Consider the following 144179-nt stretch of genomic DNA (forward strand, 5'->3'; position numbering starts at 1 on the left):
AAGAGATGAGATTATAAGAGCAACCACAGTCACGGCCAAATTTGGGGACTAAACTCAAATTTGGTCTCAAAATATGCCGCAACGGAAGGGACCAAACCCAAATTTGATCGCCAAAATTAGGGTTTGAGACCAAATGTGGTCGTTAACCCAGACTAAACGAAATATAGTGGGACGGAAGTATTAATAGCGTATGAAAGCAGACGAGATTTTAGTGACCGTATGAAATCAGACGGAAGTATAATTAACGTATGAATCAGGCGCATCTATAAACTCCGCCTAACCAAACGCATGTAATACATACGCCCCAACACAGACGTAGTTATATTGTACGCCCCAATGGGACGTTGGTATATTTTACGTCCCAATGGGACGTTGCTTTAATGTACGCCCCAATGGGACGTTGGTATATTCACTCGTTTAGTGGGCTAATACGTTATTAGAAGAAGATTAGTGGGCTAATACGTTATTAGAAGAAGATTAGTGGCTAATATTTATGTAAATTCACTAATCAGGCGGTCATTAAAAGTGCGCCTGAATCAGGCGGTCATTGAAAGTGCGCCTGAAATCAGGCGATCATTAAAAGTGCGCCTGAATTAGACGGACATTAAAAGTGCGCCTGAATCAGGCGCACATTAAAAATGCGCCTGATATCAGACGGTCATTAAAAGTGCGCCTGAATGAGGCGGACATTAAAAATGCGCCTGAATGAGACGGTCATTAAAAGCGCGCCTGAACTGGGACGGTCATTAAAAGTGCGCCTGAACTGGGGCGTTTGTTATACTTCCGCCTGACTAAAAATAGTCTTCCACGACTGTGGTTGCTCAGTGTAAAATGCCAATTTTTTTTAGCTTTTGGTCTGCTATTTGGCATTTGGTCGACTCCATGACTGTGGATGCTCTAAAGGTCACGAATAAAGTGCGGGAAATCCATCTTATCCACAACTTTGATAAACTATCCGCTGCCCAATTTTCTGTAGATTTTGCAGCTATGGCTCTTTTAAGTTCTAAATTAATAGGTGTGGATTTTTTCTCTCAGAAATTCGAATTATAAAATTGTCCTCTTAAAAGTATGAAATAAGGTTTAATTTAAGATGACACTGTAGGCAAGGAAGGGGACAGTGACACCTTGAAGTAGATGTCATCTCATCTTTCTGACTGACTCCATCGGACAGAGAATCGATAGCGACTACACAACCAAATCGAAGCAACAATGGTGCTAGACCACTACTTCTGAACTGAGTTAGCTCCATCTATTAACGAGCCCTTGAAACTAGATAGTGTTTGTGGGGAGTCCAAGGCATCTATTTTGGAAGACATGCAAAGTATTGGTTTTGTCATGTCAATTTAACTAAGCAAAATACATTTGCATTGGTGGTTGCGGTACGAATTAAATTTTCCACCTTTTTCTTCTTCTTTAGTAATAAACTAATTGTGCGAGTTTGATAAGCCATGAGTATCATCACCCCTTCAATCTATATGGCTTATCAAAGGTGGGCCTTATGAAAGATGAATGGTTTTTTTTTTGATGATGGTAGTACTAGTGGCACCACACAAATGCAAGTTGGTAGTGCAATGCCAAAGGAGAATATCTTTTAGAGAGGAGATCTATGTGGGGTTCAAGAACATTTATTTGAATGTGCACATCTCTTTTCACAAATTCCACTATTCCACCGGGGGAGTCCTACCCTAGTTAGTAATTCGGGATTCGACAAACGTACGGAACGACAAACGTACGAGTATTATACGGTTTTGTAAAATTCAGATTCGGTCCAAAATTCGGTCAACGGGACGTGATTCGTCAGCAATTCGGAACGGCATACGTACGTGTATGATTCGATTTATAAATGTGAGTTCGGCTCTGAAAATTCGGTATCTATATATAACAAATAATTTGTATTTATAAGGTCATAGACCAATTTTTATGCATATGTGTGAGTTATTTAAAGAAAAAATAAACTTAATATGATGATATTAATAATATATACAACATTAGTTATCCAAGAGGACGTTGTATGGTGGTTTAGATGCTTCGTTAGTGATTTTGAGATCTCTCTCACCTTCACCTTCAAATCTCTTCAGTCGTTTTTGTTTCATAAAAATCACAACACGTCTAATATTCGGTCGTGTATGCTCGGGAGGCAGTAAATCCCAAAAAATGGAGTCTTTGAAAAGTAAAAGCTAAAGAATTTATGACGAATTAAGCGGACGTATCATTCAAGATACGTAAAATTCGTGAACGGTTCGCGAATAATTCGGAAATGCCACATAATACGCGATTTGGGTTCGGAGTTGCAAACGTACGCGAATAAGACGGTAAAATTCGTGATACGGAAAAATTCGCGAATGATTCGCGAATCATTCGCGAACTTACTAACTAGGAGTCCTACATCATAATGTTACAGTTTTATGGATAAGGATATAACATGGAGTCCATCCTGTCTAAGCATTTGGAGCCGAACAAAGTTGATGCTCACTTGACTGAAGTTTTGTCATTAGTAATCGTTCATGCTGTTTTATTAGAGGGGCGACATTCTAATAGGACAAAAAGGATCATTACATGATCATTCAAGGTGTCCCTTATAAAAAAAACTAGAAATGACAAATTAATCTTTATTATTGATAACCTAATTTAATGATGATAATCAAGTTTAGTGTTAATGATTAATTTCACTTATATTAACTCAAAATCAAAACAAAATCATATTTTTAAAGTAAAAAAAAAAGTTCAGAAGAGTAGAAAAATAAAAACTTTTGTGATACTTGTGAAACCCTAGATTTTGATTCACTGAACCAAAATGAGTGATTTCAGTGACGCGGTATACTTCTAAATTAGATCCCATTATCTTTTTCTCGCTCAAAATTATCTAAAGTACGTAACAAAATCAAAACTTTTAAATTTTCAGAAGAACTTACGGTTGCAATTTTGCTCGTGACCAACCGTAACTAAGAGTTATCGAATACCAACTGTAAGTGGTTAAATTTGGGGAAGATCCAATCGTAAAACCAGTTAGGTTGGTAATTAAATTTGGACAACAACCGTAAATAAATTACGGTTGGTAACTAATGAATCGAGACCAACCGTAACTACCCTACGGTTGGTGTGTCAACTTAACTTTTGAACCGTAAATCATTATTTGATAAATTCTTAAGACACAAGATTATTTACGGTTGATATGGTTGTTTGAGTAACAAACCGTAACTCAATTAAGGTTGATAAATATGATGCAAATACAAACCGTAACTGAACATATTTCTCAAAACTAAGAACTTACGGTTGGTATTTGAGTTAAAACCAACCGTAACATCAACCCAATCTACAATTACGGTTCGTATTTGAGTTATTACCAACCGTAACTCACATGCAACCAGAAATTTCAATTTCAATTTTCATACAAAACCCTAATTTTTGATACAAAGTTAACTTAAATCCAACACGATAAAACTAAATCCTAACTGGGTTTTTCCAAATCGCCGATTAATCGAAGACGATGAAATTTTCAGTTTTAATGGAGGTTACGGTTGATGGAGGAGAAGAGAAGATGAAGAACAAGATGAAAAAACTGATTTGATTTTTTCTGATTCATTAGGTTTAAAAAAAATTGATTTGATTTTGGTTGATTTAAGGTGAAAAGGGTAATCTAGTCAATTTACATCCCCTTTAGGACATCCCCTAACCAACTAAAGGGGAATTACTATCACAATGCCGCTCCTCTAATAAACCATGCCGCCCCTATAATAAGCTTGTTACATAACAATGCTGCTGAAGAGGTACCGATTTTCTACAGAGGATAAGAAGAACTGGGTACTGCTTCGTCTTATTTTAATTTTGGTACCCAATTAGCAACGTAGGCGACTGATTTAGAATTTCATACTAGTAGAGAAGAAAGCAAAAGGTACCTAACCCGACAAAGATATGTCTATATGTTTAGTAGAGAAGGCTATTATTGGGGAGTCACACTCCAATAGAGGGGATTCACTTGGATTCTTAATGTCCAAAAAAGTGGTTATGCGATATCCTAACACATATACAAAATGTCTAGATTACCTTTTAACTAGAAGTGATTTTACGTCCAGGTTTGGATTAATTCCAACCGTAGAATTTTATTTGCATGTAATTTTACGTAGAATACGTAATTTTCTTTTAATTCCAACCGTAGAATCCGATTTTACGTCCATTTTTCTTTTAATTCCAACCGTAGAATCCGATTTTACGTCCAGGTTTGGATTATTTCCAACCCGTAGAAGTGATTTTACGTCTAGGTTTGGATTAATTCTAGCGGTAGAATTTTATTTGCCCAGGTTTGAATTAGTTCCAACCGTAGAAGCTCATTTTACGTCCAGGTTCCTTTTAATTCCAACCGTAGAAGTGATTTTACGTCCAGGTTTGGAATATTTCCAACCGTAGAAGTTTATTTTACGACCAGTTTTTCTTCCCACAAAAACTTTGTCTCAGAATTCACCAAGTATACAACAAAATTCATTAATTTAATTTTTATCTAATTAAATTAAATTAAAATTAACTAAATAAGAATTGTTTAGTTATTATAAAATTATTTGAGATAAGTATTTTTGATATTACTTATGAGTGACCCGTTTTTATCCTATTAGTTGACGTCCCTCTAATAGGATGTGACGCCCCAATAATAACCTTCTTAGTAGAACCAAAGAAAGATATTACAAATCAATTCCTGACCGACTAATTTATTTGTTAATTTCGAATTGAGAAATGCACTCATTAAGGTCCCAGTTGATGGGGAATCCCCCTAACATAAAACAAGAGAAAAGTTGATAGGGAATTTTATTTTTTTATATTTACAGCGTGTTCGGTTGGGAGAGTCTAATCCCTGGTCATCGGATTACAAGGTAATGCAACCAATTTTCCCAACCGAACAGAGTTGTCGGGCCCGGAATCAGATTATACGGGAATCGGATTCCCTTCAAATCCTTGAATTCCATTGCAGCGTATAATGAGTAGAATGGAAACAGATTCTCGGGAATCAGTTATCATATCTTTAAAAATTACTCAAAAACCCTTGATGGTATATAAGATTCAATAATTTCAATCTAGATTCGAGAATTTTCGTTCTGCTATTTTGATGCATACAAAAGTTTAATAATGTCGTTGATTCTTCTCGTTTGATTATGAATCTTCATTATCAGAAGTTATAGCTTCTGGTTTGATGGATTTAGTTTAGATTATTTCATAACCAGGAAATCCTTTTGATTTGGGATATTAAAGACTTCTTGTGTGGTATACATCCATCTCCTGATGAGTTTAGTGGATTCTTCCAACCGAACACCTTTATCTATAATCAGTGAAGTGATTCCCTATAATTCGATTCTAGGAATCCAATTACAGGTAATTGGATTATTATACGACCGATTATCTCAATCGAACACGCTGTTAGGGTGAAGTAAGTTGGCAGGGAATGCCAATTACCAAGCGCTGCAGACTATTGTTTAAGTGACTCCAAGAGCCAAAGTATTCGAAACAGTCAAAAGGAAAATTTGGATTAGTGGGTTATCCAAAGCTAAACAGAAGAAAACAAAGATTAAAGTTTAAAAACTAACACCAAAATATGCACCTTGATTTTTTTCCATTTCGAGCAACTTACAATAAACAATATGAAGATGACAAACATCATTGGTCATTCTTGTTTTGTTTCTAATCTATATTTACTCAAAATTACCGATTTATTCTAAGGTACAATATGGGATGTTGTTAGCCCGCAAAGCAAGGGAAACGTAAAAAGTGAGATATGCAAATTACAGCAAATAAATTAAGATACCTGCAGAAATCAGTTCATAGATATACTGTTCTCCATCTCTTGTTCCAAATCTTATGATTCTGCCACCATTTTCCTTTTCAATAATAACCTGGCTAGTGTCAAGAACACTATTGAGTTTGACTTCTGTATGGGCATTTCCGAATATAGTAGTTCTATCTAGATTCTAGTCCAACTAAGAAGTTTATTCTTTGAAATGTTTTTCACTTGTATTTACTAACATTGTTTATATACAATGTGAAGCTGACATCTAAGTATACATGGATATAAGCTTGACATTTTCAAAAGTTGACTTCGGGAATTCTGAATCTTCTAATCTTCATCCTAACCATATTTCAAAGTTAAATGGCCAAATGGATGCAACAAAAGGAACTGAAAACACTATATGTGGCCCAAGCAGTCACCCAAGCTTACGTGTCATCCACGTAAGAACAGATCGTGCCATACTTGGGGAGGATAGTGATGTAGGAAACCAAAACCTGAAATTCAATCCAAGAGATGCAGTGCTGTCTGGGAATGTCAGACTGATAACTACCACGTTGTAGACACTGAGTACGCTATATCACTACTGGGAAGAAATGTATCAATTTATTGGTCAAAGATACAATTATTCATAGCAAACTACCACTGTGACGCCGCAACAGTCACTGAAACGAGCCCCTATTAATTCAGCTGGTAACAGACAATTCAATTTTTGAAAATGACAGATTTCACAGGCCATTCAAGTATAACTAGTATGTTTGTATGTTTCTTACAGACATCAACATTACAATTAAAAAAGAAAATAAACTTTATATAAAGGGGTAGGGATACAAAAAAGATCAAAATTGTGTATGGTCTTTTAATTACAATCATCAAGGTAATAAGCACACGAGTAAGTTGGACAAAATGAGTGTGACCAAAAGGAAGTATAGAAGTATGAAAGTGCACTTGCGAGATACATGCGCTACATCAGAACCTTTCCAAATGAGCTTTGGCGAACAATACACTAGCCTGAAAAGGGTAGTATGAAGTTTATCAACCTTTGTACATACTATACACAGCCTTACATATTGCACCATTGAGATTCAAGAAGAAATTCAGTAATCTGGGACCAGATGATTTGAGACTGTCTAAATGGCATACTTTACCTATGTGCTTGCTAACATGGAATTATTAGATGGTGGCCACAGCGTCTTTCTCGTACAGTAAATATACTAGACATTATTATATATACCAACTTCTAAGGAGACATATACCGATAGAATATTATCATGTATAACAACTTTTAAGGAGAGGGCTCACATAACCGTTTTCCACCCATCTAATGGGTGGTGAGCGGTCACTGGTGCAATTGGCAGGACTTTATCACTGGGATGGATGAGGATGTGTTTGGTATCCTCAAAAGTGGTTGCCTAAACTAAAAATAACTTTATACTACTGTAATAGCTAAACTATAAGTGTTCTCAATGAAACTTACCTCATAAGTTCGTTAATTGGATTGCTTCATACTAGAACCTTTAGATAGTTATTCAAAAAGAACCCGCTTGTACATGATTGAGTCAGTCGGTGTGAAGCTTATGCATACATAAAGCCAGGGCAGCTCCTGGTTAATAATTCTGTGTTAGAAACCATCTCCTGGAAAAGTAAAAACAAAAACAAAAAACGAACCAGACCAGGAAATACATAGCACTAACTAAAAAAGTAAGACGAGCATAACACAAACCTTAAGTATCAAAATGGAGCTTCTTGAACAGATACAAAATCGCCATGCCTTAAGAAGCACCCCATACTCTTGAAGAACTTCTGTTGATAGACTTGTTGGTAAGACCATTAGGATCCCTAAGTAACTAATTCCGTTAACCCTTTCTTTGGTATTTATTTGCAAACTCTTTCAGTAGTAAATTCTGCTTAAATGCCATATATGAATCAATACTAGTTCCCCATTGTTGACAGAAGCTTTCATCTGTTGGAACGAACGAACTCAGAGGAAATGGCCCCTTTGGAGCTTTCTTTAGGGAAACCAAAAACCTATGTCGAGGACGAATTCTCTGGTCTAACGACAAACTCAAATATGTAGGGTATTTGGTCAAGGACTTCACCTCATTCCGAAGCTCATTCACCAGGTACAAATACTTAGGCTTTAGATTGTCCTCAAGTGATAGAGATAACACCTGTAAACATAGTCAAGTAATTTATTAAACCAATTCAGAAAGGGAAAATTTAACTTCCAAACTCCCATGATGTGGATTTTTCGAAAGGCAATAGAGAAATGAAGAAAATAATTATTGGTGGCACAATAGTCCGGTATGATAAAAGACAGACATTATACCTGCGTAAGGCTTGTTAGTACTTTTACTATTTCTGAATTACGCATTCCTATGCTCCTGAGAAAGTTTATCCTTGGTAGTATTCCATCCTCGATGCTATAATGAAGAAGTTGGGGATGCTTCTTGACCATCTTTACTATGTTTTCCCTGGGTGCTCCCAGTTCCTTCGAGAGAAAGCAAAAGCGAGTATTCCATGTGTTGTCAATTCTCTGAACCAAAATCTGAGGACTTAACTGCACAACTTTACCCAAATCGTTTCTTTTTATTCCAACCTCTTCAACTAAATACCTAGCAGTTGGTTTAAGAGACTGCTCTACGCTGTAGGAGAACAAGGATGGAGTCGCAGTAATTATCCGTCCAATTCTGGCATCTGGAACACCAAGGTCCGTCAAAAATGCAACATGGGATTTCATATTCTTTTCTACGGTATACCCCAGAATCTGTGGCTGCCTCAAAAGTATTTTCTTGATATCTCTATGTTTAACACCTACACTTAACAAGAACTCCAACCTTTCCTTAGCCGAAGCCACATTAATCTGAAGGAAAGGCATATGCCTCTCATAAATTTGAATAAAATGGGAATCCTTTAGGCCAAATGTGGTAAGGTAATCAAGAAGTGGAATCCATTTCTCATCCAAATCTAATTCTTTTGACAGTTGAGAAAACCTACTGGCAGTAGATTTTCCCGCCTTCTTCTTCTACAGCAAAATAAGAAAAGCAAGTTAAGTTCTACTGTACCATCCTCTTGTCCACCAAAACATTTCGGCAAGTCAGCATAATGAGAATTTGTATAGTGCACAATACCTTTCTTTCTACGCTAACATCGAAGGATCCCATCTCTTCCGATCTACTTGAATCATAATTTTCAAAACTTGCCTCCTCAGTGCTACGCTTACCAATTCTCACATCCATTCGACTGTTTGTACCTTTAATGCTAACTCCATTAAATGAGGTTCTCTGTTCCCATAGAGTTTTTGGTTTTCTTATGTTGCCTGTGTCAATATTGGCAGATTTTTTGTACTTTGTATTATTTACTTATCCGTTAGAAGAAAAAAAATGATACATATATTTGAAAATCAATGGAAGAAAAAAAAATCAAGCCTATATTAGAAGATAAATCATTAAATTAGAAGCCTTTTCAGAGTTCTTTCAGCATACCTTGTTTAGATTTACTTTGTTTTTTCGAATAGAAGCTCTTTGAGTCCTCCTCAGAATCCTCATCCTCACCAAATTCATCCTGAGAAAATTAAGATCCAATCAAGTATATGCTGATTCAACCAAAAGATACAATCAAATTACACCTACTCCATTAAAGCCTATATTAGTCGTAGACGGAAGACAATGGTGAAATTTCCCATTTCAAAACCGTCATTAGCTCAATTTCAGTACTATAGAACAACACTACAACAGGCTAACATTGAGCTAAACAAACATTCATTCACAATTGGGTAACGAACCTCCATAGAACTAAGCTGAAAACCCTTAACACTGAAAATGCAAACTTTAAGCTAATTGAACAAGACGGTGAGCTCCGAATGCGTAATGTTATCTAGACACATATAATGTAGTAGTACTACCCCCACATAATTCATACCAGAGACCACTCCACTAAAATTTAAGCAAAATTTAGAAGAAAGGAATACTTACATCAGACTCATCCTCAGAAATGTCATCATCTTCTTCTTCACCATCATCATCACTATCATAAGGTGACAAACTTTGTCCATATGGAGACCTTAAATTAGGCTTTAAAATTCTAGGGTTTGAATGAGTAGATAGAACAACAAAACTACTAGTACTAGTTCGTTTTCCTCCTTTACCTCTAATAGTCTTTAGCAATGTAGCAGTTTCATCATTGAAATTCGACCTAGAAGGATTACAAGAAAATGATTGAGGATGAGTTGAAGTATGGATAAGTTTAGAGTTAAAACAGATAACAGCCATGGGAAGAAGAAGAAGTATTAGAGGAACAGGAAATAGAATATTCAAAACCCTAGTTTAGAATATCTTTATCCTCTTCTTCATTTTTTGGTGGGTTTTGTTGATTAAGGTTTAATTGACAAAAATCCAAAACCTGAGCTGTTTAATTTGTTTTTAGGGTTTAGTAAGCTGAACCAGAAGCCGTTATTACTGTCATCCTTAGAGCGTCCACGATGGTGCGAGCATAACTAAAGACCAAAGACTAAAAAAAAAGATCAAATTTGGGTTTAGTTCGTCCTGTGGCGTAGCGGGTGACGAGTAAATTTGGTCGCGCGTTGATATAAAGTCCGCTTCATCGTCCAGCGTAGATAAAGATTACGCCTGGCATGGGGCGTTGATAAAGATAACGCCTGGTATGGGGCGTGGATAAAGATAACGCTTGTATGGGGCGTGAACTATAGCAACGCCTGGTGTGTGGGACGGAGATTATACGTTCGCCCGGGTTCAAAAATAAAAAAAAATAAAAAATGGGGCGTTGATAAAGACAACACCCCAAGCAAAGTTTTCAAAACTTTGTGAAGGTGGGATCATGACAATATCAACGCCTGGGTGTCCGGCGTTAACTTTACGTACGCCCCATCCAGGCGGACATTATACCAACGCCCCATCCAAGCGGACATTATACCAACGTCCCATTCAGGCGGACATTATACCAACGCCCCATCCAGGCGGACATTATACCAACGCCCTGCATCAGGCGTTAACTTTACGAACGTGCGGCTACAGGCGGACATTATACCAACGCCCGTCGGGTAGACTGACATTATATAAACGCCCGACTATATTTGGATTTGGTCTTACTCGCCGACCAAATTTGGTCCGAGTTTTACTCTTTGATCAAATTTTGATCGATGGTTCGTCCCACTACGCCAGCCCACTCGACACCAAATTTGAGTTTAGTCGTCCACTGCAGTTGCTCTTAGCCACACATAAAAATGGCGCAAAAAGATAGTATCTACTTGTGGTTTGGTGTTAAAGGACAGTAATTTTAGGTGTAGGAACGAGGGGAGTACAGTACTTTGAAGTGTTGTTGCTCGGTGCTCGTCTTCTCACTAAAACATACCCATGTGAAAAACGCTAGCTCTGTTTTACTTTTATTTTTCCAAATGCGAAGGTTAAGGCAATTCTTATTGGGGCGTCATTAGGGGCCACCCCGAAAGAATTAGGGACGATTAATAAGACAAAATAAGGTCACTCAAAACTAAAATAAAAACACCCCTTATCTAATTTTTTTTGAAATGTCTAAAATGCCCCCAATAATCGGTAGACAGTACTACAATCAGTAGTTTAGTTTGATGTATGTTGGTTTGTGTTACGAAAATTATAATCGGTAGTTAAAATGGTAGTCTCGTGATGTTTTTTATCTACCGATTGTGGTTGTTGCCCCAAATTCAAAATCTTCAAAAACCAATGGAATTTTGAGTTTCTCTATTTTCACGATTGGTAGACTCATGATGTTTATTATCTACCGATTATACAATCGGTAGTCTCGTGATGTTCATTATCTACCGATTGTGCTAGTAGTCCCAAATTCGAAATCTTCAAAAAACAATGGAATTTTGAGTTTCTCTATTTTCACAATTGGTAGACTCGTGATGTTTATTATATAATCGGTAGTCTCGTGATGCTCTTTATCTACCGATTGTGGTTGTTGCCCCAAATTCAAAATCTTCAAAAACCAATGGAATTTTGAGTTTCTCTATTTTCACAGTCGGTAGACTCGTGATGTTTATTATCTACCGATTATACAATCGGTAGTCTCGTGATGTTTATTATCTACCGATTATATAATCGGTAGTCTTGTGATGTTCTTTATCTACCGACTGTGGTTGTTACCCCAAATTCGAATTTTTCAAAAACCAATGCAATTTTGAGTTTCTCTATTTTCACAATCGATAGACTCGTGATGTTTATTATCTATCGATTATACAATCGGTATTCTCGTGATGTTCTTTACCTACCGATTGTGGTTGTTGCCCCAAATTCGAAATTTTCAAAAACCAATGGAATTTTGAGTTTCTCTATTTTCACAATCAGTAGACTCGTGATGTTTATTATACAATCGGTAGTCTCGTGATGTTCATTATCTTCCGATTGTGCTAGTAGTCCCGAATTCGAAATCTTCAAAAACCAATAGAATTTTGAATTTCTTTGTTTTCACAATCGGTAGACTCGTGATGTTTATTATCTACCGATAATACAATCGGTGGTCTCGTGATGTTCATTATCTACCGATTGTGCTAGTAGTCCCAAATTCGAAATCTTCAAAAACCATTGGAATTTTGAATTTCTCTATTTGCACAATCGGTTGTTTCCTGATGTTTATTATCTATCGTGATGTTATTTATCTACCGATTGTGGTAGTAGCCCAAAATTCAAAATTTTCAAAACCAATGGAATTTTGAATTTCTCAAAGAAGAGAATAACATAGTCACAATCGACAGATAAAAAAACAAACTAAACTACCGATTATGAAGGGACATATAAGTATTTTCAACTTCTTTTATCTTATTCGGTCGTCCCTAATTCTTTCAGGGTCATCCCTAAAGGCGCGAACATTCTCATGGGTAAATGAAAACATTTCCGGGTCAGGTACAAATAGTGTAGTTCAGGAGTACATTTATATTACAAAAGACTATCCAACCAGGTCAGGTACGAATAGTGTAGTTCATGAGTACATTTCTATTATCAACCAGGCTAGAGATAATCAATTTCTTATGAAACCAATTTCACAACATACATATGAAAAATTTGTAAACTTGGATGGATGATTCAAGTTCCATCATACTTTAAACGGTTTAGAGAGAATCAATTTCATATGCAGATGAATCCAATTTCATAATTATAAAATAAATTACAAAGAAAACCTAAAATTGATTGTTAGAGATAGTAATTACCTTGTCGTTTATGATTAAGAGAAGAATTGAACCAGGGTTTTGGTTGTGGTGGTAATAGACACTTCTGATTGAAGTCGTGGTGATGGTGATTAATATAGATGAACCCAATGAGAGTTTTTGGTTTCTATGGTGATGGTGGTGGTTAATATAGATGGAAGATAGAATTTGATGGGTTATGGTGGTGGCGAAGAAGAATTTGAGGTAGAAGAAGAGAAAGTTCTGCTAGATTTTCTATTAGTGAAGAATGGATAACGATGGAGCATATTTTCTACTAGTGAAGAAAGACAAGAGATGATCGATACTTTCGAGAGGGTATAATAGGAAAACGGGATATCGTTCAGGGGTACAACAGTCAAACTCTTATTTAATTTTTTCCTGTCCATATCACCAAACGCAAAATCTTACTCGTCCAGCACGACCAGATTTATCAATTTTTCGTCCATTTCACCCATTTTCTCATAAAAATATCTATAAGCTTGACCGTAACATCGTACAAACGAATTGGATTCTGAGATACATAAGAGCAAGTTTTATAAATGGAATCCAAACTATCTCAATTTTGGTATGTCAAGTTAATGATTTCTAAGTAACGCTATTTTATACTTGACCATTAAATTTCCGTCGAGGGTCGATTAGGCTATTACAATAGGTGAGGATACCATTCCTCGAATTCTTTGGGGGACTAGCTTCTACGGTAGAACTCATTCGAGAGGGCTTGGTAGTCTTAAGAAAGGTTCGAATCATATCACACTAAGAACTATAAAAAAAAAAAAAAAAAATAATACTTTGGGGGGAGAAGATATAAATCCATTTGGGTGAGATGCAGGGGTAGCTCGGAGAAATAAGTAGTATAGCAAACAACATTTGTCGTAGATGTATGGCCGGCAATGTAGGTCTAGTCCGTGTTTTTCTTCACCAACATCAAAATTACAATCCGTCTAAACCACAAGCCTTAGGAGCGAGATCTTTCGAAACATCGACGTGGTCACTTTTAGGCGCCAAGAAAGATTACTGCGCACATTAGAACTAGTCAGTTTTCATCATGGAGTCAGTTTTGGATTTCACTGTATAGCGCAACTGCGGAAGGAATAATGGAAGTTTCAATTCCTTCAACGACTCTTTTTTTCAAAAGCAGTTTGAAAAGTGTTCATAGAACAGGACTAAACCCTAATTTAAACCAAAGCCCCAATTTTATTTATCGTAATAGAGCAAAAGTAGCTACAAGATTACCCGTTACAATCAAGGCGATTAATGAAGTCCCTGTTACAACATTTGAGCCAGTTCAAGCTGAGATTACATGGGAAATCATTGTTGGAACTCTAGGTTTTGGACTTGATTCCTCTCTCTAACTTTGGGTTTAATTTGATTTTGCATTGAATGTCTTTGAAGCTAAATTGTTTGAATCTCTTTTGAATATGTTTAGCTGGAGTTATACCTTTCGTGGTAGCAGGAATTGAATTCAGCAAAAGAATTGTAAGTTTATGATGTTTAATCTCTTATAGCTGCTTGTTTGGTGTAATGTTAACATGTAATTAGATTATAAATTCTGATTATATTAGTCTATTGCTAAGCCGCAACAAAATGCTACTGAATCTGAGAATCTAAAGAATGTAACATCTAGGGTTGGTGATGAAACTTAAATTCGTGGTATGCTTGGATACTGATTGTAAAGAATGTGAAATATTAGGGAAGGGGAATGGATGGTTCAGAAAGTGTTTGCTCTCTAGAATAAACCAAGCTAGGAGTTGGGATGAATTGTGTATGGTTGTAGCTACAAATAGTTGAGTTTCATATTATTAGTCTCCCTTCGGAGGGCTTGTCTTCATTACACCTGATGAATTACTTCAGGTTCACCAAATACCTTGGAAGTGTCGAAAACTGTATGTAACTGAAGAAATGCACGTTGAGGGTAACCTGGTTGTTGCTATAGGGTTGTATGTGACATCTTAGGATGGAGGACTACTTACAGATATTTGCACATCCATAGAAAGAATAAGAAAAACAAACGGTTTACAGTGATTGAACAATATGTACGTCCTACTTATGATCGCCACAGATTAAATTATAATCAAATTGCTCAGGATGAAGGACTACTTACAGATATTTGCACATCCATAGAAAGAATAAGAAAAACAAACGGTTTACAGTGATTGAACAATATGTACGTCCTACTTATGATCGCCACAGATTAAATTATAATCAAATTGCTCAGGATGAAGGACTACTTACAGATATTTGCACATCCATAGAAAGAATAAGAAAAACAAACGGTTTACAGTGATTGAACAATATGTACTTCCTACTTATGATCGCCACAGATTAAATTATAATCAAATTGCTCAGAGTTGGTTACTGATGACAGTAATTGAGATTATACAATACGAACCGTTGTAAATTCTAGGGTGGATTCTAACTTATCAGCAAATGGTAGAGTGTGCAGAAAATTGAGTTCATAGTAAGTTTAAGCAATTCACTCTTTTGACTTGTTGATGTTATCAAGTCGTCGGGTTATTATTGTGTTGCTTAACAACCAGTTTCAATGCTGCAGCATGTGCATATGATAACTAAAAATTGATATTCCTTGCTAAATGTATTATTCAGCGGAGTTTAATCTTTAAAAATGATACATTTCTCTGCAGGTTGAGCAGAAAAGATGCACAGTATGTCGTGGATCAGGACTAGTTCGAAGAGAAAAATACTACTTCCGATGTCCTCGCTGTGGTATGTTTCAAATAAGTGCTCCTAGTAGGTCATAATGTCATGAAATTGGTGAATGCCGAACTTGTGGATTTATATGAGCATATGGATTTTGTTTTGCTTCTTATTGTTTCTAGAAGTTAAAGTGATTCTCACTTAGATCAGCTTGATAACCTGAACTGCTAGGTAGAATTCATGCTTCCAACACTCTAACAAAGTGGTTTTCCTTTAAACTGATGAGGTTTCTAGGTTCAAATTGACCATAAGATAGACATCTTGATTGCTTGGTTAGCATTCGTGTCCTGAATTGGTTTTGTATATCGACAGGCGGATTTCTCCCATGGCAGTCATGGAAAAGATTCTTCTCTGGCTAAAATTGTGATAGTATGTTCTTGTCGCTCTAAGTGTTTGTAATAGCAACCTTATAGTAATCCTCTGAATTTTCAATGAAGATAAATACAAATTGTATGCATTTGGTATATAAATCCATTTGTTTCACAAGGCTCCCTTGTTGGTGTATCTTCTTTGTATGAAACCTATCTATTACTATCTCACATAGTAAGCAAAAACTTTCCTTTCAGTCATGGATTTAAGAGATTTTACTATGTCACGCGGGTTGATAAATCATGTCGCTGGCTTAGCCACTCTGAACTGGGATCTTCTTCATAAAGATACCACGTCCATAGTGGCAGTGATCTAGTCACGAGATCTGTCTACCATTACTCTTTACAAGAAATCTTTGACTTTTGGGAAGATCACGACAGAGATTGGGATAGTCATTCATGTACTTTGATGCTTCTGTCATTCTGTCAAGTCCTCTTCAACACTGCCACCATTTTCTTATACATGCAAATGATCAACCAGTGATTCCAGGAGGTGAAAAGTCAATTATCATTACTTTGTTTTGTCATCGAATCTGGTACCTGGTTATGTGTTTGTGATACAGGTTTGCTCTTTGTAAATGTTGGACTCAAACCTTGTTATTATTCTGAAACCCTGACACCATCTGTTTTACAGTTTTCCACCAAGACTTCTGTTGAATAAGTGGATTTGGTTGAAAACTAGACCTTTGTGCTTTCATATGTCAGACAATATTTCAAACTTGTTGACATAATCCATATTTAGGCCTATTTTATTTTGGTTGCTATATTCTTTTTGAAGTTCCAAGGTCTTCAATTTCCCTTGTTCGTCAGATTGTCGTGGTCTTTATGAAATGAATGAGAGCATGCGTTGTGGGAATTTGTACTTTATCAAATAATACTACCATGAAGTGAAATGATGCTGCATTAGATAAAGCATTTGATTGCTCTTTTTAAAATGTCCCAGATCTTGTTATGTTTATGAAAACAGTGAAATTTTATTGCCTAATAAACCCAAAATGTGTTGTTGTGCATTCTTCTTTCATGCTAGACAAAGAAACAAGAAGAATCTTCATTATGGCATGGTATTACTTTCTGAATGATTCCAAAAACATATTATTTGTGTAGGGAACTTCTCTTTTGGTAATCCCTCCTCCTAAGCTTAATCTTATCTTTCTTCTCTTTCACCAAGATGCCTATTGGCCCATTGAGCCATTGGTCAGTCCAAAAATGAATGATAAGAACATTTTTCTTACAAAATATCAGCAGTTACTGTTTAGAATCCTTCATCAACATAATGAGCTCGTGGAAATTAAGTGGTAATCATTCTCATTTGAAGCAGATTACATGGTAATCATGTTCCTCTTTTTGAAAAACCTGAAAGTCTTTTGTAGTAGTAGTAGATCATGCCATCATGAGAGAAAGACACAGCCACACAGGAAGAAGTGGATTTCCAGGCCATAGGGTTGGAGTCTGAAGCTTAACCGCGTGGGTCCAACATCTTTTTGATTCTTCTTTCTCGGACATCAGCAGTTAATATAGAAAATGATAGCAGGCCTGGTAGCAGTAGCACATGGTGGTATATAAATTTAAAATTAACTGTGAGATTAGTTTAATGAAATTCTATCTTAATTCTCTTATTTTACTATAATCAACGTTTCCTACTTCCCTTATCAGATTAGATCATATTCTCTGATAGATAGAATTATCAAAGATGCCTTTTATTCGTGTCGTACGGTTCTCATGTCGTAAGCTTATCTACGTACGCCCATGTCCAAAATTATTCGCATGTAGCAGGTAGATTCAAACTGTAATTCTTAAATTAGATTACCACGTAAGATTAAAGTATTTTTTCTAGAAGTTTTACGTACAATTCGTGCATATTTTCCATGAAAAATAGTCCAAAGCAAAAATGAAAAAAAAAACTACCAAAAGTTACTTGACCATAACATGAGTAAACACCCCTTTGATCATGACATCATTACATATTTCATCTTTGTCTAAAAACAAAAGGCAGTCTTTTTCGATGTTTCAACGTTCAGTCCTTGATATTTAAACCATTTTGTTGTTTTTCTGAGAAAAAATGTATCATAAAAGTCGTATTTTCTAGTCATTGACATTTTGACCTGACTCACCAAGTGATAAAGAGTGGTATGATTGTAGTTTGGTTGATAAACATGGGGTAATAGATAATAAGGTTGTTTATAAATTACCAGAACATGGTTGAACTGTTTTTCCTCAGGAAAAGAAACACTTCTTTTTCACTGTCTTTGTCTGAAACTTGAAGCTCAATACCTAACAGGAAATCAAACGAAAGACTAATCAAAGGAGAAATTATCTCGTAAGAGAGGTATTTCAATTCTACTTTCAGTTGTATTGACTTATTTTGATTTATATTTTTCAGTGATTTGGTTCCTAGTATAAGTCATTCATTTGCAAGTCTATGTTATGTATTTTATGTTGACGTTGTGAGATGCTGTTTTGTTTGTGATTTCAGTTTGGTTATATGGGGTTTTGAGGGGTTTCATATGTTTTTCATAGAGATTGAATAGTTTCTGAAAATGGGTTGGTCAAAGAATTTTAAAAAATGGAGTGTTTGAGCTGAAAGACTGGATTATAATGAATGTTTGAGCTGAATAGACAGAGTTTTGGATTTGAGTTCTCTGTAATTAGTTATTGTAAGCTGTACACGAAAGGGAATAGGTTCTGATTTTTGGAATAGGTTCTTGGTGTAAGATTTTTGGGGATGGTTTAGTTTGAGATATTTGAAGGTGCAGTCTTTTTCTCTATCTGAACTTTGTTGCTTTTATTCTTGAAGTATGTTACTGTGCAACTCACCTGCCCAAATTCTAATTTAGGGTTTGAAATGCTTCTCTTTTTTCTTTTTTCATGTGCTTGGTTGGTGAAAATTGTAATCTTGCCATTTGGATTGCAGTAAAATCTGTGTTTTAGTGTTGATCATTATTAATCTTGTTTGCAGATGGCTTTAAAGAAATGAGTTAGCAAGTTAAGGTCTACAGTATCAATTCCTTTGATTTTTTCAACCCCTACCATATTCTTAGATGAGTTCGTCAATGAATCACAAGAACTTAGATGCATCCAATGGGTTTTACTGTAAGCCGATGCAGTGCTATCCTCAAGATTCTGAGGGTTTCGACCAGCACCCATCCTTTAATGACAGCACCCAAATAAACAGCTTGCCAGTTCAAAGTTCACCCTCTACCATCAGTTTTTCACCTAATGGTAGCCCTGTTTCTCAGCTAGATTCTCAATCTAACCCATCTGAGTCACGTCATTCCCCAGATAACGCCTATGGTTCTCATATTAGTGTATCTTCGGTTACTGATGATGTTGATGATTTAAGGAACACATTGAGAGAATGGGAATCCATGATGCTTGAACCTGATTCAGATATGGCGGATAGCTATGGGAGCACAATCCACGGTGACAAAAATCAAGCTTCAGTGGAACACCAGAAATTGAAAGAAATGACAGAGGCGATCCGAAGAGGAGATTTGAAACAAGTTCTTGTAGGCTGTGCCAACGCCATATCAGAAAACAATATGCCAACAACAGAATGGTTGATAGCTGAGTTAAGACAGATGGTTTCAGTCTGTGGGGATCCCGTCCAGAGGTTGGGTGCTTATATGTTGGAAGGGCTTGTGGCCAAGCTGGCTTCTTCAGGGAGTTCCATATACAAAGCATTAAGATGTAAAGAACCTGCCAGTGCCGAACTCCTCTCTCATATGCATTCCCTATATGAAGCATGCCCATATTTCAAGTTTGGGTACATGTCTGCTAATGGTGCCATTGCAGATGCCCTGAAGGATGAAAACCGAATTCACATCATTGATTTCCAGATTTCCCAAGGAACTCAATGGCTCTCTCTAATCAAAGCTCTAGCGAGTCGCACTGGTGGCCCCCCACATATACGTATCACTGGTATCGATGATTCTGTATCAGCTTACGCCAGGAATGGAGGGCTTCAACTTGTTGGGCATAGGTTATCTCACTTCGCTAAGTCGTGCAATGTGCCTTTTGACTTCCATGCTGGAGCTATGTTTGGTAGCAATGCAGAGCTGGAAAATCTTACTCTGAGACCAGGGGAAGCTCTGGCAGTGAATTTCCCACTCATGTTGCACCACACGCCAGATGAGAGTGTAAGCACTCACAATCATCGAGATCGACTATTAAGACTTGTCAAGAGCTTGTCACCCAAGGTGGTAACCCTAGTCGAGCAAGAAGCTAATACTAATACAGCCCCATTTGTTCAACGGTTCATTGAGACGTTGAACTATTACACAGCTATTTTTGAGTCGATTGATGTAAAGCTTCCTAGGGAGGATAAGGAACGGATCAATGTCGAGCAACATTGCCTAGCCAGGGATGTGGTCAATATCATAGCATGTGAAGGGGTCGAGAGGGTCGAACGTCATGAACTTCTGGGCAAGTGGAAGTCCCGATTTATGATGGCTGGGTTTACTCCGTACCCGTTGAGTCCAGTTTTCAATGCCACCATTAAGGCTGTGTTAGAGAACTACAACGAGAAATATACACTTGAAGAGAAAGATGGGGCTCTTTATCTTGGCTGGAAGAACAAAGCCTTGGTAGCCTCTTGTGCATGGCAATGAAAATACATGTTCCAATTAATGTTCCCTCTCCAGGTTCTCGAGCTCAGTAGGGAGAGTGAACAGCTTGTAGTACTGAAATAGCTTTAGCTTTCGTTCTTTTCAGCAAGTATGCATTGTAAGACGGCACAAAGAAAATATTACCAGAGTGTAATAATCAAAAGTAGTTAAATGAGAATGAGTTTAATTTGAATCTTTTCTGTGCCTTACATTGAAATGTTGAAACCCATAACTCATTAGCCATTAGTCAAAAATTATGACAAAGCAAGGAAGAGCAGCATCGGAATTTCTTACAGATAAATGTTCTATCTTGGAACATAGTCCTTCCTTGATATTACTACCATCTGAATCACATCCTTCATAATCACTTTCTACTTGATCACCAACCGTATTAGCTGCCATTCCAGCTATGACTCTGCAGATTACCACAGCTCTTTTTAAATTTTCTCTCCTGTCAACAAAAACCAAGTTCTCAATGAAATTCGAACTTGAGTTCCAATGTGCAAGCCCTGTCTTCATGGCATCATCCGTATCAAAACCTGTCCGAATCATTCTACATACATCACAATCAGTGTTATGACAAAGCTCAGAGACTTTGCTCGGCTGCCTTGAGCAGCAACTCATGGTTGTGCTGTAAAACTTCAGTACTTCATTTCCATCAACGACATTTCTTGGGTGGTATGTAAAAGAGTTGTCGCAGTACTTGGCTTGCTTCTTCACCATCTCTCTGTACTGTTCGAACCTTTCGAGGGTCTCTGGCGAATTTCTCACTCTTACAACTCGTTCGATGGTGCTAGCATTCTTCGTTGTAGCAGTAGAGGTTTGGAAAATCTTCTCAATTACGTTCCTTGATGGATCTCCAACATTCAGCTCTGCATACACAAACTCAGGGTTAAAAGCTGTAAATTGATTTACCCGTAAGTATTCACTGACATTTTTTTTTTGTTTACTTAGCGGTTTACCCTAAGACCATTGTCAGTTTCTGTAGGTCACTACTGCGAATTCATTAGGCGCCACTGTGTAAATGAAGCAGCAGTCATTGGAGTTATCTCCACAAGGCCCACGAATTACACGGGCCTGCCGTTAAAACTGAATGTTAGGGTTATGGAGCTTCACAAAGCGTTCACAAGGTTTTCCCCGGCTTTAACAACTCCATTCCCCATAATAGCCTATAGGGAACAAAGGTGTGAATCACAGAAAAAGCGCCCAATGATTTCGTGCCGGAAAACTAGAGTTAATACAAAACCATAAAACTGTTGGATATCCAACAACTCAAACTGTTGATTAAATGGTTACACATTCAAGCGTAATGGTTTAGTGCTTTGTGTTTTACCCTTTGTAACCATAAACTTTACCCCTTCACAACCATAAGAGTTGGTGCCTTCATCGGTAAGACTCAGTCTTAAGTATCGTAATCCGTATTATCAAGAACCTATGTTAATGGCAAAATTACAGTTATCTATTATATTTTTTTTAATAATTTAGTTTTAATTTTAATTTAGTTTTTAAATATTTTTTATAATATCCACACGTTTACGCTGATATCCTTACAACCCAAACTAGATTTTTCGAAAATATAAAATGAAGTTCGGCCATCATTTTCGTGTTTAATTATTAGTCGAACCATTCAGTATAGCACCTTTAGAATGAAGAACAATGAGCAGTTCGGCTGACAATTTGTTTCAATTGTCAGCCGAACTTCACTCTTTAACTGTCGTGAAACCATAGTTTTTCGATTTAAACCAAATTCAACCAGAAACAAGAAAATAAGACATGGATTTCTGGAAAATATTTTTTGTTGTACATTTTCTTACAACGAGGATTTGATTCTCGCTCTCCAACTTCACTCAAATTCGATTTCCGTTTTAACTCGTTCTCCATGAATTTACGGGTTAAAAGAATGATTAGAACCCCACCTTTAATTGAAAACGATGAAAATTAAATTCAGGTTAGTATTTGGTTGGTGTAGAGAAATAAAAAAAGAAGAAAAACAATTAAATTTTTTTAAAAAACTTTTATAAACAAATAATAAAAAAGAAATAAACTAATTAAGGGTAACTAAGTAATTTATATACCATAAGACACCCCTTATCACTCTACTCTAGCTAGGATAATCACTTTGTATGCCCAACAATTAAAAACTCTATAAACTGACTCGGTCTCCTTCCATTATAGGGTTCATTATAAACTGAGTCAGTCTCCTTCCATTATTAAGCTCAGAGTCTGCTTATATCTAGGCCCATGCGGCCTACATGAGGTCAATAATTGAAGAGTCAGCCCAGCTCAGTATTTTTGACAGACTCAATAAAGATGTGAAATATCACCACCAAATTGGTGGGGTGACAATCTTCTGAGAAAAGATTATGTCTACTTAATTATTTGATTAGCTAGACGTGCAAACCAATAATTAAGATGATTATTACTTAAAATGAATAATTAAATAGAAACATATCGAGGGAAATTATATGTTAATCCATCCTTTGTTTGCAAGCTAAATTTTAAGGAGATCTAGAAACTTATAAACCAGTGGCTGCTTAGAACTCAACTTGTGGCTTAAGATGTCAATGAAAAGGTACTATGAGTAAACATATATAATACTGGAACAGGTAAACTGCAGAGGATATATGCACACGACAATCTACTATCACGTCGGCCCACAAACAACGGTTTTTTATCTTATACGAAAGTCGTGTGTGAAAGTAAATGGTAAAGATATTTCAATCTCAGACTAAATGGTAAATGTATTTCAAACTCAGGGTGACGATGTTGTCATCCAACATTGCTATCCTGCAGATTTGCTACCCTACGAGAAAGATTGCATGTACATCTCTGCGTAGCAGTTTATTATTAAGCAATGGTGACTGCTGATGAGTTAAAAGATGATGGATGGATTAGTTACTTACGGTAAAAACGTTCTTGGCTGTGACTCGTTCGCCTGAAACTCAAACTTTTCACCATCTTCTTATCTCTGCTCATTCTTTCAACCCTGTTCTTGTTCTTTTTCTTGTTCCTTTTATTCTTATCGCAAACTTTACCTTGGCAATATCCAATAAAATCAGTACTTTTGCAACTCATGTTCTCTTTCAAATACAGCCATATTGAGTACATTTTCTCCCTGCTGTCCTCTCTAATTAATCAAGCCTTCTTCATGTAAAATTCTAGCTCCTGCACATTACCAAATAACTAAACAATAATTAACAAATTATTAGTATATAATGTGTGCTGTGCTTGCCTAGCTATGCAGTACTGCCTGGTACTATTCCCCACATGCAACACTTGGTCCCTGGCTACATAGCTGGGCTAGCTAGCTAGGCACTGTACTATATGCATGACGCATGTATTGAATCAACTTGATGAACCCCTAGCTGTTGGATTTTGGTTATTGGTTTCTCTCTACAATGAGTTGGCTATTTAATTTCCACCCCCACACTAGTCTGATCAAGAATTCATGAAGATTATCAATCAACACACACACCAACCCTCCATTGATGAACATGTCAAGTCAATTTCAAATCCTTACCATCATCGTCCTCTTAATAATAATAATATTATTACTGCAATGCATGTACAATGTATGCAGAGAGAAAAGGAAAGCTAAGAAAGCAAATGATGATGATTAACTAGATCCCGAGAGCTGGGGTTTAGTTATGAACACACTAACTATGTATCTAAAAGCTAAAACATGACATACCTTCTTTAGCAGACAACACAACAAAGTTAACGACTCTTGCCTTCAAAAGAGATACAGCTCTCTGTTCTTTCTTTCTCTCCTTGAGATTCCTTCTTTCCCCCACCACAAGAAAATGGACCAAATGGTATAAATGAGAAAGAAAGTTAAAGGGATAGAGGCTGAGAGCTAGCTGCTATATAGCTAGGTAATGCAGCAGAGTACTATACTCCTACTAAATGGAGTGATGAATAATTAGAAAGAAGCTGGCAATATGTACTCGTTGGTTTCTCAGTGGTGCTTTTTCTTTCTTTTCTTCTGATGGATAAGTAACTAGTATACGCATACCAACCATTATAAAGTTGGGACTTGGGAGAAGAAGATAGAGATAGAGACAAAAGTACATGAATTAAAAGAGAATTTTGTATGTTTTCTAGAGGGATTTAATGTTAGTAGGTTAAGACAACATCATCACACTCCATGCAGCAGAGAGATGAGATATATGTCAGTATGCAATCCGAACCCTAAATGCCAAGCATCAATAACCGTTATATAAAGGTGGCAGAAAATCATACACATTTCAAGTATTATCAAGCAGCTATAATTTACAATACAACCAAAATCCTTTTATGTTTGCTACTCCCTTTATTTCATAGACAGACGACAATCTAACAGCTGTTCATCCCATTAATTTCCTACGTCCTCTTTGAGATATATACTCTTACGTATTCACGTGTTATATTCTGACCTTTAGTCAGGTCCCAGTTGTTATATCCACCCCCCAAATCTCTACTTTTTACACCCACCGACAATATCTCATCTCAGTGAAACTCTCCTTGTTCGCAACTTCTTGGCGTCATGTTTCATGCTACTGTTAATTATCTTCTTTCTCGTAGAGTTACTTGGTTAAAAAATGCCACAGTAACAAGGAGAAAGTGTTACTTCGATTGTCTTGATGGGTTCAAAATGTGCAAGAGCCCTCCTAAATACCCAACCCTCCCACAGTCTCACTCACAGACACATATTGGGTTCTGCCATTTATAAAGATCTTGGGACCAATTTTTTAATTTAGTTACCCTGGCAACAATAATGATGATAGTCCACGGCTCAAAACAAATGACAACTGTTCAAATTTGAGTCAAGAAAATGAGATTTCTTCTTACATTTCAGCAAGCAGCTGAAATTTTTTCGGACATTTTTTTATGTAGCATCATCATCCCAAGTAGCTCTCAGATGGAGCAATTTTAGTTTATCATCTCATCGGTTATCTATCCGCATATCTAAAATCACGGCTTAGGAAAAAGTTGCAGACTTGCAACCTAGTGCGGCAGTGCCTACTAATGAAACGAATCATCTTTGAGTGTATACTATAGAATGATTATTTGGGGACCATGGTTTTTTTGGGACCATGGTTTTTTTGGGACCAGACATTAGAAGTAAATCTATGTCACCCCTTATCTAGATATTTATATTAATACCTAAATTACCTTCCTGATTAATTTTGGGTGATGATTAGTTAGTGTTAATAATAGTTAGTGTAATGATTAGTGAGATGATTAAGTTAAAGATAATTAGTGAGATTAAAAAATCAGATGATTTTTTTTTAAAGAAGTAGAATTATTGAGAGAGTAAAGTTAGAGAAGATGAAGAAGGAAAACATGAAAAACGATGGATTTTACCAACCACAACCGGAGGAAGGGTATTTGGGTACCCAGGTAGGCTTCAAACTTAGATAATGTTGGTTGAATTGCTCCAAACTTTCAAAAAAAAATGAATTTTTTTATGTAGATTTGGGCCAGTTCGGTTACCATATGTCAAGAACATGTAACTGAACACACTTGAAAGTGTAGTTCGGTTACGTTTTCCAAACACGCAGGTTACCGAACTCGCTCGTTAATGGAGGTTTTGGTCGTACAGTGTAATGTTCGGTTACCTAGGATAAAATGGCAGCTAACCGAACTTTGAACTTAATAATTTATTTGGGTACATCTTGTGTGTTCGGTTAGTTCGCAAACTTCAACGCAACCAAGTTCCCAACCGAACTGCAGGTTAAAAGTAACCTAGTGTTAGAAGTTCGGTTGGTTCGCAAACTTCAACATATTTTGCGAATCAACCGAACTGGGCTTATATATGCATATATGCAATTAGACAAACGTTCGGTTACTACGAAATTTATTTTTTGGCGAATAAGGTAGAGTTCGGTTACGAAGTTTCAAATGCAGAGTTCGGTTACAAAGAAAACTTAACATTTTTGCGAACGAACCGAACTTGTGGATTTCTCATTATTTTCGTAAACTAAAGTTCGGTGATATCCTTATTTTGCGAAGGAACAGAACTTATGGACTTGTGTTGTTCTAATACAAGGAGTTCGGTTAAAAGTATTTTTTTGCGAATCAACCGAACTTTGAGTTCGATTAAGAAAAAATTAATTCGTGATAACCGAACTTTTCTCTGAAAAAACCCTCCATTAAACCTCTCTGCAACTTCCATTTTCAACTCATTTTAATGATTACTTCTCATTTATTCAACCAAAAACGAATGACAAGTAATGGGTTTGTGAGAATATCTTTGTTAATGTTTTAAATTAAGCTATATATATATATATATTGGTGGCGATGGTTGGTGGTGGTGGTAATCGGAAGTGGTGGTGGTAATCGGTGGTTGGTGGTGGTGATAATCGGAGGTGGTGGTGGTGGTAATCAGCGGTGGTGGGCGGTGGTGGTGGTGGTAATCGGTGGTTGGTGGTGGTGATAATCGGAGGTGGTGGTGGTGGTAATCGGCGATGGTGGGAGGAGGTGGTGGTTATGTATATATAGGTGGTTATTGGATTGGTTTTAAATTAAATTAGGTTAAAAGTAGGTTATTTCAATGCTTTAGGACATCCCTTATAACTATAGGGAAGGTGGCCTAATAAAACCGTGGTCCCCTCAAAAAAACCATTCCCCCTAAAAAAATAAATAAAATAAGGCCCAGTATGATACACTCATAAACTAAACTTGCACGGTTCCACGTCTCCGTCAGACTAATTCAGTGATATATTTTTCCAAGGTCCCCTCCCTCTTTCCTTCCTCTCTCTTCTCTTCTTCTCTTTGCATTTCCCTAAAATTACACAAATAAGCTCCCTTTGTTGCGTTTACCTTGAATCGTGAACCATTTTAATTTCTCTCCATTCTTTACGCAAAGAGAAGAGATTTATATATACAAATTTTGTCTTTCTCTCTTTTTTCTCACTCATCACTTTTCTAATTCTTTCTCTTTACATCTCTCTCCCCCCCTTCTCTGATAAATAGACAGACCGATCTAACTGGACAACAACAAACCACTTCACCTCTCTGTTGTTGTTGTTGATTTGTTTTTGATCACAAAACAATCAAACTTACATCTCCATCTACTTCATTTCATTAAGGTTGGTAAATTTTTCATCCCCCCATTTCTTTAATTTCATTCGTTACTCTTTCTGTCAATTTAACTAGTTTATTGTGCTCACTTTGTTGAATAAAAATTAGGTTTAGACTTTAGTGATTAGAATCATGATATTCAAATTCTGCTGTTGAAATCTTACCAAAGATCACAAATTTGAATGTGGGGGGTTTTCAGTTTTTCATCTTTTGATCGTGTAAATTTTGACTTTTAGTAACTGATTATTAATGTTGTACCAACTTGTATAGACAGACACAGAAGTGAAAACCCTATTTAAGGGAAAGAAGTGTAGCATAAGTAGCTAGGAATCAAAATTCTTTCATTTCACCCTTTTCTACTTTGGTCCAAAATCTTGCAAACAAAAAAAATTTGTCAGTTTTTTTTAGTGGAAATATTTTGGAAAGAAAAGTTTGTTATTGAGGTAGAGGAATGTCTTTGTGATGATAGTGTTGATAGTGAGTGGGACCCATTGACATAAGAAGAATGATAGTCAAAAAGGTGCAACTTATTTTTCCTATTCATAGCTAAGTTTTGAGAATTTGTATATCCAACTTATCTAGTTTTAATAGTGATTTTTTTGCTTTTTTTGTGTATCTCTTGGAAGTGATACCATTGAGATCAAGGTTTTTCTCTCTATATTTGAAGTTTTTTTTTTGTGTAGTGTAAGAACTAATCAAGGAGTGTAGAGCTTTGTTTCATAGTTTTTGATCTTGTTTATTTTCATTGGCTCTAGACTTAGTTTCAGTATAGCTAAGTGGATATGTTTCTTTGCTGAATTTGTTCATTTCATTCTATGCAGACTGCGGGAAACTAAAGCTGGAACCTTATGTAGTGTTGGATGTTATCTATCAGCTGGATTGGGGCTTGGTGCACACTTATTATGAAGTTTTCTGCCAAATAATAAAGCAAAAAAATGTGGAATTCTTGACTGAACTTGCCGTAGTTACGTTGGATAATATTGAACCCCAGGAGGTGCGTTCTTCAGTTTTTGTGTACTGCATTGGGTTATTTCAAGTGACCACAAAATCTTCGTACTGTTTTTTTCTTTTCTTGTCTTACTATGTCTTCCTTTCTAGTGTGTTATGCTTCTTCTTGTTCTAACATGATGTGTTTAATTTTGAAGGGGGAATTGTAGAATTTGTGTGCTGAACTCCAACTGTGAAGAAGCTGAAAACCAAATAGTATAGCCGGATATGGTCCCTGCGATATTACTCTAAGCATAACCAGTACATAAAGAAAGGTATTTGAGCAGATGGCCTTTTATACAGAGGAAGAACAAACTGAGGATTATCTTTTCAAGGTTGTTTTAATTGGTGATTCAGCTGTCGGTAAGTCAAACTTGCTAGCAAGATTTGCTAGGGATGAGTTCTACCCAAATTCTAAATCAACCATAGGAGTTGAGTTCCAAACTCAAAAGATGGATATTGATGGGAAGGAAATTAAAGCTCAAATTTGGGATACAGCAGGCCAAGAACGATTTAGAGCCGTGACATCTGCATACTATAGAGGTGCTGTTGGAGCTCTTGTGGTTTACGATATCAGTAGACGTCAGACATTTGATAGTATCGGCAGATGGCTTAACGAACTTCACAGTAAGTGCTCTTTAACTTTTGCCTTACGATAACTGCAACACTTGTTAATCTGATGAAACAAGGATATGAGCAGAGGGACTGCGAGGTCTTTCAGAAAGAAAAAAAAAACATAAATGTTGGGGTGTAGAGTGTAAGAATCCAGGAAAGGCCCAGTCATGATTAATCAGAACTTGTAACCATCCAATCTTTGCCTTGCCTACACATTTCTATTAACTTTTTAAGGTGTTACCGAAAGATTTAGGATTCTTAAACAAGCATGTGAACAAACAAGGAGGATTGTTTCCGTCTCCTGAAAAAATGCTATCACATTAGTATGCTTTAAGTATCCATTCAGATAGATATTATGGGAGATGATACTTTTTAGTTGGCTAGTCAACTTGTGCTGGGACAGCTATCCAGTTAGTATGCGGCAACCGCTAAACTGCCACTTCGATGTATCTGTTTAAATCCTTGTTAGCTTATTGTTATTGAAGCAACACTTTCTGTTTTCTGATTGTTTTATTAAACAGCTCACTCGGATATGAATGTGGTTACCATTCTTGTTGGGAACAAATCTGATTTGAGAGATGCTAGGGAGGTAACAATGGAGGAGGGGAAGTCCCTAGCAGAAGCTCAGGGGTTGTTTTTTATGGAAACTTCAGCGCTTGACTCATCCAATGTCAAAGCTGCTTTCCAGACTGTCGTTAAGGAAATATATAACATCTTGAGCCGAAAAGTAATCCTTTGTCAAGAGAACAAGAAACAAGATACTGGATGGATGGAGAATGGGAAGACTGTGGTGCTACAGGCTCCGAACCATGAAGCAGATTCACAAACTAAAAGGTGTTGTTCGTCCTAGAGTAGTACAAACTCTTTGTTGTAGTCTCAGTTAAGAGCTGACCCAGGGCACAAGTGATCAAAGAATCTACCCAGAAACAAGGGCACTCTTTTGTTTATTTTTTTTTTTTTTGCTTTGTCCTCCCCTATTTTATGTTTTACATGCACTTCACTTATGGCCTTATGTGGCCTTAATGGAGAAGATCTAAAAATATAGCTTGGGACGAGCACCACCATGTAGATCATCCTGGAAAAGACACTGTTTTAAGTCGTCTGGAATGTGTTAAATGCTGTCACGTCGCGGAATACATCAGTCACGAATTTCTTATCTGAGATTTCTATATTTAACGGAACTTCTACGGAAATAAGACAACACACTTGAAAGTTCATATAAATTGGCTCATCAATGTGACATTAAAGTGCACCACAGTCTTCCCATTCTCAGACGTTGAACGCTTTTTATGACCTTAAATCTTCATGGTTCGGAGCTCCACACTACCACTCTACCAGGGTTCATAGTATCTTCTAGTGAGACCTTAAATCTTTTAAAAAGCTGGAGTACATGCCAATGAGGACTCCTACGTCTGAAAATTTTCACTTAAAAAAAATAGCTTGATCGAGGAGCTTTCCATTTTTGTCCAGCAGAAACACTACCCAACATTTCAGCTTAAAAAACACTACCATTACATAAGTCTTCTGCTATAAAGCTAGTGAATTTACATTGAAATGAAATTATTTAAAGAAAGCGAAACCTTACTACAGGGGGGGAATTTACTCGAGCAAAACAGTAGCTATTGACTAATAAATGTCAAAATATTATATATCTAAATCATGATACCCCAAATAAAGGCCATTGCCTTCTCCAAGAATATCCAGTACATTTATTGACGGGCGACCATCTTCGACAACATTCATAATTTACCAATCATCTTTTCCTATGTGCACCCATTTTCAGCGGCTTACAAATGCTTTCATGGTGGTGGGTTGTCAAAGCTAGGGAAATCATTCTGCTTTTCCTTCAGTTTGTCTCCATCTGCACCACCGAGACAGGAGGTTGCAAGCGGGTTTACATCAACTATGTTATGAAGTGGATGTGTGCTATGGTTTTTGTCCTGAGCTGCTACTTGATCCAGCGTTGAACGCTTATCCTCAATCATTCTAATTTGAGGACTTGAGCCTGCTCCTGCAGCTCCTACTCTGTTGTCAATGGTATCCGCATCGTGCTCTTCCGACCCAGGCTTTGGTGTTAAGGCTTCGTTACTGTAAGTTCTCGGAGCAGGCATGTCATGGTTATGCTTTCCCTCATATGTGGTTATGAGTAGTTTCGGATTGTGTGATGACCTCTCCACATGCTTCTTCATTGAGCAACCAGAATTTGAGCATCTGTAGTAATTTCTACATAACAAAAAAAAACAAAAAAAAACATAAAAACAGTGCAAGTATAAAGACAGCTGTATGGTGGAAAAGCCACTTTCATGTGAAAATCTCCTACCAGCTTGAGCACATTCGGGCAGCGAGACGAGAGCATCATTTAAATACATAGTTTTGAAAATGTTAACAACAAAAGTGATTCTGATACATCTGACACATTAATGCTGGGTGTCAGAATAACTCCCTGCATGTGGGGAAAGGGTCGGGTCGCATTTTCCTACTCTACGTTTCAACCTTAGAAGAGAAGATACAGATCTGAGGAACATAAAAGGTCAAGGGTGGAGGAATACTGCAGTATCCACTCCTTGAATAACAATAAGGAGAGTCAAAGAGTTCACTGATAATTTAAAGAAACTGAATCCTACTGTAATAGAAGAAAGCACCAGGGAAGCATTCAATTGCTACTTCACTATTGCCCTCTCAACCGCAAAGGAATAGTTCATTGTCTACCAGAGAGGATCTATTTCTTAAAGGGATCTACATACCTTGGATTGGTGTTGCCTTTCACCATTTTTCTACCGTATTTGTGCCAGCGGTACCCATCATCCACTACATCAACCTCACTAGGCTTTTCGACAACATAACGCGGTTCCCGAACGGCTCTACCCATTGCAGAAACGTCTAAATCATCAACGTCTTTCTTCCTGCTTCCAATTTATTCACCACATCAATAATCATATTTATACACGAAGGCACCTACATATTTCAATTAGTGTCTGAATTGAACATTAGTCACCTGCGTTTAGACTGCGGGTCATCATCACCCTCAACATCATCGCTGACCCTATTTGATTGTGTAGTTGGAGATTCCAAATCATCATCACTTGCCATGACAACTGGATGCTCGTTGGCACCTATTATCTTAATATAATGAGATGTCTGGCTCTGGCCCTCTTCATTTGATGGCTTGCCTGCAGAACATAAAACTATAAGCAGTTTTGCCATGCATAAGCAATTAAAAAACAACAGCGGTTTTGTGTGCTAACCATCAGATCTTTCATCCTGGACAGACAGAATTGCACCCCTAGGCAGAGGCTTGGGATGATCATGCTTCCCCTTGTAAATAATCTCTATTATCCTACCATCATGAGATAGTCCCAATTGTTTTTTCACCTGGCAGTTCGGGTACGTGCATCTATAATAGCTTCGCGGGAATTCGTTTCCCTTGATATGTTTTTGCCCATACTTCCGCCAGTTATATACATCATCAGGTAATCTCTCAGTTGGTATTAAAGAACTAGTTCCTTTTTGATAAGATTGTCCCGCTTGGAGCCCACTGTCTGGGCCATCAGTCTCCCGCTTTTCATTAGAATCAACAGGTAAACCATCTCTTGAAGAGACCATGTAAACTGGACGTTTCAGAACACGTAAAGATTAGAGCCAGATTCGTGGTTGAAATTCAAGGTCTCCAATGAAAAAAAAAAAAAAAACTGTTTTCATTAACCTTGAATTTGTAGAGACGGCTCACTTTGCTGGTGAGTTGGCACTGCCACCGCCAACGCATTGCTGGTCTCAGTATTGGATTCAGAGCAGCTTGCCTTAGATACTGGATCACGATCATTGTTCACTTCCTTCCCAGGCTCATTCAACTTAGGACCCTGATATTTTACATCCACATCAGTTGCTGCAATATGAGATGTGGCAACATGAGCAAGCTCTTGGGGTTGGATGCTCTTTGGATTGGTATCGCATGATGCTATGTCATGTCCATTTGATGAGTTATCTACAGGGAACAAAAGAAGAAGGGAACCTTAGCCATGAATTATCAAGCAGTGACAGGTCCATAAATTCAGGCATAACATTCCTTGCATACCTTTTTTGAGATTTAAAGAAACTCTATCAGATTCTTCTTGGATAGACAGTATTGTACCAACTACCATTCGACTGCTTGGCTGAGGTTTAGGATGATCATGAGTTCCTTTATATACAATCTCCGTGAGCTTTCCATCATGAGAACGTTCCAGCTGTTTTTTCACCTGGCAGTTAGGATGCGTACATCTGTAATAGCTCCGTGGGAATTCACTTCCTGAAATACGTTTTTGCCCATATTTTCGCCAGTTATATCCATCTTCCGACAATCTTTCAGCGGCCATCAGAGGCCCTTTGAGGTCAGATGGCATAGCCTGAACTATGCTGTCCAAAACTTGTCTCTGCTGCAACTCATGAGAGTCAACTTCAACAGGTACAATGGTTCTTGACGTAACCATCTGACCTGGAGAATTTGAGAAAGTTGAGGGTGTTGCTGCTTGAATCGCCAAAGGTGACACAATTGCAGGGGACTGGCATTCACCTGGCACCTCAACAGATGGTTTCCTCCGCTTCTGTTTTAACTTAGCCGGAGTTTTGCTGATGGACATTGCGTTGAGCCCAACACATTTTATGGAGGACTCTGGATCATCACATTCCGCGACCTTGATATCATCGGTCAGTTTTGGTGCTGCACCTGAAATTTCCTCACTTTGTGCTGTGATGGGAGAAAAACCAGAGATACCATTTGGTTCGGTGAGATGAATTTGTTTTTCTGCAGATAGAAGAGGGTACAAAAAGAAACCAATAGTTATTACCTTAAGTATCCAAGTAAACTAAGCCTATGAAATAAAAGTTCTAAAAGGGATCTTTGTTCAATGAACAGAGTCATACCAACGGCCATTTCACTGCTTATCTGCGCAGGAAGATCGTGCTTTGCCTTATACGTAATCTCTTTCGCCGGCCCGTTATAAACAAAAGGAGTTGTACCAACTGCCATTTCATTGCTTGGCTGTGGTGCGAGATGATTATGGTTTCCTTTATAAGTAATCTCTTTTGTCTGCCCTTCATAAGATCGTATTACTTGCTTCTTCGCTTCACAGACAGGATTGAAACATTTGTAATAGCTCCGTGTAGATTGATTTCCTTTTACATGTTTCTCCCCATATTTTCGCCAGCTATACACATCATCCGATGATCTGCCATCATCTGGGCTCTGCCTCTTCCTTGATTCATTAGAATCAATTTCCATCGGAGCACTAGGGTTTAAAGCAACCACATAGCCAGGCGTGTCTGGGGTAGTTGCAGATGGTTGAAATCCCGGAGAGGAGTCTTCCATAGTTTTGCTACTAACTAATAACAAAGCCTGAGACTGGCTTGTTTTACCCTGGACTTGCATTAGCAGGTCACGCTTTTGGTGAATAGACCTTGCAGAAGCCTTTGAATAATAAACAATGTCAGAAAACCACAATCCTCAGATTAAACAAGTCTCCTCATGCAACTAAAAATGAACACTTCAAGCTGCCTTTAGATTCACTAATATGATTCAAATGAGCTTGACTTTACTAGACACTCTTTCATTACATAACAAACAAACAACAACAACAAAAAAAAACCCTCCAGGGTTCATCTCAAATCGAATAAAATCATAACAACCTGTTAATACTACTGATGTGCTCATGTTTTGTATCTTGGCGTGTATAACACCTTAGCGGAGTTATATATATCCATATTGAATGAGAGAAAAGATCGTGGGGTGAATCAAATAAGAAGCAAGTTCATAAGTATGCATTAAGGGAAACTCCAAAACACGATTAAAATTTGATTTATGATATAGACTTTAACAAAGACCAATCATGGCACAACAAAAAGAACTAAATTGGTTCAAGATGAGCCTTTCCAAAACAAGACAGTAGGTGACTTATAATCAAGAACAAAACTCTACGATATGACTAGCGCTTGGATGCTATCATCATCACAATGAGAACAAGAGATAGATTTAACTTAGCACCAGCTAGACATGCATCCTCTTATTCATAATTAGGGAACTAGGAACCCGGCTCCGTATTACTCATACCCAAAATTTATATAACTAAAAATAAATCCCATAGTCATGAAGACAACACTACGTGAAGTAAGGGGATGCATTTTTTTTTAACAGAGCTCATACCTTTTAAGTAGAATACAGCATAGAAAGTGCAAATTGTTGACAAAACCGTCGAATATTACCATGTTGGGCAATTAAGTAAAGAACCATCAAAAATAACTGAAAATCAATTAACTTCTTAATTCCAGTCTCCAACAAAAATTAAGCAAACATGATGCCCTAAATTGAGTTAAATTTCTTCAACTAAGTCAACAAATCACACCCAATTGATGAGCTAGAACCACTGAAACTAAAACTCAGAAATTTAAACAAAAACCCAAATTCAAGAGTCAATTCACAGGTATAACCTTTAAATCGTCAAACATCATCGAAGTAACTTAGCTGACTAGTAAAGGGAAAAATTAGGGCTTACCTTCATGGCTAGAGAGAAGTGGAGGAGGATCAAAGTAAATCCCCCAGCACAATTTAGAGGAAAAAGTCAAGATCGGAATTTTCTGAGCAGACACCGATCTATACTCTGAAGCTGTTCGACTTCGATCTGGTGAGCTAAAAGAAACCTTAAAATCCAAAATTTGCTCTTAACAGTAACAATTCCCTTTCTCAATAGATCTTATTCTCTTCAAACAATCGAACCCTAATTGGTACTTTGTGTGCCATCACTCACTCGGATGAAATTCTGTTTCTGGAGAATGGGAAAATCTGTCTGATTTATTATTTTACAGAAAAGAGTGAAAAGAAAGAAAAAAAGAAAAGGGATATAGGGGTATTTTAATAATTTAAGGGGTATAGTTGCGTGTTTTGGTAACCTATCGAAGACTGAGGGAAACATATTGACTCATTCACTTCCAACAATCGGGAGATTTAATTACGGAAATGTCCTCGGAATATTTATACATTGACTATCTAAACACTTGGTTTACTTTTCTGGAGATTGGTTTTACTTAAATGCCCTTAGGTCAAGAATTTGACTACAGTTTTGTTGGTATGGATCGGGTTACGACTGATCCAAACTCATCCTACCACATGGGCTTAGTTGGTGTAAGTAAGACTAAGACCTAGCCGAGGGGTAGGTATTCATCACATACGCATAGTCGAGATGGTCGAGACTTCTGCATTAATACTTGTTTGAGAAACATTTTGGGCTTTTTAATAAAGTAACCACCTTTTTGAACCATATTTAAGAAACTGGCCGTTTTTTTGAATCTTTATATAAACTGGCCGATATTGACATTTTCCATCCCGTTTTTTTCAAAAAACGGATTTAGATAGTTAACTGGCTACGTGGCAGTTAACCTGCTAGGTAAAAGACGACTTAACCCTCGTCTGAGTTCGTAACCAAACCAGTATCGAGTCAACTCGGTGACTCATTGCAACGGTCGGATTTGTAACGGTTGGATTTGTAACGGTCAGATTCAGCTTCATTCATATAAATTAGGCCCTGCAGAGAAAAACCATAGTATTTGTCATACTCAACAGATCAAAAAAATAAAAATAAATAAGACATGAGCCAAAATGAAGTAAACTCTCCAGGCAGCAGTAGCAGCAGCAAGGTAAGATTAAGATTAAAACAACCCCTAATTTCATGTTCTATCTGTGCACAGGGAATTCATGATCCAAAGGTATGTCCTTGGATTTATTCCAGGTGCAAATATATACCATGTAATGGTATAAGGCAACTATTGTGTTCAAAAGCAAAAGAAACAAACGAAAAAATGTTTTTGAAGTGTTCAATTCCAACCTGTCAGTACTTTGAATGGTTTGACGATGCCATCGATCCTGTCAAATGCAAGATGGTGAAATTACCAGTAGAGAATGGTTGTTACGCTTGCGGAGAATCTGGTCATTGCTTCAAAAACTGCCCACTGCAAAATCAAACCTGCAACAAAGATCACTGCAAATCAAAAATGGAGATGAAATTTTGCAAGAATGAACACAACAAGAACATAGCATACCTCACTTGTACAGATTGTGACGGTTTTAAATGGGTCTCAGATGAAGTCTTCATTGCTGCAAAAAACAGAATTATGCATTCAAGTTTACAACTTAATGCTATATGTAAGGAACTCAACAATCTGAAAATGTAACCTGCAAATGTACTAATAAACAACCATCCACTTTTGATTCAGCATTAATTCAAGTCTACAAAAGAAAAAAATATTGTCTTCTTAAACACAAAAAATCAGAAAACGGATCTCAAATCATTTCTTCTTAGCCTTTCCATTTCCCCTTCCCTTTCCTTGTTTTATATTCTGAGATACAGATCCAATGCCAAAGAAGTTCTGATAAAGGTTATTTATTGTAGAGGGTGGAGTAGAAGATGGTGCTATAGATGGCAGACTCATAGGTGTTGTGGAAGCTGGAGTAGAAGATGGTGTTGCCAAAGGCTGACTGCCAGGCCCTGTAAAACATTCACCAACAAATGATGTCGTTCTCTTCTTCTTGTTTGACTTAGCTGCACCCCTAACTCCGGTGGTCTGACTTGGCTCTATGTTGCTGAAGGTGAAGCTTTGTGCATCACATTCAGTCCTTTGCCTCTTTGCAGTTGGATTAGATCCCACTTCATCACTGTCATATACTGGAGGAGCTTCTGGATTCTCAATTGGGTGACATTCATCTTCTTTGGTGTTTTCCAGCTGAATATTGTCCACATCTTCAACAAACTTAACTTCATTTGTAGCTTTTGACTGACTGCAACCACTGCTACTAGCCTGAGAATGTTTGGATATGGGCACATCCATGAAACTCAGCTTTCTTGATGCACCTTCAACTGATTTATCCACACTATTTAGCCTTGGGGATCTTCTAGGGGTGGTTCCCTTTCTAACTGTCTTCTTCTTTGGTGTAGTCTTTGGAGTCCCAAACACTGTGTCTTTCATCCCCATCCACAAACATATACATCCATCCTCATTTACAAAAGAATCCTCCCAAAAATTATCAAAATCATCATTGTTTAACAATGGCAGTGGCAGACATTCTTCCTTAAACCAATATAAATTAAACTTCTCTTTAACATCCATAGACAAACCCTTATACACCATATACTTAAGTGTCATCAAGTCTGTTTCATCTCTATGGCAATCAGGAAATACCAAAGTCTCATTCTTTGGCTCCGCATATACACTGATATTCCTAAATTTGAACTGACTGCAACACAAATGAAACAAAATCAGATATAAACCTATGAAAACCCAATGAAAACCTAATTAAGCAATATTACTTAAAATCAAACACCCAATCACGAAAATTAAACCCCAATTAAACAATAAAAATTTGGTTTCAAATAAACCCTAATTACAAAGGAAAAAAAACAGAAACCCTAAAAATCAATCGATCAATTAAATTAATTAACTATCAATACAATGATTTTCATCATATATTAAGTCACGGGTTTCGTTAATCTTACCTTGATTCAGACTGTTTCAATCCCGGTTTGTACCTCATCTTCACTGTATCACCACTATCTCTGAATCCCTAAATATGTATAACTTTTCTTCCAAATACACTCTGGTCTTTCTGCTAACATCTATGTCTTCAGCAAAAACAACTTCAATAACACCAGCTTCAAACAGCTTCAATACCTAACCCTAGTTTCAGAACGAGGGAGAAGAGAACGAGGGAGAAAGAGAACGAGGGAGAAAGAGAAATTGTGGTGAGAGACCACACGGGTCTTTAAATGGGCAAGGGCACAGTCGTAAATTCTCCTACCGAGTTTGACTTATTCAACGCAGCTGACCGATCTGGTGGGCCCAGGTGTCAACTCTAACAGAAAGGCCAGTTTCTAAAAGAATTTAAAAGTTTGGCCGGTTTATTAATTATATGGTTTGAAGCAGGACACTTTATTAATTTGCCCAAACATTTATCGTTCGAGTATGGTAAGTAATTTTGAACATAACATAGGAAAAATTAAATAAAAAATATCAGACGTTTGAAACTTTATTTTCGATTTTCTTAATGTCTTTCGACTGAAAAAAAATATTGCATCCTATTCATGGTAACATAGGAAATCATAGAAGAAAAAATGTCATTGAGATGTTTAAATATCTACCCTGATGAATGAGAATTTCTGAGTCTATACAAATACAAGAATTCAGAATATTTTTTTGGGGATTTTAATAAAGTGCCACACTTTCATTTTCACATTTAAGAAATTACCACCGTTTTTTTCAAACTTAATAAAATGCCACGTTTTGACTTTCTCCATCCCGTTTTTTCAAAGAACAGTTAGCATCTGTTAGTGCGTAGGTGGCAGTTATTCATCATAGTAAAAGACATTTAAACCCTCAACTCATCATATTGAGCCATAACCGATTTAAATCGTTAGTCACAGCTAAACCCTGAACTCAAATCACCGCTCCTTTTCATCTTCTTCCCCAATTCTCAAAACCCAATATTTACTTAAAATCCAATACTTACCGGTACAATGCTGGATTCAGAAAGTGATTAAAAAAAACAAAATTGATCATTAGTTAACTTATCAATCACATAATTCATATGGCTTATACCGCCATTAATGGTTCTGCTGGTGCTTTTATGCTAATACAACTCGCAACAAAATTCAAGAACAACACACTGATATGAGATGAAAACCTTTGCAACTGATATGCGTGATTATTAATGCAAACAGGTTGTAGGCGATGGAAATTTGGCTGTGGATCTTTCACAAACAACTAATGTGCAAAAAAAAGAGATGATTAAGAGGTGCATTTCATCTGTCACATTTAACAATCAACACCATTTATAATTTTCTGCACCTGCAAATTCCACCAAGCTGCTGTGACTATGAACTGAATGATTTAGAGTTATGGGTATTTGTTGAATGTTAAGTTGTCGCAGGGAAGAAGATAGAATGATTCCATGAACCAACAGTAGCTGATATGGGTATCACCAACAAAACGTATTTGAACTGTTTGAATAATAGCCTGAACGAGCCATTCTCCCTCAATTCTTCTTTATTGTTGAGGTATCGACTAAGTTATCTGTCAGGTTTCATTACTGTTGGTTAGCCATGATATCGACTGCATACAAGAAGGAGTGTTCAAATTCTAATCTGGTTTGGGTGAGTCAGTCGAAGAAACGGCAGTTCTGTTTGAGGAGCTGTTAACCATGGCTCGATAGCTGAGTACAAGGCTCAGTTGGCATTGGCTAGGACTCGAATTAAAGGTCGAGATAAACAAGGAATTTGAGCCAGTGAAAACAGGTAGGGTAAAACAGTAATTCCAATTAAATTTTAATTTCTTCCGGTAAGATGTTGACTCGTTCCAACAAAATTGACTAACTTAGGTGGGCCTTAACAGAATTATTAACAGTTGTGACATTTAATAAACTCTGGAAAAAAAGGTGGCATTTTCTTTAATCGGGATATGCAAGTGTGTCAGTTTCTTAAATATCCCTATTTTTTTTAAGGAAACAATCTTGGCATCCAACATTATTACACTCCCAAATGTACAAACTTACCGTGTGATGATTCATTCTCTTGAGGACTGTCGGAACAACTCCGTCACCGAAAATTACTACGTTGGACCCACACAGTACATTGGGAATTTGGGTCCTTTCTCAGCCGCTCCTGCTCAGTGTAGAGTTGCCCAATGACCAAAAAAGAAATGTAAATCCATCATCAGAACTACGCGCAAATGTGATATCCCATTGGTCCAATCCACACGAGCCAAGAGTCTATCTCACGGAATATATTGCTAGGCTAGCATTTATTCTGTACGGAGTTCATCAATTTGAGAGCATTATTGTTGGGATTGAAGTTGTTGGTTGACGTGTAATCTTGGTTTGCACCCTTTGTCCTTGGCCATATAACATCCTTCCAGGTAACGGGGGTCAACTTTTGTGACCCTTAGAGCAACTGCAGTGGTGCGATCAAAACCAAAGATCAAAAGAAAAGATCAAATTTTGGTTTAGTCCGTGTTGTCACGTAATGGTCCCGATTAAAATTTGGTCGCGCGTAATTTAAATCTCCGCCCCAAAAAAATTTCATCGGGCGTATCTCAAATGTCCGCCCAATCAATCACCAGGCACACTTTAAGTTTACGCCTGTCAACAGGCGTACTTTAAGTTTACGCCTCATTTTTTATTTTATTTTTTTAATTTGAATTTTCATCGGGCGTAATTTAAATCTCCGCCCGTTAACAAGCGTATTTTAAATTTACGCCCAGCAACAAGCGTACTTTAAATTTACGCCCGACTATATTAGGATTTGGTATTTGGTCGCGACCAAATATGGTCTGGAATTTGATCTTTGGATGGGATTTGATCTTTACTCCGTCCCACTGCGTCACGATCTCATCCCAAATTTTTGATTATACTCGCCCACTGTGGATGCTCTTATATACCTTTAAGAAAACTCATAGTTGGCTGATTAGGATGCGCAAAAAGCAGTGCACTACACCTAAATAGAGATTGATTTAAGATAGCATTGCTGTTTTACCAACAAATTTTGGAAGGATATGACTGACAGTTGAAGTGGTAGTAGTCGAGCACTATTTATGCCCAGGTAGCACAAGAATGCGTTCTAGGTATAGCCACCCTTACCCTTTTTGGGGTCTTGAGGGTCCGCATTCATCACTCTTTTGTTCTACCTACCTCGTAATGGTAGGTACTCTTCACCTGTCTAGTATGGTAAGCAAGATAAGAAATGAACTGCAGATAAAGAAATATCTTTTGATCATAAAAGAAAGTTGCATATATATTACTTTCAGATAATCTGTACATAAGATTTCAGCTTACAAGGTTAATAATTCAATGTACAACAGCTCTGAAATAGGAATTCCATGATTCCTCAAATAAATATCGTTCCTTTTTGTGACAAACGTCCAAAATATTTTATTAATGATCAAGAAGCACAAAAAATGATTCTACGGACCCATTATTAACCTTCCCAAGCTCTGTTGGTACTGATTGGTAGAATGGTTCAATGGTGGTGGAGTCTCAAAGGTGAAGCTTTTTGTCTGATCTTCCCTTGATGGATTATACCTATCTGTCCCGTCAATTAAAGAGCCGTAATGCGCTGAAACTTGGGTTGCTTGCATTACATTGCTACAACCAGGATGATTCATGAAAGATCTGTTTTCAATGGGTCCTCCATGAAATGTTTGGTGTTGCTTTTCATTTAACCTATTCTCAGGACTTGACGTCATACCTACCCCAAGATCAAGGCTGATACTGTCATTCTCTTCTTGTCTAACCCTTAACATGCCATTTGAACTTGCATTGTAGTTTGTGGGCTCCGCTGGTTCATGTGTACTATTCCTTGCAGATGGTACATCATGGTTGTGTTTTCCTTCGTATGTGGTTATAACTGCTTTCGGATCGTGTGATGCCCTCTCCACGTGTTTCCTAACTGGGCAGCCAGCATTTGTGCATTTATAGTAACTCCTGTATGTCACAATCAGAATAAATTTCATCAATAGCCTCGACGGAAACATAGAACCCTACATGCTACATGAACTGAAGATAGTCGGCAGATAAGTAGGAGGAGATAGCAGTCTTAGTCCTATAATAATAAATAAAGGGATAGTGGAATACATGTAGCAGATATAACGAGGACATTTTAGTGATTCAAACACAACTTGGTGAAAGGTGCATTCCTATTTCGAGTACACATTGTCTCATCACTAATTGTCAACCTGATTGATTCATCACCTTAAGATGATCGCAAATAAGTTGATGTTCATCCAAAAAATAAAGTTATCCTGGTCTGAAGTTGGCAAGACTGCTCTCAACTTTCTCTTGGTTCTCCTTATTGTCTACCTTTGGGATTGTTTCAGTGCAAATCCAGATGCTATCCACAGAAAAACTTATTGAAAACATAAAGCCATACCTAGGATTAGGATTGCCTTTCACCACTTTCTGCCCATATTTGCGCCAGCGATACCCGTCATCCAGTATATCAACTTCACTTAAAGTTTGGACTACGACGCGTGGTTCTCGGGTTGCTTTCCCCATCAATGTAACATCTACACCACCAAGATCTTTCTTCCTGCTTGCAAATTTCCAATAGATCAACACGGTAAAAACTTAGATTCTATTATGTTTCAACAATTATGCACAAATCTGAGATACATACCTTCGCTTGGACTCTGGATCATCATCATCATCAAGTTCATCGCCGTTCCTGTTCCACTGTGCATTTTCCACGTTATCATCACTTGCCATGACAGGAGATACATCGCGGATACCATTTGGCTCAGCATGATGAGATGGCATACCATGTGTTTTATCTATAAGTACGCGATAGTTCAGAATGCAAGTTATATACTTAAAATGCAACTGAAGTTATGTACTTAAAATGCAACTACATCTAATAGTGATGTTTCATTGCACACCTTCTCTAGCAGTTAAAGATGAAAATCTGTCAGATCTTTCTTCTTGCATGGATATAACTGTACCCACTGCCATTCGACGGCTAGGCTGAGGCTTGGGATGATCATGCTTTCCCTTGTAAATGATTTCTGTCACCTGCCCATCGTGAGACCGTTCCAACTGTTTTTTCACCTGGCAGTTAGGATGTGTGCATTTGTAGTAACTCCTTGGAAACTCGCATCCTTTGACATGCTTTTGCCCATATTTCCGCCAATTATATCCATCTTCAGATGACCTCTCAGCTGTTACAACAGTACTAGCTCCTTTATCATCGCATTCCATTGGTTGGATCGCAGTTTCCGAATTTGGTATCTGCAGTGATTCACCAGAAGCAACTTCAACTGGTCCACAAGCTTTTGAAGTAATCGTTTCAACTGGTACGTTTGGAGCATTAACGGACAGAGTCAATCCATGAGAGGAAGGTTCCCTCGTTTCACTTTTAGGTGAGGATGCAAATGTTGGAGACAAGCATTGACCTTGCATTTGCATAAATGACTCGGACTGTTTTTGATTTAGACCCGCAGAAGCCTTGAATCAAGAAAAAAAAAGGTTATGAAACCATAATGACCAATGATCAATGACCACGATTTAGGCATTATCCTTGCAAACTTGTCAGAAACAGTCGACCTCTATGCGTAGTACTAAAATGTTTTCTGTCCATTATAAAGGCATTGCCGAGCATTTATTATACATATTGATATGCAAGTAAAGCATGGTGGATGACAACCAAAACCTATTTGTGAGAGGTTGCCCCTGATAGTAATTTAAGTTCAGGAGAAATATTTTTACATTGGATTCACAAAATGTTTGCAGCAGGATACTACTACATTAAAGTGGATGAAAACATTCCAAGTAATCCCAAAACATGGCGTGAGTAGAATGGTGAGCTCACAAAGGGTAGATATATGAAGGACATGTCACAGATATAAATATGTCAGTTACGCCAGCAATCTAATATCTCTTTCAAAAGAATAAAGGTATGGCTTTAAAAACAACAAAAACCATTTGTCTCATGAAGTTTATACAGTCATATTTCAGAACAACTAAAAGGACAAGTCAAGGATATATATAAGATGTTAATAGTTAGAATTAAAAATATTTAACATGAGGAAGTTACCATAGGTCCAAATGATGATACAGCAGAACCCAAGCTTGATCTAACATGAGGTTTAAACTCAAAATCGCCAAAGCTTCTTTCATCAAATGTACTATTATTTGAAGTGTTCCTCGGCACAGGAAATGTGTCTGAAAAAGCACTATCATGCATGATGTGATGCTTGAAGAAAGTACCCGTAGTTGGAGAAGGTTCTGCCTGCAATACGAAAAAACGAAAAAGTGTGTCAACATTATTGATCGGAATTAGGAACATTTAGCTCAGCAGATGATGCCCAGTATATTAGACAAGAATAGACATCTAGAGAAAAAGGAAACAGGGATAGGTAAGGTCAGTTCCTGCAAATGGAAAAGATCTGCCATGTAAACAGTGAAAAAGCAATAGTCGGCTAAATCAAGTTCATTTGTGCTGCTAATCCTAGCAAGAATATCAACATCTTACCATTATAATATTACAAACGCGCGTACCTTTACAGGATCCTTCTGATCAACTAAACCAGAGGACTAGAACTAAGCTCACTAGCTCAGAAAGGAATCACTCTCACTCCAAAATAAGCAATCAGAGCAGTAAGTAAATATAAAGTCTAAACTACAGAACACAATCTAGAAACTAACATTTATTCCTTATGAAAAAGACATAGTTAATGTGACGTAGAATGATACCAACTCATTAATTTCCTTTTAGCATCCGTTTCAAGAGAATGTTGTTCATTTATCAAAAGCTCTATTGAAACAGAAACCCAAATTCCCCCGTCCATAAAAAGAAACCTTATCAGTGCTTCAATGAAAATAAAACAATCTCTAACTTTTCCTTTTGTTTTTTTCATCTAGATAATTGAATAAAAGCAAAAGCTATAGAATTTTAATAGAAAGACAGATTCTCAATTCAAGTCACAGAGATTAAATAGATGCCAAATAATTCCATTCCATATAAAAGAATCCAAAAAACAAACAAAATAGAGTAAAGCTAAAGCATCAGAATCTAGTTCACGGCTTCGGTTGAAAACCCACTAACCTTTAAATCCACACTCACCAAAAGCAATCAAATTTATAGTATAATACAATCAATCATTCACCATATTCTCATATTGTTCGCGTTTGGGTGTACGATTTTTAAAGTTATAACCAGAAAGGAAGAACATTTGATACCATTTTTCCAAATTCTTTAACTAAAAGTACTAAACAAACACCCACTCTGATATTTCTTTTCACAAATGTGAAAATAAAAAGTTAAACAGAACAAAATGAACAGAAGAAATGGAAGCTTCAGAAACAAAATCTTTATCTTACCTTCATATTGGAAAGGAAAACAGGAGAATCAAGCAAACTAGTAGGAGTTAAACCAGGTGGAATCGTTAAACAAGGTGACCTTGAGATCGGTAACATAGCCGGAGACATTGATTTATACCTAGCAGCAGAAGTATTATTACTCGATCCAGATGAAAAATTAATACTCCTGTAATCTGATGATTTTATACAAAGATCTTTTTTCTCTTCTTCACCTAAATTTCTTAATCCATTGTTATTATTATTATCAGAAGAACCAAAAGTAAAACCATTCTCATTTCCGCCATTAGAAGTATCAAATCGAACCTCATGAACTCTGTTTTCTTCTTCGATAACTCTTCCATAAGAATCTCTCACTTCAGACTGCACATTTCCTTCCTCCATTGTAGATCCAAAAATAGTTGTTTTTTAGAGATGAAGTGGGAGAAACAAGTTTTTTTTTAAGAGAGAGAAAGGAAAGAGTTTTTAGAGAGAAAATCAAGGAAGAAGAGACGAAATGAAGTGAAATGTTTGAGGGTAATTCTGGCAATGTAGATATTTAGTTGTGTGTTTTAGTAGATTGTCAGAGACTTCAGAAGACCTGTGTTGACCTGCACTTTTTATCATCAGAATTTTCTAAATGACGAGAATAACCTTACATTTTGTACTGATAAGAAATTAATAACCGAGTTTCTTAGATTTTTTTGACACGGCACTGCAATGAATTCCACCTGCAAGATGAAGAATCCAAGACCAACAGAGCTGGACTTTTGCGTTCTGTTGGGAGGTTTGGTAAAACTGGCATATGCATTGTACTTTCTGTTGCGCCTATTTCGTAAGTTTTGTTTTCTTGACACCAACCTTCTGAGATTGTGGTACCATGTAAGAATTGCCTTGAGGGAAGTAATTGCTACGTCGCACACCCTAACACGGCAAGCATGCAAAGGCTGGTTCATAAACAAACAGAGAAAAGTGTGTAGCTAGTAAGTCATGCATACAGTGGTGCAGAAAATTACATCTCCTCTATGAAGCAGTAGATACCATTTACGGCATTTACCTGTCGCTAAATTTGCAGGAGTGTAAATAATACCCATCAATGACGAATATGGACTAGATGACTGACTGAGCTAATTGCTTACACCAACAAGTCAAAAATCCTTGTCCCCTTGATACAATGTGATATGGGACAACAGAGACAAGTGAGGTCTAAAAGCTTGTTTAAATATACTTCATAAAGCATATAGGATAATAATAATAACACACTAACACCATTGTTGCATTAAGGTGTGTAATTAGTCCAACACAAATCATGATTGGGATATTGAATTTAATTTATATTCCGAACAACGTATTGATGGTGAAAACCAACATGTGATCTGATCATTGATGTTCCCACTTTCATTAATTTTATTTAAAACACATTCTTTTAGGGTAAAATACATAATGGGTTAACCAGCATTTACCGGACTAGATTAATCGATACTGTAACCCATGTCCTCTTGTATTACCTCATTCAGTGCCGTCGATGTCGTTCATCGGAGGACTCCTTCTCTCTCCTTTTTCTCATTTCTCATTGGTCCGTCTAGCTTTTCCTACTGTTACAACTCTTTGTGATCGTTAACTGTTCTTTTTCATCGGCTTTTTGTCCGATTTCTCTTTTTCTCCATGAATCCAAAAATTAAGATCGTTATACATTCAATTGAGTACTCAATCACTAGTTACTTAGTACTCAATCACTAGTTACTCACAACAAATCACTAGTTACTCACAACAAATCACTGGTGTCATTCAAACAATCACAGAAATCACGAAAACTCCAGAAATCACTAAAATAACCCACCGAAAAAGCAACTGCATTGCTAACAAGCTCAAATATCTCACAAGAAAGGAGGATACTCCGGTCACTCCTACTAGCAACAATAGTGATGATCTTAATCCATTTCATTTCAAGCTCTACAAGTCAAGTTACCCTAACCAAAATCTGATACATCTAAGGTGGATTAAGTCCATTGTTTGTTCAAAACTTGTCTCAGCTAATATCTTTTATTCGACTACATACCCCTATTTACTAATTCATTACCTCAAGATCATACCCATCTCACTCAAAAAGGATTTTCACCAGCCAATTCACATCCCCCATTACCAAAGCCAACTCTGAATCCTACTTAACACCTTTGTCCTAACACCTATCACAGACCCCTATCAGTTCATGGCTTCGGGTACCAGCTAAACACACAAACCAAAACCATCACATAAGAAAATTACATAAATTAAACAACAACAATCGAATCCATATAAACCTACCAAAAGCATTAAACATATCCAAATCAACCAACATCCAGTTAAAACCAAAATACAATTATCTGGTGTATCACCAACCCAAACTTAAGATAGAAAGGCATCACGTTGTTTTATCCATTATTGTTATCAAAATAAAAAAATTCTACCATGAGGCTAGAATCAGTAACTTACCCAACAAATCCCAAAGATCAGAGCCGAGTACGACTACAAGTCCCCTGACTCACGCTATGAGTCGGACTCCTAGTCATTCGAAATGGAATTCACTGGTGTCGTCTACAGACAGCATTACCACGCCTTTGTACTGGATTCAGCTGCACATGGTTCTCCGGCTCAGCAACTTCAGCAGGCTGAGCTGGCATATTCAATGGATCGGCGGGATCGACGGCCTGCTCGGGCTCGTTCACTGGATCGGCTGGAGTATTCTCACAGGAAAATATCTCATATCCAAGCTGAGCAACTATGGAAAAAATAGCGTCAAGTACGGGAAAATGCATAGGTGGAACATAATCCCAAGATTACATAGCCAAAACTCGAATGTCATGTCTTGCTTCTGCTGAACCCAATTTGCCAATACCAGCAACAACAAACCAATCAACAACAACGACAACACCTTCACGCACTTTAGTTGGTCCAAACCGAGGATGATAGACATACAACTTCCATTTGTCATCATCAGATCTAGGCTTAGGTTTGATAGAGATTTTTTGGGTCTCATTCTCCTCGGTGACAGAGTCCATTGGTGTCTTTCCCTTATCATTTTCAGGCTTGTCAGACTCCATTTGTGTCTTTTCCTTATCACCTTCATCCCCATCTCTACAACCATCCCCGCTACTACTGCCAACCTCGTAGTATTTACTTTGTATCTCAAAAGGATTATTGGTATCATACTTCACTGGAACATGACGATTGATTACATGTGCAAGAACCTCAACATGATTAATTATCTTAAGGGGATGGAGCGTACCTGACGGCCTTTCTTGCTGGATTGCCTCAACTTTCAATTCATAATTATGCTGCAAATTCTCCAAATGCCAATCAAATTTGTACTGATAATCCGGATACTCACATCCTTGTAGGAAGGCAGCTTCATATGGCAATCTCTGAATCAAATGCTCGTATGGATACCAGCATATCTGGGGCTCTAAAGCAAAATTAGGATCTATTTCTTTCTCAGTCTTCATCTTATTGCTCTCATCTGCCATGATTCTTTTAATCCTAAATTCGATTGGATACAAATGAATAGGAAAGGATATCTGAAATTCTCTCTAACTATCTCTTTGTATCTCTCCGAACAGGAAAAATCTATCTTCGGCCAGAAAAGAGTAAGCAAATGGTCTAAGAGGAAGATGAATTGGTTTTTTATATTGAAATTAATCTTGATTAGATGGATTTCTTATCATCTTAATGACAGCGGTTCCCAAAAACATATCCTTTTAACTATAATCAACATTCCTAACCTCTACACCTTAGTCTCTTCAGTTTCTTTCTCTCATCCTTCTCTCAATCTAGACCCTATAAACAGAAAATATATTCAAAATCTGCGACTGTCAGTTCACTCCACCTTACCACTTGGAAAACTGGTTTTAGCGGTGAATCCACGTATAACTCCTTTTGGTACCGCTGGCTGTTCTGAGATGGTAGAGGACCACGGTACTTCTGATGATGTTTTAATCAGCAATACATATGTCATCATAAAGGTTCATTTGTCTGCAAGCCACAAGCTTTGGTTCTTATTAGTTGAAGTTCTCTACAGTGGTTGCTATTATCTGAAGTCGCTCAATGTCATAGTGTTTTTGAATTTGCTGCTTATTTCTGACTCGTGCTCTAGTCAACAATAGTCATGGTCAGAATAAACAACAAATTCAAAAACACGATGGCATTGAGCGACTTCAGATGATAGCAACCACTCTACAAACTTGGACAAAACATGTACCAAATACACTTCACAACACGCTACTTTTTATGCCTTTACATGCTAGCTTTTGTGGAGTGTCATACAGGTTCAAAACTAAGGTACCTGTAGCGCCCTCAAAGCTAGCAGCTAACTAATCCAAGAGATTAACTAAATAAAAAGGCACTAAGGTTCTAAATCATTTACTTAATATTCAATTATGAACTCTGCTACAAAACTTAACCCAAAAACTATCCCCACTCTGCAATATAAAACTCCTCTCAAATAATACATAAACAATAATCATTTAGTTTAAAAATATAATAAACAATATAATAAACATAACAGAAGTTAACCAACTAACGAACTCAAACCTTGAAGCTTTGGCTGCGCAACTCTGATCTGTCTCTGAAACTGAAAGTGGGAATGGGTGAGCACATGATCCCTAATAGGGGTGCCCAGTAGAAATAACATTTAACTTTCAAGTAATCACTGGAATGATTTGGAAAACATTACATGTTTTCCCAACACTAAAAGACGACCAACGCACTGAAATAAACAATCATGTATACGGACAAATTCCTTCACTAATATTGACGCTCGTTCCACGCCTAATAGGGTAATAGTGACGCCCGTTCCACGCCTAATAGGGTAATAATGACGCATGTTCCACGCCTAATAGGGTAATAATGACGCATGTTCCACGCCTAATAAGATTCTCGTAAATATAAAGAAGGGTGAAAGAACACATCATATATACCACAGATGGAAATTCTTATTTTCTACAGAACAATTCATAAAGACAAACAAATCATTACAATTCCTTTCCAAGCAATGGAACGATTAAAAGAAATAACATAGCTATCGAAATTCAAAGTTAGACAACGCATGGAAAGCACAACCAGGCAATGCATGAGTTTGTTAAACAAAGACTTTTGTAAAAGAAATAACAATGGTTACAAAAGAGTTAATGTAAATTCCCACCTCTTTTGATGACAAGCCACACCTACCTCGAGATCCACGATCCACTGATTCATCCTTTGAATCGATCGTTGTTAATAAAGACAACTGCCATTGCAGCTTTAAGCTTTTCACAACATTCACTAAACTATAATCCTACAACTACCATCTCAGTTACACCTTCCATGCCTGCAACTTCAGATCACTAAAGCCGTACAAGTACTACAACCAACTACAGAAACATCTTAACTCAACCCCCAACCATTTGTTAAACAAACTCACTAATCCAAACCACTAAGACCTCCTCTGTGTAACTCACTGCAACAATCATTATTACTAAACTCAATTACCAAATCTTCATAATCCCAATCCTCATAGCTGTAGCAACATTACTATCAACTACCATTTCACCTACACAGTTAATACATATATCCCTTGCAACTTCAACAATCTCCATATTAGTTCAACAACATCACCACCAAATTCGTTAACTGCAACTCACATACAACTTAACCATTTTATACTCAGCCCTATGACTTCCATAACTCAACATCTCATCTAATTCTCCACTCAGATAACACACAGACTCTTTGCAACATCTCATTCACTGAGATCAATTCATAACACCTACCATTCAACACTTAATATTATCAAAACTACTTCATTCCACTTGCACCTGCAATTACCACAATTCTCATTCCATTCCAAATAAACTTGAGCCATATCTCCATAACTTCTAGCTGCAACTTAACACAACATCACCAATTTATTCAAGACTCAGTACTAACACCATCTTCAACAACTAAAACTCCAGAAAAATCCATCAATTCCCAATAACCCATTTCCAATCTTAATATTCACAAACCACCAGTTCTGCTAACTTACTTGCAAACTCAACAAACTCTAAACTATAAACTTCAATTTCTTTATATATTCATCATCATCCATAAACTCATAAACTCACTAACTGAAATCAATAGCTTAAGTAAGTTATTAAGAAGACAATTACCTCAAATTAGATTTGCTCAAACATCAACCAGTTCATCACCAGAGATAACTCCATAATTTCCTTATTAACAGAACCAAGCTCTAGCTTCACAATCAACTTCAAAACCCTAACTTCATCAAATTCGAATCACTCTTCATCTCTAACCCTAACTCTTCGAATTAAGATTGTTCTTCAACTTTAAATTCTAGTTCAGTTCAAACCCAACTCATATCAACATCCTAGAACATCAATTTCATCTTCTAATCTTCTCTCGAATTTCTTCCAAACCTAATTCCATCACAGACTCATAAAAGATCTTCAGAACCTTGATTCTTAAATTAAAACTCAGAATCATTTGCTAATTAATTTTCTCCACTATCAATAAAGAAAACCCATCAGTTTAATTCCACCAATACTCAACAATCTTCATCACTATCCTCAACTCAGAAACCTAGTTCTAATCCATTTCCTCATTCGAGTCTGAATCAACAACGAACACCATCACCAACACCACCAACTACTGCATAATATTCCCACCTTCTTCCGATCAAAGAACTTCCACTCGATTTCTCTCAAACTCGCAGAGAAGAACAGAAGAAGAAAGAAAGAGAAGAAGAAAGAAGAATGAAGAAGAAAGAATAAAAGAAATATGGTCGTATCCTCTCGATCCAGTGAAGGCGATAAGACCAACGGTATTACTAGGACACTCACTTGTTTCGACAAGGGCAGCCACGACGTGTATGTGTTGCAATAAAAGCGTTTACCCGAGAAATGACGATTTTACCCTTCATACTTATCCGATGATATCTTCTTCATCCGGTATCCGATTGACACGTTCGAGTAGTCCATTCCGCGTAACTTTTCGAGATCTATCTAGCGATACTAGTCTGGTAACTAATACGCAGTTAGATTAATTCCTATTAATTAATGTTCGTGTTGAACTAGTCGAGTTATTATCGGCTAATACGTGTATTGATCATCTCTTGACTAGTTAAATAGCGTTGACGAGCTTGGGGTCCTTACATTCTCCCCACCTTATTCATTTTCGTCCTCGAAAATCGGACCATCCTTCTAGTCTTCAAAACTCCCCACCTTATAGAGAAATACTACTTCTCGACTAAATGCAAGTACTGCCCATACTTACAAACGCGCGAAAATCAACTCATTTTAAATGAGTTCAAAGAAATAAGAAATCAAATACAACCATATATATCTTTCTACAACTAAAATCTATCATTCATAGCTCTGGGTTCAAAAGACTATATTGTATTTCAAATAAATTACTGGTTCTAAGTACATTAGAAGATACCTTATGATAAAGTTTCTATATGATATTCAGGATCTATTAAATACACTAATCTCGCTATTTTCCTAATGTCGGATTTGTGTACATGTCCATACTTTTTAGACTAATTACTCTCCAATCTTTATTAGCTAAATTTATTGGTGTACCCTACAATTTTTACTTCATATATTACAAAATAACATATATGCACAAATAAAGAACAAACAATCAACATGTTATACAAATCAATTCATCTTTTAGTTATTGATTGTTTTTAGTGATTAAGATTTATCTCACATCCCAACCCAGTTCTAAACAAATCTATTTCACTGGCTATTTCTATCTTTTCCCATGTGAGATCTAATAGTGAGCTCTGATACCAACATTGTAACGCCCCAAATCTAGCAGCTGACTTATCCAAGAGATTAACTAAATAAAGAGGCACCAAGGTTCTAAATCATTTACTTAATATTCAATTATGAACTCTGCTACAAAAATTAACCCAAAAACTAGCCCCACTCTGCAATATAAAACTCCTCTCAAATGATACATAAACAATAGTCATTTAGTTTACAAATATAATAAACAACATAATAAACATAACAGAAGTTAACCAACTAACGAACTCAAGCCTTGAAGTTTTCGCTGCGCAACTCTGATCTGTCTCTGAAACTGAAAGTGGGAATGGGTGAGCACATCATCCCTAAAAGGAGTGCCCAGTATAAATAACATTTAACTTTCAAGTAATCACTGGAATGATTTGGAAAACATTACATGTTTCCCAACACTAAAAGACGACCAACGCACTGAAATAAACAATCATGTATACGGACAAATTCCTTTACTAATATTGACGCCCGTTCCACGCCTAATAGGGTAATATTGACGCCCGTTCCACGCCTAATAGGGTAATAGTGACGCACGTTCCACGCCTAATAAGATTCTCGTAAATATAAAGAAGGGTGAAGGAATACATCCAATATACCACAGATGGAAATTCTTATTTCCCACAAAATAATTCATAAAGACAAACAAAGCATTACAATTCCTTTCCAAGTAATGGAACGATTAAAAGAAATAACAGAGCTATCGAAATTCAAAGTTAAACAACGCATGGAAAGCACAACCAGACAATGCATGAGTTTGTTAAACAAAGACTTTTGTAAAAGAAACAACAATGGTTACAAAAGAGTTAATGTAAATTCCCACCTCTTTTGATGACAAGCCATGCCTACCTCGAGATCCACGATCCGCTGGTTCATCCTTTGAATCGATCGTTGTTAATAAAGACAACTACAATTGCAGCTTTAAGCTTTTCACAGCATTCACTAAACTATAATCCTACAACTACCATCTCAGTTACACCTTCCATGCCTGCAACTTCAGATCACTACAGCCGCACAAGTACTACAACCAACTACAGAAACATCTTAGCTCAGCCCCCAACCATTTGTTAAACAAACTCACTAATCCAAACCACTAAGACCTCCTCCCTGTAACTCACTGCAACAATCATTATTACTAAACTCAATTACCAAATCTTCATAATCCCAATCCTCATAGTTGTAGCAACATTACTATCAACTACCATTTCACCGACACAGTTCATACATATATCCCTTGCAACTTCAACAATCTCCATATTAGTTCAACAACATCACCACCAAATTCGTTAACTGCAACTCACATACAACTTAACCATTTTATACTCAGCCCTGTGATTTCCATAACTCAACATCTCAACTAATTCTCAACTCAGATAACACACAGACTCTCTGCAACATCTCATTCACTGAGATCAATTCATAACACCTACCATTCAACACTTATTATCATCAAAACTACTTCATTCCACTTGCACCTACAATTACCACAATTCTCATTTCATTCCAAATAAACTTGAGCCATATCTCCATAACTTCTAGCTGCAACTTAACACAACATCATCAATTTATTCAAGACTCAGTACTAACACCATCTTCAACAACTACAACTCCAGCAAAATCCATCGATTCCCAATAACCCATTTTCAATCTTAATATTCACAAACCACCAGTTCTGCTAACTTACTTGCAAACTCAACAAACTCTAAACTATGAACTTCAGTTTCATTATATATTCATCATCATCCAAAAACTCATAAACTCACTGTAGTTGCAGGAAATCCTACAACACACCCCTTGTATTATCATGTGGTAGGACTTGAAAAAGTACCTACGACTATGTCAAACTGCAAGTGCACAGTGTCACAATGTAACACAGGGCAAGCACAGGTGGATCCACAGGGACAAGGTGGGTGTAAAAGCTGAAACTATGGTCTCACTTAAACTGATTCTAAACAAGAAAGAGTAACCAAAATGGGGGTTGTTTTGATGTGTCGATACGACAAGTATGAAATATTATACTACACAAACAATATTAGAATGCAATTAGAAAGCACTAGGGCAGTCGAATCCACTGCTTAACCTGCACTAGATAATTCAGTTATGGATATTACTCTTGTCCTTTTAATGAATAGCGGTGAGGATTCGTGTCTTCCGCTTATTCAAGGTGATCTGAAGATGGATGACTAATCACAACTAAAGTATTTATCCTAAGTAATAATTGTCTGATTAAAGCACAACTATTCAAAAGATAAATCAATTCATTTAAGAATGAGTTGCAGCACAACAACATAGAATTGTTCCACCTACCTAGGTTGCATGACAAACAAGGTGAAAGTAATATGTCGTAGCACAAATATTAAATCTATCCTTAAGTAGTTAAGCACAACAAGAACAAATTCATAACCAAAATTATCTGATATTAGATTAAGAGCTTCATCTAAGCCCTAGTTAGAAAATTAGAACATTATAAGAACTGAAAAATAAACCTAAATACTACAGCTTGGTGCACCGGCTAATCCGGGCATCTAGGGTTGAGCTCTGGCTAACCCAGGCATACCGTCACACACACAAACCTAATATCTATTTATAGTACAAGAAATCCCCAAATTTTACAAACCCTAAATGAAAATCCCCAAATCAGAAAAATTAGGGTTTCGAAAATAACCACTAAAAAATCAATACTTTCCTGAAATCTGCTCGACCCATACTTGTACTTCTCTTCCTCTTCTGTTATTGTCTGCTCGATCAACTCCTCTTCAACTGTGATGAAACCCTAGTTTCATCTCTCTTGATTGAAGCACCTAGTGTGTGTGGGTGCTAAGAACGAGAAAGAGAGGCAACTAGGGAATGGGTTTATGGGGTTTTGGTGATGGAGGGGGTATGGAGATGGTGGCGCAGCGGGTGAAGGGATGGAGTTGCATACTGTTGTCGGGGGAAGAAGAAAGAAATTTGGGGAAGAGAAGATCGATGGGAAGACGGGAAGGGAGTGTTTGGGTGAAGGGTATAGGTTCCGATGCTAGGGTGTGAAGCGGGGATAGCGAACTTTGATGCACAACGAGTAAAGAGCGTTGGATGATCCCATATAGATTGAATCGAACGGCTACGATGGAGAGGTATGTAGCGACCGTTGGAATATGAGATACAACAAAACTGACGGCTTCAGATGGAGTTAGGTACTATGGTGTTTGACAGGAGCTTCGGATTTTGATGCACAATGATGAGGCTGTCGTTGGATGATGAGATGGATCCAATCTGACGGCTCTCATGGAAATGGGTATGGATAATGGAAATGGATTTGGGTAAGGGTTTTGGGCCTTGAGTATGCCAAGCCCATATCTTCTTTAAGAACAATTCTTCCTCTTCAAGCCCACTTCTAATTGATCTGGCTCTTGCAAACATCATTCTTCGCTGCCTTTCTGCGGGAGTCTTTGCCGTTTCTTTGCTCTTTTCGCTCCGTGAGTTAACCAGGCTTTATTTAGTACCTAAAAATGCAAAATTAATTAAGAAAAATATTTATTCTTAAAAACAACGAAAACACAGAATATGGGATAAAATGGAGCGTTAGTGCACAAATGATGAGTTAAATGCCAATAAAAAGGTGCAAATATGTACAATATTTGGCACTCATCAAATACCCCCAAACCTGAATTTTACTTGTCCTCAAGTAAAACAAAACTAAGGAAATCCTACATATACCACTGTCGTTGGTCTCTCGATTGCATTTAGCGAATGCAATAAGCCTTTTAAACCACTAAGTGTCCCTAGTGGACGAGTTGAAGTCTCGTGAAGGTTTGCTTAGAACGTACCTACAAAGTTCTAGGACAAAATATAAGCTCAGATTCCATGAAATGTGACATGTGCAAGACGGTAGAAGCTCACAGCAAAATGGAGATGTCAATCTAGCTATCAAAGGCACAATCCTAGCACTGATAACAAATAAAGACATGTGATAAGAGTGTAAAGTGTATCTACACATGTGTAAAGAAAGATCGGATGTTATGACTACTAATCACCAAGAGATAGTTTCTCAGGCTAAGAACCGAGGTCGAAATCTAGCTAGCTGTCCGGACTTTACGAGAATTGTGAATGAGTTGGAGGTATTTCACAATTACTCGCGTTGTACATCAATGGCATATACCCTTCCTTGCTTATAACAATAAAAACACAAATTACATGACTCTTATTTACATTGACTACTCTCTTTTATTTTTGGAACAAGAGAGGATGGAATTGATAAATACTTGATTTTTTTTATTTTTTATTTTTTTGATTTTTGACTTTTTTTCTGAATATATACATCGTTTTTTTTTTGTTATTTTTTTTTTTTTGAAAAAAAATATTTACAACATGGTAACTCTTTTGATACATAAGCAAAAAGAAACAAAAAATTACATGACACTTTGCAAGAGGTAGCCCTTTTTGATGCACCCAGTTAAATTTGATGGTTGTCTTTCTTAATGTAACCTCCACCTTCTATCCCAACCAATCAAAGAACAAGATAGTCAAGTTTCGTTCAGTATTCTAAAGTGATTGGTAATCGTGACTTCCGATAGAACACCTCAAGGATGAGGCTATACATGTATTGGTAGATCGTGCGCGTGCAAGTTTCTTATCACTATGTGAATTGTGCTAGAATCAGGGTGCCTAAATATCTAGACTAAGAACCTTATGTTTACATACATGCACAAGAGTCAACATTTCAAGGTAAATGAGCTCCATTTTTATGTTTTTTTCAATTTTTTAATTTTTTTTTTTGATTTTTTGATTTTTTTTGATTTTTTTTTTCAAAAAGAAAGATTTCTGTTTTCAATTATAGCATGTTATCAAAGTATCTACTTTTCACCCCCAAACCTAAACTAAACATTGTCCTCAATATTTCAAAAGATAAACATGATTATAACACATACCATGAGAACGATGCTAAGTGTAGAAAAAGTAAAGAGATTACCGGATATTGGCGAAAGCAAGTTTTGAACTCCATTATTCAAGGCAAAACCCAACAGTAACTCAACTGAATTCACATTGGGTTAGCACAATATATACAAGAAACATATGATTCCACTAAACATTACCTACCAGATTATATACAAACAATTCACTATATACATACAGTCTAAAGAGTTGAGGATCAACCCAAAAGACAAAGTGTTGAAACATAGACAGTTTCAAAATACTAAAATTGGATTTAAATGGGAGTGAGAGTGAAAAACCGAATGAATCACCCATAAACCTATATTTTTCAACAGGTTTACTTTTAAGCACAAAATCTTTCCATTTTAGGGGTGCGGGATTCACAAGGTCTAACTCAAAATGGACTTTGTTTGGGATGGTCAGAGAAATTAATTCCAACTGCGGCTCTTTAAAAATGTTGTATTTTGATACAAAATAGTCCAAAAGGACTTGGGAGGCACACAGTTCCAATCCTAGGTTGGGAATTTTCAGAAAAGTTGGTTTAAAAGTTTTGTTACAAACCAAATCTAGGTTGGGTGGAATAATCTCAATATGCGATTTAAGTAAGAAAGTTGGTACTCCTAAGTTATTTTCATGGATAAGATCAATAGTACCAACACATATTTCCCCTAAATAAGAAATTGGTAAATCATGCTCACATTCATCGAACAAAACATCAAGACCTAAATCGGTATCATGATTGTCCGTAGTACTCAAATCAACATCGGAAGAAATAACATTTTGTGACTTAGGCAAGGAATCAGACACATCAAATTTGTTTTCATGCATATTAACATTAGTGTCTACAGAAGATTCAACTATTCCTATGTCATGCTCATCTTCGAAGAACAATTGTACGAGTACCATATCAATATCAAAATCATATGACTTGCTATGAGTATTAGAAGAAACAACATTCATGAAGGTCGAGGGAGAGAAGCCATATGTTATTGAACCAAAAGGTTCCACAATATTTTCATGTTCTTCTAACATAACATCATTATCATCATAATCTTCATAATCATCATCATGGTAACATGCATATTGGTCCTCATTAACAGTGGTGGCGTCATTAGTCGATTCATGTTCCTCTAAATTAGGTTCATATTCAACATCATTTACATTAATGGGACTATACACTTCATTAGGGACAACATACATTTCCTCATGAATTTCCTCCTTTTGTAGGTGAAGCAAAATCTGATCTAAATATGCCTGAATTCGTGATGTAGATCTAGCAAAGTTTTGCTCAGTGAGTATGAAAGCTTCTGTGGTGGAGTCTAAATTCATGGGAGTACAAAATTCTTCATGTTCAAATTGTGGTGAATGGTACATGTGTGCATGGTCATTAGGGTTTATAAAAGATTGATCGCAACCCTCAAAGGATTGATTATGGTCCCAATGACTACCAGCCTCACAATTTGTGGGCATTTCATAATTTGGATTTTCATGGGATTCTCTAAGTTGCCTATAATCATGCAAAATATAGCAATATTTGTCCGATTGGTCTAAACCACCACATAAGGTACATGCACAGATTTCAGGTCGTCTATGTAAACTAGATGCTACATATTTCTCATGTGTTTGCATTTCTAAAGCAGTGATCCGAGCCTCTAACTGATTCACAAGTGACGAATGTGTGAGTTGGATATTGTCTAGATGTTCATTTTCACTCAATGGTGGATGATACATGTGTGAATAGTCATTAGGGTTTGCATATTGAGGTTCATGACCTACAGAAAGTCCATAATAATAATCCCTATAACTATTGACATCATGGTCTGTGGGAGGCTCATAAGGTGAATCTTGCCCGTAATCTTTTCTAATAGATTTATTCCCAGTGGTAGACCAAAATCCAGACATGTTATGTTTATCAAACAATCACACAATTCAAAAAGAGAAATAAGGCCCACACTTTTCAGTTATGGGTTTCAAAAATTTGGTTTTTAGGCTTTAAAGGTAAAGCCCAAATGGGAATTTTGGTTAAAATTGGGAAATTTTGGTTTTGTTGGGTTTTGAAAAGAAAATTTGGTTTTGCTTGGGATAAAATTTTGGTTTTTAAAGAGGGAGAAATTTTTTGAAGTTTTAATTGGGAGATAGAAAGAAAACTTTGGTTTTTAAAATTGGAAGCAAACCCACATTGGTGGGTATTTGTTTTTTTTTTTTAAATTAGGAGCAAAATTTTTGGTTTTAGGATTGGGAGCAAGCCCACATTGGTGGAGCAAGAATTTGGTTTTGAGTTGGGAGAAAAATTTGGTTTTGTTGTTAGGAGCAAGCCCACATTGGTGGGAGAATGCAATTTGGTTTTTAGTTGGGTTTTGAAAACTCCTTTTGGTTTTAATGGGATGAGTCCCAGCTAACTGGTTCAAATTTTCTGTGGGACAAGCCCAGCGAACGGCCTAGAGATTTGGGTACACGGCCCAACTAACGAGTTCAGTGAACCAAGCCCAGAAATGCACGAGGCCCAGCTGGGTATTTGATTTTTGGGCTCTCAGTTAGCCAAAATATGAGGCCCACTTGGGCTTAAAAACGTTTTACAAATTCTGAGTTGGGTTCAAGCCCAGAGTTCAGAAACAAAGTGCACTTGGGTATAACACTCTCAAAACAAGTTTTGCTACAGAGCCCAGAATTCTAGTTTGGGAGGAAAACAATACCACAGGCCCAGTGAACTGGGTAAGCTTAGGATGATTACTTCCTCAGCCCACAATTGCTGGCTTTTCTCCTTTGGCTTAGCCCACCACATCAGTGTGCAGGCTTGTTTCTCAACAACCCACAGTTCAGTTCAGCAGCACCAAAAGCTGGATTCTCAGCAGCAGCACAAGCTGCTGTTCTTGCTTTGCTCCTCTGGCCTAGCCCACAACTGCTGTCCTCCCTTTCTTAGCCTTGACTTGATCAATCAGCAGCACCACAAGCTGTTGCTCCACAGCAGGTACCTGCTAGCTCAGAAGAGAGGATCAGTCTCTTTGTACTGAAACAATGGAATTATAAAGAAGCAATGAGGGATCAAAACAGCGGTGATATGCATCTACACTAAGAGGAAAGAAAATAAGATGCTTACATATGCAAATGCTTACAGATGCAAATGCTTACAAATGCTTACAGCTACAGCTACAAATGCAAATTATACAGCTAACAGACAAGCTACAGCTAATTGAGGCAAGATGCTACAACAGAGATGATTACACTAAGATGCTTATCAGAACTACAGAACAGGTTATGCAAGAAAAGATGATGCAAGTGACAGCAAACTAAGCTACACTAAGTTACAACTAAACTACAGAAAAGCTAAGTTACACAACAGGTTAAAAACTGAAAAGCAAGTGCAAGAATGTTTTTTTCAACTACACAGCAGCCAAGTCCCCGGCAGCGGCGCCAAAAACTTGGCAGGACTTGAAAGAGTACCTACGACTATGTCAAACTGCAAGTGCACAGTGTCACAATGTAACGCAGGGAAAACACAAGTCGATCTGCATGGACAAGGTGGGTGTAAAGCTGAAACTATGGTCTCACTTAAACTGATTCTAAACAAGAAAGAGTAACCAAAATGGGGGTTGTTTTGATGTGTCGATACGACAAGTATGAATGATTATACTACACAAACAATATTAGAATGCAATTAGAAAGCACTAGGGCAGTCGAATCCACTGCTTAACCTGCACTAGATAATTCAGTTATGGATATTACTCTTATCCTTTTAATGAATAGCGGTGAGGATTCGTGTCTTCCGCTTATTCAAGGTGATCTGAAGATGGATGACTAATCACAACTAAAGTATTTATCCTAAGTAATAATTGTCTGATTAAAGCACAACTATTCAAAAGATAAATCAATTCATTTAAGCATGCGTTGCAGCACAACAACATAGAATTGTTCCAACTACCTAGGTTGCATGACAAACAAGGTGAAAGTAATATGTTGTAGCACAAATATTAAATCTATCCTTAAGTAGTTAAGCACAACAAGAACAAGAGCTTCATCTAAGCCCTAGTTAGAAAATTAGAACATTATAAGAACTGAAAAATAAACCTAAATACTACAGCTTGGTGCACCGGCTAATCCGGGCATCTAGGGTTGAGCTCTGGCTAACCCAGGCATACCGTCACACACACAAACCTAATGTCTATTTATAGTACAAGAAATCCCCAAATTTTACAAACCCTAAATGAAAATCTCCAAATCAGAAAAATTAGGGTTTCGAAAATAACCACTAAAAAAATCAATACTTTCCTGAAATCTGCTCGACCCATACTTGTACTTCTCTTCCTCTTCTGTTATTGTCTGCTCGATCAACTCCTCTTCAACTGTGATGAAACCCTAGTTTCATCTCTCTCTTGATTGTAGCACCTAGTGTGTGTGGGTGCTAAGAACGAAAAAGAGAGGCAACTAGGGAATGGGTTTATGGGGTTTTGGTGATGGAGGGGGTATGGAGATGGTGGCGCAGCGGGTGAAGGGATGGAGTTGCAGACTGTTGTCGGGGGAAGAAGAAAGAAATTTGGGGAAGAGAAGATCGATGGGAAGACGGGAAGGGAGTGTTTGGGTGAAGGGTATAGGTTCCGATGCTAGGGTGTGAAGCGGGGATAGCGAACTTTGATGCACAACGAGTAAAGAGCGTTGGATGATCCTATATAGATTGAATCGAACGGCTACGATGGAGAGGTATGTAGCGACCGTTGGAATATGAGATACAACAAAACTGACGGCTTCAGATGGAGTTAGGTACTATGGTGTTTGACAGGATCTTCGGATTTTGATGCACAATGATGAGGCGGTCGTTGGATGATGAGATGGATCCAATCTGACGGCTCTCATGGAAATGGGTATGGATAATGGAAATGGATTTGGGTAAGGGTTTTGGGCCTTGGGTATGCCAAGCCCATATCTTGTTTAAGACCAATTCTTCCTCTTCAAGCCCACTTCTAATTGATCCGGCTCTTGCAAACATCATTCTTCGCTGCCTTTCTGCGGGAGTCTTTGCCGTTTCTTTGCTCTTTTTGCTCCGTGAGTTAACCAGGCTTTATTTAGTACCTAAAAATGCAAAATTAATTAAGAAAAATATTTATTCTTGAAAACAACGAAAACACAGAATATGGGATAAAATGGAGCGTTAGTGCATAAATGATGAGTTAAATGCCAATAAAAAGGTGCAAATATATACAATATTTGGCACTCATCATCATGACTATCATTTCTAGATCTAAACTTATTTGATATGAAAATAAAGATAAAGATAATGAAAATAGAAAATAAGACTAAGATTTACGTGGTTCGATCAATGTGATCTACATCCACGGGGTTAGGGATCTTCACTATGATTGCTTGTAATTACATATGGATTACAATTGAGACTCCATTAATGAGTATTTGGAGCTCTCTAGATCTAGTTTTTGGGGAAGAAGATGAATACAAAAGATAAGGTTGACCTCCCTTTCTCTCTCTACAAAACGTGTCTCTCTACAAAGTGTGTCTCCCCCCTTTCTTTCTCTTGCCTTTCTCTTTATATAGGATGATACCTGGTGGATGACAGCTCATATTTGCTTTTATTTCCTATTTCCTTTTATTTCCTATTCTTCGTGCGACATTATCGCACAGCCTTTTATGAATCTCGCACACTTACAAATACTTGTGCGATATTTGGATCCTACATCTTGCCTCTTTTTTCTTGAATATTGCTTGAAGATCGATCTTCAGGAAAAAATCCGTTGTTGTAGTTGTTGGAGCGAGATACGTGTTGTTGGAGTAGTCTTTGATCTTTGTTGATGAAGGAACGAGCGAAAGAATACTGGATTTGAAAAGTACGTACTTTCCTCTATTCTTTTGTGAAGTTCCGGAATGTTGCGAAGTAAATAAGAAGTATCATCTTTTGAAGTATGCGAAGTATGAAGTATCCTAGAAGAAGTATAAGAAGCATCAAGTATCCTTGATGAAGTATAAGAAATATTCAATTCTCGAAATGTAAGAAGTCTCCGTCCTTGAATGAGAATAATAAGTATTGCCTCTATTCATGCGAAATTATTACTCCATTTTTGGTGATTCTTGCCGAGAAGATAAAGAACATAAAATGTTTTCTTGGTAATCCATAGTTGCCTCCGTTCTTTATCTATGAGGGTAGAATCTTTGAGAAACTGTTGAATGTGCGAATTGTTTCTTCATTCATCTTGCCTCTGTCTCATGTTTTGTGCTCATGCGATAGTATAATCTCTTCAAGTTGCTCATAATTGTGCGAAATAATTGAGCGAAATGATCATATCGTTCGGAATAATCACATTCTGCGAAATAATCACATTCTGCAAAATTCTGACACATTCTGCGAAATTCCGACACATTCTGCGAAACCCTATAAAACTCTGAATAATCCTATGAAATTATGACACATTCTGCGAAATTCTGAATAATCCTGCGAAATTCTGACACATTCTGCGAAATTCTGAATAATCCTGCGAAATTCTGAATAATCCTGCGAAATTCTGAAAAATTCTGGGAAATTCTGAATAATTCTGCGATATTATTGCGAAGTTCTGCAATATTATTCCGTACAGTTTTGTAAAGTACTTGTGCGAATATAATGCTTATGTGATGATTATGTTATGAAATGTGTATGCGATGTTTATGCTATGAAATGCTTTTGCAATGCTTTTATGATGCGAGTATGATGTTTGTATGATGAGAATGCTTATCTATTGCAATATATAGCTAATGTTTGCGTTACTTAGCTCATTTTGCACGCTAAATGTAGGTTTAAATTGCCTCCATTCTCCATTTCTATAGATTTTTCTTTAGTGTATGCATTCCTCTTCGTGTAGTTATTGTTCCTCACAAGTTCTTACTTGTGTTTCATCTTTCCTTTTTCCTGCACTATTAGTATCTCATAACAGTATGATCATAATATCAAGTCTGCGGAATTTTCACTGCCTCAATTTCATTTCCATGTATATATTCGCAAGCTTGTTTGCTTACATATAATCATTCTCGCAAGCTTACTTGCTTACTCATTTTCTTATGTGGTCTTATTTTGCCTTCCTAGTTAAAGGTCTTATTTTGCCACCTCTTGTCATTGCGACAAAATCGCAGGTGCACTTTCATGCAAAAACCCATTGATATTGCCTTAACTTTTTCTTTTGTATTATTGTCTCTTCAGGATTGTTGCGACAATATGACAAGCCTAAATATTCTTGCAAAAATAAAGCCCCATGACATTGCCGTCTTGCGACGAAATCGCAGGACGTCTTCACACTTTCATGTAATGACCCATTGATCTCGTCTTATCTTTTTCTCTGGTATTATTGCCTCTTCAAGATTGTTGCACAAATATGACAAGCCTTAATACCCTTGCGAGTAAAAAGCCTCATGACATTTGCGTCTTAAGACACTTATCAGCTCCCTAATGGAGGGTGCCGTCCTTATCTCCTCCCTGGTTGCCCCTTCAAGGAGGCGTACTTCTACCATACAAGGTTAGCTCTTCCCATCCGGTCTTAACAACAACCAATTGTTTTCGCAGCCTCTTATCCCTTTTACCTATAGGGCTTATGGTTACGAGACTGCACCCTAAGTGGGGTTTTCTTCGGGCCGAGTGCAGTATAAGCCAAGACTTGTCAAGAATGGCATGGACGCTTCAAACGCCCCTGGCACTCTTGACTCAACCGTGTACCTCGGCGCCTTGATCAGATTCTGCACTCCTTGGGAGAGTCCTTATTACCTTAGTCGCCCAACCTACGTCATATGCTTAGGCTGAGAATCCAAGGTGCCTCTCCCGGATGGGCTTTATTGACCCCAAATCTCCATGACTCAGGTTCCAGGGGCGGTGTAACCTTTTCCCTGAGTCATGCTACAGGTACCCCCTTCTATGACGTACTTTAGGTCTTACATTTGCCTCTTACGAAATTTTATTCGCGAACTAGGATGTACGCCATAAAGGTTCGCCCCATTCTAATCTTAGATTTTTATGGATCTTAGATTGTCTCTTGCGAAATTTTCGCGTTTCTTTGTTCATTCATTCTTTCATTCTCATAATATCATATCATTTGAAGCAAAGTAAATATTCAAGAGAAATTCCAATACATTATAATTCTGAAATCTTTGTAATTGTGAAATCTTTGTAATTCTGCGATTGTTTCGCATTTTGTAAATCAAATCAAAAATCTTTTTATTCTCTGTAAAAGAAATATTCTAGAGAAACATATAAATTAAATTTTCTCAGTTTTCTGTAATTTTGAAATCTCGCAATCTTTGTAATTTTGAAGTCTTTGTAATCTTGAAATCTTAATAATCTTTGAAATCTTTGTAAGGAAGTGGTACTTATCTTTCATGTGAGTCGCTGTTGTTGTCAAAGAAGTGAATAAATGCCTTGAAATGTATGAATTTCGCGCAGCAAAAAGAAGTGTGAGAAGTGAGACTTGAACCCTTGATCTGCTTCTTAGATTTTCTCGCACCATACCAACTGTGCTAAGCCTCTTTTGCGAAATAATCAAAGTTCTTGCGAAGTAATCAAATTCCAACTGTGTAAGAGGCAATTATGTATAAATTTCGCATAATAAAAATAAACATGCGAGAAGCAAGAATTGATCCCGCGACCTGCTGCTTGCATTCATGCCTCCTGACCAACTGTGCTAACCCTCTCTTGCGAAATAATCAAAGACTGTGCGAAGTAATCAAATATCAACTCTGCGAAATGAATATTTGCGAAGCAAAAATTATTTGGTCACAGGGAGAATCGAACCCATGTCCTCTAGTTTGCATACTCCTTCTCTGACTATCTGCGCTACTTGTTGCTTGCGAAAGAAACACACAATGTTGTACTTTATTCCGTTTCTTCGCCTTTAGGATTTCAAAAATGTGCGAAAAATTAAGCTTGATGAGGGATTCAAACTCGAGTCTTACAACTCACTCTAGCGAAGCTTGACCAACCGTGTTACCTCTTGTTTGCGAACTAATGAAACAATATTGCGAAATTATTCATTTTTTCGCTATCTGTAAAAAGAAGAAAACTATGCTCGCAGGGGAGTTCGAACTTGCGACCACGAACGTACATATTGTTCTCTTGACCAACTGTTCAAGAATCTCTTTGCGAAATAAACGCACAATGTTTTTCTCTTATTCTTTTATTCTCCCATGCAAATGAGAAGAAAATGAAAAATATATGTCTCTGCGAAATTGGAACCCGTGACCTATCGCTTACTCGCTCCAGCTCAAACCATCTGTGCGAATTTCTGTTTGTGATAGAAATTGCAGCATCTGCCTCTTATCTTTTCTTCGTCCTTCCTTAACTTCTTTCACATTTGCCTTCTTCTCCTGAACATGAAAATCTTCCACTGAAACTTCCATTTTCTCCTTAAATTTCACCACAACAACTAATTTTTTCTCTCACTCTTTTCATGTCTTTGAATTGTTGATGATGTTTACTCCCTGAAAGTGTGATTTCTTCCATAAAATTTCCATTTTTGAACCTAAATTTTGTAGATCTAGAAAAATATGAACAATAGCTAATCTTCATGAAAATTTCTTAAATCAACAAGTTACAGGAAGGATAAATCCTTTACTCGTTCCCTGTTTCTAGCGTCATTATGTAGTTGCAGGAAATCCTACAACACACCCCTTGTATTATCATGACTGTGATTTCTAGATCTAAACTTATTTGATATGAAAATAAAGATAAAGATAATGAAAATAGAAAATAAGACACAAGATTTACGTGGTTCGATCAATGTGATCTACATCCACGGGGTTAGGGATCTTCACTATGATTGTTTGTAATTACATATGGATTACAATTGAGACTCCATGAATGAGTATTTGGAGCTCTCTAGATCTAGTTTTTGGGGAAGAAGATGAATACAAAAGATAAGGTTGACCTCCCTTTCTCTCTCTACAAAACGTGTCTCTCTACAAAGTGTGTCTCCCCCCTTTCTTTCTCTTGCCTTTCTCTTTATATAGGATGCTACCTAGTGGATGACAGCTCATATTTCCTTTTAATTCATATTTCCTTTTATTTCCTATTTCCTTTTATTTCCTATTGTCCGTGCGACATTATCGCACAGCCTTTTATGAATCTCGCACACTTACAAATACTTGTGCGATATTTGGATCCTACACTCACTAACTGAAATCAATAGCTTAAGTAAGTTATTAAGAAGACAATTACCTAAAATTAGGTTTGCTCAAACATCAACCAGTTCATCACCAGAGATAACTCCATAATTTCCTTATTAACAGAACCAAGCCCTAGCTTCACAATCAACTTCAAAACCCTAACTTCATCAAATTCGAATCCCTCTTCATCTCTAACGTTAACTATTCGGATTCAGATTGTTCTTCAACTTTAAATTCTAATTCACTTCAAACCCAACTCGTATCAACATCCTAGAACATAAATTTCATCCTCTAATCTTCTCTCGAATTTCTTGCAAACCCTAATTCCATCACAGACTCACAAAACATCTTCAGAACCTTGATTCTTCAATTAAAACTCAGAATCATTTGCTAATTAATCTTCTCCACTATCAATAAAGAAAACCATCAATTTAATTCCACCAATACTCAACAATCTTCATCACTATCCTCAACTCAGAAACCCTAGTTCTAATTCATTTCCTCCTTCGAGTCTGAATCAACAACGTACACCATCACCATCACCATCACCACTAACTACTGCACAATATTCCCACCTTCTGCCGATCAAAGAACTTCCACTCGATTTCTCTCAAACTCGCAGGGAAGAACAGAAGAAGAAATAAGAATGAAGAAGAAAGAAGAAAAGAAATATGGTCGTATCCTCTCGATCTGGTGAAGGTGATAAGTCCAAAGGTATTACTAGGACACTCACTTGCTTCGATAAGGGCAGACACGACGTGTTTGTGTTGCAATAAAAGCGTTTACCCAAGAAATGACGATTTTACCCTTCATACTTATCCGATGATATCTTCTTCGTCCGGTACCCGATTGACACGTTCGAGTAGTCTATTCCGCGTAACTTTTTGAGATATATCTAGCGATACTAGTCTCGTAACTAAAACGTTGTTAGATTAGTTTCTACTAATTAATGTTTGTGTTGAACTAGTCGAGTTATTATCGGCTAATACGTCTCTTGATCATCTCTTGACTAGTTAAATAGCGTTGACGAGCTTGGGGTCCTTACAGTACCATTATCCTTCAAAAGTCAGAACTTCAACAAATTGTCTACATCCCTCCATGTGAACTTGTACTTGCATCTGATCATCATCGGGAAAGCAGATACTTGGACACTACCCATTAAAATATTTAGTAATCCAAACTGACACTCATTTTACCTGCTCGATCAGATTTGAAAACTACAATCTGTGATCTTATTTCAAATTAAAGTGAGAAGTAATCCTCATTCTTTGACTATCTTTCTGTTCATTCTATACCAACAAAAAATTTTCACTCTCATTCTTACCTGCCACACCATGGACTCATTTTCCAATTCTAACTCAAACCATATCGATTGTGTAACACCCCTTGTTTTTAGCATGGCGCATGCTAAAGGAAGCGCCATGGCCAGAGATGAAGCTTCATCCAAAGCTTCTGTTACGTAAGAGTACATTGGCCTAGTACCAATATAGCGCCAAATATGGCGCATTGCGAAGGCATATTTCCCAATGGTCAATCTCACATCAAATGGTGCATTAGGCCAGTTGGGAGGATGACCTTGAGCAAAGTGACACTAACATAACACCTTACGCAGGTCAATAGACTATGACCAATATCACATCAGGCCAGAGCAGGCTGGCCGAGGCAATGTATAACCATCATGGCTGCAAATGTTGGAATTGGCCTAGATCCAGTATCGGATAAAAATGGTGCAATAGTCCAGAACAGGCTGACTTAGGAAATGTTCATCCATCATGGCCGGACACTGGAATTAGCTTATGTGCCAGAATTAAATGTACATCCATCATGGCCAGTTATCCAGAAATACATGACAACGACCATGAATAGTGAAGCAAGCACCTCAAAAATGGTACTTGGTGAATGTCATTTTCCTCCTCTAATCTAAGTTGTAAAAATGTCCTTAATACATATATAGGGAGGGGTAGTTGGTTGAAGGTGCATATGCGGACTATGCGCCAAATAAGCTTCATAGCTTAGCCGAAATAACATAAATGATTCTTAGGTTTCATTTATAGCTGTGTAGCCTTGCAAATGGAGCATATTAAGCATGATCATTATTATGCTATGTCGCGGACTCAGTAATGCGCAACCTTTGTGCATTGACGGAACGACCTACACGGTCTAGGCCATTACCATTATTGTTTGTCCACTGCCTTGGAAACGAGTTGGCTTAAGCTTCTGTCCCTTCATGGATGAAATACGATATGTGCTTAATCCCTTTAGAGTATGGAATAGTACGTAGGCATCCGCAATGAGTTGCAACATTGTCGGTCCAGCACATTGTCGCTCATATCATCTAATTACGAGATGATTGCGACATATTAGCCTCTCATATCATCTAGCTCGGTATTGCGACATATTGGCCTCTCATATCATCTAGCTCGGTATAGCGATGCAAAAGATGATTGTGGCCACACTTGATGATGCTAGTTTCATGACACTTGATGATGCTAGTTTCATGACATTCACTGGGTGCTCATACTACCTATCGAGCTACACGGAGTTGGTATATGCATCAATTGCGAATTGTGCATGTCCAAGAAAATAAGATACATCAATATACAAGTTAGCGGAGCTTGTATAATCCTAATTAAGGAAAGTATGGCATGAGCCTAATTGATGCACCCTTGGCACGAACAAGACAAGTCCATGCTATTAGCAATGCCTAAGCTAGTAAAGAAGCTAGAACTAGGCCATTATGGCCTATGCGCAAGTTAGGAATGTTCTATGCCTAAAAAGGACTCAAAGGTCAGTAATGTTTGAAATAGTGCACCAGCATCAGCCTTAATGGCTTTAAACCGTTCGCAGAACAAGGGTGCGTCTAAGTTAGCCGCAACATGCTCCACGAGCATGATCGCAAAGGCAAATGAATGTGCATTTGCCTAGTTTTAAGTCCCGGTTAGTAGCATCTGAGTGGCGCATCGGGGAAGTTATGGCCTGCGCGCCCTAGTGCGCTAAGCGTAATTTTCCGGTCCGTAATAGATTTCCTGGTCAATAAAATGAAATCTGTGTTAACAATGCCCGAAGACCTTTTCCAAAAGGTGTTCTTAAAACCTGAAAACATCCAGACCAAGCATGAATTGGGATGAAAATGGTGCTTCATCGGAAAACAATGTAGTAATATTTGCTTTGAAACATTCAGAGTCAGTAACTTCATCAATGTTATCTAGGAAACGTTGAGCATAACTGAGGTAGACATATGGAATAGGAGAAGGAATTTCTACACTTTCAGACTCACACATGAAGATGATTAAAACACTCTCATACAATGAGGAACTAAAGGTGTTTTTGAGAAGCTAATAGTTCTTGTTGAGGTTCTTACTAGAGGACTAGAGTTTATTAATGAGGATCTCTTCACTAAAGTCGTGGTTTCGATTCTCATCACAAGAATTCCTAAACATGTCAGAGAAAAGGCATCCTCAAACCTGCTGGAGTATACCAAAATGTCAGAAGACCTTATGGAAGATAAAGATTTGAAAATAAAATGGAGGCCAAGATCTGATGTTAATAGACCCTTCAAGTTTGGTATTGAAGCTTTTGAGACCACCACCATCTCTCACTGCCTGAAGTTTGCCTATGCCTTGAATAGCATAAAGTTTTGCAAAGTCTGTAGAATTCTAGACTACCCTAATCAACATTGTGTTATCCCAGCCATTCAAAAGCACCTACTTTCCACCCCAAGTCATCCAATTACACCCTCCACCCTAAAACAGAAAGTTTTACTCTCTGGAAAAGCCCTCATTCACAAATATTATTCTGATGTTGCTATGGAATTTGAGGCCAAGATTAAACATGCAAAGAAAATTGAGCTAGAAAAATGCCATAGCCAACATGGATGCCTCCACCAATGGCCCTCTCATCTTTGATGCTAGATCCTCCAACTCTGGAAATGAAGAAACTCCTCAACACCCTGATGTTATTGCCTGTCGGATAAAAAAGAAGAAACATTGCCTTGCTAAGAAGATTTTAGGTTCCTACAAAAAGAAACTCCCAAACGTCAAAGTTGTTGCTAGATCTCAAGGTCGTGATGCCACTTTTGAGCCAAATCCAAGTACTGAGCTCATTTTCTTTCCTACCTTTCCTCCACGAAACCATTTCCCCTTCAACTCTTTACCCACTTTAGCCCAAATCAAAGCAATGATATGGATATTGAAATTTATAAGAAGAATAAGGAATCCTGGGAGGCTAAGAAAAAGTCCCACATTTTCAATAAGAGTAATGACAATACCCTAGGAACTAGCTCCTCTGACTCCAAAAGAAAAAAGCCATCCAACAAAGATGATGCTGAAATTCTCAAACGATGCAAAAACTTGGATGCAGCTACTAAAGATCAGCAATTGGCACCTGTTCAAAGTCTGGCTAATGGTACCTTGGAAAGATACCCAACTACTAGCATGATACCTTTTCTAATCCCCAATAATTTGAATCATGTTACTAGTATAATCCATTTAAATGTCAATAAACGCATGATTAGCCTTGATATCCGTTCTATGTTTCTAACCTTTTTTAAGAGTATTCCACAACACTATGAAAATATTGCTAGAAGAATCATCTCTAAGTATCCCAATGTCTCTTAACAATTCTTCACTTCCCTTTCCAAGGATTAGGTAGAAGGGATTCCAAGAGATACCTAAATGATATGCTTAAAACATTAAATCCAGATATTATCTTTCTATCAGAGACAAAACAAAGGAAAGATTATTTAAAAAGAAAAAATCATGCAGAAAATCAATGTGCATAACTACTGGAACCAGGAGGTGCTAGTGGCGCTGCCGGTGGTCTATATTTGATATGGAAAAGTAGCATATCCATTGATGTTATTTACTTCTCTCTTAACCATATCAATGTCATTGTCATCATTTCCAATAACACTCCTTGGATTTTCATTGGTTATTATGGCGGTCCCTATGACTTAACTAAGAAATTTAAGTCATGGAAAATGTTGGAAAACACTGTTCTTACCAATCATATCCCTTAGTTGATCATTGGGGATTTCAACTTCATTCTACATGACTCTGAGAAATAAACTGTCACTCCTATTGATTTTGTTGAGGCAAATTTCTTCAACAACAAAATCATGGAACTTGATATTGTTGATATTGGCTTTACTGGATGCCCTTTCACTTGGTCCAACAAGAAATCTAGACCTGCTCTCACTAAGCAAATACTAGATAAAGGTCCTGCTTATGACAATTGGCTGTTGATGTTTCCTAACACCACCATCTCTAATATGCTGGCTATAGGGTCAGACCACCATCCTATCCTCCTAAACTCCAATCTTTTTTGGAAAAATGGCACTATCCCTTTTAAATTCTTTGGGCCTTGGCTTGATCATGAACACTGTAAGAAAACCATAGTTGAATGCTGGAGCAAAGATCTCTCCGGTTCCAGCACCTGCTTAGTATCCAAAAAAAACTCAAAGATATAAAGTTGCATCTCAGAATATGGAACAAAGAAATTTATGGCAATATCAAAACTAAAATCGAAGATTGCAAGAATCGTATGAATTTTCTTCACAAATACTACTTCAGAGTTGATAGAGGCCATACAGTCTCAGAACAACTAGAAGCAAGTTCAAGGATTGGTTGGACATTGAGGAGAGTTTTTGGAAAACTAAAAGTAGAGATCAACTTATCAAGCTAGGAACAAAAATACCAAGCTTTCATAGAGCCACCAAATGCAGAACCAAAAGAAATAAGATTGACTCTATTCAGGATGAAAATAAGACTCGGATAACTTACTTCCAACAAGTGACTGCTTGCTTTACTAACCATTTCACCATAATGGAAGCTGCTGAAGATATCAATATAAACCCATACATCATTCAACTCATACCCACTGCCATTACCTCTCAAGATAACAACACACTCAATAGACTCCCTGATGTTCATGAAATTAAAGCCATCCTCTTCAGCATGGTCGGATATAAAGCTCCTGGTCCATATGGTTTCCCCCTCCCCAACTTTTTCCAAGACAACTGGAACATTCTGGGAGAAGATATTGTCAAAATGGTCCAGCATTTCTTCACCTCTGGCCACATGCTCAAAGAAATAAACTTCACTTTTATCTCTGTCATCCCTAAAATTGACAACCCATCCTCCCCAAGCCATTTCAAACCATAAACCTATGCAATGCTACTTACAATATCGTATCTAAACTTATTTCCCAAAGAATGAAACGTTATCTCAGTAAGATAATTTCCCCATACCAATCTGCTTTTATTCTTGGCAGACAGATTTCTGACAACATTGTTGTAGTTCATGAAATTATTCACTACATGAGATCCAAAAGGAGAAAGAAAGGGAAAATGGTAGCATGGGCATCAATGATCAATGGTGTGGAAAAATTTACCAATGTATTTCCATAACTACCTCTGTTGTTCTCATAAATGGCCCACCGAAAAAATTCTTCAAACTTTCTAGGGGGATAATACAAGGTGATCCTTTATGCCCCTATCTATTTCTATTTTGTATGGAATATCTATTTATAACCCTCATCAAAGCTGAAGATATGGATCTCATTTCTGGTATCAAAATCTGCAAGAATGCCCCATCCATCAACCATATCCTCTTTGTTGATGATTGTATGGTATTCTGCAAATCCAGCAAGATTGAGAGTCAAAATCTAATGGATCATCCGGATATTTAGTAATACGTCAGGTTACTTAATCAACTTCAGTAAATCTGGTTCTTTTTCAGCAATAACACTGATCCCACTTTGAGCTCCACCATCAACAACAATATGGGAGTTCAAATCCTGCAGCTCAATAATAAATGTCTCGGCTCTCTTCTCTTCACCCATAGAATCAAAATTACTTCCTTCAAACATGTATCTGATAAACTTAAATCCAGACTTGTAAATTGGAAGAATGGACCTCTCAGACCTGCTGGAAGACATGTTCTCCTTAATTATGTCACACCCACTGCCAACATATATCAGATGGACTGTTTCAAGCTTCCTAAACAAACTTGTCAAGATCTAAACAAGCTTCAAAGAGACTTCTTGTGGGGTAAAAGCGTATATAACCCAAAAGACTACTACCCAAAAGCCTGGACTGTTGTGTGTAAACCTGAAAATATGGGAGGTCTGGGTTTCATGAATATGGAACATTTCAACTAGGGTTATCAATGGGTTCGGGTCCTCCCGGGTACCACTAGACTCGGACCCTACTTATAAAAGTCGGGTCCGGTTCCTAAATTTGTGGACGAAGAACCGGACCCATTTAAAGTCCCGGGTACCCGTTGGGTATCAAGAAAACTAAAAAGAAAATCTTAAAAACTTAAGTTCTTTTTCTTTTTAGTTTGAATCTGAATTATTTTTACAAAAACTTAGTATTTTTTCTTTATTAATGTACTAAATAAAGATTAAATGTAAGAAAAAAAATGGAAAATGAAAAAAAATCAAAGTCAAAACTAGCAAAATGCTTATAATTTTGCTAAAAAAAATGAATAAGGGGATGAATAACTGGGTACCCGTACCCGTAGGTGTCTGACGGGTATTACCCGTTTGGACTCGTTAAGATTCGGGTCCAATCGGGTAATTACCCGTCATGTCCTAAGTTGTTAATGGGTCCAACTTTAGGAACCCATAACCGGACTCGAATCTAGCGATCTGGTTCCGGGTAATGGGTACCCATTGACAGCCCTAATTTCAACACTACTATGATCACTAAGATTCGTTAAGGATGGAAAAAGACAAAATACTCTCTCTGGTACCAACTCATGGATGCAAAATACCTACTTGGCAGAAATGTTCTTAATATGGATACCAAGCCTAAGGGTGGAGATTCTTGGATTTGGAAAGGCATTTTGAAAGGTATCACCAACATTCAACAACATAGTTCTTGGAGAATTAGAAATGTAAAGAACATTAAAATTTGGGAGGATATCTAGATTCTTGCTATTCCTACTCAAATTCCTAAACCTTCCAACTGCCCCACAAATCTCCTCATGGTTGAGCATCTCCTGTTTCGTAATGGTGCTCGGAATACTCCTCTTATAAATAATTGGTTCAATCCTATCACTGTCAATGTTATCTTGGATATTAACACTCATCCTGGTAAAGATGATCAAATTTGTGGAATCTAACTGATTCTGGTGACTTCACAATCAAATCTCTGTACAAAGCCAAAATGGATACTCCCCATAGAAATGATGTCCAGATAAGCAACTGGCAAGCTTTGTCGACCATGGATATTGCTCCAGTGACACAGATTTCTTATGGAAATGTGCCCATGGAATCCTTCCCACAAATACGAAAACTGCCAGCATCCTTAAATTACATTGATCCCATCTGTAAGTTGTGCAATTGTGAGGAGGAACTTATGACACACATGTTCTTAAATTGTCATGCTGCTACTTATGTTTGGCACTTACTGCTTGGACCATTTTATGGAAAGTTTGACTCCACCACAAACTTCCTGGACTGGTTAAACTCATGATTCACTTCTGGAACCACATAATTTAGTAGCAGCATTTATGCTACTGTGTCATGTACCACATAGTTCAGTATGTATACCTTATATTTCTGAATTAGCTATTAAGGGGTGCAATTAACCAATTGTTGGTGTACTCATCCTAGAGTCATTTCTTCGAGTTCTGTAATGAGTTAGATGAGTTATTAGCCGTTGATACTGTTAGAGAGGATTGGTCTATTAAAGACCAATCATTCTTTCTCCTGAAACTGTGTAATGAAAACCTAATTAAACTTCAATTGAGTCCAGGCTCTGTTTATCATAGAGAAGGTAGCTTGCTACCATTTTTATCCAAATTTCATCTTGTAGTTGTACTAGATACACTACAATTGGTATCAGACTCCATCCTGGAACCTGTAACCATGGTCACCAAGGAAAAACTTCAAGAAATCTCTAACATCGTTACTCAACATACCGGTTCAATCTCTGAGATGAAATCTGAGATTCAATCTTTGGGTGATAAGATGAATCTTCTTATTCATTTGTTTCAATCAACGCAACCTACTCACCCTGAAGCTTCTGGATCGGAGACTCAACAACCAAATCCTGGTAACCCACTTACAGATCTTCATCAGGTGATTCATAATTTCTCAACTACTGAATCTCGTAAGTTCACTCGTATCCCCAAGGTTGATTTCCCACGTTTTAATGGTACTAATCCTCGTGGTTGGGCTCTTAAATGTGAAAGGTATTTTAATTAACATAGATTTCCTGATGATGAACGTGTTAATATGGCTGCAATACATTTTGATTCATCAGTTGATTCATGGTTCTTAAACTACCAACGGGTAAAGAGTTTATTTCTTGGGAGTTTTTTAAACATGATATATGTGCTAGATTTGAAGATATTGCTCAGGACAATTATGTAGGTAGTTTCAATAAGTTAAATCAAACTACCACTGTAGAGGATTACTATGATCTTTGAGAACATTATAAAATCTATATGGTGGCTAACAATCCTTATTTGCCTGAGAGTTTTTATACATTAAGCTTCATTAGTGGGTTAAAATAAGAGATCCATACAGTTGTGCAAATGTTCAAGCCTGAGAATACTGCAACAGCTTTTTATCTAGCTAGGCTACTACAAGCTTCTATGCATCATCAGCCCAAACCAACTAAAATATTCTCTAGACCATTTGCACCTTCTCCACTTTCTGTTTCACACCCACCATCTGCCATGAAATCTTTTTTCTCTCCATCCTCTACTCTTGCTAAGACCAATACTTCTTCATCATCTCCCATTGTAACTCACCCTACTACACCCACTAAAACTTCACCAGACAATTCTCTTCCTCCTATTAAAAGACTCACCCATGCATAAATGCAGGTTAGGAAGGATAAAGGGATGTGCTATAACTGTGATGAGTTTTACAGACAAGGTCATCGATGTAAAAACCAGCAACTCTTCATGCTCATTGATGATGAAGATGTAGAGGAAACTGGATCATTATCTACTGAAGAAATTCCTGAGACATCTCCTTCGTCTTCTGATTCTACAATCGAAATTTCCTTACATGTCTTGACAGAGAATATTACTCATGATACTATTCGAATTAGTGGTCATCTTAACAAGCATCATGTGGTTGTACTTATTGATACATGCAATACTCATAGTTTCATTGATGCTGCTCTAACCTCCAAACTAGGCATTCATGTTTCTTCCACTGGTCAAATGATTTTCACTGTTGCTAATGGCGATAGCACCATCATCAAGGGTATTTTCCAACACCTCAACTGGGAAATGCAAGGACATCAATTCTCTGCAAATTTACGAGTTCTCCCTCTTGGTAGTTGCGATATTGTTTTGGGAGATGACTGGTTGCGCAAACTTGGTGATGTTACTTTTAACTTCAGTCTGTTGAGTATTTCTTTTGTACATCAAGGCACACCAATCACCCTTCAAGGTACTTCTTATAAACCTTCTTTGAGCCTCCTCAATGCTTCTTCTCTTAAGAAGTTTTTAAAGAGTAATACCCCTACACTCATAGGCCAATTTTCTCCATTTCTACTACACTTATACTCCCACCACCACCTGCAGTCTCCACCCTTCTAGAAAGTTTTTCAGATGTTTTCGCAGAACCTAAAGGACTTCCTCCTTCTAGGTCACTTGACCATAAAATTTCACTCAAAACTGGTTCTGACCCAACTTCTCAAAGGCCATACAAGTGCCCTTATGTTCATAAGTCCGTAGTAGAATCCTTATTCTATGAAATGTTCTCCTCTGGTGTGATACAACCCAGTCATAGCCCATTTGTTGCTCATATTCTCCTTGTTAAGAAGAAGGATGGAACTTGGCGTTTTTGTATCGATTATCGTAAACACAATGACATCACTTTCAAAGACAAGTTTCTTATTCCACTTATAGAAGAATTGCTAGACGAGTTGAATGTTCTATGGTGTTCACCAAAATTGATCTTCGTTCTGATTACTACCAAATACGGGTTTATGCACCAGACATTCACAAGACTGCCTTCCGCACCCATCATGGCCATTAAGAGTTCAGAGTCATGCCATTCGGGCTTACTAATTCCCCTGCAACTTTTCAGGACCTCATGAATGAGGTGTTTCAGCCTTATCTCCGTAAGTTCGTCTGGTGTTCTTTGATGATATATTGGTTTACAGCCCATCCATGGAAGCTCATCTGGATCATTTACAGCTTACATTTGCCTTACTAAGGAAGCACTCTCTGTTTGCCAAGCTATCCAAGTGTGCATTTTCTCAGCCACAACTCGAGTACATTGGCCACATTATCAATGCCAATGGTGTTGCTGCAGACCCCGACAAAGTTGCAACCATGGTTAATTGGCCACAACCGCAAACACTGAAGCAACTCAGAGGCTTTTTGGGGTTTACAGGTTACTATCGCAAGTTCATATAAAACTATAGCAATATCTGTAAAACCCTCACAGACATACTAAAAAAGGATTCTTTTACATGGTCTGATGCTGCAACTCAAGCTTTCGCTGCAATCAAAACTGCTATGACTTCAGCACCAGTTTTGGCTTTATCAGATTTTTCTCAGCCATTCACCTTGGAAACTGATGCATGTTCAAAGGGAATTGGTGTTGTACTAATGCAGAATAGTAAACCAATTGACTTTCTAAGTAAACCATTGGGTCCTAAGGCATTGGCACTGTTTACTTATGAGAATGAGTTTTTGGACATTGTCATGGTTGTTCAAAAATGGAAGCACTATTTATGTAGTCAACAGTTCATCATCCATACTGATCATCAGAGTTTGAAGTATCTTATGGATCATCAGTTGTAAGCTGCCCTGCAGCAAAAATGGCTAGTCAAATTAATGGGTTTTGACTATGTCATTAAGTAAAAAAAGGGATTAGAAAATCAGGCTGCTGATGCATTGTCCAGATTGCCTTCTGCTTCATGTTCTTCCTTATCCTTATCTCAGCCTCAGTGGGTGCAAGACATCATCTCCAGCTATGCATCTGACTCCACAGCACAACAACTTCTTACTCAACTAGTTGTGACTCCTACACAGGGTAATTACTCTTATGCAAAGGGCATTATCAGATTCAAAGGGAGACTCTATATTGGCTCAGGTACTGCACTAAGATCTTCTATATTACATTCTTTGCATGCCTCTGCTGTTGGAGGCCATTCTGGCATCAATGGCACCTACCACAGAGCTAGAACTTCATTTTTTTGGCCCAACATGAAGACTGATATAATTCAACTTGTCACCACTTGTGATGTGTGCTAATGCAAAAAGGGAGACAACTCATTTCCAGGGGGTCTCCTCCAACCACTTCCCATACCTGATACTGCTTGGCAACACATATCTTTAGATTTTATAGAAGGCCTTCCAATGTCATTCTAGTGGTTGTAGACAGATTAACAAAGTATAGTCACTTCATCCCTCTTGGCCATCCATTCACTGCCATGACAGTTGCTAAGGAGTTTCTTTCTCATGTGTTTAAACTTCATGGACTTCCTAGTTCAATTGTGAGTGAAAGAGATAAGATTTTCATTAGCCAATTCTGGCAAGCTCTGTTCAAATCATTGGGAACCACTCTGAAGCTCAGTTCTGCCTACCATCCTCAAACTGATGGGCAAACTGAAAGAACAAATGCATGTGTTGAGCATTACTTGAGGTTCATGACAAGTTCTCACCCAAAACAGTGGCCGCAATGGTTAGCTTTAGCTGAGTGGTGGTTTAACACTAACTACCACTCCAGTCTAAAAATGTCTCCCTTTCAGGCATTATATGGATATGATCCCCCACATCTAGTTTTTCCCATTCCTTCTTCCACTTCTGTTGCAACTGTGGAGAATTACTTGCAGGAAAGAGACATTATGTTATAATTGTTGAAGGAAGAACTGTCCAAGGCACAAAGCAAAATGAAATTTTTTGTAGATAAAAAGAGGTATGACAGAAACTTTGAAGTGGGTGACTTAGTTTTCTTGAAGCTACAACCTTATAGGCAAACATCAGTTACTGTGAGGAAGAATTTCAAGCTCTCAGCCAAATACTTTGGGCCTTTTGAAGTCATACAAAAAATTGGAGATGTTGCCTATAAACTCAAGCTTCCTGTGGGTTCTAGAATCCATCCAGTCTTTCATGTCTCTCAACTGAAGAAGAAGATTGGATTGCAAGTTGTTTTCTCACCTCAACTTCCCCTAGTGGACCAGGCAGGTCAGTTTGTAATTGAACCCATTGTTGTTTTGGACACTAGAACTACTATCAGAGGCACAACTCAAATTCCACAAGTCTTGGTACAATGGTGCAACTCAGACCCTGCAGACTCAACATGGGAGGATGCTGCTCATATCCAAGCTCAGTTTCCAGACTTCATCCTTGAGGACAAGGATCTCTAAATGGGAGGGGCAGTGTCATGTACCACATAGTTCAGTCTGCATACCTTATATTTCTGAATTAGCTACTAAGGGGTGCAATTAACCAATTGTTGGGTGTACTCATCCTAGAGTCATTTCTTCGAGTTCTGTGATGAGTTAGATGAGTTATTAGTCGTTGATATTGTTAGAGAGGATTGGTCTATTAAAGACCAATCATTATTTCTCCTGAAACTGTGTAATGAAAACCTAATTAAACTTCAATTGAAGTTCAGGCTCTGTCTATCAGAGAGAAGGTAGCTTGCTACCATTTTTATCCAAATTTCATCTTGTAGTTGTACTAGATGCACTACATACTGCTTGCTGGTATATCTGGAAAGCTAGATGTGATTTCATTTTTTATCACACCCAGCTGAATACTACTCTTAGTATCACGCAATACCTAAGTAATCATCACATGGTTCATTACTTGCAGGACCATATCCTTCATTATGTTCTTCAGTCCGAAGACTATGAGAATAGGAATGGTGATGATGATATTGCCCTCTACTCTATTGATACTGATCAAAGAGAATCATTTGGAATAGTCATCCAAATATGCACTTTACAGGATCCTGAAACCCTTGTTTACTACACTGTTCTTATTGCTCTGGATTTTGCAAGACACACTATTGGGACTAGAGGATATCCAGGATACTATGGAGAATGAGGAGCAACAAGAGGAGCAGACTTGGCTTTCGATTGAGTCAAATGATTGCAGCGCACAAATGTTGAAATTCATGCTAAATCCATGGAGGTTCTGGTCCGTTTCACAATGCTCTACCACAATGCAGTCCAAAGGAGATTCATCTCACTTTCCATGAAAGACGTAGAAGAGAAATTAATAAAGACAATGATAGCAGAATCAATGTTATTTTTTCTATTCTAGTTGGTCTCAAAATTATTCATAGACTACGAAACATGAACTCCTTTAGTTTGGCTATGGCTTGTGAGAATTCTATTCCTACGAGTAGTGGTATTTCACTTACCACTAACTCTAGCTTGTACTCCTCTTAGGCACTGGTAGCCTAAGTTTTTCAATTAGAAAAAAGATACTATAAGTCCGTAACCCATAATTTCGCATATTATCCTTACTTTTTTTTTTTATTTTATTTTTTTATTTTTGTGACTTTGCGAGTCCTCCCGGCTAATAAGCGTAGCTCCATGACAGGACTAGATTAAAATGGAAACCGAAGAAGTAAGGAAAAAAAAATCGATGTAGAAACGAATCTTGAACATCTCCAAGTATTAAGTAGCAACTCGTGGGTGACGAGAATATACGACAACAAAGAACGAATAAGTTGTCGGCCCCGGAGTAGTCCATGTTATTTGTTGTTTTGGTAGACAGTTGGTCATGGGTAAGAATAACACTTCCAAAATGGTATTGGTGACCACACTTTCCTTTCTCAAGCATTCCAAGGTTCAAATATTATTTCCCACAATCCTGTAATTGATCTGTAAGGTTCAAATATTATTTCCCACAATCCTGTAATTGATGGGTGAAGTTCAGTCTACACCACTCCTTGTTTACAAAAACCAACACCGTTCAGGCCCTCAATAACATCAGTGAAGTCAAGGGGATACAATGGATGGGGAAAGAAAAAAGATAATATGATCAGCACATAGCTTTACACGATGTTAACAGGGCATGGGGAAACAAATTTACATATATATAAAATGACCAAACCAATTCATCCAGATGACATCCGAAGTTTTGGGGTTTTACTCATCCAATATACTACAATTTACGAGCTTAGAATTTGGAACACAAATCTTTGAAATGAAATTATACCAAGTTAAATCCAATACGACTATGACAGTGACAAGAAGTTCAAATGAGACTGTACAATCAACTAATCATCTTCAATCCCACTAAAAATGAGTCTCTCTGACTTAATTTAAGCTCACTTTTCCACAGAGCAGTGCAAATCTACCTCTGCAATAAACTAAAAATCTTCAATCCAACTGAAGATGAATCCATCTGACCTCATTTAAGCTTATTTATTTACTAGCATAAACGCAAACAAGGTACCACATGAGGCATGAAACTCATAGTGATACTGAAACGATATCAACTTGTTCCATCAGGAATGGAACATGTAATCATGCTTACACGGAAATGCATGTAATCATGTTTACACAGGAATGTTCATACGCCGAGTGAGGAGAATAACTATGAGTTTACACATGAGGCATGAAACTCATAGTGATACTGAAACGAGATCAACTTGTTCCATCAGGAATGGAACATGTAATCATGCTTACACGGAAATGCATGTAATCATGCTTACACGGAAATGCATGTAACCATGCTTACACAGAAATGTTCATACGCGAGTGAGGAGAACTATAGGATGGCACACAGAGCCAGTAAATGGAACGCCTCTGTATATCCAAACTTGGACACATGGCGCTCTAGTATGATAACTAAGAATCTTTTACTCAACAATCAGCAAAGCATCAAATGACTAACCACTTCAGTTCAGATTTAGAATTGTAAAGGAACATCTAGTTTTAAAACCAAGCTACAAGCTAGGGTAACTATTAACAAAGGTTTAGAGCAGAAAGTAATCAAATAACTAGGGTACCAGAAACATGATCCAAAAAGAGAACAGTACTTCACCCTGTAACGATGAAAATGTTGAAGTTCAAATTCTAATAAAACTCTAATATGCAAGTCACTCAGTTTCAAAGAGCATTCATATATACAACGATTTTATTGGCAGCAAGAAAATCGCCATAGCTCCATTCATAAGAAGGCAGTCACGCTGACATAATAAATACTCCTATACACTGAAACTATAGAAGCCCGCAGAACGCTCAAGGATAGTAAGACGGATGGCTAGTTGGGGGTAAACCCTTAACATTAAAACCTGCTGCGGAGTGGTGATGAGTTGGCGGCAAAACATGAGGACCACCAGCCCCACCATGAGCAGCCGCCACTGACCTTTCATAGAGAGCATTTGAAAGATGATGCTCAAACGAATAAAGTTGGGACCTAGATGGGCTTAGGTTTAGCCCATAATTGAGTGAACTAGACCCAGCACCATAAGGCCCCGGTGCACCTGAACTACCCGAATACTGGGAACCAGACAAATCTCTATAATGGTGGGCCGATGAAGGGCCTACACTGTAGTGGTGAGCCGATGAAAGGGCGCCACCAAGGTATGGTGACACTCTATCTTGGCCATGTAATAACATGCTAGAAGGGTGATAATACTCAGCTTGGCTAGGTGGTGGTTCATAGTAGTCAGCTTGACTAGGTGGAACACCAACACTCTTCGCACTGGAAGGTAAAGCCTGAGACGATGGTGGTCCTCGAGAACGCTTATTTCCTGTATGTTGTTGTTGACTGGAACCAGCTGTTGTGCCACTACGCTTGTTTCCTGAATGTTGTTGTGGTGGTTGTGCCTGTTGTTTCTGTAGTTGCTTACCAACAGCTGCTGGGACATTAGTTGCTCTTTTCTTTGAAGATAATTGCTTTTCCAATTGTGAAATATGAACATCTAGCCCCTCACGTGGGTATTCAGCTTCGAGTTTGTGCTCTTCAATGCACTTGACTATAGCTTTGAGGGCAGAGATTTGTTTGGCTGTCGCCTCATTCTGCATAAAGTTAGGCATAATGATGAACACAAGATCAACAACAATGGTGAAAGAAAACATCAAAAGCAAATTGATTACTACAAAATTATATGAAGTATTATGAACACACCTGCGCTTGAAGAGATTGATTTCCTTTCTGCCGTACATCGTCAGCGAGCTTCTTTGCATGTTTTTTATATGATTTTAGAAGGGGTATTGGCGGAAACATTCCCACCAGTTCAAACGCATAAGCAAACTTGACACCTTCAAGGTGTCTTCCTTTCTCAATAAGTTTACGGATGAGATCTGTGAGAAGGTAAAACGAAGGTAGTAGGTCTCAGACTATTTTAAAACAGAAGTTTGATCATTGAGACCTAGATCACAAATCACATAGCCAACAGTAATAGTTGCTAGACTAACATAAACCAACAAAGGATGACAGCCAAAAACTAGGGTGTAACTCATTAGACAAAGATTACGAATCAAACCAGATAACATTGTCGGAAGATACGAGAAGAAGATTACACAAATTACTATTTCAGTATTAGTTTGAGGCAAAAAAAGCTCAAGCGACATAGAGTGTACAAGCTAGAGAAGACATCACAAATGTCTGATGCTGTAACTGCTCAAGGAAACATACTCAAAATGCAGGATTGCAGCAAGGTATGAAGCCACTCAGCCACTCAGTCCTGAAAGACGCAACTTACTAGCTAGTATCATCACAGGCACCAATCATAGGACATACTAATTGAAAAAGAAAGCATGTGAGTAACAATACCTAAGACAATTTTAGAAAAGATATGATTTCAATAAAGGCAAATCAAAGAAAAACAACACTGGCTGCACCTATAAAAAAATAAAAAAGGCAAACAAGTCATCTAGTTCATTGCATACACACCATCAAAATAAAAAAGTAACATGAGATCGAAAAACATAGTAATACACTTGTCAAAAGCAAAATATACGTCTCATAGCCATTCCAACGAAGTGATTGCAGCAAAGCTACTCCTCAAGGCAGTGTATATGGGATTGCAATATAGAAATTTTCCAAGGAAGTGAAAACCGAGATATAATTACAACTTACAAGCTTCTATGGTGGTGATTACAGAAAAGTCTGCATATCTAAATGGCGTGGTCCGCTATGTACAAGGGTTTTCCTTTTGAAAAACACAAAAATGTCGGATATAGAGGGGAGGCAACCATCATGAAGTGCGTTCCACATTCTCACATTGAAACAAATGAAACAGAACAAATCATTGACATTCAAAAAGACCTATGGACGATGCTTAAAAGATGTGAGCCAATACATTACGGCCTGTGAGAACCGCTTGGAAGAAACTCCAAAAAACACTCCAACAGCTCCCCGAAGATTTTCAAAAATCCATTTGCCATTAACACTAGCCACAATAACTAACCTACCTAACAGGTACCTAATCACACTATACCATCATACACTCATGTATTTCTACACTAAAATGTAATACTGACACTACTACCCAAAAACACATATAGCAGGCAACTGATATATACCTACAAAGATGATAGATTATTACAGGCATCCAAGTACTGAAGTACTACAGATTTATATAGATAAATCATAATTTTATCGTTTTATCAGGCTCAAGATCACAATCAAAGTCCATACAAAACACAGAAAAAAAAATCATCCATGCGAATTCAGACGCAAACAAAATTAGCTATAAATTACATAAAACTGCGAACTATGAACCAAGGAAAAATAAATTACTTGAACAAGTATAGAATTCAAGAGATTATTACCTGGAATTCTATCTGTGAAGCCAAGAGAACGACATAAATCAATCGCCTGCTTTCGCTTTGCAATAGAAACAACTAAATCAATAAGCTCATTTGCATCAAAAGAAGATACAAGGTGATAAGTTGCTAACAGTTGCAAAAAACCTAATCGTTCTAAAGGATTATCCTCTCCTTTAGAAAGCTTTCCTTTCCACTCAATTGCCACTTGCATTGCTTTCTCTTTGATTTGAGGTTTAATTTGTGGAGAAATATCATATAATTTCTCCAATAGAAGAATGCAAGTTCTTCTCGTAGCTGCCACTTCTCCATCTTTATCACCTTTAGAATTTGGGACAAAAAACCCTACCATTGAATCTAAAACAAGTTTTGCTGGATCAGGTGCAAGTTTAAGAGCAGCACCAACTTCATGAATAGCACTAACATCTTTACGATTGTTCATAATATATGTTCTTAACCCTATACCATTCATATTACTACAGAGAGACTTGAATTCAGGACGAGGAACAATGGTTTCAGAATTATTATCTAATTCTTTCTCCTCTTTCACAACAACTAGTTGTTTATCAAGAGATTGTGATTGTGATCCGTTCATTGATGATACTTTCTCTTTCGATTTAAGCTCATTGAAACGTTCATCAATCGATTTCTGTATCGATTGAAAGTGTTCTTCTAAATCCTTCCATTGAAGGACAAAAGAAGAAAGAAAAGATGAATGAGATTGAAGATCTTCGAAAGCTTTACGAAGATTTTCTTTTTTCTTATTAGCGGATTCTAAAGCAGTTGATATCGACTGCATTGACGCCATTACCGCAAACAAAAAACCAAAATTTCAGAGAGACAAACTTCGATTGAAAAAAAGGAAACTCAAACCCAAAATCAAAACCTAAGCAATAATTCTAAGCGATAAGAAATCCCCTATTCGATCGGAAATCTTAACCAAACAGAAAAATTTTCTACTGTAAAACCTAAATTGATAACTAAAACCGAAACCTTGTAAAAACTGGTTCTTTCTTTAGTATCATATTATATCGCTGTTTTTTAACCTGTGTCTGTTTTGGCCGTTGGATTATATAAGATCTGGCCGTTGATATGAAACTGGATACTACGCGTCAGAACAGAAAATGGCCCACTTGATATACTCCGTATGCAATTAGAAATAAGACGCCTAACTAGGGCTGAACATGGTGTCGGTTAACCGTTGGAAACCGACCGAACCAGACCAATAAGAAAGAAACCGAACAAAACCATTTAGATTTGGATTGGTTTGGTAGAAAAAATTGAAAAACCGACATTACTGGTTTGGTTTTGGTTTGACCTGAAAACCGAACCAAAAACCATTGGGGAACCGATTAATTTTTAAACTTAGTTTTTACTGTCGATTTAAAAGTATTAGATTCTACCCATTGATTTAGAGGATAAATAGAAACCCTAAATCTAATATTTCATTATGATACTCTTCCTCTTTCTCTTTCTCTCAACCGCCTCCCTTCTCCACCCCCAACTACAACTGCTGCTACTCGACTTTTTTCTTCCTGTCTTCCTTCTTTTTTATTTGTCAATAACTAAATTAAGATATATTATATATCTTCTTTCGATCTCTAGAATTAGAGTAAGCTTTAACTATTCTTGATTTTTCTTTTTTTGTCTGTATATTTGTGTAAACCAATACTATCGGCAACTACGATTTTTTATCTGTAAATTTGTGTATTTTTTTTTTGGTTTGACATAATTATTGGTTAACCAAAAACCACTGGGACAAACCGAAATCAACTGGAACCATTTGGAAACCGAACCAATGGTTAATGGATTGGTTTGGTTTAGATTTTTAGAAACCAATAGTATTGGTTTCGGTTTTGGTTTGGCTAGAAACCGAACCAAAACCGACCATGAACAGCCCTACGCCTAACCGTGACTTCTCGTTCAACCCCTTCCCCTGTAAATGAAGACGGAGGTCTATTCAAATAAACAAGTTTATATATTCTCTCGTGTGTTTTCTCGAAAACAGAAGAACAGAAAAAGTTTGTGGCTCGATGTCAATAGATACTGAATCAGAGGTGTTCGTCGAGATTGATCCAACTCGTCGGTATGGACGATACGATGAGCTATTGGGTTCAGGTGCAGTGAAGAAGGTTTACAGAGGATTTGATCAAGAATCAGGTATAGAGGTAGCATGGAACCAAGTTGAATTAGGAGATTTTGTTAATGATAGAGGAATGATCGATAGAATTTTCGCAGAAGTTAGGCTACTTGAATCGTTGAAACACGAAAAAATTATTGAGTTTTTCTACGCGTGGGTTGATGAAGAACACAACAGGTTGAATCTCATCACTGAGGTTTGTACTTCCGGTAACTTAAGAGAGTACCGAAAGAAGCATCGTCACGTTAAAGGCGATAAAGAAGTGGTTGAAACAGATACTCATGGGTTTGGAATATCTACATACTCATGATCCTTGCATCATTCACAGAGATCTTAATTGCAGTAACGTCTTCGTTAATGGACATACCGGAGAGGTACTTACTTCAATATTACCCGACTAAAATTTCTTCTGGTAGCATTTCTTTTCATAAAAACTGTGTATTATGTGATATGGAATCCATATAGGTGTTTAGTTACCAAGTTCTAATAAAAACACCTGTTATTCAATAGGTTAAGATCGGTGATCTGGGATTAGCAGCTGTAGTAGGAAGAGATCACGCGGCACATTCGATACTCGGTACACCAGAGTTCATGGCACCAGAATTATACGACGAAGATTACACAGAGATGGTTGACATATATTCCTTCGGGTTATGTGTGTTAGAATTGGTTACATTAGAGTTTCCTTACCTTGAATATGATAACGTTGCCAAGATTTACAAGACCGTCACTTCAGGTAAAAGACCTCAATCGATGAATAAAGTTAAAGATCCAGTAATAGAACAGTTTATTGAGAGGTGTCTTGGGCAGCCAAGAAATAGGCCTACTGCTTCCGAGTTACTTACTGATCCATTTTTTGATGGAATCAATGACGATGATGACGAAAACAATGATAAAAACGACGACAACAGCAATTACGTTATTCCACACTTTAGATCCATGAAGGTATGATCAAAATGATGGAGTTATTAGAAGAATTATTGTGTTGTTTGTTTAAATTTTAGTAGTGATTTACTTTGTAGATACTAAAAATATTAGTTGTATTCATTTCATTGATGTAAATATACGCAATTTAATCAGGGGTGGGAAGGTGCATGATGAGTGCTCCTGTAAGTGCTGGGATTTACAGTGACGATACTTCTCCATCCTTGTTTTTTTTTTTCTTTCTTTTTTATCAATGCGAAATTGATATTTTGGCTTGAGAATTAATTGGAAAAATCTCTTGCTTTTTGTTGTTGTTTGGAATTGCGAATTGTTCTAAAGGAATGGTTGTGTTTTGAATAAAAGAAAGTAGAAACATGTTGTTAACTTGCAGTCTACACCAAATATCGCATGACAACTACATGGGAAGGTGGGAGATGCATGACTGGCAAAAAAGAAATAGCTATCTTTTGTTTATAATCTGGTTAAAGAATTCTCTCTCTACCCATGAATAATATTGAAAAAGTGGATTATCACCGACCAATTGGTTGTTCATGATGGCGAGGAGCGGGGGAAGAATATTTCTCACGCTACAGTTGGTTGTCATTGTTTTATTATTATCTCTATATTAGCGGTGGCACCGCGATGGCTTTCATCAGGGATCACCTATTCGCTCAATGTGGAGGAGATCAGAACATCGCCAGAGTAAACGGGCTTTGCTGCCGTACAAGACAACTCTAATTTGTCAAATAAGGTATCGGTATATTATGGTGTACTGGTTTGTTTGGTTTGGAATGTGCAGAATCACATATTTCAGGGAGAATGTTAGGAAATGATCTGGTTGTTAGCAGGATGCTATCTAAATAACTGAATTCTTTCCATCGAGAAAAAAAGTAAAGAACTACCCTATTTTGATAGAGCAAATTAATGTCACATTGATCCCCACTTCGACTTAGACTTGACACCCAAATTTCAAATGATCGAAAACAGAAAGAAGAAAAAAAGTAGTATTTCGTAGTTGCCGTGTCACTGCATGCGCTAAGATACTTGCAATCTTAACTTGTTAAGGTGGTGGACCTAACTTGCCCCAGCTTACTCGAATAAGCATAGTTCTTGAGGGTGTCAACTAACCGCTATTCACACATGGAACAAGTAACCAACCCTCCAATATTATAACTAGTGGGAATGCAGAGAGGAACAGCCCGTCAATATTGCTATGGCCTATGGGAGGAACGAATAGCCGCCACAATGGGAATTGCAGAGCCCACACGCAAAGACGACACAGCATCGTTGCGGATGATGGCCCGCCTAATAACCGCAATTCCAAATTGAAGCTTTTTTCGTAGTAGTTGCAGGAAATCCTACACTACACCCCTCACAAGATTTCATTAACATTCAACTCATTTTTAAATTAACAATCTTAATTTTATTGATGAATCTTTAAACAATCTTACAAGAAAAGATAAAGGAAACAATAATAATCTCTGCTCTAAATTTTCTCTCTCTTATTTACTTGCTTCTCACTCAAAAAAAATCTCTCCTTTTCTTTACAACTGAATGACTATTTATAGGGAAATACATAGTGGATGACAGCTAATCTGTCATTTATTTTCGGATATGGTTTGCGACATTCTCGCAACCTTACAAATGTTAATCTCGCAAACTCCTTAATTATCGCAGGACCATCACATTTTTCTCATGATTTAGCTGACGTCGTTTATTATGTCATTTATGAAATTGTTCTGCGACATTGTTGTGTTGTATTGTTAATAATTTCGCTGAGGCATTATTGCTGCGAGATTCTGATCCTACATCTTGCCTCTTCTTATATCTTCTCTGCGAAGTAGAGAATGATGTGAGAAATGCCGCAGCTGTCCATCTCTTCATATTCTGCATTTATCACACTATCCTTTCTTCCATCTATTTCTTGACACGTCTTCTGTAACCGTTGCTTTTCAACCGCTCACGTCTTTTCGCATTAATGGTGTTTATTTCTTCGAGTAAAAAAAATCTTCTCTATATATTCTTCTTACTCTTCTTTCCATTTTCTTTTTACTTTATCTTCTCTTTTTACTCTCTCATCTCTGCAACTCTATTGTTCTTCCGTAAGTTCTGCTATTGTAATTCTTCCCTCTTCAATCTTCTTACTTTTCATTCATTCCCATACTCTATATTCAGATATGCCTCCAAGCGGTCAAAAACATAAGAAAACCTTAAAGGATGTTCAAAAAGATCTTGCTGAGAAGGGTTTCACACTTTCTACCATTCTTGGTGAAAGTGCCAAGTCAATTCTTTCTATCAAACTTTTCTCTGATCAACATTGTGATGATCAATCAATCATAATTTCGCTGGGTCAAATTCTCGCAGGTCTCCCCATTCCTCTTTATGACCCAGATATTCCTCCGTTCTACGAAATTCTCGCTCACTCGGGAGTTTCGCGAGCTATCTTCCAATTGAGTGGGGATTGCATCCGTCCGATATTGGAGTTTGCTAATCGTGGTGCTGGTAAAGGATCTCTTTATCCTAAAGAGCTTAGGGATCCTAAATTCGCAGACTTGGAGATAGTCGCTGAAAAGTACACACACTAGTGGAAAATGGAAGTTAAACCACTGTCAGGACAAGAAGTAATATCACTAAAAACGACTGTGTCCATCAGCAGTAATATATGAGTAGTTTTTCTCGAAACGACTGTGTCTGGCAAACATTAAATTCTTTAAAAAAACAACTTTCTTCAACAGTCTATCAACAGATACTGATGGACACAGTTGTTTTACTGGTGATATTTTATTAAAAAAAATTGTTATTGATTCAGCTGAATCCAAAGCTGATTCAACTGAATTATTAAAAGCTGAATCGCAATTAAGAAAATAATGACTTCAAAACTGGATCTAACAAAATTAAATTGGACTTTGAAGCATATTAGAAAGTGAATTCAGTATACTGCAAGTTCCAAGTCTTAAAAAGTTGGAGACTGAGTTGGAAAACCTTGACCAATATCCTACTACAAGCTTAACAAATCATATAAGTTTCAACACTAAGTTGAAGGTAAAACTTCATCTATGCCTTTTCTGACAACCTAGCTCAAATCAGCTCCATAGCTCCAGCCCTAAGCTGTAAAATAAAACCAACCAAGACTACATCAATTAACAGCAAAAAAAAAAAAGGAAATGAGACAAGGAATCTGATCGACACCAAACCCAATAATACATGTATCCACTCAAATTGAAATTTAAAGAGAACGTATGAACTGCAACTAATTTTCATATGTAAAATATCAGGTCCATAAGTCATGAAGAAATTGAGATCCTGAATTCCCGATAAAAAACGTACACAATAAATTGGTAGAAGTCTTAGGAGAAAATCCACAAAATTCACCAATTGAGATCCTTACCGAGCAGACTTGTCAGTTGACACTCGTAGGGAGGTCCATAGCTGCATCAAACTTTAATTACACCTGCTTCCTCTTGAGGTCCATAGATGCATCCATAAAAGTTGTCCAATGATACTTCTTCACCTGATATTTCTTTTTGCGAATCGGTGTTTCATCTTTTTCAGCGGGCTTGCCGTAGCACTCGGCTGCTAGATGACAACATTTTTCTTGTTGCCCTGGGTACGTGATAACCTGCAAATAACAAAATCTCCTTGTTTAGTTATCAATGGACAAGTAATAAAATGACTAGGCGTTCAAAGATCCAATTTGACGAACCTATCTTAATATCGAAAAGTGAACCTCATGAGTAGTCAGTGACAACATAATTAGATCAGTATCCTATCGATAACAAAGCAAACAGTTTGTCCCAAAATTGTAATTAGAAGAAAAATGAAGATATGGAAGTTTAAGGAAATAAAAAGAATAAGTTTTGGAGTTGAAACACACCGGGCCATAGAGACAATGCAATGTGTTTGGATTGTAACCTGGAAGAATTATATCTAAGTGAATGTAGGACATGACATTGTGCTCACCCTCACCAGGAACATTTGAATCAGAAAAAATAACCTTCAAAAAATCACCCAATGCAGCCCCATGAATAAATTAGAGAGATACACAGAGAAGTATCCTGAAAACAAGGTATTCGGGGAAAGAGACTAAGACATATTACTATCCAGCCATAAAACTAATCATCCTTGAGAGAAATAAGACTTTGTTCCGTAAGCAGGACTCACTAGTCCCTACCTTAGTGTAACACCACCCAGGATGGTGGTTCATCCTATAGCGTATGTAATATTGAAGGGCGATGGACAACACAACCATGAATGGAGTTCCTGGAGTAATGACACTTGAATCACCTGTTTCCGGCTTAGCTCCGATCATCTTCTTCCTTTATCAAACACCTTTACACATGCAAAAAAGTTCCAATTAAATCACAGATATACAACATAATTTATCAAAAATTACATTGCTAGAAAAGCTCACAATTCGTTACGGTGAGATTGAGATTCTCATTGCTTTCAAAGACTATGAGCAAGTTGCAGAGCAGGTTCTTCCATGAATTACTAGGACATTCGCACCACAACTTATGTAAACATATATAACAAACTCAATTTTAATTCCAGTAGAAATCAAATTAACCCAGATTGTTAAAATTAAAAATAACCAAAATAACAATAGGTACTCAACTGAAAATCTGAATCATACCATAGGTTCATGTATTACGTATGTCACAATATGAGTCTAAACATGTGTTAAAGCCCAAATTGAACTACTATTACCCAAGTACTTATTGCACCATTAGTCAAGTAAAACAGTAATCAAGATCGGGGCAAAATATTACTCATGAACCGAAATGCGCAGGACGAATAACAAGTGCAACCCATGGAGGTAAAACAATCGCTTCCTATAACATAAACACAACAAAAAATCCTCACCTGGATGTAAAACTTGTTCAATTTATCATCATTCATCAAATCCTCACCTGCTCACTTTGTAAAAAAATCGAATCACGATCAAAAACTTAAGCAAATAATGTAAAATTTGTTCAGCTTATCATCATTCATCAAATCCTCACCTGCTGAGAGTGTAAGACTTTGTTAGATACACCTTAATTTTTTCGTTGCTTCCAGCGAATACTGCAACAAATTCAACTATAGTTGATGGGGCTGTGAAATTCCTTACCTCTGGCCTCTGATCCTACACATCACATAATACAATAAAAATCAAACACTAAAACCTTGCTGCTAATTATATGATTTATATAACACAAACACCCTTACACAACCAACAAAATTCAAATTAAGTTAGGAATATAGTACAGAATTTATCAACAATTACCTTGATAGAAAAACTCTCAATTCGTTACAGTGAGAATGTCTCTCGAAGATTATGGACAAGTACCAGAACATGCTCCGCCATAACTTATTAGGATATACGCACTATATATTCTATAAACATAGATAACAAACCCAATATTGTTAATTTCAGTTGAAATCAAATTAACCCAGATTGTCGAAATTAAATATAACCAAGATAACAAGTTCTAGAAGCTTAAATAGAAATTCAATGTTTAGAGTTCAAATCTAAATAAAAGACTGATAATTAATCTTACTGTTTTCACAAGATCTCTATACTTATGATAATCAGCTTTTCTTACTGAAATCCCTAAAAAAATAAAGTAAAAATGGATATCTCTGAACTCTTCAAGGATTGTAAGAAAAACTGAAAGAAGAAAGGAACCCTAACCAGAAGATCTTAAAATCATCCCTTGACCATTTCTCCGTCTTGATCAACATCCCCCACTTATCTTTCTGCTACTTCTTCGGTGCTATTTTTGTTTTTTAATTAGAGAGATTGAGAGAGAGGCAGGGATAAAGACTGATTGATTTGGTTTACTGGGTTTTAGTTGATGGCTAGGGTTTGTCTATTCTCTTCTCAGATCTAATGATGTAATGAAATTTTTAGTGAAAGCGAAGAATGAAGAGATGAAGTGGGTTTTAAAGTAGAAAATTTTGGGTTTTTCTGATAGATCGAAAAAGATTGAAGTTGTGAGTGAATGGATAAGAAGAAGGAGATAGTGGTAGTTGTGGTGGCGGAGTGAACGAAGAAGATATTTTACAATTTTCTTATCATATAAATTTATGACTCTCACAGTGGTTTCTCTGGTCCATAGCAAACCCATATATTTACAAAAATACCTACTCATAAAACAACTGTGTCAGAACTAAGTTTTCTTTTTTCCTTTAAAAAATATTGGGTCTCACAGATAATATAATTATCCTGGCCGGAGGAAGTCGTTTTTTCAAATATCAGGAAGTGGTTCAAATCCTATTCTCCACTAGTGACAGTAGCGAATTTCTTCGAAAATTATGAACTAATATCTATGAAGAAGGAGAATACTCGCTGGGATGTTCGCTTGAAAAGGAAGGATGTTATTGCTGAAGATAAAATGCTCATGCATGACATTGATTGGCACTCTGATAAGAACACAACCCCTCGCCAATCCAAAGATGATAAATGGTGCGTTTTTCCCTTGATGCTGAAAGGACCTTACATTGCTGGGTCAAATGTTCTTCCTGAGAATATCGCTACTTATCAACCTTGGGTATTCTATTGGCCCGAGAAGAAGAAAGATGTATGTTTCTTCCAGTTTCGCCCACTTTACACTTCTTTATTTTTCTTTATTGTTTTGTTCCCTGATTCTTGCGACATTCTACAGATCCAGAAATTAAAAGATAGCTACCGCAGGACTGGGAAGGCTAATACCTTGTTAGATCTTCGCTCATACACAGATGAGGTAAGAAATATTCTCTTATGATTTTAAACAATATATTGTTGCCTCTATTTCTTATTTCTATCTGTGTGTGAAGGTTATCGCTGAAATAGAAGAGCCTGCCAATGTTGCGAAGACTGGTGATAAAGGCAAAGGTGCTCTTCGCAGGGAAAAACCAACTGCTCCTCCTTCAAAAAAGAGAAAGATCCGTTCTTCCTCTCCTTCAAATACTCCTTATCATGAAAACTCCGAGAATGATGAGGATGAGGATAATGATGACTCTGCTGCAAATGAAGATTCTCCATCTGAATCTTCCATGGCCAAACTCTCTGGCATCTTTTCTGATTCTTGGCAAGGAATGGGAGATAGTCAACTCGCTAATACCTGCAAAGCTCTCTCCATGATTTGCGATGTTCCTTTATTGGATGGTGATAGTTCTCTTCGCGGAGTTTCTAGATCGGTGACTCCCAACTTCCTGCATTCTCTTAATAGCCTGGTATTCTTTCGTCTTTTTACTTCTTCATTATTGTAACTCAAAATCTCTTTCTATTTTAATACTTTTTACATTTTCTCGCAGGCTGAAAAAGCTTCTTTCGCCGTTGCCTCAGATTTGGAGAGGAGACGCGAAATTCTTGAAAAGAAGAATCTTCAATTTCGTACGAAGAATGTAGAACTGGAAACTGAAGCTAAGGTTCTTCGTGAGAAGAACGAACAATTAGAATCTGAAGTTAAAGGTCTTCGCGAGAAGAACAAACAACTGGAAACCGACACTTCTTCGCAAAAGAACAAAATTTCTACTCTTCAAAAAGCTAATGATCATCTCTATGGTATGCAATTTTTCTCCTTTCCTTTCATTCATTCATCCTATTGTCTTATCTTATTTGATTAATCCTTTTTTCAGACATTTATGGTCTTTCTGATGAAGCCATTCTTTTTCGTTCATTTCCCGATGCCCTAGATAATGACACTCTTCTTGAACATCTTAATAAATCTTTGAATAGTTTCTCTAATGATAAAATTTCATCTCTGCCTTTGAATGAACTTAAATCCAAATTTCGCTTCTTAGAGATTGATCATAGATCTAGTTTAGGTTTAGCCAACCAATTTAAACGTTTTTATCTCAATTCTAAAGAGAAGATCAATGAATTAAGAACCAAGATTAGCAAATTTATAGATGATAAAGATCGTATCTCTGGTCAAGGTGTTAAGGCTTTGGCGAAATTCCAAGAGACTCTTCTTGAGGTTCAACTTGGACGAGATGAAGCCAATCGTCAAAATGTTGTGCTTAGCGAGAGGGAAAACCAAGTTCGTTCTCGTCTTCTTATAAATAGTGATGATGAGTTCGCTTGGGCCGCGACAGTCTTGGATAACGCCAGAAAAGATTTAGGTGTAAATGTTAGTCTCCAAGTTGAGCATACAGCCTTGATTAGAGATATGATTTCTGAGAGAGAAGGTCATTAATTGTTTTCCTTTATTAATCTTTGGTTTTTCACGAGTTTTTATCAAGTTACTGATTAATTGCTATATGCTTCGCAGGATCTGAAAGTAAATATAGACAAAGAGTTGAGGAACCTGAAGCTGAAAAAGAGGAACTCACAAAGAATCTTTCTTCTCGCAACGACAAATATTCTAGATTAAAGAATCAAATCAAGATCACTGTTGCGAACTTTAAGAACGACGCTCTGCACTTTCGCAATCAGACTCTTCAAATGGTTTGTGATGACCATAATATTCCTCACTCTGATTATCCTTGTCTCTTGGAGGAGATCCCAAAGAACATTCCTAGTCTGAGCATCTCTGATAGCGAAGCTGATGATGAAGAATCTGATGGTGATGAAGGTTCTGATGGAGATAAAGGTTCTGATGCGGACGAAGAAGAGAACAAGTCTGATGGAGATGATGAAGGATCAACTAAGAAGTAGTCCTTGTTTCTTTCTTTGATCTTATGTAATACTTGTATATTTATTCCTTCTTTTTGTATATTTGCGAATTCTTTTGGTTCCCCATATTCCTTAATATATGAGTTTCTTTCATTTCGACCTGCATTCATTAAAACAATTCTTCCTTCAATATGGTTAATCAACATAATCATTAATTTTGATTTTTGCGTAAATCTATCATGTGGAGACAAATAAAATTTTCTAATTTCATTCATTCCCATACTTGCCTCTGTTATTTGTATCCAAATGAGAGATTTTGCAGATTTTTCTTATTTTGTGCCTCAACTTCGCAGTTGTTTATGTATAATTTCGCAATCATATGCGAAGTGAATTTTGATTCTTTTCAAAATCTCATTCCTGTGTGGTCTTATTTTGCCTTCCTAGTTAAAGGTCTTATTATGCCACCTCTTGTCATTGCGACAAAATCGCAGGACGTCCTTGCATTTCATGCAAAAACCCATTGATCTTGCCTTAACTTTTTCTTTTGTATTATTGCCTCTTCAGGAATGTTGCGACAATATGACAGGCCTAAATATTCTTGCGAAAATAAAGCCCCATTACATTGTCGTCTTGCGACGAAATCGCAGGACGTCTTCGCACTTTCATGCGAAAACCCATTGATCTCGTCTTATCTTTTTCTTTTGTATTATTGCCTCTTCAGGATTGTCGCACAAATATGACAAGCCTTAATACCCTTGCGAGTAAAAAGCCTCATGACATTTGCGTCTTAAGACACTTATCAGCTCCCTAATGGAGGGTGCCGCCCTTATCTTCCCCCTGGTTGCCCCTTCAAGGAGGCGTACCTCTACCATACAAGGTTGGCTCCTCCCATCCGGTCTTAACAACAACCAGTTGTTTTCGCAGCCTCTTATCCCTTTTACCTATAGGGCTTATGGTTACGAGACTGCACCCTAAGTGGGGTTTTCTTCGGGCCGAGTGCAGTATAAGCCAAGACTTGTCAAGAATGGCAAGGTACGCTCCAGACGCCCCTGGCACTCTTGACTCAACCGTGTACCTCGGCGCCTTGGTCAGATTTTGCACTCCTTGGGAGAGTCCTTATTACCTTAGTCGCCCAACCTAAGTCATATGCTTAAGTTGAGAATCCAAGGTGCCTCTACCGGATGGGATTTATTGACCCCAAATCTCCATGACTCAGGTTCCGGGGGCGGTGTACCCTTTCCCTGAGCCATGCAACAGGTACCCCTTATATGACGTACTTTAGGTCTTACATTTGCCTCTTACGAAATTGTATTCGCAAACTAGGGTGTACGCCATAAAGGTTCGCCCCTTTCTCTTTTGTCATTGTTCTCTGATTGTCTTTTGTAGAATTCATTATCTCTGCGAGATTCTCGCACATCATCACATCGTATTTGCACTTCTCAATCTCTTTTTTTCATTCAGTAAAATGTACTTTTGAGAATTTTATTTGTTGCGAGAGTGTCGCAACAAATCAATCATTCATACACTTCTTATTTTTATTACCTTTGCCATTCTCTGCTTCTTTGTTATTTTCTGCTACTGCTTCCTTGGTAGTGGTATGTTCACCATTTCTTATTCTGAGCTAGCATTAGTTTCGCAACATTTCTTCTTCTTTTCGTTCGATTGCATCCACCATCAATCTCTCACTTCTTTGTGTCTCTTTGATTTTGCGTCGCCAACTTTCCTTCTTGTTTGCTCTTCCTTCGCAGGATTCTACCTCAGTTTCGTAACATTTCTTTCCTTCAACCCAATCTCCTTTTATGATTCCTACACCGCTGGGGTGAGGGAATTTGATGCACTGGTGGAAAGTTGAAGCTACACCTAGAATCCCATGTAGCCAAGGTCGACCAATTAATGCATTGTAGGGTGACTCTACGTCAACAACACGAACAGGATTTCAGAAGATATTCCCTTCAATGGAATTCGCATAGTAACCTCCCCTTTAGGCTTGTTGGCAGTACCATTAAAACCATATATCTTATATGTTGATGGTATAAGATCATCATCTCTCCTCCCATGTTTTATAAGTATGATAGAATAAGATGTTCACAGAGCTTCCGGTATCGATTAGAATCCTATTAATTGCCCATGAGTCTTCAGCTTCATCATCTTCATCTTCTTTCGGTTTTGGATTAATTTCTAATTTTACCACTAATGGATTGTCATGTACTTCTCCACCTTCAGGGACTTCTTCTGCGGTAAAAGAAATAGTCTGTTTTGCCATTCCTCTAGCGGCGAGATTTTCGCATATTCATAATTTCTCTTCCATCATTGTCTCTTGCGAACACTCTACTCAAAACATTGTCATGAAAATTCAATTGTCTTGTATGAATGTACGATAGAGTGACAATAGATTCTTTGCTTTTGCACCAACTTCTACGAAGAATGTTTCCTTCTCTTTCACCGTGTTTACTTCTGATGCTCTGGTGGTGGTAGTAATGGTTGAGATTGTGGTGCCCTACCAGAAAGTGGTTTAGTTTCCTTGATCTATCATTCTCAGAATAATTCTCTTTACATTTCTGCAATCATTTGTAGTATGTCCGTGAAAATGATGATAAGAACAGAACTCATGACTTCTCGGCTTTGAGGTGGTTCCGTTCCCATGTTCCATGGTGTTGGTATATTCTCCATCAAAATTATAGCTTCCCATATTTTCTCCACACTTGCATTCAGAGGTGGCATTTGATTTCTTCCCATACTACCTTGTGACCTCCTTGTCCTCTATTATAATTTTGTCTTTGACCTCCATAAGTTTCTTGCGGCTGATCAAGTCTTTGAATCTTATTATTTCCACCACGATTGTAGAAATTTCTTTCTCTTTCATACTCCTCTTGATCTCGGCTTCCCATAGCCCCAGTTTTCTGTTGATTGTTGTTGCCCGTAACCTTTTCTTGTTGTACTTGCGAAGTGCTCGCCACTGTGTTTATTAGTTTAGGTAATAAGCTTGCATTCGCTGCTTGTGAATTGGTGTTCGCAACTGGGTATGATTCCATTTCATTTTGCCTTTCCTCTAGAGCAATATACTCTTCCTGAAGTTCTCGCAGTTCAGTCATTGTGATTGTATTCTTGACTCTGAAAATTTGGATATACAATAGATTGGTTGCGAACATAGCATTGATAAATGATAAGATAAGATATCTCTCATCCACACGGCCAGCCATTTCGCTACACATAGTCCTCCACTTTTAGTTAGGTGCTTCAAACTTTCGCCAATCCTTTGTTTTAATCCAAACACTCTTCAATACCAGGTCGCGAAGAATTGTTACTTATATATGCCCCCAGAATGTGTCTGCAAATGATTGAAGATGTTATTGTATTTTTGGTAAACCTTCGAACCATTTTAACGCCTCCTGTTAACTGGATGCAAAATACTTGCACAATACGGCATCATGATTTTCCCATTGTAACATGCACCTCACATAGGCTTTAATGTGTTGAATTGCACAAGTTGTTCCATCAAAAATGTTGGTTAATGCAAATTGCATTTCGGGGTATTCCTCCTAGTTGTACTTCTCTTGTAAATGGAGTTTTCGCAGCTTCTCTATAGCTTCATCTAATTGTCTTCTGCCTACTTCTCCTCTATTTTCATTCCTCTCATTTCTTCCAATTCTTTTAAGATTTGTCATTTACGCTGAATTTTGATCCATTGGTCTCTTTAATTTCGCTTCCCTTCTTCCGTTCATGTCTTTCTTCTCTTGCGAAATTTGCATTTCTTCTTCATCATCCTCATCTCGTCTTCTCCTGCGATTCTCTTCCTCATCTCTATCTTGAATTCGCATATGATGATGTCTCTCATTTTCCCCTCCACGATTTTGTTCATTTCTTATCAATTCCATTCGCTGTCTTTCAGCCATCCTCTGTACTCTATCATACTCTTCATTGAGATTACCGTTATTCCAGTTTTGTGTACGCCTTCTTTCTCGATTGTCGTGATTGTTCTGGCGAATTGTCTCCTGAAGCTCTTTTTCTTCCATTTCCGCTCTCAATCTTTCACGTTCGCGAGTTAAACGTGCTTGTTCAGCATAATGTCTTTCAATTTCTTCTTCTATTGTTTGTTGATTTCTTTGAGCTTCTCTCTCATGTAAAATTCTCCTTCCTTCCTCTCGATTCCCTTCACCATCTTGATTATTTCGTCCCTTACGTTGTTCATTCTATCATTTTGCTTATCATCAAAAGTTTCATTTTGTGGAACGTAACGATCATCAGTCCTTTCTCTATCTTCGCGATGTTCTTCATTAGGATTTGGTATTTCTTCTCGAATATTATTTCCAGCATTAACTGTGGGTGAGTTTCGCCTCATTTCTCTTCTAGTCGATCTTGAATATGATCTTGTAGTACTTCTCGATCTTCTACTCTGTAGTCTCATATTTTCCATCCTCAATTCGTGATTTTGCCTTGTTAGATTTGCACGTTCTTCTGCTTCAGCTCTTCTTTCTTCATGTATTCTTCGTCTCAGCGTTTCTAACGCTCCAATTTCCTCATCTCCATGAATTATTCCTTCATATGCTTCTTGATTTCTCTCTACCTGTCTATGGTTCCTGGTTTGCTGCTCTTCTTCTACTTCTTCTGCTGAATTTGATCGCCAAGTGTGTACGCTCACTCTATCATAATCCATAGTTCTATTTTGTACCGGTGTTTGTTGAACTGGTTGTTGAATTTGATTTTCTCCATCATTTCTCCTTCTAGTAGATTCTCCCATTTCACTTCTCTCCCTTCCAGCAAGTCTTTTACTTCTTCTTCTAGCAGTTGTCGGTTGTTCCGATACATTTCTCCTTCTAGCCATTTCTTCAATACTAATGAATTGTAAGAGATTTCGTAAAATTCTTCACAAGTTATTCTAATTTCCCACAAATCAGAATATTAATCTTCAACTTTTTCTAGGGTGATCTTCAATCTTCGTCCCTGTTTCTAGCGCCATTATGTAGTTGCAGGAAATCCTACACTACACCCTTCACAAGATTTCATTAACATTCAACTCATTTTTAGATTAACAATCTTAATTTTATTGATGAATCTTTAAACAATCTTACAAGAAAAGATAAAGAAAACAAGAATAATCTCTCCTTTAAATTTTCTCTCTCCTATTTACTTGCTTCTCACTCAAAAAAGATCTCTCCTTTTTTTTACAACTGAATGACTATTTATAGGGAAATACATAGTGGATGACAGCTAATCTGTCATCTATTTTCGGATATGGTTTGCGACATTCTCGCAACCTTACAAATGTTAATCTCGCAAAATCCCTAATTTTCGCAGAACCATCACATTTTTCTCTTGATTTAGCTGACGTCGTTTATTATGCCATTTCTGAAGTTGTTCTGCGACATTGTTGTGTTGTGTTGTTAATAATTTCGTTGAGGCATTATTGTTGCGAGATTCTGATCCTACATTCGTTGACTAACAAAGTTGGCTGCCTGCGCTGTTTCAATTAAAAATGAAAAGAGTTCTAACGAAGCACGCCAAACTTGTTCAAATCGCTGCATTTGACTTGATAAATGAGAGAATTAGCCAACAGGTCTAGTCTATTATGTACCAACACTGGAAGGAATATCCGAATATGAATCGATAAACTTGTAGCTTGGTACAATCTTATGATCCATATGCAGTATGTTAAAACAACATCTTGTTTTTGTAGTTCCAGCTTCCTACATCCCAACATGAAGGAAGTTCTTTTCCACTAATTTGAAAATGAGTGTTGAATTATGGTTAAAATACGACACAGACAAAGTGGGTCTCTAATTATAGGTAAATGCCATCAGCACTATGCTACACAAGTCATCTACAACCCACTTGTAATTTTTTTAGGCGGTAGTTGCAAACTTCATGTCAGGATTAATTTACCAAGAGTTGATCGTTTCTAGTCATGACTAAGATACATGGAGTCATGGACCAGAGACTCTATTTAAAATATTGCACGAGGTCAAATAACTCTCTCATGCTGATGACTATTTGCATGCATGAGGTCAAATGACTCTCTCACGTTCTGCGGAGACACGACAAGTATATATCATTGTCTAATTTGACCATATAAAAGACAAAAATTAAGTTTTTTATAAAAAGAAATATGGATTTTAATTCCAAATATTTTCATACCAAGACCACTGGATAAAAAGCATGGAGTAACGTTGGATTCTCTTCAGAATTCTAATTAATGGGTACTGGGTAGTGTGGCTTCCTTCTCGGTGGCGGAACCAGAAAATGAATGTTGGGGTGGCTTGAAAACAAAGTGGCTTGACTTGGGCTGGCTTAAGCCTATTATTTAGGCTTGATTTTTCGTAACCAAACACAATTACATTATAAAATTTAACCAATTTTTGGACTTTGGGCTGGCTTAAGCCAGCCCAAGTCACTACATGGATCCGCCACTGTTCCTTCTAGAGAGCAATTAGCCCATTACCTCGCTGGCAATTTTAGATAGATAGCACTTCTATGTTTCTGATTTTCACCCAAGCTTATCACATATCATTATCACCGGTGAGGGTAACGGAAAAAAATTTGAACTCCCACTACGAGATCAAAATTTGAACGAGCACCTTCACATCCGTCCGATAGCTAAGATGTGACGTCATCAGATCTTAAACTTAACTAGTGTTAGATTTTACGAAATTTCCTCATGTCTAACCTATTTACATTTTTTTTTCGCTCTTTTATCCTTGATTACTGTTTTCTTATGTAATAAACTTTAATCGACTTTGTCCACCAACCAACGAACCCATCCACCAATCAGCATATGATCATCTATCAGTTTTGCTATTAACAGGATTATTATATTGAGACATTTTTTCTTTCCCGTCTGTCACACTCGAAATCGATCATTGTGGTAGCATTCTTAAAACCTGATCAAATCATTCGATCCAACCATGATATATGCTAGAAGCTTCATATAAATTAAAATTTAAGAATGTCATCTGATGCATCATGCATGGTTTAACTTGGAAAGGCCTTAAAGGTATATATGCAATCCGGCATATCATCTAGATATGCACCTTTTTTCCCATCTTCGTCTTCCTCAATGCATACAAGTAAATGATGTCTGATACCAGTCCATTGGTTACATCATTTACGGTCTACGTGATCGATTGTTAAAATTTTGTCATTATAAGCACAAAATCAATAGAGTATAATAAGAATGAAAGAGACTGAATTGAGAGACTATTAAGTACTTCGATATCGGTTTTAACTTCTGAGACATTTTTGATCTCACAAACTCAATCTCTATATTGGACCTAGTCACCGGATTGTGGAGATTTTGGCGTCCCAATTTGTTACTTGCAAGCATATACCACTATTGATATTTGTCAAAAGCAAAAGATCCAAAACGATTCCCAAGATTAGTTAAAATTTGAGATTTATAACCATGGTTAAGTCTAGACGTTGGTGATGTCAGATCTTCTCAATCGAAAGGTGACGGAGGTGTGCGTTCAAATTTTGAACTCGCACTGCGAGTTCAAAGTATTTTCCGAGGGTAACTGCAATCTTCTAAGAATGAAGAAATAACACTCTTAAAAATACGGTGAATTAGAGTTTCCTAGCCTCGAAAGATTTCAAGCTGGATTTTACAAGATTCCATGGACTACCAATGGGGAAAATGTATGCCTCGTGGTTAAGAAGTTTTTTCAAACCAGACGTATACTTAAACAACTCGATAAAACTTATATCTCTTTATCCTTCTGACTATGGACCCACAACAACACTTCCTATAAGGTTATTTCTAAGATAGTAGTGAATAGAATGAAGGCCTGATGGAGAAAATTGTGTCACCTTATCAAGTTGGTTACGTCTCTGGAAGATTAATTAGTGATAACATTATCATAACTCAAAATTAATTTATTTAAAAAATAAGAAAGGTTAGACTGATTAGATGATTTAGAAAACAGATATATCAAAGGCATCTAATAGGCGTTGCCTAGGTAAATTCGAGAAAGGTATGTCGGTCCAAGTCACAACAAGTACTACGGGCTTTTCTTAGAAGAGTAAGAATTAAAAGATCATTTCTATTAGAGAATATATTATACTGCTTTACTTATTTTTATTAAGGAGAATATCTCCTGTCATAATTAAAGACCTCTATCTATTAGTGATACCATCTTGGATTTGATGATAACTTCCTTACTGATTTCTATTCACCAGGATTCTTATTATATAAAACAATAGTATCCCTTTTGGGAATACAAAAGTTATGGCGGAGATAATCTCCTCATGACAATAATTATGACAGGAGATATTCTCCTTAATAAAAATAAGTAAAGCAGTATAATATATTCTCTAATAATTTCTCTAATACCATCTTATTTCCTTTTATAGACCTCTATCTCTCTTACATCATGAGGACACATGTCTCCTTAATCAATACCCTTGACTCTTATTTTTTTTTGGGTATTTCTTTGGGACTTGGGTTTAGTCTCCAACTCTTCAACAAATAGTGTAGTACCCCGATATTCGGCAGTGGTTGGCCGAATGGAATATAAGTAATGTGTTGTCCTTAATACTTTGTAGTTAAGGTGTGAGCAATCTAGGGATGGGTGACCTCCCGGGAAGTTGTTGTTGGATTACCACAGCGATGCCCGTTGAAAACCCATACTGCCGGATAACCGTAATGGCCAAGTAGGGACAATATCAGTGAAAGGGACGGGTCATTATAAATGGTATCAGAGCCAACGACGGTTCACCTGCCGAGGGTGGGAAGGTACGCTGGACGAGGTTGGTCCAGGTGCTTCTTTTGAGGGGCAGGAAACGTCGGAGATCTGGGTTTGTACATATTCTGGAGCCGAGGACGGCTCCAATTTAAGGTTGTGGTATTGTAGTACCCCGATATTAGGCAGTGGTTGGCCGAATGGAATATAAGTAGTGGTTTGTCCTTTCCTAACACAGAGGCCTTTTCACCAAACGTGCTTGGAAGGGAGCAATCCAGGGATGGGTGACCTCCCAGAAAGTTGCTGCTGGATTACCGCAGCAATACCCGTTGAAAACCCCACACTGCTGGATAACCACAGTGACCAAGTGGGGACAGTGTCGGTGAAAGGGACGGGTCATTACAAATAGAGGGTAGTACTTCGTAGTTCATGCCATATGGTCACTAATTTTCATGTATCAGCGTTAGTCCCTTGGTTATTATGCTAAATACCAATTGGCCAATAGTCATTTTATTATCACGGTAACTAAAATATCCTCAATAGTACACTAACATATCCTTCTTCAGGTAAAAAATAAAACTTTGCACGAAAAATTTCTGAGAAATTTTTTATTTTCTTTTGTTGTATGCCAGAAAATATACTAGGAGCAAAATAATAAAATATGTCAATATTGCCCAAAGTATGCCACTCGTTGTTTCTTCTTTACTCTCTCTTAGTCGAAAAAAAGGAATCATCTCTCTCCGCTCAATCCCCCTTACTTGCTCTGCTCATTAGCACAGTTGTTCTCCCTTTTTTTAATTTCTTTCCACTTCTAAAGGGACGTGCCAAATGATTCGACCCTCCACTCCATCATCTCGTCATACGTGACCCACTTTTTTATCAACTTCTTTTTAGTTACAAGTTCGTAACCTCCCTATTCTCCACCTATTGAAGCCCATATTTATACAAATCTTCCCTTATCATTTTATTTTTACTGCTCGCATTTCTCTCTCTCTATCTTCCTGATATTCACTGCTCTCTACTCTTTTAAACATAAATTCATATGAGCGGCGAAGAAGAGTCATCCAGAGATTCTTTACGCGGAGATTCGCGTCCTCCTCCCAGATGATGACATAAAGTACAAAATACGAAATCCTTGTAACACGCGTTTGTTGCATATGCTGAGACCCACTGTACATGAGAAAATATAACATTTATCTAAGAACTGACAGCAGAAAAGTAACACATATGAGATATGGAATAAGACTCAAGGTCAGACATCCAAAACCTGAATCATGTGTCCAAAGTATAAGCCATAGACGACCAAACAAGAAAGAAACACATTATTAGGCGCGAAATACTTGAGTCCATATGCGAAGCTAAGAAGATTCCCAGTGATGTCAATTGAGGGGGGAGGGGGTGAAAAATTATCCCATGTCAGTACAAACACAAGATGGAAATCAACCAAGTCCAAGTTGTAACGTGCTAGGTCATCTACATATAATTTTCGTTTTCATATGATCATGAATAAATAGACAGAAAGGCATAGGATGTAAACAAGTACGACATCGTGGTATCTTCATTGCGCCGACTAAGGGGAAAGCTGAGAAATCTCAAAGAACAAATATAAAGTGGGAAAGCTCGGTGTATCATGGGAAAGACCCTACATCGTAACCGAAAAGATTGGCAGAGGGTCTACAAGCTAAAAAACCAGTTGTGCGAAGAGTTGAATTATCCATATATATAATATCAACCACCTGAATAAATATTATGAATGAAAAAATAATATTATAAAAGTGAAAGTTGTTATGCTGACATAGTACATCAATAATTAAGAAGATTATGCTGACATATTATCCATATATATAATATCAAGCTAAGAAGATTCACGATGTTGTCAGCTGGGGAAAGACATGGAAAACTATCCTAGGTAGGTACAAGCACAAGGAGGGAAACTATCACCAAGCTGTAATGTGATAGATCATCTACATGTAATTATCATGTTCATAACATGTATAAATAGCCAGAAAGGCTGGGGATGTAAACAAGTTCATTCTGATAATAGAAAATAGACTTCAGATAATTCTTTCCCCCTCTCTCTGATTCTCTTCTTAACCGCCATTAACCACAACCGACTTAAATGATAATCAGAAACCAGTTTTTTACGTCACCATAAACCTAATCGGAAATCGAAAATCAGATAACAAAGTGACAATCAAGATCGTATTCTGTAATCAAGGACAACAATCAGAAATCGATGTGATCGGGCCACATATTTGAAGCATGTGGCCCATCTTTATATGTTGACATTTTTTATTTATTTTTTGAAGCATGACATGTATTATAAAGTAGAAAATAAAGACCAAAACAATTTTATTACACAATTATTTAACTAATTCTTTTTGTTAACCTCCTACTTTTTCTCAAAAAGTAAATCTTTTGCGGGGATTTGGAGGGGCAGGTTTTTAGTTCATATACGTGTCAAAAAAAGAAAATGAAGTATGTGGCCCGACCACATCGTAGCCATGGCGATCAGAAATTGTGAAGGTACGAGATAAACGTATCATCACCCACGGTACTTGATAATAGTAAAGGGTGCCTCCAACAAATGATTTCCTCACCACTTTTCTTTTTCAATCAACATGTATTGCCGTTTTCTTTAAAGTCAACATGGCTCATACAGCATGAGGCGGTTGTTTTAAGGGTAAATTCGAGTGTCCAAGTCTCATCAAGTACTATACCTTTTCCCGTAAGAGTAAGAATTAGAAGATCGTTTCTCAAGTACAATCTTATTTCCTTTTATGGACATGTCTCTCTTACCTAAGGATGCACATGATGCGGTTCGGCTCGGTTCTTACCGAGACCGAGTACCTGTACCTCCCTAACCTCGGTTCCAAAATTTTGGACTGGTACATGTACCATGTACCTCGGTTCTGGTACCATTTGGTACACGTACGGTACCAGGTACGGTTCCGGTACTAGTCTCGGTCCTTAGACAAATATTTTCCTGTTAAAAACCCGTTTTACTGAGCAACAATACATAACAATTAACAACTAACAACAAGTAGCAATAATATTAATACTAGCAAAGAAAAGCCTCAAATACCAAGTCTTGAAAAAATGAAAAAGTAAAAACTAACAAGTAGCAGAAGAGTCAAAGACTGACAGACACAATCACTCACACACACAATTAAACAGTAGTCTTAACAAGTAGCAAAAGAGTCAAAGTAACAAGTAGCAGTAGCACTGACTGTCACTGGACAGTGGTGGTAAAAATGTAACAAGTAGCATTGGTGTCTGGTGGCATTATTCCATGGAAGCAGGACCGGTGGTGATGGCATTATTGTTGATAGGACCAAGTACCGCTGCAAAAACAAGTAATAGCAGTTAGCCAGTTAGTAACAACTAGTCTATTACTAAAAAAAGTAACAAGGAATAGAATATACGTTACCTTCTTCGACATCGTCATCTGGTATGTAGTCACATAGAAGATCAAGTTGTATTGGCTTCCTTAGCCATCTTTGTGTGCAAAGCAATGCCTCAACTGTCCTTGTAGATAAAGAGCTTCTACAAGGACTTAACACTCGTTTTCCTGTGCTAAAAGCATATTTAGAAATGTGAGTGCATTTCTTAAAGTGCTTCCACAATGTTGTTGTTCCATTTTTGCAGTTGTGAGACACTTATTGTGGAAGGACATTTAAGGCATCTCACAACTGATGCATCTCACAACTGCAAAAATGGAACAACAACATTGTGGAAGCACTTTAAGAGATGCACCCACATTCCTAATCCTAACAGAGATCACATAATTAATGCTTAGAATTTAGGCTTAGTGGTTTATGTGTAATGTATACTGCAGTGTAATATGTACTGCAACTTTACTATTTAGTATTTACTTTGGAGTTTGAACTTTGACGTCTTTAATCTTTATGAAAAATTTGTAGCGGAAGCACTTTATATGTATTAATATATGAATTCACTTTTATTTTCAGTTCTTATTTCCTTTGTGGTTTTCTTTTATTTTCAGTTCTTATACGTATGAATTTTTCAGTTCTTATTTCCTTTGTGGTTTTCTTTAATTTTCAGTTCTTATATGTATGAATATTTGATTAGTGTTTGTGTATATGAACTTCAGTTAATAACTCATAAATGTATTATGTACTTATGTTTATGTTTATTTGTGATTTCTCAGTGATCAATCATGGATGCATCAAGTCAAGTTTATGGAACAGCTACTCCTACACCTACTTCAGATGCTACACCTACACCTGCTACAGATGCAGTTGTTGGATCCTCTATCCAACCAACAGATGGAGCAGCAGAGCCAGCAGCAATAAATGTAGAAGCTACTTCTACTCAAATTGGTGGTAATACTGGTAAGATAACTTCTGACATTTGGAATCATTTCACTAGGAAGAATGTTCAAGAAGATGAATGTAATTACTGCAAGAAGATAATAAAGGCTCATACCGGAAGGAATGGTACAAGTGGAATGTGGAAGCACTTTAACAGATGCAAGAAGAATCCTAACAAGCCAAAGCCAAAAGGACAACAAACTCTGACATTAAAACCTGCAACACTGGGTGAGGATGAAGGTCAGTTAGTCTCTATTATTTTCAGTCAAGATAAATGTAAAAGGGCAGTTGTTGAGTTTATTATAATTAATGAGATGTCCTTTAGAGCAGCTGAGGGTGAAGGTTTTAGGAGATTGATGCATGTCTTAGAGCCTAGATTTGTTGTACCAAGTAGAATGTTTACATATGTTTATTATAAATGTATGTATATGAGAAAGAGAAGTTGAAAAATTACTTCAAGTCAGGAAAGCAGAGGGTTAGTTTGACTATAAACACATGGACTTCACCAAATAATTTCAACTACATTTGTGTAACAGTTCACTTTATTGATCAACACCGGAAGTTAGAAAAGAGAATTATTATGTTTTGTGAGGTTAGTGGTCACAAAGTAATTGATATTGGTGAGATGTCGGAGAAGTGCTTGTCTGATTGGGTGCTTAAAGATGTTTTTTCTGTCACTTTGGATAATGCTAGTGCCAACAAGGTAGCAATGGATTATTTGACCACTAGTATTGTTTCAATGACAAGGGCAGAAGAGAGAGCTAAGTACTTGCATGTAAGTATATGTATATGATTTTATTTTTTTACTTTCTAGTTAGAATTGTGTTTATTAGTTATTACTTTGTACAAAAATCTAATACTTGTATGAATCTACATCTTTTCAGGTAAGGTGTGCAGCTCATGTACTTGCACTTGTTGTAGAAGATGTTGTAAGGGTCTACAACAAATCAATTGTAAGAATAAGGCCAGTTGTCAAGTATATAAAGGGTTCTCTATCTAGGTTGGCTAAGCTTAGGCATTGTACAAATTTAGTTGGAATAGAGTCTAAGATAGCATTGATATTAGATGTTAAGACTAGATGGAACAACACATTCTTGATGCTAGAGGCTGCACTAGTGTTTGAAAGAGCTTTCACTATGTTAGAAAGGTATGATAGGGAATATCAGAAGTTGTTTTATTTCCCTACTAAAGACAATGAGAAAGATTTACCCAATGCTAATGACTTTTATATTGATGTTAATGTTTGTGAATAAGAAGAAGAATTTAGTGAAGAAGAACAAGAAGAAGAAGATGATGTGAAAGGCAAGAACAAGGAACAAAAGAAGAAGAAGGCTATAGTGAAGAAACCTGCTCCATGTCAAGAGGACTTGATCTTTTCCAGAGGCCTTGTGAAATGTTTGAAGGTATTCTTTGATGCCACTGTTGCATTTTCAGCCTCAACTAAGGTAACAACACATACATTCTTATGGAAATTAGTTCTCATTTATGAACAACTAGTTGAGTTTAGAGATAATGTAGATGAAGATCCTTTTATTGCAACTATGGCTGCCAAAATGTTTAAGAAGTATAACAAATATTGGGGTGATTATGCAAAGATGAACTCTACAACTTTTTTTGCCATGTTGTTGGTCCTAGAGAGAAAGAAAAAGGACTAGAATTTGCTCTTGAGTGTTTGTATGGGAAGAAGTCTCCAAAGGTTGAACTTGTTATGATGAGTGTGTTATTGGATTTTAAGATTCTATTTGAAGAATATAAGGATGTGTATTCAGTTCATGAGGAGGTGTCAAGTACTTCTATGCAGGGACAAGCCAAATCAGTGGAAAGTAAACCAGGGGCAGGGCCAAGTCGTATGAAAGAGTTGATGTCAAGGAGTAAGAGGCATAAGAGCAACATATATGACGATGTGGGCAAAACATAATTGGATATATATTTCATAGACAAGTTTGAAGAAGGTGAAGGATAAGATGGTGATGATCATGAGTTTGACTTATTGGGTTGGTGGAAGACCAATAGTAACAAGTATAAGATACTTGGACATATGGCTAAGGACATACTTGAAAATGCGGGGGTAATAACAACACCACCCAATATTTCGCTTAGCAATATGTATGGACTAACTCCGAAATACTTTCTAGAGAATCAACTAGACAGTCAGACTCAATCTAGGTAAAAGTATCTCAAGGAGTTAATATCTCTCTCTTGTTTTGATTTACTCAAGCTAATAGAAATCAGCGAGTCCTAATCAAATACAAGGAATAACTCGGATGGTACCAAAGACCAATATCCGAGGATCAATCAATGACAATCAACAACCAAGGGTTGGATTACTCTAATTGATGATCTAACGCACAACCTGTATTATTTCAATTATAAAGATAAAACAATATAATGCGGAAATTGAAATAACACAGACACCAGAAATTTTGTTAACGAGGAAATCGCAAATGCAGAAAAATCCCGGGACCTAGTCCAGATTGAACACACACCGTATTAAGCCGCTACAGACACTAGCCTACTCCAAGCTAACTTCGGACTGGACTGTAGTTGAACTCTAATCAGTCTCCCACTGATCCAAGGTACAGTTGTACTCCTTACGCCTCTGATCCCAGCAGGATACTGCGCACTTGATTCCCTTAGCTGATCTCACCCACACCTAAGAGTTGCTACGACCCAAAGTCGAAGACTTGATGACAAACAAATATGCCTCACACAGGCAAGTCTATCGAATGATTAATCTGTCTCCCACAGATAAACCCTAAAAGGTTTTGTTCCGTCTTTTGATAGTAATCAAGGTGAACATGAACCATTGATAATCCGGTCGTATATTCCCGAAGAACAGCCTAGAGTTATCAATCACCTCACAACAATCTTAATCGTATGGTAGCGAAACAAGATGTTGCGGAATCACAAACGATGAGACGAAGATGTTTGTGATTACTTTTTATATCTTTCCTATCGGAGATATCAATCTCAAACCAATCAATATGATTGTACTCGTACGATAGAAGATGCAAGATCAGATCATACAACTACGATAAAGTAGTATCGGTCTGGCTTCACAATCCCAATGAAGTCTCTAAGTCGTTAACCTGGTTTTAGAAGAAGAAAACCAAAGGTTAAAGGAGAACCGACTATAGCACGCAAACTAGTATCACACGTAAGGTGTGGGGATTAGTTTTGCATTGATGCTAGATGTCCCCTTATATAGTCTTTCAAATCAGGGTTTGCCATTAAGTCACCTTGGTAACAAAGCAATCAATATCCACCGTTAGATGAAAACCTGATTTATATTCAAGCTAATATTTTTCAACCGTTATATCGAAAACTTAGCTTTTTACACACAATTGAAATGCACACTTCTAGGTTTGTTAACCGTACCCAAATGTATGCACTTGTTGGTTCAATAATAATTAACCAAAAGGTTAGCCATATGAGAATTTCATATCAACCATGTTCTTCTTCACCATAACTAGTTCACATGACTCACATGAACTAGTTAGAGAGTTGTTCAATTACAAAGTATTCTTATGTAACTACAAAAGACACAATTGAAGCAAAAATGATTTGATTCACTCGAACCGGTTCATGAACTTTTATAGCCAAGGTTTGCAAACTGCATTCCTTAGTATTTTTAAGTTTAAATTCAGAAATCATCTTCAGATATATAACCTTCTTAAGTTCGCAAACTTGGTTCGCGGACTTAAGTTACCGGGCAGAGTTTACAAACTCCAGCAGAAATTCTCGGGATGAGAACTTCGCCGGTTCGCGGACTGAGTTCGCGGACTTAGCTTCACGCACTAGTTTGTCAACTCCAGCAGAAATTCTCGGGTTTGAGAACTTCGGCAGTTCGCGGATTTGGCTCACGCCATTCTTCCGGTTCTCTTGATCAACAAAGTTCGCAAACTTTGGTTCAAGGAATAAGACTTATACATAACTGTTTTTCCACAACAATGCTTATGTTCACATTGGTTATGTAATCTAAACTCTTATTCCAATCATTGAAACATTCTTCATCAAAGCAATTTTCAAAGTGATTGAAACATATCATGACTTTCGTCACTAGGTAAAGATAAACTTGGTCGAAGCGAAAAGCTTACCAACACATATTTCGAGATATAGATAGGCGAGGTATACTCGGCTCGAAATACCAACTGTGTATAATCAAAGTCTATATATAGCATACGACTTTTTGTCTCAAGAAGTAGGAGATAGAATAGATAGACTTTTGAGTGATAGATAAGTTCAAGTCTTCACATACCTTTTTGTCGAGAAGTTCCACAAGTTCCTTGAGTAGTTCTTCTTCTTGTATGATGAATCTCCATGAAGTCCTTGAGCTCAACTACACTTTCTATCCTAGTCCGAGACTTAGCTATAGTAGACTAGAAATCAAGACTTATAGTTTTTATCACTAACATTGACAAACATGCTTGAGATAGCAACGCATGCGAGTTCGACCGAGCAATTCTCTAACAATACTGGCCATTCATGTGTCTTCTGTTGCCTCTGAATCTGCTTATAGCACAGGAAAGCGAGTGTTAAGTCCTTGTAGAAGCTCTTTATCTACAAGGACAGTTGAGGAATTTCTTTGCACACAAAGCTTGCTAAGGAAGCCAATACAACTTGATCTTCTATGTGACTACATACCAGATGACGATGTCGAAGTTGAAGAAGGTAACATATATTCTATTCCTTGTTATTTTTTTTAGTAATAGACTAGTTGTTACTAACTGGCTAACTGCTATTACTTGTTTTTGCAGAGGTACTTGGTCCTATCAAAAATAATGCCGCCGCCACCACCGGTCCTGCTGCCATGAAATAATGCCACCAGACACCAGTGCTACTTGTTACATTTTTACCACCAATGTCCAGTGGCAGTCAGTGCTACTGCTACTTGTTACTTTGACTCTTTTGCTACTTGTTAAGACTACTGTTTAATTGTGTGTGTGATTGACTGTGTCTGTCAGTCTTTGACTCTTTTGCTACTTGTTAGTTGTTACTCTTTCATTTTTTTCAAGACTTGGTATTTGAGGCTTTTCTTTGCTAGTATTAATATTATTGCTACTTGTTGTTAGTTGTTAATTGTTATGTATTGTTGCTCAGTAAAACGAGTTTTTAACAGGAAAATATTTGTCTAAGGACCGAGACTAGTACCGGAGCCGTACCTGGTACTGTACATGTACCGAATGGTACCAGAACCGAGGTACAGGGTACATGTACCGGTCCAAAATTTTGGAACCGAGGCTATGGAGGTACAGGTACTCGGTCTCGGCAAGAACCGAGCCGAACCTGTGCACCCTTGGGTAGTATCTCCTACCTTGTGGTCACAAGTTTTCATATATCAACATTAGTCCCTGGAAATTGGGTTAAATGTCAATTTTCCCAAGAAAAATAGGAATCACTCGCTTGAGAAGCTTTCCCAAAAAGTACCATTGTGAAGTGAATCAAGAGGAAGCATGAAGGAAAATACTTCCGAAAATGATTTCAACATGACATAGCGTGCGAAAAATTGCGATTATTTTATGACTTAATCGCTCTAGTTTTGCTCTCTCTCCAACAGATCCATGAATCTTACTAACAATGAAAGGTGTGAACTTCGGAGACAATAGTTCTCTAGTTGATCCCTCTAGCGCGTCCTTTGGGGTAATATAATAGATCAGAGAAAGCAAAAACATCCTCAATAATACATTAATAAATGCTTCTGCGAATAATTTCAGAGAAAATCTTTGTTTTCTTTTTTCCTTTTCCAAAAAAATATACTATGAGTAATATAATAAAACATGTCAATGTTCCCCAAGGTATGTCATTCTCTATATCTTCTCTTTAGTTGTTCATGCTGCCCTTTACTCTCTCTTACTCTAAAAGAATGTAATCATCTATTTCGGCCCAGTCCCCTCTTATTTGTTGTGTTCATATAATACAATGTTCACAACTTTTTTAATTTATTTTCATGTATAGGGGATGTGTTTTATCTTTTGGTTGCAACATGTTCTGTCTTATAGTCTTGATCTTTCTCATCGGGAGAATAGTGAAGAGTTGAAGTATATGCATCCCTCTTCCATCGAATATCCTTAGTACGACAGTCTGGAGAGATATGACCAAATCCTTGACATTTGTAGTATTGGGGAATATTGTCATCATCATTCCACATATCTTCCTTTTTGGCAGGTGGTTTATCTCGGACAGATACATGGCGAATTCTCTTCGATATCTCAATAGTCTTTTAAACTGTTGAGTGACTAGATATAAATGATGATTTAACTCATATTCCTCTTCATCATCTATATCCGCTTGATTTTTGGAGTTTTTAGGACTTGAAGTCAATGTACTTGTAATGGCTTCGAATGCCATGCAGGTATCTCTTTACCTACTAGACATAAACTCACAATCAAAAAACTTTAATTTCCCAATAAGTGTGCCTTTTGATAGGAAATAAATATTATTGGCTTCAATGATAACATGTTTCTTTGATTCATATATGGATGGTAACGGTCTAAGAATCTTGCATAATATATCCTTTTCAGAAATAGTCTTTTCAAAAGAGAAAGAAACATTGAAAATCTTTGACAGCCTAACATGAAACTCTTCAAAAGTATCGTTATCATCCATAAAAAGGTTTTCTCAATCATAAGTGAGGTTTTGAAGTTTGGCTTCCTTTTCTGATGAGTAACCTTCGAATACAACCTGAATATTATTCCAAGCTTCATAGGAAGTTTAAGCACTGCTCGGTCGAACTCGCAAGCGTCGCTATCTCAAGCTTGTTTGTCAAGTTTAGTTGCCAAAACTATAAGTCTTGATTTCTAGTATACTTATAGCTAAGTCTCGAATTAGGATAGAAAGTATAGTTGAACATTAGACTTCATGGCATTCATCGATTGAAGAAGAAGAGCTACTAAGGGGAGCTTGTGGAACTTCATCAACAAAAGGTATATGGAGACTTGAACTCATCTATAACTCAAAAGTTACTATATCTCCTATTGGAGACAAGAAGTTGTATAGCTATATAGACTTCGATTGTACACATTTTATATTTCGAGATGAGTTTAACTCGCTTACATGTTTCTCAAAATATGTGTTGGTAAGCTTTCGTTTTAACCAAGTTCATCTTATATTCTTGACGAAAGTCAAAAGATGATCATGTGAAAATCGCCTGGTAACATCTTACATGATTTGTGTGAGACAATCATTTGATGTAGATTCGAAATGTTTCGTATTGATTATTCGATAACTTTAAAATTGCTTTGAAGCTAATAGTTTGTCGGAGACAACTATTGTCATCTTCTAAGAATGTTTCAATGATTGAAATGAGAGTTTAAAACAATTGGATATATGCATAGTATGCATACTTGCATATATGTAGTCCAAGTACGGGAACCATGGTATGCATACCTGTATGCGTACTGGTTGGTTTAGTGAAAGTACGGGAACCTTGAACGCATACTGGTACGCGTACTGGCGTGAGGTTCAGTTCCGGGAATTTCTACTGAGTTTGGAAGGTATGCGTACCCGTTCGCATATTGGCGAACCAAAATTTAGTCCGGCCACTAAGGTATGCCTACCCGTTTGCATACTTGAGTGGATTATGTTCTAAAATCGGTTTGTTCATGAACTAATACATTTGTACAATAAGGAATACTATCTTTTGCAAACCGTGGTTATAAAATTCATGACTTGCTTCGAGTGAATCAAAATAGATTTTGCTTCAATTGTGTCTTGTATACTTCTATGAGAATATAAACAACTGAACAACTCTATAACTAGTTTCATTTGAGTCATTTGAACTAGTGATGGTTAAGATAAATAAGGTTGATATGAAAGTGTTCATATGGCTAACTTCGGTTAACTATTGTTGAGCCAACAAAGGTGTACACGTTTAGTTACAGTTACTCATATCTAAATGAAGTCACTTTTCATTTGTGTATAACAAGGTAAGTTCGATCTAACGTCTGAAAGATATTAGCTTGAGTCTAATCAGGTTTTCATCTAGCCGTGAATATTGAATGCTTTGTTACCAAGGTAACATTGATTGCAAACCCTGATTTGAAGAATATATAAAGAAAAACTCTATCAACTGGGAAACCTAATCCCCACACCTCTTGTGTGATACTAGTTGCGACTAGGGTCGATTCTCCTTTAACTTTAGGTTTTTCCAAAACCCTGTAGGTTAACGACTTGAAGACTTCATTGGGATTGTGAAGCCATACTCAACTATTTTCTCTGTAGTTGCGTGTCCTGATCTTGCTATCTTCTATCGTGATTGAGTACTATCTTCTCTAAGATTTGCTCGAGTTTAATCTCCGATAGGCAAGATAAAAAGTAATCACAAACATCTCCGTCTCATCGTTTGTGATTCCACAGAATCTTGTTTCGCTACCATACGATTAAGATTATTGTGAGGTGATTGATATTTCTAGGATGTTCTTCGGGAATATAAGTCCGGTATACCAATTGGTTCTTGTTCACCTTGATTTATCAAAAGACGGAACAAAACTCACAGGTTTATCTGTGGGAGATAGATTTATCTATTCAATAGACTTTTCTGTGTGAGACAGATTGGCTTATCAAGTCTTCGACTTTGGGTCGTAAAAATTCTTAGTTGTGGGAGAGATCAACTAAGGGAATCAAGTGCGTGGAGTCCTGCTGGGATTCAGAGGCGTAAGGAGCGCAACTGTACCTTGATCAATGTGATATTGGTTAGGGCTCAACTACATTCCAGTACGAAGTTAAGTTGGAGTAGGCTAGTGTCTGTAGCGGCTTAATACAGTGTGGTGTTCAAATGTGGACTAGGTCCCGTGGTTTTTCTGCATTTGCGGTTTCCTCGTTAACAAAACTTCTGGTGTCTGTGTTATTTCTTTTCCGCATTATATTTGTTTATATAACTGAAATATCACAGGTTGTGTGTAAGTTCAATTAAATGTGAATCCAACCTTTGGTTGTTGATTAAATTGATTGACTCTTTGATATACTTTTCTTAAGATTGAGTCTGACTGTCTAGTTGATTCTCTTGAAAGTATATTGGAGTTAGTCCATACAGATTGCTAAGCGAAATATTGGGTGTGGTTGTTAGATCCCATTTTTTCAGTTAGATTGTTACAAACACATACTTATAAGGTCTTAGCGTGTTTGTATGCTCTATACCAATTGAAAACGCGGGGGTACAACAACCACACCCAATTATTTTTTTCTGTTAGTAATCTGAATTCAAACCATGATGTTGAAGGTCTCTGTTTACAGCATGAATTATAACATTCAAACCATCTGAGTTCTGCTTTGCAAGGGCCTTTTATTCACGTGAATATGCAACTAAGCGTTTAGACTTAGTTTCTAAAATTTTCACTTTTGGACGAACATACCAATCTGTTAGAGCACTGCTCGGTCGAACTCGCAAGCGTTGCTATCTCAAGCTTGTTTGTCAAGTTTAGTTGATCAAAACTATATACTTGATTTCTAGTCTACTTATAGATATGTCTCGGATAAGGATAAAAGTGTATAGTTGAGCTTAGACTTCATGGCGTTCACCAATTAAAGAAGAAGATCTATGGAAGATCTTGGAGGAACTTCGTCGAAAAAAGGTATGTGGAGACTAAAACTTATTTATCACTCAGAATTCTATTCAATTCTATCTACTAATGAAACTAAATCGTATAGCTATATAGACTTTGTGTTATACACATATGAAATTTCAAGCTGAGTTTATATCGTTTCTATATTTCTTTAAATACAAGTTTAAAGCTTAGAAAGCTTCATCATCTACTTGACAAGTTTAGTGGTAAATAATTCATTTGTTGGAAACTAAATATGGATTCAAATAATCATGTGAAAATCACCTTGAACATCTTACATGATTTGTGTGAGACAATCATTTGATGTCAACTTGGGAAGTTTCATATTGATCAATTAATCAATTGAAAATTACTTGAATCTAGTGGTATGTGTAAGATTACCATTGTTGTCTTCTAAGGATGTTTCATGATTAAATGAGAGTTTTAGAACTACTACCAATGTTTGGGTACAACACAGTTTGCGTACCTAGTATGCGAACTGTGATGTACTAGTTCAGGTACGTAACTCTTGTTTGCGAACTGTGTTTGTGAACGGGTTTACCTGTGATAGGTCCAGAACTGTGTTTTGCGAATAGTGTTTGCGAATGGCAAGACTATGCAAGTCCGGAACTGTGGTTCCATACTCAGTTTGCGAACACAGTGGTTAGGTTCTAAATTCGGTAAGTATGACAACTCATACTCATGAACTCAGGTTCGTTTCCCAACTCAGTTTGCTAACTAAAGACCCTGGAACTTTAATGAATCAAGGTATACGAACTTGCTTTGCAAACCATCACATTATGTTCATGAATTGGTTCTTGTATAAGTACTTTGTACAATTACAAACCAAACCTAATATGCTTCAAATTGTTCATGGATATTTCTATGAGATAGTGAAAATTTGAACAACTCTCTTAGAGCACATTTAGATTCATTTGATTATCTATCATGATTGATTGATTATCATATTTGATCTAAAAGTGTTAGATGAATATGGCTAAGCTAAAAGTGTTCATGTGGCTAACTTCGGTTAACTATTATTGAGCCAACATGTTATACACTAGGTACGGTTCACCCATATCTGTTTTTTTTTTTGCTTGATAATAAATTTTTTATTAATACCAAAGAAGTTACCAGAAAACAATAGAAGCCCAGTTATAACTCTATGTTAAAAAGAAAAAGAAAAACATGCCTTTTTCTTAGGCAAACACTTGCAAAGAATTAGTAAAATCTAAATAAGGAAAAAAAAAGGAATTTCCAGTTTTGAAAGGAATGGAGGCTTTTCAGTATAAACAATGTATTCTCCTTTATTCATACTTGCACCTTTCCTTGCCAATGAGTCTGCAGAGAAGTTGACTTCTCTGGGACTATGAGTAAGTGACCACTGTAACTTGGTGCATATGTTATTCCTTCTAGTTAAATCCAGTCAAGGAAGTTTACTTGTATTGAAAGATGCTATAGCTTCACTAGAATCAGTCCTAAAACAGACAATGAAAAGTTTTTTTTGATATACCCCACTCCCATGCACAAAAGATTACCATCACCTCAGCCAAAAAATTTGTTGCAATTCCCAAACCACCTGTAGCAGCCCCAATAACTTCTCCCTCCATGTCTCTACCAATAAAACCAAAACCAGCAGGACCAGGGTTCCCCCTTGCTGCACCATCACATCATAATAAAATTTGATTGAATTGGGGGAGATAGAAGTAACATTCCTTCACTTCTGTGTTTCTTACTTTTCTGCACTTCAGATTAAAAGCTTTTATAATTTGCAGGTCATAAGAAGTACTCCACATACAACATTTCATTCTAATATCACTCTCATAGATGAACTTCAGTGTTCTTTTTTTTTTATTTCCTCTGCACTGAAATCTTGCTTTTTATAGACTACTCTGTTTCTTGAAGCCCATATTTCTTTCATTGTGATTAAATATATGTATATTTCATTTGTGTGTATCAATATAATACCATCTAACTATGAAGATTGATTGCTTATTTTCTAAGTAGACTTAGCTTCAATCTTAAATCAGGAGTAAATCTAACGGTAAATATTAATTTCTTTGTTACTAAGCTATCTTAGCTTTGATTGTAAGCAACCCTGATTTGAAAGACTATATAAGGGAGAACTCAAGCATCTGGGAAACCTAATCCCAACACTCTCGTGTGTCCTAGTTGCAAATTAGAGTCGATTCTCCATTAACTTGGGTTTACAGTTCTTCTGAAAACCATTATTAGGGTTAACGACTTGAAGAATTCATTTGGGATTCGTGAAGCCAGGTCCAACTATTTTTTATGTAGTTGCGTAACTTGATCTTACATTTTCTATCGTATTGAGTTCAATCTTCTCTAAGATTTCTCGAGATTTATCTCCGATAGGTAAGATATAAAAGGTTATCACAACAGTTTCTTCGTCTCAGACTCTTGTGATTTCGCAATTACTTCTTCTGTTAATCAGTTAGGTTATTATGAGGTGATCTAGGCTACTCTTCGGTAGTATAAGACCGGATTATTAGTTGTGTTTCCTGTTCACCTTGATCTTTATCTTAAGACGTAAATAACAAATATAATAGACTTATCTGTGAGAGACAGATTTGTTTATAAGTCTTCGAATTTGGGTCGTAGCAACTTCTAGGCTGTGAATGACGTCAGCTAGGGGAATCAAGTGCGCAGGGTCTTGCGAGATTCAATAGGCATAAGGAACACAACTGTACCTTAATCGGTGTGAGACTTGGTTAGGGCTCAACCACATTCTAGTCCGAAGTTAACTTGTAGTAGGCTAGAGTCTATAGCGGCTTAATACAATATAGAGTTCAACTCTGGACTAGGTCCTTGGGTTTTTCTGCATTTGCAGTTTCCTCGTTAACAAAATTTCTGGTGCTTGTGTTATTTATTTTTCGCATTATATTTTCGTTATATAATTGAAATATCACAGGTTGTGCATAGTTCAATCACGGTTGATAAAGACGACCTTGTTTGTTGGATATGACTTGACTGACACTCGGCCATTGGTCTTTGGTACCATCCAAGTTCTTCTCATAACAATCAGGTTCACGGATTTCTATCTGTTTGATTTACTGATTGTGTTGAGAAACAGATAAAGCTCTTCAATATATATATCCTGGTTGAGTCTCAGTAACTCAGTGCTCTTAGGATTATATTGGAGTTTAGTCCATATAGAATGCCGAACGATATAGTTGGGTGTGGTTGTTGTACGCCCGCGTTTTCAATTGGTATAGAGCAGGCAAACACGCTAAGACCTTATAAGTCTGTGTTTGTAGCAATCTAACTGAAAAAGCGGGGTCTAACAACCACACCCAATATTTCGCTTAACAATATGTATGGACTAACTCCAATATACTTTCAAGAGAATCAACTAGACAGTCAAACTCAATCTTAAGAACAATATATCAAAGAGTTATATCTTAATTTCTCAATTCAATTTGCAATCAAACAAATAGGAATTTGCGATCTCGATTGAATATAAGAAATAACTTGGACGGTATTATAGATGGTGGATTTTCAACAAGGGCTAAAATCGTAAAACCATAATTATACGTGCTCCAGATTCTTCGCGGACTTGGCTCACGCCATTCTTCCGGTTCTCTTGATCAACAGAGTTCGCAAACTTTGGTTCAAGGAATATGACTTATACATAAATGTTTTTCCACAACAATGCTTATGTCCACATTGGTTATGCAATATAAACTCTCATTCCAATCATTGAAACATTCTTCATCAAAGCAATTTTCAAAGTGGTTGAAACATATCATGACTTTCGTCACTAGGTAAAGATAAACTTGGTCAAAGCGAAAAGCTTACCAACACATATTTCGAGATATAGATAGGCGAGGTATACTCGGCACGAAATACCAACTGTGTATAATCAAAGTCTATATATAGCATACGACTTTTTGTCTCAAGAAGTAGGAGATAGATAGACTTTTGAGTGATAGATAAGTTCAAGTCTTCACCTACCTTTTTGTCGAGAAGTTCCACCAGTTCCTTGAGTAGTTCTTCTTCTTGTATGATGAATCTCCATGAAGTCCTTGAGCTCAAATACACTTTCTATCCTAGTCCGAGACTTAGCTATAGTAGACTAGAAATCAAGACTTATAGTTTTGATCACTAACATTGACAAACATGCTTGAGATAGCAACGCATGCGAGTTCGACCGAGCAATGCTCTAACAATACTATCCATTCATGTGTCTTCTGTTGCCTCTGAATCTGCTTATAGTACAGGAAAGCGAGTGTTAAGTCCTTGTAGAAGCTCTTTATCTACAAGGACAGTTGAGGCATTTCTTTGCACACAAAGCTGGATAAGGAAGCCAATACAACTTGATCTTCTATGTGACTACATACCAGATGACGATGTCGAAGTTGAAGAAGGTAACATATATTCTATTCCTTGTTACTTTTTTTAGTAATAGACTAGTTGTTACTAACTGGCTAACTTCTATTACTTGTTTTTGCAGCGGTACTTGGTCCTATCAACAATAATGCCACCACCACCGGTCCTGTTGCCATGTAATAATGCTACCAGACACCAGTGCTACTTGTTACATTTTTACCACCACTGTCCAGTGACAGTCAGTGCTACTGCTACTTGTTACTTTGACTCTTTTGCTACTTGTTAAGACTACTGTTTAATTGTGTGTGTGAGTGACTGTGTCTGTCAGTCTTTGACTCTTTTGCTACTTGTTAGTTGTTACTTTTTCATTTTTTCAAGACTTGGTATTTGAGGCTTTTCTTTGCTAGTATTAATATTATTGCTACTTGTTGTTAGTTGTTAATTATTATGTATTGTTGCTCAGTAAAACGAGTTTTTAACAGGAAAAATATTTTTCTAAGGACCGAGACTAGTACCGGAACCGTACCTGGTACCGTACGTGTACTGAATTCCATGGGTTAGTATAGAGCTTTTCTTTTCCTTAACTATATAAAAGAAATATGACGCTTCAACAAGCTCATGTCGCTCAATTCCTGAATAATTAATGCTCCTAGACGATCGTACTAGTATAGAGCCATCAATTAATTATTCCTAAATCATTAGGTTCATTAACTGAATCCCTGGAAAATATTCTACGTTTTTCATAATATTTCGTTACTTCAATCCATGGTTCTTCCCAGCAGAATTCCATGGGTTAGTAATAAATATTCAACACACGGGCATCTGATAAACTATCGAGTAAGCCCCGACCAAATTGGGGTAAGTGTACTCAGCAATAATGCACTAACGAGCACCTGAATGCACGAAAGAGCATTCCAAAATACGAAGGAACGATGAACCTATGCAAAATAGGAACAAAATAATAAATAATAAAATATTAATCAAGGCGCTGGGGACTGGGCCCACCGGCCGACAGGTCGTGCCGTGGCCAGTCCCATGCTTAATTCTATATTTTATCATATTTTATTGTTTTCCTTGATCTCATGAAAATCCCTTCATTTGAACAAATATCTTTCGTTTTAAGGAAACTCCTCAGTTTCATGGTGTTTCCTTCGTATCAAGGAAGTAATATAAAATTGGGAAAGGTGTCGTGGGACCGTGACTACTAGCCGGCCGGCTATGCCCTAGTCGTGGCCGGTCCCACACCTCATGATTCCTCATTATTTTATTATTATATCCCTCATCCCATGAAAACTCCTTAATTTCATGATATTTCCTTCAAGTCATGAAAAATAATATATAATTAGGGAAACTCGTGGGACCGGGACCTAGCCGGCAGGTCATGCCCCAGCCGGTCCCACACGCCCCTTATTTTATTGTTATTATTTTTTATGTTTCCTTCAATCCATGAAATTCCTTGATTACATGATATTTCCTTCAAATTATGAAAATTCCTTCAAATCATGAAATAATACATAAAATTAGGGAAAGCTCAAGGGACCAGGCCCTAGCCGGCCGACCATGCTCAAGCCGGTCCCACACGCCCTTATTTTATTATTATTAATATTATTTTTTTCCTTTATCTCATGGAAACTTCTTCACTTCAAGGAAACTCCTTGATTTCAACAAAAACTCCTTGGTTTTAACAAACTCCTTGATTTCATGATATTTCCCTAAAATCATAAAAATAATATAAAATTAGGAAAAGTGCCATGGGACCGGGCTCTTTGGCCGGCCGGCCATGCCTTGGCCATATCCGGTCCCACACTTCATGATTCCTTAATTTATTATTATTATTTCCTTCATCTCATGAAGTTTCCTCAATTTCAGCAAAATCCTTGATTCCTTCATATTTTCTCAAAATGTTGCTCAAACGCACATCAGAAAATATCAAAATTCTCAGGACTAAGACACGAACACTTTGGAGACGCGAGCATATTACCCTGACCGACCAAGGTTGGCTCTTTGACTTGCAAGAGGCCGGTCCCACATACTTTCATCATTTAACCTAAATTGTTCACATTAGGTTCAAACTCTTTCAAAACAATTTTGGAATTTCATAAAACGATTGTCAGCCGATCCCGTGACCAACCAGGGCCGGTTTTCATGACCCCTTGGTCGGTCCTTCATATATTCATAATTTATTAGGTTTTACCACCTAAGGTTCAGACGAATATTGTTTAAATGAATGATTAAACCAGGATTTAATCATCTTTTCACCAACTGGTCTTCAAGAAACTTTGGTATTTTGTTCACTCGAACATCTAGGCGCTACATGGTCAACCCATCATCCCATGTAGCCGTTCCCTCCTTCACTCCGTGGTTAATTTTCAATAAACCATCAATTGATCGAATTAGGGTTTCGAGTCCAAGGTTCATAATTCCAGATTCAAACGCTAATAATTTTACGACATGATCAACATTTCATTAATTATACTCGGTTCAGTTGCCAGTATCTTAAAATAATATTTTATTTGGTCATGCTACCAATAATTCATCAAACGAGCAACATTTGCTCAGACTAAGGAATGTTGGTTCAACTATCAATATTCAATAATTCATCAAGTGAACAATATTTGTTCACCTTAACTATCAACATTTATTCGAAAATTGTACCTCTGTCTCAACAAACACGTTCAGTTCATGAGTCTCAGAACATTTGAAAATCACGTTCGACTCAGCAATACAAGGACTCATCGTCCCATGAAGTCAGCAACTGACTAACTAAGTACACGTAATCACGAGACATCAATCGTGTTACATGGGGGAATATTAACTAGGGTTTTGGTCTGGTGGTCTACGGCATGTTGGTTCATACACACGATGGGAATGTGAGCAAGTCGTGCAATCAGTTGAAGGAGTTAACAAAGTAGTGGGTAGAAAATCAACCAAGTCTCCGCATGATGAGCAACTGGTTTTAACACGATTTCCACTTCCCTACTCTTTGACTCCAGCACTATCACACTTCATGGGATCAAGGTGTTTACAATTCTAACAATATAAATAAGTCTCTGAATCATGATTGAAAACAAGACAATCTTTCGTCAAACAGACAACACGAGATTAACAACTCAACGTCTGAGAGATTACTCTCAACAGAGCAAATTCAATCAATCAGAGCTTATCTTATTTCTTTACACAGAATACACAACACACCTACAATCTTCGATCACCATTGATCTCACACATTTCTCAGCTTCCCTCCTACAGATCAACCCATCCTCTCTTGTGACCGAATTGACTCTGGAACGGCCATTGTCTTGGTTTAGGCCGGAGTCCTACAGATTGATCTCTCGAATTCAAAGCACTCCCTTCTTGCAGTGCATCTGTGTGAGGTTGAAAATTTCGCTCGGTTCAAGGAGTCTCCTCCGCACGGCCGTCTCCTCAATTTCGTAAAAACCAGCAAATCGTTTTCCCCCATCTACAGGTATCAAAAACCAATTTCCAAGTGTCAATCAATTTAATCAACAACGAAAGGTTGGATTCACAATTGATTGAACTTACACACAACCTGTGATATTTCAATTATATAAATAAATATAATGCGGAAAAGAAATAACAAAGACATCAGAAGTTTTACTAACGAAGAAACCGCAAATGCAAAAAAAAAAAAAAAAAAAACCCGGGACCTAGTCCAGATTTAAACACCACACTGTATTAAGCCGCTACAGACACTAGCCTACTCCAACTTAACTTCGGACTGGAATGTAGTTGAGCCCTAACCAATCTCACACTGATCAAGGTACAGCTGCGCTCCTTACATCTCTAAATCCCAGTAGGACTCTGCGCACTTTATTCCCTTAGCTTATCTTACCCACAACTAAGAGTTGCTAGGACCCAAAGTCGAAGACTTGATAAACCAATCTGTCTCACACAGAAAAAACTATTAAATAGATCAATCTGTCTCCCAAAGATAAACCTATGAGTTTTTTTCCGTCTTTTGATAAATCAAGGTGTACAGGAACCAATTGATATACCAGACTTATATTCCCGAAGAACAGCCTAGAAATATCAATCATCTCACAATAATCTTAATCGTATGAAAACGAAACAAGATATTGTGAAATCACAAACGATGAGACGAAGGTGTTTGTGACTACTTCTTATCTTGCTTATCGGAGATTAATTCTCGAGCAAATCTTAGAGAAGATAGTACTCAATCATGACAGAAAACAACAAGATCAGAACACGCAACTACAGAGAAAATAGTTGGGTCTGGCTTTACAATCCCAATGAAGTCTTCAAGTCGTTAACCTACAGGGTTTTGTAAAAACCTAAGGTTAAAGGATAATCGACTCTAGTCGCAACTATATCACACAGGAGGTGTGGGGATCAGGTTTCCCAGTTTCTAGAGTTCTCCTTTATATAGTCTTCAAATCAAGGTTTGCAATCAATGTTACCATGGTAACAAAGCATTCAATATTCACCGTTAGATGAAAACCTGATTAGATCGAACTTAGATTGTTACACACAAATGAAAAGTGACTTCATTTGGATATGAGTAACTATACCTAAACGTGTACACCTTTGTTGGCTCAACAATAGTTAACCGAAATTAGCCATATGAACACTTTCGTATCAACCTTATTCATCTTAACCATAACTAGTTCAAATGACTCAAATGAAACTAGTTCTAGAGTTGTTCAATTGTTTATATTCTCATAAAAGTATACAAGACACAATTGAAGCAAAATTGATTTTGATTCACTCGAATCAATTCATGAACATTATAGCCACGGTTTGCAAAAGATTGCATTCCTTATTATATATAAATGTATTAGTTCATGAACAAACCGATTTTAGAACATAACCCACTCAAGTATGCAAACGGGTACGCATACCTTAGTGGCCGGAATAAGTTTGGGTTCGCCAGTATGCGAACGTGTACGCATACCACCAAACTCAGTAAAGTCCCGGAACTTGAACCTCACCCCAGTACGCGTACCGGTATGCGTACTTAGTTCCCGGACCTCTACTAAACCAATCAGTACGCATACGGGTATGCATCCCATGGTTCCCAGACTTGGACTACACATATGCTAGTACGTATACTGTGCTTATATCCAATTGTTTTAAACTCTCATTTCAACCATTGAAACATTCTCGGAAAACTACAATAGCTGTCTCACACAAACTATTAGCTTCAAAGCAATTTTCAAGTGATCTAATGATCAATATGAAACATTACGAGTCTACATCAAATGACTGTCTCACACAAATCATGTAAGATGTTACTAGGCGATTTTCACATGAACATATTTTGACTTTCATCAAGAATATAAGATGAACTTTGTTAAAACGAAGCTTACCAGCATATTTCGAGAAATATGTAAGCGAGTTAAACTCAGCTCGAAATATCAAATGTGTATAATCGAAGTCTATATAGCTATACGACTTTTGTTTCAAATAGGAGATAGGGTAGATAGACTTTTGAGTGATAGATGAGTTCAAGTCTCCACATACCCTTTGTTGATGAAGTTCCACAAGCTCCCCTTAGTAGTTCTTCGTCTTCAATCGATGAACGCCGTGAAGTCTAATGCTCAACTACACTTTCTATCCTAATCCGAGACTTAGTTATAAGTAGACTAGAAATCAAGACTTATAGTTTTGGAAACTAAACTTGACAAACAAGCTTGAGATAGCAGCGCTTGCGAGTTCGACCGAGCAGTGCTCTAACAATATCCCCCTTTGTCAATTTTAGTGATAAAACTATCAATACATATGGAATACAAAATAAATAAACTTTGTAGATCTCAGTCCAAATGCTTGATTTCCTTGGTTCTTCAATATTACTCGAAATCTTCGTCACTTCCAAGTACTCCAGTGATTCTGAATGTGTTCAGCTCAGCATCATAGTTTTTGAAGATCCGTAGCTATAACAATGAGAAAACAGTAGCTCTCAATCATTTTTATACAGTGTCATAGTATTATTACACATCATCAAAGTCCAATTGTATCGCAACTTTGACAACAATACTATGGTGATATGTATCACTCCCCCTTAGTCAATACTTCATATCGCATGAAAACCACTCCCCCTTACATAATGATCCGTAAACCATATGTATTTTTAGTGTGAACTACACATTAATTCTCCCCCTTTTTGTCAATATAAATTGGCAAAGGTACAAAAATTAGTGGGATCCTAATGAAATTTTCATAGAGATACTTCATGACCAAAAGAGAACATATCAACTTTGTTTCGATGATTTCACATAGCCGAAACTAGTGTATTCATCAAGGAGTTTATAAAGATACAAGAAAACTCCTACAATATTCCACAACCGCTCCCCACAAAGATTTGGCAATTAAGCACAAGTTCAGTTAAGAACTTTCCCCCATAAAATGTCATTCTCGATAGAACAACAAGAGCGACCTTACTTTTACAAGAAGAGAAGGATTTCTTTGGACATTAACAAATCACATGAAACATGAATTTGTATCCACAAAACTCAAATAAATTAACCACAAGAGAACCCATGATTAATGTAATCGGAAAGGCTCAACATAAGAGAACTTATGGAGCCGCAAAGTACTTACACAAAGATGTGGATCAGGGAAATATCAATAATGTGGAATATTCAAAGATTCATTCTATTTTTCATGAATATTTGCATAGATACATGTAATATACTTAATCTTTATATACAAAAGTTCGTCCTATCTTCGATCAATATTTGCATAATGACATAATAGGCTTAACTTTTGTTGTCAAAAGTTCATTCTATATTTTATCAATATTTGCATAAAGACATATGATAAACTTAACTTTTGAGCTAATATGGGACAATCATAGTTCACGGATGCAAACACACATATCCCATAACAAGTTGCAATATATAAAACCATAAAGATTAATACTGCAAAATCATCTTCCAAATAAACTTTAGAATTTGAATAAATAAATCTAAAAAAATTGCAAGATGAAAATCGTTGGCAATAGCTATGTGTACTCACAATAATTGCTATTCAAAACCCTAGTTATCCTTCTCAAAACACAAGAATAAATTCTCATAAGAAGTTTCCTAGAAATTAATTAATCAAGAAACAAATATCATTTCACTTACTTTGAAGACTCTTCTCATATTCCCTATAATCATCAAGCTCATCTTCGATTAGATCAATCCTGGATTCAAGACCATCCATCTTATCTTCAAGTCTTTTGATTGAGGATTCTAGTTCACTTTTCAATGCACGTACTTGCTCCAAGACAAGATTCATGGTTAATGAGAGTTTTTCAAAATGAGAAACAGTAGAAATTCCATCAGAGGATGAATCACGTTTATCTTGACACATCTCATTATCATAAGAACCAAAACGAACTTTCTTAGAGGAAAAGAGAATAGTCCATACATCATCTTCTTTACTGGAAAGACTTAATGAGGACATGATACAGAAGGTAAATGAAATGCTTTCTTTAAGAAAATAAATCTTTTATTTAAACAGAAGAAGAGATTGGAAAAATTCCCAAAAAGACCTTTGACACAAACCCTAACAAAAACTTAAAGAGTTTAGATAGGGAGACCATCCAAGTGTTCAGCAACGGTTCATGGCTCAATAACCAAAATTACAGCAATTTAAGGGAGATACACGAACAAGTCAGTAGAAATCTTTACACATCCCTCTTGAGATTAAAGTTCTTGTCCAAGGGAAAATAGACAAGAACAATCATGAAACTTACAATATGTAATTTTTCCCACCTAAAGAAGGATCGGGAGGTATCACAAGAGAGGAGGATGTTTCTGTTAAACCTTGTTTCGGATTCCTTCTTGTGGAGTGAGAATCCAAAGAGGATATTTTTCTTCCCTTTATTTTTCTGAATAAATTATTTATCGATTTTTGCATACTATTGTTAGAGCATAGCTCGGTTGGACCCACCAAGTGTTGATATTTCAAGTTTGTTTGTCATATTTTAGTAAGCCAAAACTCATTTAAAGAGTCGCTTGATTATGTACTAGAGTCAACTTCATATAGGTTAGGTTGAAAGTATTAGGATATGAGACATTACAAGTATTGCTAAGACTTGAAGAAGTGAAGAAGTAAGGAGCTACAACGACAACATCATCCTTCCACTTGAGGTTAGTGATATTTGACTTGAACTGTTTCATTCCCTAACGTATCTTTCAAGTCGTGCATATTGAAAACAAAACTGCGAAGCATGAATGATTATACTCTAGTTAGACATAGTATTAAGGAATACAATACGAGGTTTATTTCATAACCATTACACTTTGTATATAAGTGTAGATGGGAAAAAACGATTTGCTGGTTTTTAAGGAATTGAGGAGACGACCATACGGAGGAGACTCCTCGAACCGAGCAAAATGTTAAACCTCACACAGATGCACCGCTGCAAAGGGGGTGCTTCAGATTCGAGAGATCAATCTATAGTACTCCGGCCTAAATCAAGACAATGACCGTTCCAGAGTAAATTCGGTCACAAGAGAGGATGGGTTGATCTGTAGGAAGGGTGCTGAGAAATGTGTGGAATCAATGGTAATCAAAGATTGTGGGTGTGTGAATTCCGAATACGATAAGCTCTGAGTGATTGAAATTGCTCAATTGAGAGTAGTTGCTCAATTGATGAGTTGATGATCTTGTGTTGTCGATGAGACGTGAGATTGATGATACTGTTGATTATTCAATCATGATTCAGAGACTTATTTATATTGCTGGAATTGTAGGCACCATGATTCCATGAAGTGTGACAGTTGATGGAATCAAGGAGTGGGGAAGTGGAGATCGTGTTTGAAACCAGTTGCTCAACATGTGGAGACTTGGTCGATTTTCCACCCACTACCTTGTGAATTCCTTCAACTGATTGCACGACTTGCTCACATTCCATCGTGTGTTTGAACACACTTGCCGTAGACTGCCAGACCAAAACCCTAAGTGATATCCCCCCAAGTGACACGATTTACGTCTCGTGGTTTGTTAGTCAATTGATGACTTTGTGGTTTGATGGTACGATGATTCCATGTAGTCGTTGAGTTGAACATGATGTTCTGAAACTCGTGAATTGAACATGTCATGAGACAGAGGTATAATTCTTACGTTGAAGTGAGCAAGTATTTCTCATTCGATGGATCGTTGAATATTGATTGTTGAACCAATATTCCTTGGTTTGAACAAATATTTATCTTCTGAGCAAGTGTTTCTCATGTGATGAATTGTTGAATATTTGGTCGTCTGAGCATGTGTTGATCGTCTGATAGATTATTGGCAGCGTACCAAAAATATTAATTAGAATACTGGTCGTTGAACCGAGCATAATAAAATTATTAAGGTTAGAATCTGGAATGATGATCCTTGGATTCAGAAACCCTAATTTGATCAATTGATGATCAATTCATGGTTCGTCAGAATTTCAACCATGGGACGGAGGAGGGAGCGATTACATGGGACCGTGGATCAACCATGTAGTTTCCATATGCTCACGTGAGCAAATATGAAGAACTCCTGAAGAGTTGACGATTTGTTGGTGAAAGAATGATTAAATGCTGGTTTAATCATTTATTCGAAAACGCTCGTCTGAGCCTTAGACGAGAAAACCTAATTAATTCTGACGAGGCGAGGGACCAACCATGGAGTCATGAAACCGGCCCTGGGTTTTCCCGTGACCGCCTGACGATCACTTCATGAAAATCCAAAGTTTTTGGGAGAGTTTTGGACCTAATACGAGCAATTGTGCAAATTAGGTCAAAACTGTGAAAATTGATGGAACCGGCTTCCTTGAGCCAAAAAGCCAATCTTGGTCGGGTCAAGATAGCGTGCTCGTGTCCCCAAGGCGTCCGCGTCTCAGTCCTGAGAATTTTGATATTTTATGGCGTGCAATTGAGCATCCATTCGAGAAAATATGCCAAAATTAGGGTTTCAACGAAACTGAGGAAAACACCATGAGATGATGAAAAATAATTATAAAATAAGGAATGAGGAGGCTTTGGACCGCCGTGGTCAAGGCATGGTCGGTCGGTCGTGACCACGGTCCCGTGGTGCCTTTTCCTTAATTTTATAATATTTTGATGATTTTATGAAAAATTCATGAAATTTGAGAAATTTGATGAATTTTAGGAGTTTCCATGAATTGAAGGAGTTTTCATGAGTTCAAGGAAGCAAAAGATATTAAAATAATAAAACAAGGGCGTGTGGGATCATGGAAGGCATGGCCGGCCGGCTAGGGCCCGGTCTCACGAGTTTCCCTAATTTTATAATGATTTTATGAAAAATTCATGAATTTTGAGAAATTTGATGAATTTAGGGAGTTTCCATGAATTGAAGGAGTTTTCATGAGTTCAAGGAAGCAAAAAATATTAAAATAATAAAAAACAAGGGCGTGTGGGACCGTGGAAGGCATGGCCGGCCGGCTAGGGTCCGGTCCCACGAGTTTTCCTAATTTTTTAATATTTTTTAGGTATTTTGATGATTTGAGGGAATTTTTCCTAATTTGAGAGAAATACCATGAAATCAAGGAATTTGATGAATTCAAGGAAAACTAATAATAAAATAATAAAACAAAGCGGCGTGTGGGACCGTCTAGGGCATGGCCAGCCGGCCAAGGCCCGGTCCTACAAGTTTTTCATAATTTATTTTATTTTATTATTATTTGATGATTTGTGCAAAAATACCATGAAATCAAGGAGTTTTTTCATGAAATTAGAGAAATAATAATAATAATAATAAAATAATAAAGAACCGTGGGTGTGGGGCCGGTTGGGACCAAGGCATGGCCGGTTGGCCAATGGTCACGCCCCACACTCCTTTCCTTAATTTTATATTATTTTTTATGGATTTATGGAAGTACCATGAAACCGAGGAGTTTCCTTAAGACGAAGGGGATTTGATAAAATGAGAGATTTTTCATCAAATCATGGAAAATAATAAAAATGCATTAAAATATAGAACTGGCGTGGGATTGACCATGACACGGTTGGTCGATCGTGTGTCCGTGCTCCCAGCACCCTGGTCAATATTTTTAATTATTTATTATTTTCTTCTCTATTTTGCATAGGTTCATCGTTTCATTGTATTTTTGAAATACTCGTTCGTGCGGTGATTGTTAGTGTATCATCGTTGAATACACCTTCACCATTTAAATCGGGGCTTACTTAGAGGTAGCTCAGACGCCCGGTTGTTGATTATTTATTACTAATTGTGGAATTCAGTGGAGAATAATTCACAAAACTGAGTAATAAGATGTTTATTATTAATTCATAGGATCAGCTGAGGATTCGACTACGAATTCATAATAATAAAGTGAGCATTACCATTCCATGGGATCGTAGATTCGACCATAGAATCAGAGTAATTGAGATTTATCTATTACCATTTATGAGACCAGTTGTGGATTCGATCATGAAATCGGAATAATGAGATAATATAGTTATTGCTATTCTATGAGATCAAGCCGTGGATTCGATCATAGAATCAGAACAATTGTTATTGCCATTCCACGGGACCAGTCGTGGATTCGACCATGGAATAGGAGCAATTAGGAATAATTAACTTTGTGGCTCTATACTAGCAGAGCAAGCTGTTTAGGAGCATTAATTATCCCGATATGAGCTTGTCGGTAAGTCATATCCTTTATATAGTCAGGGTAAACTCGTTGTTTGTTCCTGAAGACGTTATCGCTCTATACTAGCAGAGCAAGCTGTCTAGGAGCCGTCCATCTCGTGATGCTATATAAAAATAATCACTGAAAGTATTCAGTATTCATGAGATATGCCGTTGTCCAGTCGTGAGACTACATATCTACATTGTACTCTGAGAGAAAGTACTCTCTGTTGAGAATTCGATGAGAGACCCGTGTCTCGATACTCACGTCTGATTGATGAATCAGAGCTTCGTATAATTATGAGTTTACGAATTTAGCCTTTGTCGAAAATCCACCATCTACATTAAGTCCCCTGCTTACTGAGGAAAGCTGTGTTCCTCAGTCAGCATTAAATGGTGATTTTCCGGCCATAAATAATAATACCAGTAATTGAACTTAGTCGTAAGTTGAGACGTTACCGGATTTAAAAAGCATGAGCAAACCACGACTTGATGAAGGCTTCAATGTCATGATTGGAGCTTCTTTCGATGAACATAAATTGGTGTTGAACCGCTGGTTTGGACGACGAGTCCGTGGTCGTTTAGGATTCGCGGGTCGGGCCCAAAAAGGAAATCCTTAGAAAATTAGGTTTTGGAAATAAAATTGATATAAAAGGAATTAATCCTTTTCTTTTTTTTTTTAATTTTCCCACAACCGATCAGTGCTTCATCACCTCTCCACCACCTTTACGCTAGCAGCAGGAGGAAAAAATTCGCCGGTGCTCCACCGTCCGCCGCCGTCTGATCACCGACCGGCCAGATTCCGGCCGGCGCCGACCAGGTAAGCACCGAATTTTTTTTCCCAGATGTTATTAACTTCATGAGTTGTTCATGTTTTTATCATGATGAAGTTATATACATGTGTGTATATTAGTGTGAGTTTTATGAAAAACCCTCGTTTTTGAAAACGTATGTTCGTTCGATCGTTAGTTTTGTAAACTAACTATAATCCCTGATTTAGGAGAGATTTTTTTTAGTATATGAACCAAGGTTCAGTGATAAAACTTAGTTTATGAGTTTTCATGTGTACCAAGGTTTTATCATAAAAGAAGTGAATTTTCATGAAATCGGAATAATCCTTCGTTTTAAAGACAAATAACGATGACACGAAGGAAAATATGTATGATGAACTTGTGTCCAGTGATAAAATTTTGCTTATGAGCTTTCATGTAAATACAAAACTTTATTATATGTATGAGATGTGAGCTTTCACAATATTTTTTGAAATAAACCTTCGTTTTAAAGACAAATAACGACGATACGAAGGAAAAATATTTTTTTTTTATATATATGTAGCCGTGACATATATTGTGTAAAATATGATGGTATATTTTATTTTCATGAATTTGTTTTCATTAGATAAAATTCTTGAGAATTTATATAAGCAATGTTGCATTAATTGCTGTTTTTTTTTGAAAAATCAAAACGTGGGTTTTGAGGAACCTTCGAAGATAGACAAAATATTTATGATGAAATATTTTATTGTTGTAAACTTCATAGGTCAGTTGTGTGAATGTTCACATTATGAAAATTGTGTCCGTGATTTTATGAAAAATCAGTTTTGAAATTAATAAAGTTTCGTTCGTTTTTTACAGTTTTCGAAGAGATGAACGATTTTGAGGTGTTAACTCTAGTATTACTATCACTATTGTTAGTGGAAGTATAAAAGGTAAGAGTTAAGAGTTACCATTTTTTCTGATGTTGGTTTGTTTACATAGTAGTAGTCTTTGATCTTCCGGTTCCAGAAAATGTCGACCAACAGTAACAACAATTATGATTACTAGTATTCCTCTTCTTCCTCTGGCTCTTCTGATGAGGATTCCGACACTCCTGTAGCGAAATAGAAGGCTAGGGTTACCCAGGAAGGGGAGAAGCCTAATGTTCCTTTGGGTAAGCGAAGAGTCTCTTTTGCTGAACTCGAAAAGAAAAGAGCTGAAGACAAAAAGGAGGATGCCCGTCAACGTGAAAAAGATCGCATCCGGCGTAAGAGACATAGGGTTGAGGAGAAGCGTCAATTCTTGGATGGGGTGCCTTCTGATTCTGATGCTGATGCTTCCGAAGGAGAGATCACATGGGAACCATCCGAGCGTTACATTAAGCCTGATCGATATGAAAGAGAGTATCGGAGGACGATGAAGAAAATTGAAGCTGAAGCTGCAACAGAAGATAATTCGGATTCAGATGATGATGTTATCTTCCGTCCACCGGACTTCACCAATGATCCTGACAGTGACTCTGAAGAAGATGATTCCGAGAAGGGCAGTGACGATGAAGCTGACAATTCGGATGAGTCCGACGAGTAGTTTTACTTCCATCTTCTTGTAGATGTTAGAGCGTTCCATTTTTAGTCTTCATAGTTGATATCTTTCTTTTGACTGTTTAAAGAATTTACTTCAATTAGACTTTTCTTCTGAATGCTGAACATTTTGTTAACGTCGATTTCTTCTAATCCATGACATGGACCAATGTCCATATATTCAAATTCATTATGACTTGTCGATTTCATGAGAAGTAACATATCACGGATGAGAATTCATGACGTGTACAAGGCCGCGTGGCCTATCCTTTGACCCGTGATGTTCAGTCCCCAGTGTGTTATTTTCCTCCGCGTCTTTGGTATCGATCCTTGAAGCATAGGGTTTCATTGACACTCGTAATTGAGTTGACTGTATGACCATCACCTCATATATATATCTTCAAGACTCCAAATCTATGATCCATGCAAATATTTCTTCCATTCCTGAGTTAGCTTCATCGTGCAGAGAAGTTTTGATCCTGCCCTCTTGCCGCCATGTCGAGCAATAGCATTTCTTCTCAAGATGATCTTCAGTCGAAGCGTGAAATAACATCTTCTATCTTAGTAAGTTGTGCACTTCTTCTTCTTCTTCTCCTTTCTTGTCTCTGTTCAATCGATATTGTTGATCAAAAGAGAATGATTTGTCGTAGGACTGTAAGAAGAATGCTACTCCTCATAATGCAAGGCCTAAGCGGACTGTTAGAGCTCTTGCCCGGTATGGATCGGCTCGTGCTGAAGCTGGATTGTCTGTAAGTAAACCTATGACTCTTGAGATTATACTGAGTCCCGGGATTAACACTCCTTCGTTTCATCGTAGGCGGATGTCCGTGTCGTCATCGATGCTAGACAAAGAAAGAGTAGAAAGTCTGTGACCGTGGTTGAGGTTGAGGAAAGCAGTAACCAGGCATGTGAATATTCTGTAGGATCCGTGGAGACCGGAGACGGTGTCCATGCTCGTGAATACCCAACCGCTGGACTTTTATTCGAAGCCCCATTGATTAATACCTTCCCAGATAATGAAATCGTCGGCGGATTCGTGGTTCCCAAATGTCATGTATCTCTGTACACCAAGATCTGGAAGAAGTATGGTCACATTGCCACCACAAAAGTGTGGAAAGGTTTTCTTCCAACCCTTTTAACCACTGTAGCGGGGTTATTGCCGATCATCGAGGAAATGAATCAGATGCACTTGCAAGATGTCAAAAACCATGAGCTGCACCAATGGGATGAAATGATCTCGAATTGTGAGATATTGCGATTCAATGTAAGCTGTCTCCGTCGTCGTCTTGAGATAATCAAGGTTCATAAGGCAGCAGAGGCTGCTTATGCAATTTCCATGAATGCAGCTTTACTGGATGAGGAGAGGATACTGGCTCTGGAGTCAGCAAGGGTTGAGAAAGCAGTCGAAGACTTGAAAGAAAAGACCAAGATTTTTCAAAATAAGCTTGACGAGGATTCTTACAGGGATTATCCGTTGCTAGATGGTTTGCTCTGAGTGAGCATTTGTGGTTGTTGTTTTTTGATTAAATCCGAGTTTCTAGTTAGGTGAAACAGTTGATCATGGTATGAACGAATTTTGCTTATTTATGAAATGTTTAATGAACAAAGGAGCATTTGTATGCTCTTTGGAGGAATGAAATTACATTTTTGAAAATGCTTGAAATGATGAAGAGGTAGTTTGTTTCATGGATCAGGCATAATAAGCTTTGAGTCATTTGACATTGATGATGTTTCCTTCCTTTTCTCCATTGATTGCTAAAATTTTGTAGTATCCGCTAGACACTGCTTTGATAACAACATATGGCCCTTCCCATTTAGGAGAGAACTTAGGAGCGGACATGTCTTGTTGAATGTGCTTTGCCGTCTTTAATACCAAATCTCCTACTTGAAATGTTCGAGGTCTTACCATTTTGTTGTAGGCTCTGGAGATCCTCTGTTTGTAAGCTTCCACATATTTTTCCACCTTGGTCCTCCTTGATTCCAGCATATCTAGCTCACTGATTCTTGATCTGGAGATTTCGGCCTCATCCCATTGTACACCACTGGATGCTGCAATCCTGGCTGAGGGAACTTTGATTTCTGCTGGAAGTATGGCATCGGCTCCATAGACAAGGGAATATGGCGAAGTACCGATCGAGATCCTTGGTGCAGTTATGTAAGCCCATAAAGCCATGGGTAATTGCTCATGCCATGATCGAGGATTGTCATGAATCGTCCGACTGATAATCCTGACCAAAGTCTTATTGGTACTTTCTGCTTGACCATTTCCTTGTGGATAGTAAGGCGTGGAGAAGATTTTTTTGATCCCATATTTATTGAGCAGCTTCTCAACATCTTGATTGGAAAAAGGAGTTCCGTTATCTGTGATGATATGCTTAGGAACTCCGAATCTGCATATTATGTGCTCTTTGATGAAGGCGGCAATCGTAACTCCAGTGGTGCTTCGAAGAGGAATAACTTCGACCCACTTGGTGAAGTACTCTGTCGCAGTGATGATGTATTCATGTTGTTTTGAAGATGTTGGATTGATCTTCCCAATGATATATAGTCCCCAGATGTAGAAAGGCCACGGAAGATTCACAGAATTCAATGGGAGACAAGGAGTGTGAATGAGATTACCATGAGTTTGGCATTGGTGACACATCTGAACGTGTGCGTCTGCATCATCTTCCATGGTTGGCCAATAATATTTCTCATGAATTTGAAGAAATATTTTCCTCTTTCCTCGATGTTCTCCATCATGTACTTCCTTCAGGATTGTAGGTATTTCATGTTCGGCTAAGCACCTTAGTAAATTTCCACCAAAGATTTTGCGGTATAAGATCCCATCGAGATAGACAAATCTCTTAGCTTTCTGAATGAGTTTGACTGCTTGCTTCTTTTCCAGTGGTAGTTCGTTGTCCCAGAGGTATTTGATGTAAGGATCCCTCCAGTCCCCAGTGTGGTGGATCGTCAAAACCTCTAAGTGATGAGGAGGTGTTTGGAAATCAGGACAAGATCCTTGTAAAGCTCTTGACTGAGTCTCCATGGATGGCCAGTAGTACCACATTCTTTGAAGCTTTCTGTAAAGTGTTACCACTAACGTTTGCCCACAAACTTCCTCATGTATGCGCTTGAGCTGTTCTTCCGCTTCGTCGCTCCCAAGACATCGTGATAGAGATCCATCAGGGTTTCGATAGTATAGCCCTCCATGAAGCAAGAAGTAGTTCTTCAATTCCTTGAGGCTGACTTGGCCTTCTGAAATAGAGTTGCTCAATTCATGAATGATGGGTGATCGCCAATCATTCGCTGGAATGTCTTCGATCTGATTGAGCCAAGTTGATGATACCGTACGTCTCTGCACAGTGATCATTTTCTGTGCTCCTTCGAATTGCATCTTGGAGGCGAGAGTTGCTAGGCAATCAGCATGCCTATTGTTAGTCCGTCCAGTATGGACGATCGTTGCGTCAGCAAAATAGGTCAACAGTCGCTGAGCTTCGGTTCTGAATGGATCAAGTGTGATTTCTTTGAGAGAATACGTTCCATTCATCTGGTTGACCAATAATTTTGAATCTCCCCTTATCTCGAGGTGTGTTGCTCCTGCTTGCTTGGCCAAGGATAATCCTAATATGAAGGCTTCATATTCCGCTGAGTTGTTGGTGCAGTGGAAATCCAACTTGCACGAATGTGAGAAAACTTCACCAGATGGAGACACCAGCACTATGCCCGCTCCTCCGGTGTCACTACTAGGGGTGGCAGATCCATCAAAGTATAGAAGCCATGTTTCTTCCTTGATGACCAAGATGTCTGGGAATTTGCCGGGCACTTCTTCATGTAGTGTTGTTGTGTCTTCCCCTGGAAAAGCGGCGAGCAAGTCTGCGACCGCTTGACCTTTGATGGCCTTAGGTGGCGTGCAAGCTATGTCAAATTCTGACATCTGGAGTAGCCACTTCGCTGGTCTTCCTATCAAGGCTGGCTTTGATAGCAAGAA

The 144179-nt window shown here is 37.4% G+C and overlaps 10 protein-coding genes, 1 long non-coding RNA gene and 1 pseudogene across 14 annotated transcripts; 5 read left to right on the plus strand and 7 right to left on the minus strand.

Annotated features, from left to right (window-relative positions):
• Positions 1-6484: 6484 nt before the first annotated feature.
• Positions 6485-10159, minus strand: LOC113302612 (transcription termination factor MTERF9, chloroplastic-like). Of its 2 annotated transcripts, none has more exons than XM_026551565.1 (7): positions 9742-10159; positions 9253-9331; positions 8899-9086; positions 8097-8789; positions 7491-7938; positions 7245-7370; positions 6485-6778 (listed from the first exon to the last, which is right to left on the minus strand). In XM_026551565.1, the coding sequence occupies exons 1-5, from the start codon at positions 10036-10038 to the stop codon at positions 7624-7626; spliced, it is 1572 nt and encodes a 523-aa protein (XP_026407350.1). In that variant the 5' UTR covers positions 10039-10159; the 3' UTR covers positions 6485-6778; positions 7245-7370; positions 7491-7623. The 2 variants fall into 2 exon arrangements, with proteins under 2 accessions (XP_026407350.1, XP_026407345.1); XM_026551560.1 differs by having other exon boundaries at positions 8097-8792.
• Positions 10160-13891: 3732 nt separating this feature from the next.
• On the plus strand, positions 13892-16910 carry LOC113333126. Of its 2 annotated transcripts, none has more exons than XM_026579624.1 (4): positions 13892-14294; positions 14395-14444; positions 15611-15692; positions 16250-16910. In XM_026579624.1, exons 1-4 carry the CDS (start codon positions 14063-14065, stop codon positions 16366-16368), a joined length of 483 nt encoding a protein of 160 aa, XP_026435409.1. In that variant the 5' UTR covers positions 13892-14062; the 3' UTR covers positions 16369-16910. The 2 variants fall into 2 exon arrangements, with proteins under 2 accessions (XP_026435409.1, XP_026435418.1); XM_026579633.1 differs by lacking the exon at positions 16250-16910 and adding an exon at positions 15996-16211 and having other exon boundaries at positions 13893-14294.
• Positions 16911-18239: 1329 nt separating this feature from the next.
• LOC113302628 (scarecrow-like protein 21) lies at positions 18240-20850 on the plus strand. Its single transcript, XM_026551575.1, has 2 exons — positions 18240-18377; positions 19008-20850. Exon 2 carries the CDS (start codon positions 19090-19092, stop codon positions 20656-20658), a length of 1569 nt encoding a protein of 522 aa, XP_026407360.1. The 5' UTR covers positions 18240-18377; positions 19008-19089; the 3' UTR covers positions 20659-20850.
• Positions 20818-24633, minus strand: LOC113302636. Its single transcript, XM_026551578.1, has 3 exons — positions 24347-24633; positions 23559-23820; positions 20818-21527 (listed from the first exon to the last, which is right to left on the minus strand). Exons 2-3 carry the CDS (start codon positions 23761-23763, stop codon positions 20899-20901), a joined length of 834 nt encoding a protein of 277 aa, XP_026407363.1. The 5' UTR covers positions 23764-23820; positions 24347-24633; the 3' UTR covers positions 20818-20898.
• A 2728-nt stretch (positions 24634-27361) lies between these two features.
• Positions 27362-30478, plus strand: LOC113302656 (ras-related protein RABA5a-like). Its single transcript, XM_026551605.1, has 4 exons — positions 27362-27728; positions 28542-28714; positions 28866-29334; positions 29844-30478. Exons 3-4 carry the CDS (start codon positions 28995-28997, stop codon positions 30170-30172), a joined length of 669 nt encoding a protein of 222 aa, XP_026407390.1. The 5' UTR covers positions 27362-27728; positions 28542-28714; positions 28866-28994; the 3' UTR covers positions 30173-30478.
• Positions 30479-30781: 303 nt separating this feature from the next.
• On the minus strand, positions 30782-36147 carry LOC113302643. Of its 2 annotated transcripts, none has more exons than XM_026551588.1 (8): positions 35847-36147; positions 34222-34765; positions 33395-34102; positions 33026-33304; positions 32568-32930; positions 32318-32492; positions 32067-32225; positions 30782-31545 (listed from the first exon to the last, which is right to left on the minus strand). In XM_026551588.1, exons 1-8 carry the CDS (start codon positions 35850-35852, stop codon positions 31122-31124), a joined length of 2658 nt encoding a protein of 885 aa, XP_026407373.1. In that variant the 5' UTR covers positions 35853-36147; the 3' UTR covers positions 30782-31121. The 2 variants fall into 2 exon arrangements, with proteins under 2 accessions (XP_026407373.1, XP_026407381.1); XM_026551596.1 differs by lacking the exon at positions 35847-36147 and adding an exon at positions 35498-35666.
• A 563-nt stretch (positions 36148-36710) lies between these two features.
• On the minus strand, positions 36711-37987 carry LOC113333136. Its single transcript, XR_003351811.1, has 3 exons — positions 37387-37987; positions 37173-37310; positions 36711-36872 (listed from the first exon to the last, which is right to left on the minus strand). It is a non-coding gene; the product is annotated as an uncharacterized LOC113333136 (long non-coding RNA).
• A 57-nt stretch (positions 37988-38044) lies between these two features.
• LOC113351496 lies at positions 38045-39192 on the minus strand. The gene is made up of 3 exons (XM_026595470.1): positions 38838-39192; positions 38124-38578; positions 38045-38067 (listed from the first exon to the last, which is right to left on the minus strand). The coding sequence occupies exons 1-3, from the start codon at positions 38873-38875 to the stop codon at positions 38045-38047; spliced, it is 516 nt and encodes a 171-aa protein (XP_026451255.1). The 5' UTR covers positions 38876-39192.
• A 2906-nt stretch (positions 39193-42098) lies between these two features.
• Positions 42099-46687, minus strand: LOC113302664 (WRKY transcription factor SUSIBA2-like). Its single transcript, XM_026551617.1, has 6 exons — positions 46205-46687; positions 44919-45113; positions 43765-44329; positions 43506-43659; positions 43260-43418; positions 42099-42814 (listed from the first exon to the last, which is right to left on the minus strand). The coding sequence occupies exons 1-6, from the start codon at positions 46583-46585 to the stop codon at positions 42295-42297; spliced, it is 1974 nt and encodes a 657-aa protein (XP_026407402.1). The 5' UTR covers positions 46586-46687; the 3' UTR covers positions 42099-42294.
• A 32170-nt stretch (positions 46688-78857) lies between these two features.
• LOC113351504 lies at positions 78858-81257 on the plus strand. The gene is made up of 5 exons (XM_026595474.1): positions 78858-79503; positions 79614-79932; positions 80159-80391; positions 80446-80800; positions 80906-81257. Exons 1-5 carry the CDS (start codon positions 78858-78860, stop codon positions 81255-81257), a joined length of 1905 nt encoding a protein of 634 aa, XP_026451259.1.
• Positions 81258-84925: 3668 nt separating this feature from the next.
• Positions 84926-88725, minus strand: LOC113302672 (FRIGIDA-like protein 3). The gene is made up of 3 exons (XM_026551622.1): positions 87749-88725; positions 86100-86275; positions 84926-85990 (listed from the first exon to the last, which is right to left on the minus strand). Exons 1-3 carry the CDS (start codon positions 88548-88550, stop codon positions 85208-85210), a joined length of 1761 nt encoding a protein of 586 aa, XP_026407407.1. The 5' UTR covers positions 88551-88725; the 3' UTR covers positions 84926-85207.
• Positions 88726-89728: 1003 nt separating this feature from the next.
• LOC113333141 lies at positions 89729-91119 on the plus strand (annotated as a pseudogene).
• The last annotated feature ends 53060 nt before the right edge of the window (positions 91120-144179 follow it).

Source organism: Papaver somniferum, chromosome 1 (assembly GCF_003573695.1).
Source record: "Papaver somniferum cultivar HN1 chromosome 1, ASM357369v1, whole genome shotgun sequence".
Classification (NCBI taxonomy): domain Eukaryota; kingdom Viridiplantae; phylum Streptophyta; class Magnoliopsida; order Ranunculales; family Papaveraceae; genus Papaver; species Papaver somniferum.

What these genes read in the sequence shown, in the direction of transcription:
- LOC113302612 (XM_026551560.1), bottom strand. Translation starts at nt 10,038, where the DNA reads ATGGCTGTTATCTGTTTTAACTCTAAACTTATCCATACTTCAACTCAT. An exon ending in ACAAAGTAAATCTAAACAAG is followed by an intron (nt 9,087 to 9,252) that starts GTATGCTGAAAG and finishes ATATTGACACAG; the next exon opens with GCAACATAAGAAAACCAAAA. An exon ending in TACTAACAAGCCTTACGCAG is followed by an intron (nt 7,939 to 8,096) that starts GTATAATGTCTG and finishes CTATGTTTACAG; the next exon opens with GTGTTATCTCTATCACTTGA.
- LOC113333126 (XM_026579624.1), top strand. Translation starts at nt 14,063, where the DNA reads ATGGAAGTTTCAATTCCTTCAACGACTCTTTTTTTCAAAAGCAGTTTG. An exon ending in AATCATTGTTGGAACTCTAG is followed by an intron (nt 14,295 to 14,394) that starts GTTTTGGACTTG and finishes GAATATGTTTAG; the next exon opens with CTGGAGTTATACCTTTCGTG. An exon ending in CTTCCGATGTCCTCGCTGTG is followed by an intron (nt 15,693 to 16,249) that starts GTATGTTTCAAA and finishes CTTTCCTTTCAG; the next exon opens with TCATGGATTTAAGAGATTTT.
- LOC113302628 (XM_026551575.1), top strand. Translation starts at nt 19,090, where the DNA reads ATGAGTTCGTCAATGAATCACAAGAACTTAGATGCATCCAATGGGTTT.
- LOC113302636 (XM_026551578.1), bottom strand. Translation starts at nt 23,763, where the DNA reads ATGTACTCAATATGGCTGTATTTGAAAGAGAACATGAGTTGCAAAAGT. An exon ending in CAGCCAAGAACGTTTTTACC is followed by an intron (nt 21,528 to 23,558) that starts GTAAGTAACTAA and finishes TTGTGTATGCAG; the next exon opens with AGCTGAATGTTGGAGATCCA.
- LOC113302656 (XM_026551605.1), top strand. Translation starts at nt 28,995, where the DNA reads ATGGCCTTTTATACAGAGGAAGAACAAACTGAGGATTATCTTTTCAAG. An exon ending in ATGGCTTAACGAACTTCACA is followed by an intron (nt 29,335 to 29,843) that starts GTAAGTGCTCTT and finishes TTTATTAAACAG; the next exon opens with CTCACTCGGATATGAATGTG.
- LOC113302643 (XM_026551588.1), bottom strand. An exon ending in AAGCAGTGAAATGGCCGTTG is followed by an intron (nt 34,103 to 34,221) that starts GTATGACTCTGT and finishes TTCTATCTGCAG; the next exon opens with AAAAACAAATTCATCTCACC. An exon ending in AAAGGCAACACCAATCCAAG is followed by an intron (nt 31,546 to 32,066) that starts GTATGTAGATCC and finishes TTTGTTATGTAG; the next exon opens with AAATTACTACAGATGCTCAA.
- LOC113351496 (XM_026595470.1), bottom strand. Translation starts at nt 38,875, where the DNA reads ATGAGGTACAAACCGGGATTGAAACAGTCTGAATCAAG. An exon ending in TTGAAACAGTCTGAATCAAG is followed by an intron (nt 38,579 to 38,837) that starts GTAAGATTAACG and finishes TTTGTGTTGCAG; the next exon opens with TCAGTTCAAATTTAGGAATA. An exon ending in GGCTAGTAGCAGTGGTTGCA is followed by an intron (nt 38,068 to 38,123) that starts GTCAGTCAAAAG and finishes GACAATATTCAG; the next exon opens with CTGGAAAACACCAAAGAAGA.
- LOC113302664 (XM_026551617.1), bottom strand. Translation starts at nt 46,585, where the DNA reads ATGGAGGAAGGAAATGTGCAGTCTGAAGTGAGAGATTCTTATGGAAGA. An exon ending in GATCCAGAGTCCAAGCGAAG is followed by an intron (nt 43,419 to 43,505) that starts GTATGTATCTCA and finishes ATTTGCAAGCAG; the next exon opens with GAAGAAAGATCTTGGTGGTG. An exon ending in AAAGGCAATCCTAATCCTAG is followed by an intron (nt 42,815 to 43,259) that starts GTATGGCTTTAT and finishes TGTGACATACAG; the next exon opens with GAGTTACTATAAATGCACAA.
- LOC113351504 (XM_026595474.1), top strand. Translation starts at nt 78,858, where the DNA reads ATGCAGGTTAGGAAGGATAAAGGGATGTGCTATAACTGTGATGAGTTT. An exon ending in AGGCTTTTTGGGGTTTACAG is followed by an intron (nt 80,392 to 80,445) that starts GTTACTATCGCA and finishes AAACCCTCACAG; the next exon opens with ACATACTAAAAAAGGATTCT. An exon ending in TATCTTATGGATCATCAGTT is followed by an intron (nt 80,801 to 80,905) that starts GTAAGCTGCCCT and finishes TGCATTGTCCAG; the next exon opens with ATTGCCTTCTGCTTCATGTT.
- LOC113302672 (XM_026551622.1), bottom strand. Translation starts at nt 88,550, where the DNA reads ATGGCGTCAATGCAGTCGATATCAACTGCTTTAGAATCCGCTAATAAG. An exon ending in CTTCACAGATAGAATTCCAG is followed by an intron (nt 86,276 to 87,748) that starts GTAATAATCTCT and finishes ACCTTCTCACAG; the next exon opens with ATCTCATCCGTAAACTTATT. An exon ending in ATCAATCTCTTCAAGCGCAG is followed by an intron (nt 85,991 to 86,099) that starts GTGTGTTCATAA and finishes AACTTTATGCAG; the next exon opens with AATGAGGCGACAGCCAAACA.